The sequence below is a fragment of the Salmo salar genome, chromosome ssa18, assembly GCF_905237065.1.
Source record: "Salmo salar chromosome ssa18, Ssal_v3.1, whole genome shotgun sequence".
Taxonomy (NCBI): domain Eukaryota; kingdom Metazoa; phylum Chordata; class Actinopteri; order Salmoniformes; family Salmonidae; genus Salmo; species Salmo salar.
This window is the reverse complement of record NC_059459.1, coordinates 16,954,895-17,099,073: the sequence shown is the minus strand read 5'-3', so window position 1 is coordinate 17,099,073 and position 144,179 is coordinate 16,954,895. Positions and strand designations below refer to the sequence as shown.

Sequence of the window (144,179 nt, the reverse complement as noted above, 5' to 3'; positions counted from 1 at the left end):
TCCACTTGGGAGAGATGAGGATTCCAGTGCCACCACCCCGCTGGCTCGATGCTCTAGGGGTATGCGAGAACACGTAGTCAGACGAGGAGAGAGCAGTAGGAGTAGCAGTGTTATCTGTGGTGATCCATGTTTCCGTCAGCGCCAGGAAGTCTAGGGACTGGAGGGTAGCATAGGCTGAGATGAACTCAGCCTTGTTGGCCGCAGACCGGCAGTTCCAGAGGCTGCCGGAGACCTGGAACTCCACGTGGGTCGTGCGCGCTGGGACCACCAGGTTAGAGTGGCAGCGGCCACGCGGTGTGGAGCGTTTGTATGGCCTGTGCAGTGGAGAGAGAACAGGGATAGGCAGACACATAGTAGACAAGCTACAGAAGAGGCTACGCTAATGCAAATGAGATTGGAGTGACAAGTGGACTACACGTCTCGAATGTTCAGGAAGTTAAGCTTACGTTGCAAAAATGTTATTGACTAAAATGATACAGTACTGCTGGCTGGTGGAGTAGGCTAGCTAGCAGTGGCTGCGTTGTTGACTTTGAACGTGTGGCTGGCTAGGTAACCTCGGTAGCTTCAGTACTACACCTTGTCATGATACAAAGCAACTTTGTAGCTAGCTAGCTAACATAACACTAATCAAGACGTTCCTTGTAGTGTATTTAGTTTCAACAATGCTGCTCGTCGGTAATAGTTGGCTAGGTTAGGAAAAATGGCGTCGCGGGGGACGGAAATAGCTGGCTAGCTAACCTCGATGTCTGGCTAGCTAACAATTATCAATTAACAATTATCAAGCTATGACAAAGACAACTAGGTAGCTAGCTAGGTAACACTGCACTAGTCAAATCGTTCCGTTGTGAAGTATTAGTAACTGCAGCGCTGCTAGTCGGTAACGGATGGCTATCTGGCAGTGGGTTAATGATGACTAGGTGTGTTGAGTAAGTCTGGCGCCGCGTCGCGGCTGGCTAGCACACCTCGATAATACTCAAACTCAAACTACACAATTATCTTAGATACAGAGACAGCACAGACAACTATGTAGCTGGCTAACTAACACTAACACCACACTAATCAAGTCGTTGCGTTGTAATGTAATAGTTTCTGCGGTGCTGCTAGTCGGTAGAAGTTGGCTAGCTAACAGTGATGACTAGCTAGCTAGCAGTGTTGACTACGTTAGGAGGACGAAGATAGCTAGCCTCGATAATTACTCAGTTACTCTAAACTACACCATATCCAATCTCTTTGTCACCAGGCAGACCACTGAGAAACTGAGCTACTATTCTCTGCCCAGAGACAGAAGACGCCTCAATCTGCTTTCTGAAGGCTTTAGAGAGCCAATGGAAGCCTTAGAAAGTGCAACGTAACCCCACAGATACTGTAGTTTCGATAGAGAATCAAAAGAAGAATTACAAATTCTCATACAGGCCACTTCCTGCTTGGAATTGTCTCAGGTTTTTGCCTGCCATATGAGTTCTGTTATACTCACAGACACCATTCAAACAGTTTTAGAAACTTCAGAGTGTTTTCTATCCAAATCTACTAATAATATGCATATTCTCGTTTCTGGGCAAGAGTAGTAACCAGTTTAAATTGGGTACGTTTTTTATCCGGCCGTGAAAATACTGCCCCCTAGCCCAGACAGGTTAAACAATGAAAAATATGTACATTTTGTAGCAATACACCTAAACATGCTTACTTAAACAAAACATTGGTTGAAAATTGAAGATACAATTGTGTAGCAGTGTATTTACAGGGTAAAAAACGAACTGTATAAGAACATAGGTCTAATGGTAAAATTAACATAAGGGAGTATATAGTAATACTGTATTAATACCCAAAGGTAAAGTCATGTGATAGGGGGTACAGTAACCAAAAAAGGGAGCGAACCACTGAGCTAAGGGACCAGGCTCGGTCTATCATGCTAGTAGTTCTGTTGTTGGTCCAGGTGCTTTGTTGTCCAAAGGGCGTTGGTGGAGCTGGGTATCTGTGAGGGGAGGGAGAAAATCACAAAGAAAAAAGATAATCTGTTATTAAACATTGTTTATTTGTCTTGTGGTAATATTCTCTTTCTTTTGGCTACCTACACACCAGAGAGCATCCGCCTTCGTTTTAGCAATCCTGTGTAATCCACGCTGATGTGCCTAGTTGTCCATCACACACTGTGCTTACATTAACAGGACTCAGCCTGTTGCATAGGAACTGGAAAATCTCTGCCGACAAGCAGAAGTTATCAATCCATTAGGTGTCTGTAAATTCTGGAACACAGTTGTACCACCACTCAGTTGACTGGGATTGGCTCCAGACAGTGGGTGCTTGCCTGCGGCTCTGCAACGTGATAGATCTGAAACACATACAATACTGTATATTGCAGATTTTTTATATAGTTTCATGATATTGTAATGTTCCTTAGGGAAATAGTACTTTGTCTGCAGTTTCTACCTTGGCACCTACCCCCCACTCACAGACTTCCTGAGTGCAATTACAATTACAATCCAGATGGTAATGGACACCTGATCAGACCGTCTGGACCCAGGTGATCAATAGAATGTGAGCTGACCACTCCAGTCAATAGGACATACATCAACTCACCACAGTATAGGTGGAGATAATATTGTTGATTGGGTTGAATAATTATCATCTGCTAAGGTCAGGAAGTGTTTCTCATCAGAATGTTCAGCTAAATTCTTCTTGCAGTAATGAATGAGGACAGCTAGCTGTTACACTTGCAATAAGGTGCAGTCTGCAATATTACTCTTGCTGTATGTTGTGTATGATGTAGCGTTAGGCCTAGGTATGTACAAAGCACAGGAGGTTGGTGGCACCTTAATTGGGGAGGACGATGCACGTGGTAATGGCTGGAATGAAATAAGTGGAAAGGTATCATTCATTATTATGAGCCGACCTCCCCTCAGCAGCCTCCACTGGTACAATGTATATCTATCCCAAAGATAGATGGACATTATGTATGTAGCTAGCTAAATAGATTGTACATACCTCCTAGGGGCCTATCACACACAGCATACTGCAAGAGTAATACTGCAAGACTAATAAAGTATCGCAGGACTGCACCCTATTGCAAGCAACTAACAGCTGTCTTCATTCCAACTAAGTTTTGAACAATTCACAAAGACAGATACACAAAACAGATGCACATACCTCTCGAGCGTTTCTTTCTACGCATGTTTGAACCAGCTGAAGAAATCCTCTCCTCGCATGACGATACGTCGTGTTTTTCTCAGTTTCTTTTCAGCTGTCTCCTATATTCTGTTTAGTCTCAATTGCTGCCCACAAACAAAATTGAAAAGGATGGCACAAAATAGCCTGGCTAACTCTACCAGCACATTTCCCTCCCAAAAATGGCAGTCACCGAGGATCACAACAATGTCGCTGTCGAATTTCATCATTGGTTGTGGACTTTAGCCGTTTTTCCCGCTAATTAAACCTAATCCTGTTTCCAGGTCCAGGGCAAATGGAAAACTACCAAGAATCAACAAGGCTAGTTCTTGCTGGTTCCGGCATGGCCCGGCACGGTTTGGTTTATCTAGTGGAATTGCGCCATTACATGGATCTGTCCTCTACCCTCTAATTCCCTCCCAATTTATCACCTTCCATAATTGGAAACATTTCCCATAATACATCTCATAATTTAGGTTAATGAATAATACATCTGTGTTTCTTCAAAGGGATGTTTCAAATTTCAACTCAGTTATAAATATTTCTGCTGCTCTCATGAAAGTTTAAGTGTAATTTCTCCAAACGTTAGGTTTTAATTGAGGTTAGCAATGCTATGCTTCACTGGTTGTCTGTGGAATGCTAAAATGTTACCACACAGAGAGCGTTCATATATACACACACACACACACACACACACACACACACACACACACACACACACACACACACACACACACACACACACACACACACACACACACACACACACACACACACACACACACACACACACACACACACACACACACCCTTTGGGGTTCTGTCTGTCACACACACAGACACACACACGCTGACTGAGATCTAAGAGTAAAATGTCACACCAGGAGTAAAAAGTTTCTCTAAATTGCTGGATTACGCAACCATCCATCCAAGCCAGGTCACCCGTGATACAAGTCAGTATTCGACGTCCATCCATGTCTGAGGACATCAGGAGATGATGTGAAAACCGTCCACTAGGGGCAACAGTGAGCGCTGGTACCTTCAAGTAGGTTTCGGTTTTGCCAAGGTGTTGTGGATGGGGATGGCAAATGAGTGCAAGAAACTAACTGATTCCAAAAGTTATTTTTTATATTTTTGTTTTAAGTCTATCCCAAACCTTAACCCTTACTTTACCATTCGGTGTTAATGCCTAACCTTAAGAATATGGAGCTAGCCTTTTTCTGCAGTCAAATGACCTAGTGGCCCATGGGTGGAATGTTAATATTTTTCATAATTTCATAATAAATCAACTTTATTTTAAAAAATCTACCCGAAAATCCAGTATTTTGTGGGCGGCAGGTAGCCTAGTGGTTAGAGCATTGGCCCAGTACCGAAAGGTTGCTAGATCGAATTGCCTAGTTAAATAAAGGTTAAATAAAAGTTCTACAGTGTGAAAAATAGTTTTGTTCTTTTACAGTCTTCTGTGGTGTATATAAAGTGTAATATTAGAATGCAAACTCAGAATTGAATACATTTCAACTCTATATCTGACATGGTGTCTTCTTTTACAGGTGTGTGAGGTGTATACTTTTGTTTCAAATTAGATTTGTTTAAGGCTACCAAGAAATGCTCTGTGACCGTGATTTAGCCCACTGCAGTAAAATATTAATGCCTGAACTTAACCTTAATCACTTCGAAATGTGACTTTTGGAACAACTTCGAAATTTGACGTTTGAGAAGCATGAATAAATGTCTAATTCTGACGTGAGACTGTGAGAGCAGGTAGTCCATCCGCCCTTGACTCTATCCACCCATTCACTGTACATGCTTCCGCTTCAAACAGGCTTTCCCGTGTCTTTATCATTAGTGTCCTCCTGTGTTGCGTCTGTATGGTAAGATGTGATAGTCACCTGTACAGTATGTTGGTGAGTGTGTGTGTGTTCCGGATGAATGACCCAGTCAGACAGAGTCAGCATGCCTGGTGCTTATCTCTCTCTACAGCTTTAACAATTAGCCCAGGTCCAGGGTGAGGGAACATCGAGAGCAGAGGAACCCCTGTACACAATGTCTCTGGCTCCACTTTCACATGAAATATTGGTCTACAAACACAATGGGTAAAGAGAGAAAGAGAGGGAGAGAGAGAGATTTGCTCGGGCACACAGCTAGGATTGTTATGCAGTGCAGTCATGGATTCCTTTTTCACTGAACCCATTGGCTGTGGCAGTGGATCAACCAATCGGGACCTATCAGAGGGATTGTGCATAGAACGTTCTGTAAGCCAACTCAACTTTCCATTGCCTGAAAGCCAGATCAAAGGCTGGGATGCAATCCGACCGCAGGTTAGGCATTGCAGCTTTTAAAGGCAATGTTTCCGCATTCGTGTAGATCGTATTCACGGTAAACGTGAAAGTCAGACCCCTTGACTTTCTACATTACAGCCTTATTCGAAAATGGATTACATTTTAAAAATCTTCAGCAATCTACACACAATACCCCATAACAACAAAGTGAAAAGAGGTTTTTAGAATTTTTTGCTAATTTATTACAAATAAAAAACTAAACTAAACTTAGCAAAAAAAGAAATGTCCTCTCACTGTCAACTGCGTTTATTTTCAGCAAACTTAACATCTCTAAATATTTGTATGAACATAACAAGATTCAACAACTGAGACATAAACTGAACAAGTTTCACAGACATGTGACTAACATAAATGGAATAATGTGTCTCTGAACAAAGGGGGGGTCAAAATCAAAAGTAACATGCAGCCACCAGCTGCATTAAGTACTGCAGTGCATCTCCTCCTCATGGACTGCACCAGATTTGCCAGTTCTTGCTGTGAGATGATGTTACCCCACTCTTCCACCAAGGCACCTGCAAGTTCCCGAACATTTCTGGGGGTATTGGCCCTAGCCCTCACCCTCCGATCCAACAGGTCCCAGATGTGCTCAATGAGATTGAGATCTGAGCTCTTCGCTGGCAATGGCAGAACACTGACATTCCTGTCTTGCAAGAAATCATGCACAGAATGAGCAGTATGGCTGGTGGCATTGTCATGCTGGAGGGTCATGTTAGGATGAGCCTGCAGGAAGGGTACCACATGAGAGAGGAGGATGTCTTCCCTGTAACACACAGCGTTGAGATTGCCTGCAATGACAACAAGCTCAGTCCGATGATGCTGTGACACACCGCCCCAGATCATGACAGACCCTCCACCTCCAAATCAATCCTGCTCCAGAGTACAGGCCTTGGTGTAACTCTCATTCCTTCGACGATAAACGCAAATCCGACCATCACCCCTGGTGAGACAAAACCACAACTCATCACTGAAGAGCACTTTTTGCCAGTCCAGTCTGGTCCAGCGACGGTGGGTTTGTGCCCATAGGCGACATTGTTGTTGGTGATGTCTGGTGAAGACCTGCCTTACAACAGGCCTACAAGCCCTCAGTCCAGCCTCTCTCAGCCTATTGCGGACAGTCTGAGCACTGATGGAGGGATTGTGCGTTCTTGGTGTAACTCGGGCAGTTGTTGTTGCCATCCAGTACCTGTCCCGCAGGTGTGATGTACTGATCCTGTGCAGGTGTTGTTACACGTGGTCTGCCACTGTGAGGACGATCAGCTGTCCGTCCTGTCTCCCTGTAGCGCTGTCTTAGGTGTCTCACAGTCCGGACATTGCAATTTATTGCCCTGGCCACATCTGCAGTCCTCATGCCTCCTTGCAGCATGCCTAAGGCACGTTCACACAGATGAGCAGGGACCCTGGGCATCTTTCTTTTGGTCTTTTTCAGAGTCAGTGGAAAGGCCTCTTTAATGTCCTACGTTTTCATAACTGTGACCTTAGTTGCCTACTGTCTGTAAGCTGTCTGTAAGTGTCTTAATGACTGTTCCACAGGTGCATGTTCATTAATTGTTTATGGTTCATTGAACAAGCATGGGAAACAGTGTTTAAACCCTTTACAATGAAGATCTGTAAAGTTATTTGGATTTTTACGAATTATCTTTGAAAGACAGGGTCCTGAAAAAGGGACAAATTCTTTTTTTGCTGAGTTTACATTATTTACATATGCTTTCAGATCCTTTGCTATGACACTCAAAATTGAGCTCAGGTGCATCCTGTTTCCATTGATCATCTTTGAGATGTTTCTACAACTTGACTGGAGTCTAGCTGTGTTAATTCAATTGATTGGACATGATTTGGAAAGGCACACACCTGTCTATATAAGGTCCCACAGCTGACAGTGCATGTCAGAGCAAAAACCAAGCCATGAGGTCAAAGGAATTGTTCATAGAGCTCTGAGACAGAATTGTGTCGAGGCACAGATCTGGGGAAGGGTACCAAAACCTTTCTGCAGCATTAAAGGTCCCCAAGAACACAGTGGCCTCCATCATTCTTAAATGGAAGAAGTTTTGAACCACTATGACTCTTCATAGAGCTCCGCCGACCGGCCAAACTGAGCAATCGGGGGAGAAGGGCCTTGGTCAGGGAGGTGACCAAGAACCCAATGGTCAATCTGACAGAGCTCTAGAGATCCTCTGTGGAGATGGAAGAACCTTCCAGAAGGACAACCATCTCTGCAGCACTCCACCTATCAGGCCTTTATGGTAGAGTGGCCAGACGGAAGCCACTCCTCAGTAAACTGCACATGACAGCCCGCTTGGAGTTTGGCAAATGGCACCTAAAGACTCTCAGACCATGAGAAACAAGATTCACTGTTGTGATGAAACCAAGATTGAACTCTTTGGCCTGAATGCCAAGCGTCACATCTGGGCGAAACCTAGTACCATGCCTACGGTGAAGCATGGTGGTGGCAGAATATGCTGTGGGGATGTTTTTCAGTGGCAGGCACTGGGAGACTAGTCAGGATCGAGGCAAAGATGAACAAAGCAAAGTACAGACAGGTCCTTGATAAAAACCTGCTCCAGAGAGCATCCTAATGGGTTGCATCACTGCCTGGTATGGCAAATGCTTGGCCTCCGACCGCAAGGCACTACAGAGGGTAGTGTGTATGGCCCAGTACATCACCGGGGCCAAGCTTCCTGCCATCCAGGACCTCTGTACCAGGCAGTGTCAGAGAAATGCCCTAGAAATTGACAGACTCCAGCCACCCAAGTGATAGACTGTTTTCTCTGCTACCACACGGCAAGCGATACCGGAGCGCCAAGTCTAAGTCCAAGAGGCTTCTAAAAAGCTGTTACCCAAGCCATAAGACTCCTGAACATCTAATCAAATGGCTACACACACAACCAATGCTTCTCTCTCATTTATACCGAACAAAATATAAACACAACATGCAACAATTTCAAAGATTTTACTGAGTTACTGTTCATATAAGGAAACCAGTCAACTGAAATTAATGGATTAAATTCAATTAATTCTATGGATTTCACATGACTGGGAATACTGTTGGTCACAGATACCTTTAGAAAACCAGTCAGTATCTGGTGTGATACCGTACCATTTGCTTCATGCAGCGCAACACATCTCCTTCGCATAGAGTTGATCAGGCTGTTGATTGTGGCCTGTGGGATGTTGTCCCACTTGTCTTTAATGGCTGTGCTACGTTTCTGGATATTGGCGGGAACTGGAACACGCTGTTGCACACGTGTCCTACACGTCGATCCAGAGCATCCCAAACATGCTCAATGGGTAACATGTCTTGTGATTATGCAGGCCATGGAAGAACTGGGACAGTTTCAGCTTCCAGGAATTGTGTACAGATCCTTGCAACATGGGGCTGTGCATTATCATGCTGAAACATGAGGTGATGGCGGCGGAAGAATGGACCACTATGGGCCTCAGGATCTCATCACGGTGCATTCAAATTGCCATTGTTAAAATGCAATGCAACAAGGATTCAGCTGTGAAGAGCACACTTCTTCAGCATGCCAGTTGCCATCTAAGGTGAGAATTTGCCCAATGAAGTCGGTTACGACGCGGAACTGCAGTCAGGTCAAAAACCTGGTGAGGACTGTTTGACAGTTTGTGCAGAAATTCTTCGGATATGTAAACCCACAGTTTGTCCAGGTGTCCAGGTGTCAGATCTCAGACGATCCCGCAGGTGAGGAAGCCGGATGTGGAGGTCCTGGGATGTCATGGTTACACGTGGTCTGCAGTTGTGAGGCCGGTTAGACGTACGGCCAAATTCTCTAAAATTATGTTGGGGGGACTTATGGGATGTAAACAAATTTGTGCACAACATTTGAGAGAAAAAGGCTTTTTGTGCATATGGAAAAGTTCTGAGATCTTTTATTTCAGCTCATGAAACATGGGAACAACACTTTACATGTTGCGTTTTATATTTTTGTTCCGTGTATATAGAGACATTAAACACTGTTTTTCACACTGTGTATTCATATACTGTGTTCTTCACAAAGCTCATTCTAATACAGTGCCTTTAGAAAGTATTAATACCTCTTGACTTATCCCCCATAATGAAAATTTGTTTTGAGTCATTTTTGCTAATCATTGAAAATGAAATGCAGAAATAACTAATTTACATACAGTACCAGTCAAAAGTTTGCACACACCTACTCATTCCAGGGTTTTTCTTTATTTTAAATTGACCTTACTTCCAGACACAAATGAGAGAACACCTCACTGACCATTTTACTTGCCCTAGCAGAGCTGGTTAGGCATTTTTCATGTTATCCAGAGTGTTGGTGACTGTGCTGCTGGCAACAATTTAATTATGCATTTTTGCCAACGTTTATTGACACCGGCTATATTCAACGGGTGTTGAGAGATCATAAATTCATCAGTTATTCTGCTCTCTGCAACAATTGGATGAGACTGCTCTGAAATCGGAGTAGATAGCCAGAGCGAATTTACGAAAGCACCCGAATGTCCATTGAGAACGCACATCGACTATACCACTTAGCTAAGCTATGAATGACGTGAAAAATCAAGTCAATAAACGTTGGGTGGGTTGTTAGATAGCATAAAGCAAATATAATGTCAAGTTCGATGTTCTAGTAGCCAACTAACGTTACAGTAGGTAGCTAACATACCCGGTACATACTGCTGTAATGTTATGCTATGTGGTTCGTAAGGACAGCGTAGCTAACATAGTCAGCCAACATAACGTGTAACGTAACTTATTTGAAAAGTCATTACTTTATTACATTTTCTTAACATTTGTCATAATTTGTTAAATAAACTAATTTGTAGCCGCTCTCTTCGGACTTCGGCTGCATATTTTCCATAACTTTCTTCAAATATGAAAACGTTGTGAAGCCACACCCATTTTCTGAAGAATAGCATTATGGGCCCTAAAAGTACGGAAATAGTGTCCATTGCTTGTTTTTTTAATACATTTTTTTAATACATTTTGTAGTATTTTTTTTTGTATTTTATTTTTTTATTAACAGCAACATGCAAAACATAAACAGAACAGCCAGAGGGATTCCACAAATAAATAAGAGAAGAAAAAAAAGAAAATAATACAAATCCACATTATATCAATTCAAATACAGACATGTAGCAAATACATTTTTTAGACATTTTGTTTTGTATATGTTTTAATGACTCTAAATAGTTTTCGAAATCAAATAAAACAATTAAGAAAAGGGGTGTTTTCTGTACAATTTTGCTTGTACACTTCGTATTTTGGCGAATATAGTACAACATCCGGGAACTTTTGGCATACTAACTATATCCATACTATGACTAATAAGCATACTACATTCTCAATTTACTTCACAAATAGTATGGTTAGTATGAGTATTCGAACACAGCCAAGGTGTTCATGAAATGTAATCTCAAAATGACGGACGAACAGGTGAAAATAATTGATTTTCAAAGGGCTCACAATTTCGGTGGCAGAGCAGAGGGAAGGCCCAGTCCGATCGTAGCTATGCTAACCCACTACAAAATGAAAATTGCCTTGTTACAACAGGGTAGGGAATTGAAGAACACCCTGTTCTCTATTAATGAACAATTTCCCCATGAAATAGTGGAGAGACGACGTGCCCTGTACCCCATTTTGAAAAGGCTCTGAGCAGAGAAGTAGAATGTTCGTCATTTGTTTTTACTCATGCAGTATGGAACCATGGACTATGTGGACTTAAAATAAGGTTGGACTTATGGTAATGCAGTTGGGTACGATGAATTGGGTACGATGCAGAATGGGTACGATGAATTTATTCTTTTTTTATTTAGGCAATATGGAACTTTGGACTATATGGACATAATATCAGGTTTTGATTTAGGGGAAGGCCGAAGATGGGTAAGGCTGACCTTTTTTCTTTTTGATTGTTTATTTATATAATTTGAAGATTGTACATTAGAAATACCAAGGTTATTTTTTTATTTTTTTTTGTATGATATGGCCTAATTGTAGAGGTTGGGTATATTATGACTAAAAAGCTGTTATATAGTGCGGCCCTTGTTCGCGGATGTGAATCGGAACGATTACCTTTTAAGATAAAACGTAATAAATATGAATAGATGTATTGTAGGGCTAGGATAAAGGATTATACATTAAAAACCGGCATAGGGTCTCTATTGGAGTAGGCCTATACAATCCTAAAATAATTGGTGTCATTACACTTTACATTTAAAAAATACATCTCAATATAAAAAATTTAAAGGATTATTATTGTTCCAATTCAAACAGGCAAATGGGTTATAGTTAACGGTAGAACAAACACAATAACTGGTTTATGGAAGCACTTCTCTAAGCGAGAGGTAAATTACATATTTCTACAAGCTATTTATGCTACCTTTTATATTCTTGATCCTAATGATATAGGCCTAGGTGTAAAACAGCCGAGGTGATAGAGCAACGACCCTGGAATACATGGGTGGAGAGAGGGTAGGTTTTATAGGTTTACTTGCTCTGGATTGTCAGTACTACATGTATTATTGGCTATCGTGCCATAGTCGATTGTAAGTTAAACTTGTATATTCCTTCATGGGTAGTGTGATACCTAATACCCTGACTGATTTAGGAATCTATGTTATTCAATTATTGCACCCACACTGCTCGCGTGCACCAACAAACGTCTGCGTTGCCAAGGGCTAAAATAGAAGTAATTCCTATTTCTGGTGCAGATCGCGCTGCAAGTCCTGCCTCTCCCATCTCCTCATTGGTTTATTGAAGCAGGTACCCACGTGCCATCTCCTCATTGGTTATACCCACGTGGGTGATTGAAAGACGAACTGTTTTGCCGGTTGTCGTGGTAATACTATGAAAGTGTATCAAATCAAATCTAATTTATTTATATAGCCCTTCGTACATCAGCTGATATCTCAAAGTGCTGTACAGAAACCCAGCCTAAAACCCCAAACAGCAAGCAATGCATGTGAAAGAAGCACGGTGGCTAGGAAAAACTCCCTAGGAAAAACTCCCTAGAAAGGCCAAAAACCTAGGAAGAAACCTAGAGAGGAACCAGGCTATGAGGGGTGGCCAGTCCTCTTCTGGCTGTGCAGGGTGGATATTATAACAGAACATGGTCAAGATGTTAAAATGTTCATAAATGACCAGCATGGTCAAATAATAATAATCATAGTAGTTGTCGAGGGTGCAACAAGCACGTCCGGTGAACAGGTCAGGGTTCCATAGCCGCAGGCAGAACAGTTGAAACTGGAGCAGCAGCGCGGCCAGGTGGACTGGGGACAGCAAGGAGTCATCATACCAGGTAGTCCTGAGGCATGGTCCTAGGGCTCAGGTCCTCCGAGAGAAAGACAGAAAGAAAGAAAGAGAGAATTAGAGAGAGCATATTTAAATTCACACAGGACACCGGATAAGACAAGAGAAATACTCCAGATGTAACAGACTGACCCTAGCCCCCGACACATAAACTACTGCAGCATAAATACTGGAGGCTGAGACAGGAGGGATCAGAAGACACTGTGGCCCCATCCGATGATACCCCGGACAGGGCCAAACAGGCAGGATATAACCCCACCCACTTTGCCAAAGCACAGCCCCCACACCACTAGAGGGATGTCTCCAACCACCAACTTACCGTCCTAAGACAAGGCCGAGTATAGCCCACAACGATCTCCGCCATGGCACAACCCAAGGGGGGGCGCCAACCCAGACAGGAAGACCACGTCAGTGACTCAACCCACTCAAGTGACGCACCCCTCCCATGGACGGCATGGAAGAACACCAGTAAGCCAGTGACTCAGCCCCTGTAAAAGGGTTAGAGGCAGAGAATCCCAGTGGAAAGAGGGGAACCGGCAAGGCAGAGACAGCAAGGGCGGTTCGTTGCTCCAGCCTTTCCGTTCACCTTCACACTCCTGGGCCAGACTATACTTAATCATAGGACCTACTGAAGAGATAAGTCTTCAGTAAAGCCTTAAAGGTTGAGACTGAGTCTGCGTCTCTCACATTGGTAGGCAGACCATTCCATAAAAATGGAGCTCTATAGGAGAAAGTCCTACCTCCAGCCGTTTGCTTAGAAATTCTAGGGACAATTAGGAGGCCTGCGTCTTGTGACCGTAGCGTACGTGTAGGTATGTACGGCAGGACCAAATCGGAAAGATAGGTAGGAGCAAGCCCATGTAATGCTTTGTAGGTTAGCAGTAAAACCTTGAATCAGCCCTTGCCTTAACAGGAAGCCAGTGTAGGGAGGCTAGCACTGGAGTAATATGATCAAATCTTTTGGTTCTAGTCAGGATTCTAGCAGCCGTATTTAGCACTAACTGAAGTTTGTTTAGTGCTTTATCCGGGTAGCCGGAAAGTAGAGCATTGCAGTAGTCCAGCCTAGAAGTAACAAAAGCATGGATTCATTTTTCTGCATCATTTTTGGACAGAAAGTTTCTGATTTTTGCAATGTTACGTAGATGGAAAAAAGCTGTCCTTGAAACAGTCTTGATATGTTCTTCAAAAGAGAGATCAGGGTCCAGAGTAACGCCGAGGTCCTTCACAGTTTTATTTGAGACGACTGTACAACCATCCAGATTAATTGTCAGATTCAACAGAAGATCTCTTTGTTTCTTGGGACCTAGAACAAGCATCTCTGTTTTGTCCGAGTTTAAAAGTAGAAAGTTTGCAGCCATCCACTTCTTTATGTCTGAAACACAGGCTTCTAGCGAGGGCAATTTTGGGGCTTCACCATGTTTCATTGAAATGTACAGCTGTGTGTCGTCCGCATAGCAGTGAAATTTAACATTATGTTTTCGAATGACATCCCCAAGAGGTAAAATATATAGTGAAAACAATAGTGGTCCTAAAACGGAACCTTGAGGAACACCAAAATTTACAATTGATTTGTCAGAGGACAAACCATTCACAGAGACAAACTGATATCTTTCTGACAGATAAGATCTAAACCAGGCCAGAACTTGTCCATGTAGACCAATTTGGGTTTCCAATCTCTCCAAAAGAATGTGGTGATCGATGGTATCAAAAGCGGCACTAAGATCTAGGAGCACGAGGACAGATGCAGAGCCTCGGTCTGACGTCATTAAAAGGTCATTTACCACCTTCACAAGTGCAGTCTCAGTGCTATGATGGGGTCTAAAACCAGACTGAAGCGTTTCGTATACATTGTTTGTCTTCAGGAAGGCAGTGAGTTGCTGTGCAACAGCTTTTTCAAAAAATTTTGAGAGGAATGGAAGATTCGATATAGACCGATAGTTTTTTATAATTTCTGGATCAAGAGAGGCTTTTTCAAGAGAGGCTTTATTACTGCCACTTTTAGTGAGCTTGGTACACATCCGGTGGATAGAGAGCCGTTTATTATGTTCAACATAGGAGGGCCAAGCACAGGAAGCAGCTCTTTCAGTAGTTTAGTTGGAATAGGGTCCAGTATGCAGCTTGAGGGTTTGGAGGCCATGATTATTTTCATCATTGTGTCAAGAGATATAGTACTAAAACACTTTAGTATCTCCCTTGATCCTAGGTCCTGGCAGAGTTGTGTAGACTCAGGACAATGGAGCTTTGGAGGAATACCCAGATTTAAAGAGGAGTCTGTAATTTGCTTTCTAATGATCATGATCTTTTCCTCAAAGAAGTTCATAAATGTATTACTGCTGAAGTGAAAGCCATCCTCCATTTGCGAAGGCTGCTTTTTAGTTAGCTTTGCGACAGTATCAAAAATAAATTTCGGATTGTTCTTATTTTCCTCAATTAAGTTGGAAAAATAGGATGATCGAGCAGCAGTGAGGGCTCTTCGATACTGCACGGTACTGTCTTTCCAAGCTAGTCGGAAGACTTCCAGTTTGGTGTGGCGCCATTTCCGTTCCAATTTTCTGGAAGCTTGCTTCAGAGCTCGTGTATTTTCTGTATACCAGGGAGCTAGTTTCTTATGACAGATGTTTTTAGTTTTTAGGGGTGCAACTGCATCTAGGGTATTGCGCAAGGTTAAATTGAGTTCCTCGGTTAGGTGGTTAACTGATTTTTGTCCTCTGACATCCTTGGGTAGGCAGAGGGAGTCTGGAAGGGCGTCAAGGAATCTTTGGGTTGTCTGAGAATTTATAGCACGACTTTTAATGCTCCTTGGTTGGGGTCTGAGCAGATTATTTGTTGCAATTGCAAACGTAATAAAATGGTGGTCCGATAGTCCAGGATTATGAGGAAAAACATTAAGATCCACAACATTTATTCCATGGGACAAAACTAGGTCCAGAGTATGACTGTGGCAGTGAGTAGGTCCAGAGACATGTTGGACAAAACCCACTGAGTCGATGATGGCTCCGAAAGCCTTTTGGAGTGGGTCTGTGGACTTTTCCATGTGAATGTTAAAGTCACCAAAAATTAGAATATTATCTGCTATGACTACAAGATCCGATAGGAATTCAGGGAACTCAGTGAGGAACACTGCATATGCCCCAGGAGGCCTGTAAACAGTAGCTATAAAAAGTGAGTGAGTAGGCTGCATAGATTTCATGACTAGAAGCTCAAAAGACGAAAACGTCATTGTTTTTTTTTTTGTAAATTGAAATTTGCTATCGTAAATGTTAGCAACACCTCCGCTTTTGCCGGATGCACGGGGGGTATGGTCACTAGTGTAACCAGGGGGTGAGGCCTCATTTAACACAGTAAATTCATCAGGCTTAAGCCATGTTTCAGTCAGGCCAATCACATCAAGATTAGGATCAGTGATTAGTTCATTGACTATAACTGCCTTGGAAGTGAGAGGATCTAACATTAAGTAACCCAATTTTGAGATGTGAGGTATCACAATCTCTTTCAATAATGGCAGGAATAGAGGAGGTCTTTATACTAGTGAGATTGCTAAGGCGAACACCGCCATTTTTTATTTTGCCCAACCTAGATCGAGGCACAGACACGGTCTCAATGGGGAAAGCTGAGCAGACTACGCTGACTGTGCTAGTGGCAGACTCCACTAAGCTGGCAGGCTGGCTAACAGCCTGCTGCCTGGCCTGCACCTTATTTCATTGTGGAGCTAGAGGAGTTAGAGCCCTGTCTATGTTCGTAGATAAGATGAGAGCACCCCTCCAGCTAGGATGGAGTCCGTCACTCCTCAACAGGCCAGGCTTGGTCCTGTTTGTGGGTGAGTCCCAGAAAGAGGGCCAATTATCTACAAATTCTATCTTTTGGGAGGGGCAGAAAACTGTTTTCAACCAGCGATTGAGTTGTGAGACTCTGCTGTAGAGCTCATCACTCCCCCTAACTGGGAGGGGGCCAGAGACAATTAATCGATGCCGACACATCTTTCTAGCTGATTTACACGCTGAAGCTATGTTGCGCTTGGTGACCTCTGACTGTTTCATCCTAACATCGTTGGTGCCGACGTGGATAACAATATCTCTATACTCTCTACACTCACCAGTTTTAGCCTTAGCCAGCACCGTCTTTAGATTAGCCTTAACGTCGGTAGCCCTGCCCCCTGGTAAACAGTGAATGATCGCTGGATGATTAGTTTTAAGTCTAATACTGCGGGTAATGGAGTCGTCAATGACTAGGGTTTTCAATTTGTCAGAGCTAATGGTGGGAGCCGTCGGCGTCTCAGACCCCACAACGGGAGGAGTAGAGACCAGAGAAGTCTCGGCCTCCGACTCCGACTCGCTTAATGGGGAGAACCGGTTGAAAGTTTCTGTCGGCTGAATAAGCGACACCGGTTGAGCATTCCTACAGCGTTTCCCTCCAGAAGCCATGAGAAAGTTGTCCGGCTGCGGGGACCGTGCGAGGGGGTTTATACTAACGTTACTATCTGTACTTACTGGTGGCACAGACGCTGTTTCCTCCTTTCCTACACTGAAATTGCCCTTGCCTAACGATTGCGTCTGAAGCTGGGCTTGCAGCACAGCTATTCTTGCCGTAAGGCGATCGTTCTCCTGTATATTATAAGTACAATGACTGCAATTAGAAGGCAACATGTTAATGTTACTTAGCTTCGGCTGTTTGAAGTCCTGACGAACCATGTCCAGATAAAACCTCCGGGGTGAAAAAGTTGAATGAAAAAAGTTGAGTGAGGGAAAAAGTTAAAATATACGGTAATGAAAAAGTAAAAAACCGTCAGGTAGCAAAGTAAGATCGGCAACAATACGCACAGCAGCGTAAACAAGTCTGCAAGTCTGCAAGGTTTTGGATTTCAACAACTTCACCCAACTTCAACAAATTCACCCAACTTATTGTGGGAAGCTTGTAGATGCCAATCACCATATAAATTCATAGATGAAAAAGCCTGGAAGGAGGAGATGACTAGAAACGATTCGGTTGACCGTTTTATGTGTGGATTAATTGTCGAAGTAGAGGAGCTTGTGCATTTCAGGTAAAATAACAACTCAATCTTTATATCCCAGGACAAATTAGCTAGCAACAGCAAGCTAGCTAAATAGGACAAATTAGCTAGCAAGTGCAAGCTAACTAGCTAAATTGCCATACATGTTTAATGCTTTTCGACCTGTCCCCAAATTAATGTCGGTTTGGGTTCCGTTTAAGACACATTTTTACTTGCAGTATTTAGCGTCCGTTAGAATCTGTTCCTTTTTCCTTCTTTATTTTTTGTCGGAATAAAACAGGATATAATGAGGACTACATTAAACATATCTTGCATATTATGGACATAAAGAACTGGTCTATATTAGGTTGTTTTCTCTTCATTCTTTCTTCATTATTCGAAAAATTTAATCCAATGGCCTGAGCAGACTGGGATTACATGCTTATAGCCTTGCTAGGACTTTCTAAATATGAGCATGCATTTATAAGATTGTGCTGTTATTATTTCTATTAGTATTATCTATTATTGTTACTATTTTTTTTCTGACTGTTTTCCATGTTATTTGGTTGATTCTCTTGATTACATCTAGATGTTCCGCTAGCGGAACGCCTCGCCAATATCCAATGATAGAGCGTGGCGCGAATTACAAACTCCTCAAAAATCCCAAAACGTCAATTTTTCAAACATATGACTATTTTACACCATTTTAAAGACAAGACTCTCCTTTATCTAACCACGTTGTTCGATTTCAAAAAGGCTTTACAACGTAAGCAAAACATTAGATTATGTCAGGAGAGTACACAGCCAGAAATAATCAGACACCCATTTTTCAAGCTAGCATATAATGTCACAAAAACCAAAACCACAGCTAAATGCAGCACTAACCTTTGATGATCTTCATCAGATGACACTCCTAGGACATTATGTTATACAATACATGCATGTTTTGTTCAATCAAGTTCATATTTATATCAAAAACCAGCTTTTTACATTAGCATGTGACGTTCAGAACTAGCATACCCAGCGAAGACTTCCGGTGAATTTACTAAATTACTCACGATAAACGTTCACAAAAAACATAACAATTATTTTAAGAATTATAGATACAGAACTCCTTTATGCAATCGCGGTGTCCGATTTTAAAATAGCTTTTCGGTGAAAGCACATTTTTCAATATTCTGAGTAGATAGCTCGCCATCACGGCTAGCTATTTTGACACCCACCAAGTTTGGCACTCACCAAACTCAGATTTACTATAAGAAAAATTGGATTACCTTTGCTGTTCTTCGTCAGAATGCACTCCCAGGACTTCTACTTCAACACCCAATGTTGTTTTGGTTCCAAATAATCCATTGTTATATCCAAATAGCAGCGTTTTGTTCTTGCGTTCAAGACACTATCCGAAGGATAACGCGCCGGCGCGTATCGTGACAAAAACTTTCAAAATATTCCATTACCGTACTTCGAAGCATGTCAAACGCTGTTTAAAATCTATTTTTATGCGATTTTTCTTGTAAAATAGTGTCATTGTTCTCAGATCGACCACTATCCAAATCCCCTACTGTTTTTCGCCCAGGGACTGCAGAGTCATCATTCCCCGTTCTGGCGCCTTCTGAGAGCCTATGGGAGCCTTAGAAAATGTCACGTTACAGCAGAGATCCTCTATTTTCCATAAAGAGGCTATAGAAGGACAAGAAATGGTCAGAGAGGGCACTTCCTGTATGGAATCTTCTCAGGTTTTGGCCTGCCATATGAGTTCTGTTATACTCACAGACACCATTCAAACAGTTTTAGAAACGTTAGGGTGTTTTCTATCCAAATCAAACAATTATATGCATATTCTAGTTTCTGGGCAGGAGCAATAACCAGATTAAATTGGGTACGTTTTTTTATCCGGCCGTGAAAATACTGCCCCCTATCCTAAACAGGTTAAAAAGCACCTGCCCATATTTCCCTCTGGCTTACGTCAATTAGCGGCTAAGGGCTTGCCTAAGGACGCAAAGCTGCATCATGAGTCAATAAGATGTTCTGATGGTCTTAGTGACAACAGACCTAGATATGTTGGGAGGTTTTAGTGGGTTGAATACTAGGACAATTGGAGGTTTACAAAGTTACAGCTACAGAATGCTTAACAGTGCAAATATTATGGTACAGCAACAGTTGGAAGTTTACATATACCTTAGCCAAATACATTTAAACTCAGTTTTACACAATTCCTAACATTTAATCATAGTAAAAATTCCCTGTCTTAGGTCAGTTAGGATCACCACTTTATTTTAGGAATGTGAAATGTCAGAATAATAGTAGAGAGAATGATTTGTTTCAGCTTTTATTTCTTTCATCATATTCCCAGTGGGTCAGAAGCTCCTGACAGAGCTGGTGTAACTGAGTCAGGTTTGTAGGCCTCTTTGCTCGCACACGCTTTTTCAGTTCTGTCCACACATTTTCTATAGGATTGATGGCCAATCCAATACCTTGACTTTGGTTGTCCTTAAACCATTTTGCCACAACTTTGGAAGTATGCTTGGGGTAATTGTCCATTTGGAAGACCAATTTGTGACCAAGCTTTAACTTCCTGACTCATGTCTAGAGAGGTTGCTTCAATATATCCACATAATTTTCTTTCCTCATGATGACATCTATTTTGTGAAGTGCACCAGTCCCTCCTGCAGCAAAGCACCCCCACAACATGATGGCGCCACCCCAGTGCTTCACGGTTGGGATGGTGTTCTTCGGCTTGCAAGCCTCCCCCTTTTTCCTCCAAACATTATGGCCAAACAATTACATTTCTGTTTCATCAGACCAGAGGACATTTCTCCAAAAAGTACGATCTTTGTCCTCATGTGCAGTTGCAAACCGTAGTCTGGCTTTTTTATGGTGGTTTTGGAGCAGTGGTTTCTTCCTTGCTGAGCGGCCTTTCAGGTTATGTCGATATAGGACTCATTTTACTGTGGATATAGATACTTTTGTATCTGTTTCCTCCAGGATCTTCACAAGGTCCTTTGCTGTTGTTCTGGGATTGATTTGCACTTTTCGCACCAAAGTACGTTCATCTCTAGGAGACAGAACGCGCCTCCTTCCTGAACGGTATGATACCTGCGTGGTCCCATGGGGTTTATACTTGCGTACTATTGTTTGTATAGATGAATGTGGTACCTTCAGGCATTTGGAAATTGCTCCCAAGGATGAACCAGACTTGTGGAGGTCTACAATTTTCTATCTGGGGTCTTGGCTGATTTATTTTTATTTTCCCATGATGTCAAGCAAAGAGGCACTGAGTTTGAAGGTAGGCCTTGAAATACATCCACAGGTACACCTCCAATTGACTCAAATTATGTCAATTAGCCTATCAGAAGCTTCTAAAGCCATGACATCCTTTTCTGGAATTTTCCAAGCTGTTTAAAGGCACAGTCAACTTAGTGTATGCACACTTTTGACCCACTGGAATTGTGATACAGTGAATTATAAGTTAAATAATCTGTCTGTAAACAATTGTTGGAAAAATTACTTGTGTTATGCACAAAGTAGATGTCCTAATCAACTTGCCAAAACTATAGTTTGTTAACAAGAAATTTATGGAGTGGTTGAAAAACGGGTTTTGATGACTCCAACCTAAGTGTATGTAAACTTCTGACTTCAACTGTATATGGGGCATAAAACAATGTCAGCTCGGTTTGGGCTTAGTGGGACTATCATTGGTTTTTCAACAGGACAAGCTCCCCTTCTGAGAGGCGGTTGTGGGCCTCATTTGAGAGGTGTGGGGGAACGTGGTAGAGGAAAAGGCCACGGACCAAGACAGCAGCAACAACAGCAAAGAGTGTCCAATGAAATCCGAGCAATAGTTGTAGACCATGTCGTAAATCATGGCAGGACAATGATTCAACCAAACCTCAGAAGATCAACCATGGCCTCAATCATCAGAACTTTCTGCAATGAGAACCGGTAAGTCGTCAGCATGCACTAAACATTAGGCTACTCTCAATTGTCAAATGACTCTATACTGCATGCCAATGTGTACCACATAGTAGGGGATGTGACTAAATGTGTTCTTACTGTAATTTTCCCTTCAGAATTGAGACTAGGCCAAATAGGGGAGGCAGAGGCAAAATTCTGACTGACCAACAAGAGCGGGCTGTGGTCAATTTGGTTCGGGCCAGAAATGATATTCGCCTTACAGAAATTCAGCAGCACATCTTGGACAATGAAAACATGTTCAACAATGTGGAAGCCATAGGTTTGCCGACTATTGCAAACATGCTGAAAAGGCACCAGGTGTCTCTTAAAAAGCTATACCGTGTGCCTTTTGAAAGAAATGCAGACAGAGTGAAGCAACTGAGGACTGAGTACGTTCAGGTATGTTCAGTTTCAAGATGCTTGTTGTGAAAAATTCCCCCAAAATTCTACATCATTGTAATCAGTAATTCTCTTTCCAAAATGTATTTTTAGAGGGTGACGGAGCTGGATGCTGATGAAAACCATCACAAATTCCTCTTTTTGGATGAGGCAGGCTTCATCCTGGCCAAGACAAGGAGGAAAGGTCAGAATTTCATTGGCCAGCAGGCAACCATCCAAGTGCCTGGATAATGTGGGGCCAACATCACCATCTGTGAGACTATATCGGAAGATGGTGTGGTGGGACGCAGACCTCGTATCGGATCATATTACGCAGCTCTCCTTGTAACCTTCCTTGATGAGCTAAATCAGGTCTGTAGAGCTAATGGCGTGACCTATGTCATTGTGTGGGATAATGTCAGGTTCAACCATGCTCAAATGGTGCAAGCATGGTTTCAGGCCCATCCACAATTTACCACCCTGTACTTACCCCCATATTCTCCTTTCCTAAAACCCGATTGAGGAATTTTTCTCCACATGGAGGTGGAATGTACTATATATGATAGGCGCCTTCATGAACAAGCCACCCTTCTCCAGGCCATGGATGATGCATGCAATGACATCACAGCAGACCAGTGTCACCTGGATTCGCCATACCTGAAGATTCTTCCCAAGATGTTTGGCTAATGAAAATATTAATTGTGATGTGGATGAGAACCTGTGGCCAAATCCACAAGACAGGGATGATGGAAATATAGAAGTACAGTAATCAATCATTGTTTTGCTTTTTACAGTAAGCCAGGTGAGGAACACTGCAGTTGACGTTTTACTGTAGTTTTTTTCCTTTTTTGTCGCTAATTATTTTTACTTTGATTCAAAGAAACCTATGTTGTGATTATATTGTATTTCATCAATACATTTCAGATTTTGTTCAATGATTCCACTGTGTCTGTCGTATTCTCTCTACTAGTCATTTTACAGTGATGTATTTACATGTAGTACCATAATGAAACATGTTCGTACAATCATTAAATATTGTATTACAACTACACAGTGAAACTATCGGTATCTTGTGTGTGGGTGATCTAAATTAATGTTCCTATGGTATTTCATGATAAATGAGTTATTTGAACCAATGATTCTGAAAGTGCAAGGTTTCTTTAAAGATATGAATGCACAATGCAATGTTTTGAACATTGGACAGCCTGTGTTACAAGTGATGACCGTTGTGAGTTTTGTGTCTAGAGTTTTGAAAAATGACCACAAGGTTCTGAAATTAGTGCCAAAGGGATTGTAAAAAACGATATAAGCATGCTGTGAAAGTTAATTTGTGTGTGCGTGCATGTACTGTACTGATGTGGAGTCGTTTAGGGATTAGGAGATGGGTCTGCCCACAGTGGGATTTATGGAAGAGGATTATGGTGACTTGGGGACAGATATCAAAGGCCCCTGCACACACACACAGTACATACTGCCCCTACCCTCCATGCATGACAGTTACTGCTTTGCCTTATTTTGGTCAAGCAGAGCGGCTGAACAACTAGTGATGGTCAACTTCCAGACAACCTTTATTTGGAGTGGTAAAGACCATTTTAAGCGCCTCATAGGCTACAGCTGGTGTCCAGTGATTTCTGTCCGTGTCTCTTCAATATGAAGAGACACATGGACAGATAAATCACTATTATTTTGAGACTGTTACAATACGTTTGTGAACACTTAGTTTATTCAAAGGCAGAGTGTTGTGTCTTCGATCGAAAGGCTACAGATGGTCGCTATCTGAAACGTCTTATGTCGTATTTACTTCCTGTGAATGGATATGGGAAATATACATTGCAATGGAAGGGATGAGGCAAAGGATTCAGACATATTCCTAATTTCCCAGACTTCCCCCTGGAGAAATGATATCATCACTGACCCACCGGTGACCTCGACAGGTTGCCCCAGACACAAAGCCATAGGGACATGCCCCTTCTGTACTGGACTAGTGCTCAATGCAGCATAAGATCTGTCTCATCTATCTCTCTCTTGGTTCTAAGTTTTTAGGTCTGTGACAATTAAATAAAGTTTGTGCTTTTTAATGATGTTATTATACAAAAATCTCTTTCCTTTCGTCTATATTTTTCTCTTTCTGTTATTGTCCATCTCTATCTACCTCCCTCCTTCCCTTCTTTTTCACTCTCTTTCTATTTGTTGTGTTTGTATTTGTGTCTGTGTTTGCATGTTGTGTGTGAATGCCTGAATTAATGTGTGTACATGCCTGTGCATGTTTGTAAAAGTGTGTTAGATCTCAGTGTCTGTCTAAGATCAGTAAACCTAGGCATTAATTCAGTCTAGTTTCACAACATTCTCGAAATAACAGATTAGTGCTTCTGGCAAGATTTCAGGGATTTTCCTCATTAGAAGGTGTTTTCTCTCTAAACACAAAATGAATAAATGATACTACACAGGGCTTAAAGTCACCATTAATGGCTACTTTGAATAAGAGAGTTGAGGTCACATTTCCACTGTTTTTTATTCTCTTTACTATAGGTGATGGATGGAAGAGATAAAAAGAAAGATGAGAAGAGTTTGAGTGAATGAGGTGATCCTTCAGCGTCTTGTGTTCCCCAGTGTCCCTCTCCATTGATTCCCTTTCAGGTCACTCACACTTGCACGGACACACACAAACACATTTGTGCGTGTGCGTGTTTGTGCACGTGTCCATGAATGTCACACTGTGACAAAAGAGAAGACACTCATCCTCACAACAGATTGTGCTGACAGAAGACTACTTCATTTATTCATACATCTTTCCTAATCCCTCTTCTTTTTCCATCCATCCATTCTGCTGTTCTGATACCAGGTGTCTACTACAGATTAGTCTCGTCGACAAGCAGGCTTAGGCGTGACAACAACGTGATTTTGGAGGTATAGTTTTACATTGCTAACTACAGATGGACTGTCTCCCCCTCTTTCCATCTCCATCCCTCTTTCCTAACTCCTCTTCTTCTCTATTATCTACTCACCTCACATCCCATCTCTCTACCTCCCCGTCCATTGCTCTTTCTCGTCTCTCACCCCCACCCCCCTCTTTCTTGCCCTGGCTCCCCATTTACTCTTTTCCCTTTCCCCACTTTCCTCTCTATGACCTTGGACTGACATTGGTAACCTATCCCTAGATGATAGAGGCACCACAGACAACAGAGCATTCCTTAAAGTGGAACTGTTCATCAACACCCCCAGGAAGAATGACAACTTTTTTTACATTTTCTGACAAGCCAACACTTACAGTAGATATGGTCATTTTCACGTTTTCATAGATTCATAGAATGTTTGGGAATCAAATCGAACCAAAGCTAATTGTATTTGTCACATGCGCCAAATATAACAGCATTAGGACTTATAGTGAAATGCTTACTTACAAGACCTTAACCAACAATGCAGTTTTAAGAAAAATAAGTGTTAAGGAAAAAATAGCAGCAGTAAAATAACAGTAGCGAGGCTATATACAGGGGGTACCGGTACAGAGTCAATGTGCAGGGGCACAGGTTAGTCGGGGTAATTGAGGTAATATGTACATGTAGGTAGAGTTATTAAAGTGACTATGCCTAGATAATAAACAGAGAGTAGCAGCAGCATAAAATAATCTGGGTTGACATTTGATAGGCTGTTCATGAGTCTTGTAGTTTGGGGGTAGAAATTGTTAAGAAGCCTTTTGTACCTAGACTTGGCGCTCCGGTACCGCTCGCCATGCGGTAGCAGAGAGAACAGTCTATGACTAGGGTGGCTGGAGTCTTTTACAATTTTTAGGGCCTTCCTCTGACACCGCCTGGTATAGAGGTCCTGGATAGCAGGAAGCTTGGCCCCAGTGATGTACAGGGCAGTACGCACTACCCTCTGTAGTGTCTTGCGGTCGGAGGCCGAGAAGTTGCCATATCAGGCAGTGATGCAACCAGTCAGGATGCTCTCGATGGTGCAGCTATATAACTTTTTGAGAATCTGAGGATCCATGCCACATCTTTTCAGTCTCCTTAGGCTTTGTCGTGCCTTCTTCACGACAGTCTTGGTGTGTTTGGACCATGATAGTTTGTTGGTGATGTGGATACCAAGGAACTTGAAGCTCTCAACCTGCTCCACAACAGCCCCGTCGATGAGAATGGGGGTGTGCTCAGTCCTCCTTTTCCTGTAGTCCACAATCATCTCCTTTGTCTTGATCACATTGAGGGAGAAGTTGTTGTCCTGGCACCTGACAGGTCTCTGATCTCATCCCTATAGGTTGTCTCATTGTTGTCAGTGATCAGGCCTACCACTATTGTGTCGTCTGCAAACTTAACGATAGTGTTGGAGTCGTGCCTGGCCATGCAGTCATGAGGGAGTACAGGAGGGGATTGAGCACGCACCCAAGGGGCCCCCGTGTTGAGGATCAGCGTGGCAAATGTGTTGTTACCTACCCTTACCACCTGGGGCGGCCAATCAGGATTTTAAAAAAGATATATATTTTACCTTTATTTAACTAGGCAAGTCAGTTAAGAACAAATTCTTATTTTCAATGACAGCCTAGGAACAGTGGGTTAACTGCCTGTTCAGGCGCAGAATGACAGATTTTTACCTTGTCAGCTCAGGGATTTGAACTTGCAACCTTTCGGTTAATAATCCAACGCTCTAACCACTAGGCTACCCTGCCGCCCAAGTCCAGGATCCAGTTGCAGAGGGAGGTGTTTAGTCCCAGGGTCCTTAGATTAGTGATGAGCTTTGAGGGCACTATGGTGTTGAATGCTAAGCTGTAGTCAATGAATAGCATTCTCACATAGGTGTTCCTTTTGTCCAGGTGTGACAGGGCAGTGTGGAGTGCAATAGAGATTGCATCATCTGTGGATCTGTTGGGGCGGTATGCAAATTGGCTAGAGACATGAGTGCTATGGGTCTATAGTCATTTAGGCAGGTTACCTGAGTGTTCTTGGACACAGGGACTATGGTGGTTTGCTTGAAACATGTTGTTATTACAGACTCAGACAGGGATAGGTTGAAAATGTCAGTGAAGACACTTGCCAGTTGGTCAGCGCAGGCGCAGAGTACACGTCTTGTTAATCTGTCTGGCCCTGCGGCCTTGTGAATGTTGACCTTTTAAAAGGTCTTACTCACTTCGGCTACGGAGAGCGTGATCACACAGTCATCCAGAACAGCTGATGCTCTCATGCATGCTTCAGTGTTGCTTGCCTCGAAGTGAGCATAGAAGTAATTTAACCTGTTAGGGCTAGGGGGCAGTATTGACACGGCCGGATAAAAAACGTACCCGATTTAATCTGGTTACTACTCCTGCCCAGTAACTACAATATGCATATAATTGTTGGCTTTGGATAGAAAACACCCTAACGTTTCTAAAACTGTTTGAATGGTGTCTGTGAGTATAACAGAACTCATATGGCAGGCCAAAACCTGAGAAGATTCCATGCAGGAAGTGGCCTGTCTGACAAATTGTGTTTCATCTTGGCTCTTTTATTGAAGACTGAGGATCTTTGCAATAACGTGACACTTCCTACGGCTCCCATAGGCTCTCAGAGCCCGGGAAAACGCTGAACGATATCGAGGCAGCCTCTGGCTGAAACACATTATCGCTTTTGGCAAGTGGCCGATCAGAGTACTATGGGCTTAGGCGCGTGCCCGAGTCGACCGAATGCTTTATTTTCTTTCGTCTGTTTACCTAAACGCAGATTCCCGGTCGGAATATTATCGCTTTTATATGAGAAAAATGGCATAAAAATTGATTTTAAACAGCGGTTGACATGCTTCGAAGTATGGTAATGGAATATTTAGAATTTTTTTGTCACGAATTGCGCCATGCTCGTCACCCTTATTTACCCTTTCGGATAGTGTCTTGAACGCACAAATAAAACGCCGCTGTTTGGATATAACTATGGATTATTTTGAACCAAACCAACATTTGTTATTGAAGTAGAAGTCCTGGGAGTGCATTCTTACGAAGAACAGCAAAGGTAATAATTTGATGAGTGCTAAACTTGCTGGGTGTCTAAATAGCTAGCCCTGTGATGCCGGGCTATCTACTGAGAATATTGCAAAATGTGCTTTCACCGAAAAGCTATTTTAAAAACGGACATATCGAGTGCATAGAGGAGTTCTGTATCTATAATTCTTAAAATAATTGTTATGCTTTTTGTGAACGTTTATCGTGAGTAATTTAGTAAATTCACCGGCAATGTTCGGTGGGAATGCTAGTCACATGCTAGTCACACGCTAATGTAAAAAGCTGGTTTTTGATATAAATATGAACTTGATTGAACAAAACATGCATGTATTGTATAACATAATGTCCTAGGGTTGTCATCTGATGAAGATCATCAAAGGTTAGGGCTACATTTAGCTGTGGTTTGGGTTTATGTGACATTATATGCTAGCTTGAAAAATGGGTGTCTGATTATTTCTGGCTGGGTACTCTGCTGACATAATCTAATGTTTTGCTTTCGTTGTAAAGCCTTCTTGAAATCGGACAGTGTGGTTAGATTAACGAGAGTCTTATCTTTAAAATGGTGTAAAATAGTCATATGTTTGAAAAATTGAAGTTTTTGCATTTTTGAGGAATTTGAATAACGCGCCACGGGATTACACTGGCTGTTGAGTAGGTGGGACGCAAGCGTCCCACCTAGCCCATAGAGGTTAACCTCTCCCAGTCAACAGCCAGTGGAATCGAGTGGCGCGAAATACGAAAACCTTAGAAAGGCTATAACTTCAATTTCTCAAACATATGACTATTTTACACCATTTTAAAGACAAGACTCTCGTTAATCTAACCACATTGTCTGATTTCAAAAAGGCTTTACAGCGAAAGCAAAACATTAGATTATGTTAGGAGAGTACCCAGCCAGAAATAATCACACCCATTTTTCAAGCTAGCATATATGTCACATAAACCCAAACCACAGCTAAATGCAGCACTAACCTTTGATGATCTTCATCAGATGACACTCCTAGGACATTATGTTATACAATACATGCATGTTTTCTATCCAAACCTACCAATTATATGCATATTCTCCATTCTGGAAAAGAGTAGTAACCAGTTTAAATCGGGTACGTTTTTTATCTGGCTGTGAAAATACTGCCCCCTACCCTAGAGAGGTTAACACATCTGGCAGGCTCGTGTCACTGGGCAGTTCGTAGCTGTGCTTCCCTTTGTAATCTGTAATAGTTTGCAAGCCCTGCCACATCCGACGAGTGTTGGAGCCGGTGTAGTACGATTCAATCTTAGTCCTGTATTGACACTTTGCCTGTTTGATGGTTCGTCGGATGGCATAGCGGGATTTCTTATAAGCTTCCAGGTTAGAGTCCCGCTCCTTGAAAGTGGCAGTTCTACCCTTTCGTTCAGTGCGAATGTTGCCTGTAATCCATGGCTTCTGTTTGGGGTATGTACGTACAGTCACTGTGGGGACAACGTCATCGATGCACTTATTGAAGCCAGTGACTGATGTGGTGTACTCCTCAATGCCATCTGAAGAATCCTGGAACATATTCCAGTCTGTGCTAGCAAAACAGTCCTGTAGTTTAGCATCTGCTTCATCTGACCACTTTTTTTATAGACAGAGTCACTGGTGCTTCCTGCTTTAGTTTTTGCTTGTAAGCACGAATCAGGAGGATAGAATTATGGTCAGATTTGCCAAATGGAGGATGAGGGAGAGCATTGTACGTGTCGCTGTGTGTGGAGTAAAGATGGTCTAGAGTATTTTTTCTGTCTGGTTGCACGTTTAACATGCTGGTAGAAATTAGGTAAATCGGATTTAAGTTTCCCTGCAGTAAAGTCCCCGGCCACTAGGAGCGCCGCCTCTGGATGAGCGTTTTCCTGTTTGCTGCTCTGGCACCCCAATGGTGGAACAAGCTCCCTCACGACGCCAGGACAGCGGAGTCAATCACCACCTTCCGGAGACACCTGAAACCCCACCTCTTTAAGGAATACCTGGGATAGGATAAAGTAATCCTTCTAACCCCCCCTTAAAAGATTTAGATGCACTATTGTAAGTGGTTGTTCCACTGGATATTATAAGGTGAATGCACCAATTTGTAAGTCGCTCTGGATAAGAGCGTCCGCTAAATTACTTAAATGTAAATGTAAATGCTTATGGCCGTATACAGCTCATTGAGTGAGGTCTTAGTACCAGCATCGGTTTGTGGTGGTAAATAGACAGCTACGAAGAATATAGATGAAAACTCTCTTGGTAAATAGTGTGGTCTACAGCTTATCATGAGATACTCTACCTCAGGCAAGCTAACCCTTGAGACTTCCTTACTATTAGATTTTGTGTACCAGCTGTTGTTTACAAATATACACAGACTTCCACCCCTTGTTTTACCGGAGGCTGCTGTTCTATCTTGCCGATGCAGCATAAAACCCATCAGCTGTATGTTATTCATGTCATCATTCAGCCACGACTCAGTTAAATATAAGATATTACAGTTTTTAATTTCCCGTTGGTAGAATATTCGTGATCGTAGTTCGTCTATTTTGTTATCCTATGATTGTACATTGGCTAATAGTACTGATGGTAGAGGCAGATTACCCACTTGCCGTCGGATCCTTACAAGGCACCCCGACCTTTGTCCCCGATATCTCAGTCTCTTTCTCATGCGAATCACGGGGATATGGGCCTTGACGGGTGTCTGACGTAAATCCTTCATGTCCGACTCGTTAAAGAAAAAATATTTTTCCAGTACGAGGTGAGTTCTGATATCCAGAAGCTCTTTTCAGTCATAAGAGACTGTGGCAGAGACATTATGTACAAAATAGGTTACAAATAACACGAAAAAACACACACAATAGCACAATTGGTTAGGAGACCGTAAAACGGCAGCCATCTCCTCCGGCGCCATTCTAAAAAAAATAACAATATAGAGTGGGAAAGCGGTCATGCGTTTGGACAATTAATAGACACTGCAGTAAATAAAACATCTGTCTCGTCCAGGACCTGAGTCTACGCAGACTGGTGCGCCATAGCCAATCAGAGCTTTACAGTAGGCCTTTATGCAAATAAGCCTTTTGCCACTTGGAATGCCATCATTCACTTTGAACTGGACTGTGTGTTTACAGGCAGTAGCAACAGTGAAACGTTAGATCATTAGAACACATTCACCAAAAGATATAAAATAAACCTGAATGGAGTTATGCAAATATGTAAATACCCCGGGAGTCCTCTTACATTTGTGAACTTTACAGTCCTATTGCTCAAAAAGAATTAAATGGGCGGCTCTCTCCCCCTCAGTTATGCACATCAACAACAACAAGATCAACAACTAATGCTAGCCAGAGCGAGATGAGCTAAAATCTAACGAGGGAACATTAGATAAACCTTCGCAAACTTTTTCAGCTAGTTGGCTGTCAAAATTGCACTGATAAATGATGGAGAATAGTAGACTGCTCGTCCTCCTGCTGCTTTCCTGCCAATGCATGCTTGTCCCAACCCACATTTTGACAACTGAACGGAAACTTGCCTGCCTGACCGCCCATTTCATCGATGCTAAATACATTTGATTGACAACTAAGGGTGTGTTCGTAAATTGCCTCCAGTGTGTCTGAGTACGCTCCGATGTCTGTTCGTAAATTTGGAGCATTCAGAGCTCACACTGCACTATTGACACTGGACACTGGAGAAGGAGTAGGATTGATCCAAGCGTTCCTCACAACAATGGCAGTCAAGCACCCAAGCTAACTAGCTAAAGTTGGCTAGCTTGCTATCTACTTCCAGACACAAATGAGAGAACACCTCACTCAGTCTGACCCCTTTACTCGCCTCAGCAGATCTGTTTGCATGTTATCTAGAGCGTTAGTGAGTGACTAACTGTGCTGCTGTCAACAATTTAATTACTTTTTTGCCAAAGTGTTGTGCATTCGTAAATTCATCAGTTATTCTGTGCTCTGGCACACTCTGAAATCAGAGTAGATAGCATATCTCTTGTGTTTGTAAATTCACTCTGGCTAACTGGATAACAGTTGTTCAAGTTCAGCATAGCTAATTAGCTAGTGAAGTGATTCTCATTTCTTGCTAGCTAACGAAATGACACCTGCATCTTTAACTGTAGCCACAAAATGATATGAGGGGAAAAAGTCAGTCACTCGCCCACTTCTTCAATGACATGACATCCTCCCAGCAGCTAGCTAGCTAGCTAATGTTAGGCTCTGTGTTTTTAGCTTTCTAAATAAATAGCTACATAAATAGATATGCTAGCCTATTAGCCACGTTATGACTGACAATTGATCATTGCCCTTGCTAGTTTGATTGTATTGACAATCCCAGCCTTAGTTACATTCGTCCGTTTTTGTCCAAAAATATTGAAACTGAAACAGTGCATCCCAAATGGGTGGAGGCAGCAAACAATGTACCAGACCAGCTGTGATTTACAACCTGATAGCAAACATTTTTTAACCAAAGAAATGTATTGGTGAGTTATATAATCATACATTGAACTGCATCCATCTATTCTGCCAACAATGCCTTATTGTACGTCATGGAATTTTGAGTCAGGTAGAACCTATATTTGAAACCTCTTGTACAGTTGGTTTTGTAGCATAAACTATGAATTTTATATTTTTGACTGATATTGTGATTGTATTATGTTTCATATCTGCGAAGTAGTTAAGAACGCTTTCAGTTCCAATTTAAATAGACAAGAGAGAAGAGGTAGTATTTTGGAAATCCCCATAGGGAAAGCCTAGCATGAGTGTCGCAGCGGAGCAGGAGAGACGGGGACATAGTGACCAGGGTTATTGATTAGTAGGACAGACCGATACACACACACACATTACTATCCTCACTCACTGTCTCAGTGATATTCACAGAAAAGAAAAGAAAAATAGCAATATGATACACTTTGGATTGATTAGGATAAACTATGTGTGTCTGGAACAAATGTTAGACAGAGGCATTGAGTGATACTGTGTAAAATCTCTGTTGTTTTGTGCTCTCAGCGTAATCAACCTGTTTGGTGTCAGATGCAGCCTGATCACTTGAAATAAACAGTGATTTCGGAGGTTTGAAAAGGTCCTGAGAATGTCGATATATGCCTTCCTATGTGCTAAAAAAAAAATGAAATGATTGACCAGCACTGGGTGCAAACTTGTGATGCTTGGAGCCAGAGCACGCTGCTTAGACCACTGCTCCACCGCAGTTCACAATGCTGTAGCAAGCTGCGAGAATACTTGATGGTAGTTGATGGAAACAGCAGAGAGTTTTCAATTATTTTGTTTTAAGCCCTTCCCAAGCCATAGTCCTAACCTTAACCACTCGAAATTAATACCTAAACTTAACCCTTTGAGTTGTTTCTGTTTTAACCATGTAACCAAGCGGAATTAACCCGGTAGCCACGCAGAATTAACTCTGTAACCACACGGAATTAATGCATTAAAAAAATTGACATTTATCCATAATTCATCGATTTTTGAAGGGAAACTATGAGATCTTGTTGGTCAGATGGATATGCTCTGTGTGTGTTTGTGGATGCATGCAAGTGTGTTTGGGTAAGTTGTGGAGAAGCCTTTATTAGAGTGCAGTATGGCTGAGGCATTCTGTTCTCTACAGAAGGGGATGTTCTCTTACCAAGACAGAAGAGAGAACACCCAGTCCTAGAAGGGAACAGGTAGCGGCTTTTGGGTGACGACGGGAATGTGTGTGTGTGTGTGTGTGTCTGTGTGTGTGTGTGCACCAGTCCCTCCTGCAGAAAAGCAACCCCACAACATGATGCGGCCACCCCCGTGCTTCACGGTTGGGATGGTGTCCTTTGGCTTGCAAGCCTCCCCCTTTTTCCTCCAAACATAACGATGGTCATTATGGCCAAACAGTTCAATTTTTGTTTCATCAGACCAGAGGATATTTCTCCAAAGAGTATAATCTTTGTCCCCATGTGCAGTTGCAAACCGTAGTCTGGCTTTTTTAATGGCGGTTTTGGAGCAGTGGCTTCTTCCTTGCTGAGCGGCCTTTCAGGTTATATCGATATCGGACTCGTTTTACTGTGGGTATAGATACTTTTGTACCTGTTTTCTCCAGCATCTTTTTCAAGGTCCTTTGCTGTTGTTCTGGGATTGATTTGCACTTTTCGCACCAAAGTACGTTTACCTTTATAGGACAGAACGCGTCTCCTTCCTGAGCTGTATGACAGCTGCGTGGTCCCATGGTGTTTATACTTGCGTACTATTGTTTGTACAGATGAACGTGGTACCTTCAGGCGTTTGGAAATTGCGCCCAAGGATGAGCCAGACCTGTGGAGGTCTACATTTTCTTTTCTGAGGTGTTGGCTGATTTCTTCAGATTTTCCCATGATGTCAAGCAAAGAGGTACTGAGTTTGAAGGTAGGCCTTGAAATACATCCACAGGTACACCTCCAATTGACTCAAATTATGTCAATTAGCCTATCAGAAGCTTCTAAAGCCATGACATCATTTTCTGGAATTTTCTAAGCTGTTTAAAGACACAGTCAACTTAGTGTATGTAAACTTTTGACCCACTGGAATTGTGATACAGTGAATTATAAGTGAAATAATCTGTCTGTAAACAATTGTTGGAAAAATTACTTGTGTCATGCACAAAGTAGATGTCCTAACCGACTTGCCAAAACTATAGTTTGTTAACAAGAAATCTGTGAAGTGGTTGCAAAACGAGTTTTAACAACTCCAACCTAGTGTATGTAAACTTCCGACTTCAACTGTATCTGACTGTCCTGATAAAGCAGGAGACATTGGTATTCAGGGGAGGCAAAGGATAGCGAGGACAGTCTTTCACTATATTTACATTTTTACATTTTAGTCATTTAGCAGATGCTCTTATCCAGAGCGACTTACAGTAGTGAATGCATACATTTCATAATTTTTTTCTCCGTACTGGTCCCCCGTGGGACCAGTGACAAAGGGGCTGGAAAGGGGCTGGGAAAATCAGCTAAGTTCCTGCATTTCAACACATTTTACCATGGTGCAGAGAGAAGAAATGTGCAGTTGATGCTATTATACATATTTTGTCATGATTCTAAGAGAAAATGTTGCAGTTTTAAAGCAAATATCCTGCAATTCTACACTTTTTGCTATTTTTGTTTGCCGTTTTATAGCTCATCTCATGCTTTTGTTCACATTTTGCCATGAGGCTGAGAGAAAATGTTGCCGTTTTAAATCTAATTTACTGCAATTCTACAAATGTTGCTATCATATGTCATCTGGGGGCCCACCGACCCCCTGGAGGTCGGGGAGGTCGTGCCCTGAGTGCCCGTTCGTTAATCCGGCCCTGTATGACATGGGTATCAAGTCATTATACGCCTCTTATTAATGTAATCCCTGAGGTGGCACTGTCATGTGGACATGGAGAGCACAGATGTCATTTCATGGCTTTACCATAGATCCGTTTAATAAACAGAATTATATGTATGACGTACATAGCTGTCTGCCCTTTCTGTTTCTGATTGTTCTTCTACAATTGAGAATCAACTATGCATAGAAGTGTGTAGGATGCGCCTGGCACCTACCATACCTCGTTCAAAGGCAAATTTTTTGTTTTGCCCATTCACTCTCTGAATGGCACAAAAACACAATCCATGTCTCAATTGTCTCAAGGTTTAAAAATCCTTTAATCTGTCTCCTCCTCTTCATCTACACTGATTGAAGTGGATTTAACAAGTGACATCAACAAGAGATTATAGCTTTCACCTGGATTCACCTGGTCAGTCTATATCACGGAAAGAGCAGGTGTTCTTAATGTATATTCATTGTATATAGGTCTGTTTTAGAAAATACAAATTGAGAACACAGCATCTTGTAACAAGGGTTAAATGAATGAACATGTATGAGAAAGATACTGTAGAGGTGACTGTCACTACTGCTTCTATAGTTGGAGACAATCAATATCAGCACATCAAGCCATGCTCTCTCTCTTACATTAATCAAATCAGGCATCTTCAAATGCACACACTCGAACACACACACACACACACACACACACACACACACACACGGTTTTAGATGGGTCACAGCGGGTAACATGTTTGGGAGCCAACCAAACAACAGGCACTGCTGCAGGCTGTCTTTGAATGAAACTGTTGAGAGGCATGAAAGACAGACAGAGAAAGTTATTACCCTCCCTAATATTAGACTACAATGTCAGAGTCACACTGTCTCATGTCTCCATGAAGAACAGACGGACAGAGGGGATTGTGGGCCTGCCTCAAAACATCATACTACAGGGCTGGACTATGCTTAGCAAAGTGTGAGTAAACAGGTGTGTGGGGTCAAACACTGTATATCCATTGTCATCAGATGTCATCAATCGGGCACCAACTAACATCAGCAAAACTCTCCAATCTAGTAGTATGGAACAATATCCCCACAAACCCTCTTTCGCGCGCACGCACACACACACACACACACACACACACACACACACCTCTAAATGCTTTTCTGCAACCTATGCTGATCTAAAGCCCCACAGAATCAATGGGAGAGGTTCACTTCATCAATAGCTGAGACAAATCACTGGTCAGTGACGCAGGCACTAATAGCACACAGGGTATTGCCTATATAGGGACCAATATCCAAGTGACAGAGGAGGCTGAAACCTACCTGAAGAGGAGAGATTTTATGAGCTACTAAACCATCGAAGAAGTTTAACCATTACTGGGAAGTGCTAGAGAGGTTTTTTTGTAAATTGGTAAATGTGGCATGAAGCAGTTCATGATGGGTAAATGTGGCACTCACGCTTGTCCCTGACTACTTACTCTTCATCATACAACAACAATCTCCCACATAAATCAGCAATATAGTTTTTATTTAACCAGACAAGTCAGTTAAGAACAAATTCTTATTTACAATGACGGCCTATCCCGGCCAAACCCTCCCCAAACCCGGACTATGCTGGGCCAATTGTGCGCCGCCCTATGGGACTCCCGATCACGGCTGGTTGTGATACAACCCGGGATCTGAGATGCAGTGCTTTAGACTGCTGCGCCACTCGGAATCCCAAACAACCTGAAACCTGAGTCTATCTCATTCCAATGCGTTTTGCCAGTGGTGGCTGTGAATTATTCAATGCTAATCATTGGTAACTGTCTATCTTCCTCCATAACTACAAGGTTATGCAATTATAACATTTGGGTAAACTATCTCTTGAAGTGGTGTGCTATGTTATATTTGGATAGGTTAATGTGTATCTACGGAGGCGCCATACAAATGTGGAGATAAATGTCTTTCATTAATAACAATATCTACTGTACCCGAGGCTGCCTGAAATGACATGGCTGCCACTGAGTGATGCATTAAGTGATGCGTTCACCTACACAGCTGGCCACTCAGATACAGTTTGATGCCTTTTAACTGGGTAAACAAAACGTCCATCTCTATTGATCAAAAGAAGGAGAAAGCAGAGCTCAATTGAACTGAAACCAGCTTCACAGAGTTACAAGACTAACAGCACATCAAAGACTGGACAAGGACAAATCATGCCAGAGAGAGAGAGAGAGAGAGAGAAAGAGAGAGAAAGGGAGAACGAGATCACACACTAGAGATGACAAAATGTGCAGCATGGCTGAAAGAGAGGGAGGAAAAGTGCATGAGCAAATGAATGCACAAGAGGATTAGAGGCAGGGAAAGAGAATAAGAGAGGGATAAACGTGTGGAAATAAGAGGGAATGTTGAAGATACCCCCTAGGTCTGCTTGGGCTAGCATTTAATTCCCAGTGAGGCTAACACCATACCCAAACCAGGTGCGTGCGCCATCGTGCGCAAATAGATTTTGTCCCTCCACACCAAACGCAATCACGATACGCAGGTTGAAATATCAAAACAAACTCTAGACCAATTATATTAAATTGGGGACAGGTCGAAAAGAATTAAACATTTATGGCAATTTAGATAGATAGCTTGCAGTTGCTAGCTAATTTGTCCTATTTAGCTAGCTTGCAGTTGCTAGCTAATTTGTCCTATTTAGCTAGCTTGCTGTTGCTAGCTAATTTGCGATGGGATAAAAACGTTGTTGTTATTTTACCTGAAATGCACAAGGTCCTCTACTCCGACAATTAATCCACACATAAAATGGTCAACCGAATCGCTTCTAGTCATCTCTCCTCCTTCCAGGCTTTTTCTTCTTTGGACTTTATATGGCGATTGGCATCCAACTTTCATAGTATTACCACGACGACGACCGACCTCAGTTCGTCTTTCAATCACCCACGTGGGTATAACCAATGAGGAGATGGCACATGGGTATCTGCTTCTATAAACCAATGAGGAAATGGGAGAGGCAGGACTTGCACCGCGTTCAGCGTCACAAATAGAACTGACTTCTATTTTAGCGCTTGGCAACGCAGACACTCGTTGGTGCGTGCGAGCAGTGTGGGGGCAATGATTGAATAACATGTATGTGTAAATGTATTTTGCAATGCTCACGCATGCGACGCGACCGGTGTTTCAAGCATTTCCCTACACATGCATTAACACCTGCTAACCATGTGTATGTGACAAATACATTTCATTTGGTGGTCAGCATGTTACCTAGCAAAACTCTTGGATCTCAGGTTCATTGTGTGCTTAAACCAGTCTTTCTCCTTCCCACTAAGGCAGCAGAAATTCTCAACGGCACTGAATCAAAAATCCGTTTCCTCATCATAATCCATTTGATTCAATTTTCCAATGTCCTGAATCCCTGCTGTGATGCGCTCTGGAACAGGATTATGTTCAATCCCGAAGTGTGTGTGTTTGAGCATATGAGTGTGTATGTGTGAGTGAGATTGTGCGAGTACGGACCAAGGGGCGATAGCTCTAATCTGGCAACTCATTGGCTAACACTCAGAGGGCATTATGGGATAGGTGGGCCTGAGGACACCTCCATCCTGTGATGATATTATCAAGTATCTCTGCCCAACATACAAGATTATGCTGCAACAGGCTCACCAAAAAGCACCCTGTACTCCGATTCAGTAAGATCAAAACTATTCCAAAACGATGTGGCCCATGACCTAATGCACTTTACAGGGCCAAATCTTAACTAGTTAATCATAACACGGTGTAAAAAAACATACTGCAGTAAATAACAATAGTGGGGCTATATACAGGGGGTGCCGGTAGAGACAATGTGCGGGGGCACCGGTGTTGAGGTAATATGTACATGTAGGTAGAGTTATTAACGTGACTATACATAGATAACAGAGAGTAGAAGACAGGGGCAATGCAAATTGTCTGGTAAGCCATTTGATTAGCTGTTCAGGAGTCTTGTAGCTTGGGGGGTAGAAGCTGTTTAGAAGCCTCTTGGACCTAGACTTGGCGCTCTGGTACCGCTTGCCATGCAGTAGCAGAGAGAACAAAGTATGACTAAGGTGGCTGGCGTCTTTGACAATTTTTAGGACCTTCCTCTGACACCGCCTGGCCCTCATACCATCATGGTCACCTAATCATCCCCAGCTTACAATTGGCTCATTCATCTCCTCTCCCCTGTAACTATTCCCCAGGTTGTTGCTGTAAATGAGAATGTGTTCTCAGTCAACTTACTTGGTAAAATAATGGTTAAATTAAAGAGCCTGGGGTTATTCATGTTGATGCCATGTAAGTGCACCCTCGACAACTACTATGATTATTATTATTTGACCATGCTGGTCATTTATGAACATTTGAACATCTTGACCATGTTCTGTTATAATATCCACCCTGCACAGCCAGAAGAGGACTGGCCACCCCTCATAGCCTGGTTCCTCTCTAGGTTTCTTCCTAGGTTTTTGGCCTTTCTAGGGAGTTTTTCCTAGGGAGTTTTTCCTAGCCACCGTGCTTCTTTCACATGCATTGCTTGCTGTTTGGGATTTTAGGCTGGGTTTCTGTACAGCATTTTGAGATATCAGCTGATGTACGAAGGGCTATATAAATACATTTGATTTGATTGATTTGATTGATTTGATTTGAAGTGCTTAAAATGCCCTATGGATGTTTCTGGCTTGGGAGAAACAGAGGGTGTTACCTTTGACCCCAATCAACTGGAGTGTGTGTGGTCAACCTGTTGTTCAGTCTATTGAGGCTGACTACTTTATACTACATACTGAATGGAGGCTGATACTGAACAAGAACCTGCTGATGAGTGGAATGCATCAAAAGCAGAGTGGAGTGGGTGTATGCTGGGTCTCACCGGGTTAGAAGAGGTCAACCTGTGATTATGCGATAATGAAGGAGAGGAGAGTGGTGTGGTGCATGAGTGTTAAGATTGACATTCACCCACAGTGTGTGTGTGTGTGTGTGTGTGTGTGTGTGTGTGTGTGTGTGTGTGTGTGTGTGTGTGTGTGTGTGTCCGCGTGCGCACTTATGGGTGCCTGCCATTCTTATGCAAAGGATTTACAATGTCCAAATTGCCATCCATTGCCAAACGGATCTACTGCAATAGGCTATCTGAAAGAAACGATGGAATATGGGCCTACTGCATCCAGGAGAGGGCAACGATGAGCGCGTATTTTTTTGTTCCAAATAACGCCTGCTGCTTCAAAAATGTATCCCACTGGGCACAGACTCAAGTTCGACGTCTAGTGTTGATTTACATTTGATTGTGTTGTCAATTAACCTGAATTCAACATTACATCATAAAAAATTTAAACCATAGGCTAATTCTGTTGGCTATAGCTTTACAATCTCTCTCTCTCTCTCTCTCTCTCTCTCTCTCACACACACACACACACACACTCCTCCCCTCTCTTTTCTGCGCTCTCTCTTCAACATCACCAGCCTCGCTGCAGACTGTGTCCTGCGAGAACTGGCACCAAACTGAAGCATCCATGGAGTGCTCCGTCCTCTTGCAACAGCCACAACGCACAACACTTCGGTCCGAAGTAATATAGAAGACAACATCGCAACCGACGCAAGATAGAATACCAACATTTTCTTTCACCCATCGACAGCCCATCTCTTGCGTTGTGTAACTTTCCGAAGCCCTCTTTCTCCCGGCTTCCCTCCACGTTCACTTTCCGGGACCCCAGAAGCCTTGTCGCCGTAAAAACGTATCCATGGATGGGATGGCTTTTGACATGATGCCCGGGACCGTCCGGGTGCGGTGTGGGCCGCTTCAAGTGATGCTGAACCAACAGAAAACCAAAGCTCGGCGGAAAAAGCGAAAGGAGTTGCTCGGTGTGCAGATGTGCTTCATTGGGGTGCTGCTCGTGCTTGTAATGGGGCTCTCGTGTTTGGCGGAGAAAGCAGGTGAGATACTTGTTGCCAGAATGTATTGTTGAACAGTTGCCTATTTGCAATCGTTTGGGAGAGTGTTTGTATTGAGTTTCACTATTGTATGAGGCTCCTAAGAATGGACATATAGGCAGTGATGCTAGAACTTTGTTCAATAATATCAGTTTTAGTAGGCACTTCATAGTGAGTGAGCAGCTTGGTCTCATATTCAAGACGTAATATAGGAAAGGTAAATCAGGGACACTGGAACTAGTATATGTCACATTTGGTATGGTTACTTAAGGAAAAAAGAAAGTAGGGTGGTTGGTCGGGCATATAACACGAACGTTTAGTAACCCAAAGGTTGTGAGTTCAAATCTCATTACAGGCAATTTTAGCTAATTTTCTGCTAATTACTACTTTGTAGTAAGCTAACACTTCCCCTACCTTAGCCCTAACTGTAACCGTTTAACCTTACTCCTAAACGTAACCCTAACCTAACCCCTAGCCTAGCTAACATTAACCAGCTAAATAATGTTAGCCACCTAGCTAAAATTCGTAACATATAATATGAAATTGTAATTCGTAACATATCATACGAAATGGGTGATGGACATCAACAAATGAATACATACCATACGAAACATTATATATTGTATGATATACTATATTGTATAATATATTGTAAATGGGGATTCCGGATGTACATACAGAGTAATATAAAATGCTCTGAGACCAGGTTGGAGTGTTACCTTTTAGTTTCCATGAGAATCGTCTTTTATGTTGGCCTAAAGCAAGGATTGTGCATAAATTAGTTACAACAAATAATGCCTATTTTTACCTTTATTTAACTAGGCAAGTCAAGAACAAATTCTTATTTTCAATGACAGCCCAGGGACAGTGGGTTAACTGCCTTGTTCAGGGGCAGAACAACAGATTTTTATCTTGTCAGCTCTGGGATTCGATCTTGCAACCTTTCAGTACTAGTCCAACGCTCTAACCACTAGGCTACCTGCCACCCATGTGTGGTGCAAGAACTGTAATTTGTTAAATGTTACAAATTTGCTAAATTGATGCTATGTTACCAATTCCAATTTGTTGTGGTTAACATTAACTAGGCTAGGAGTTAAGTTAAAGCAAAGGTGTCAAACTCATTCCGTGGACAGCAGTGTCTTTGGGTTTTCGCTCCTCTCTTGTACTTGATTGATAAATTAAGGTCACTAATTGCGGAACTCTCCACACCTGGTTGTCTTGGGCATAATTGAAAGGAAAAAACATAAGCCTGCCGACACGAGGCTCTCCATGGAATTAGACCTAGACAACCAGGCGAGGGGAGTTTCTTACCAATTAGTGACCTTAGTTCATCAAGTACAAGGGAGAAGTGTGAACCCGCAGATGCTCTGCCCTCCGTGGAATGAGTTTGACACATATGGTATAGATCAATAAAAAGAATGAACGCTATTAAAAATAACTTTTACTAGTGATGTGTGTCCCTCAGTTTTATGTCGTTGATGTTACCCCCTTCAAAATCACTCTTTACAAAGATATACAAAGACCTTGAGCATTCTCTCCAATGGCAAACTGTTATTGGGGATATATTAAATACAATTATTTGTTAATCACACCTTTTTAGTATGCCATAAATTTGAGGATTCCATTGATCATTTGTTATCTAATTCCAAAGTGTTACGTGGCGTTACTCAATTTAAAATTATTAAATATCACTTTAGTAAATTATTTTGAAATAGTTGCTTAGCTTAGATTTGAGAATTTTCGCCATTTAAGAAAATCCTCATTTACCAAAATGTCACATTGGCGTTACCATCATTGGTGTTACTACTCCTACTAGTGGCACAATGTTATTGTAATGGTAAAAAGTCATTAAGCTACAATATTAGTTGATTTACTATGGGAAGATGTACCCAAATACATTTAAATGAAAACATCTTGAAAAGTATGTTTCTTTTTTCTCAAATGCCATTTCCAAATGCCACCGTAATTCAAGCACAACCCAGCTACGTATGTGTCTCTTGCTCTGTCAACAAATTTCATAAAATCCTATGTCCAATATGGGTCTATTGAAAGAAGAACTGAACATGAGAAACTGAACATGACCATAATATGATATTTGATCATCACTGAACAAAAAGTGGAGAAAAGTGAAACAATTCACATTCTTGCAAGGTCAGGAAAAATTACCAAGAGGGGAGAGGGACACTGGTGACATCTTCCTGCATTATCCCCCTTATACACTGTCAAAGCAAGAGAGATAATAAAACAAAACATTTTAGATTTCACATAATGCTACTTACCAAATACAGAGTTGGTTTTATCTTAAGGGAAAGCAAGCTCAAAGTTGAATGTTAGTTGCGACTCAATGTGTCTAAGAAAATCAATCACTGACATCACTTGTAGGCTATTTGGAGGTAAAGTACAACATGATATTGTATCAGTGACACACTCTATGGGCACCTCTTATCTTATTACCTTATTTTATTTACACCTATACTGACGTAATGGATTGGATTATTATAACACTCTTCCAGATTGTCAAAGTAGGCGGACATTCCATCATCCACTAGTTTTCTACAGAACCAAGGTGCTGATGCTCTGTGGTATCAACAGTGGAAGTCGGAGGTTAACATACACCTTAGCCAAATACATTTCAATTAAGTTTTTCACAATTCCTGACATTTCATCTGAGTAAAAATTCCCTGTCAGTTAGGATCACCACTTTATTTTAAGAATGTGAAATGTCAGAATAATAATAGAGAGAATTATTTATTTCAGCTTGTATTTCTTTCATCACATTCCCAGTGAGTCAGAAGTAGACATACACTCAATTAGTATTTGGTAACATTGCCTTTAAATTGTTTAACTTGGGTCAAAAATTTCAGGTAGCCTTCCACAAGCTTCCCACAATAAGTTGGGTGAATTTTGGCCCATTCCTCTTGACAGAGCTGGTGTAACTGAGTCCTTGCTCAGTTCCTCCTTGCTCGCACACACTTTTTCAATTCTGCCCACAAATTTTCTATAGAATTGATGTCAGGACTTTGTGATGGCCGCTCCAATACCTTGACTTTGTTGTCCTTAAGCCATTTTGCCACAACTTTGGAAGAATGCTTGGGGTCAATGTCCATTTGGAAGACCCATTTGCAACCAAGCTTTAACTTCCTGACTGATGTCTTGAGATGTTGCTTCAATATATCCACATGATTTTCCTTCCCCATGATGCCATATATTTTGTGAAGTGCACCAGTCCCTCCTGCAGCAAAGCACCCCCACAACATGATGCTGCCACCCCTGTGCTTCACGGTTGGGATGGTGTTCTTCGGCTTGCAAGCCTCCCCCTTTTTCCTCCAAACATAACGATGGTCATTATGGCCAAACAGTTCTATTTTTGTTTCATCAGACCAGAGGACATTTCCCCAAAAAGTATGATCTTTGTCCCCATGTGCAGTTGCAAACCGTAGTCTGTCTTTTTTATGGCGGTTTTGGAGCAGTGGTTTCTTCCTTGCTGAGTGGCCTTTCAAGTTATGTCGATATAGGACTTGTTTTAGTGTGGATATAGATACTTTTGTACCGGTTTTCTTCAGCATCTTCACAAGGTCCTTTGCTGTTGTTCTGGGATCAATTTGCACTTTTCGCACCAAAGTACGTTCATCTCTAGGAGACAGAACCCATCTCCTTCCTGAGCGGTATGATGGCTGTGTGGTTCCATGGTGTTTATACTGTGTACTATTGTTTATACTGATGAACGTGGTACCTTCAGGTGTTTGGAAATTGCTCCCAAGGATGAACCAGACTTGTGGAGGTCTACAATTTATTTTCTGAGGTCTTGGCTGATTTATTTTGATTTTCCCATGATGTCAAAGAAAGAGGCACCGAGTTTGAAGGTAGGCCTTGAAATACATCCACAGGTACACCTCCAATTGACTCAAATTATGTCAATTATCCTATCAGAAGCTTCTAAAGCCATGACATAATTTTCTTGAATTTTCCAAGCTGTTTAAAGGCACAGTCAACTTAGTGTATGTAAACTTCTGACCCACTGGAATTGTGATACAGTGAATTTTAAGTTAAATAATCTGTCTGTAAACAATTGTTGGAAAAATTACTTGTGTCATGCACAAAGTAGATGTCCTAACCGACTTGCCAAAACTGTAGTATGTTAACAAGAAATTTATGGAGTGGTTGAAAAAGGAGTTTTAATGACTCCAACCTAAGTGTATGTAAACTTCCGACCTCAACTGTATGTTGTCAAGCACCTGTATGAATGTTGTTATTTTCCTCTACTGATAAGATGGCGGTGTCAGGGACTGTAAACTTGATCATTGATTGTGTTGTCAGATGGTGCTGATTCCCTTCCTCAGAGTATAGTGATGTTTTCCAGGGCTGACCGTCAGTCATCATGAACCCACACCAACAAATTGTGCATGTGTGCCTGCCTGTGTGCACTGTTTACTCTGTCTCCCATATAGCATCAACCCCTTCACGTCCCTCGCTCTCTTCCTCCATCTGCTCCTATGTCTTTCCATTCAGGCCCTTTTTTTTAAACATAGCAATATAATAATTACACTTAGGGTTCTATTTTCGTCTGGCGGTAAGTTGGTGCAAGTGTCAAACGCACATTAGTTTGCAATTTCGTTATGTAAAAACTGGCGCACTGGCATTTCCCAGACCTAATGCCAGGTTTGGCAATTTACCTGTCTAACATCAGCTCACTTGCGCTGAGGTGGAAGGGGTGGCAATATTTGAGGTGTGTCCTTAACAAGCGCAAAAGTGACAATTTCATGCAGGGTAATGGGGAGTTTTAAGACCCACAAAAAGCTGGTCTTAACAGTAATGCAGTTGATAATGGAATGGGTTTTGAGAGTGGAAGACCAGCCTACCCAGCCTTGATGCTGCCCATGGAAGAGATGTGCATTTTGTGTCTGAATTTCCCCCCAAAATAAAAAATACTTGGTTTCCGCCTATTTCGCCTTCCCTCCCCTTAATCAAGGCTAGTTTATCAGAGTCACATAGGTGCATCTTTTTATCCTGGCCATTAGCCAACTAGCCTATGAATAAAGGGGTTTTAAATGGTCTACTAAGAGGGCTTTGAAATAATTTGGAGGTCTTTGCCCTCCTGCTTTTTCATTATTCACAATTCACATACCTGCATACTTCATTTAGCTTGTTCGAGTAGGCTATCCATCCCAATTTTCAAAGAGCGCCCCTCAGACGATTAGGCTACCAAAGATATATTTGTGCTAGTGATGTTTGGGTTGACTCAACCAGCAGTCGGGCAGGTTTAGGGTCATGAAATATTGTGTGGATGAAAGGCGGACGGGTTGAATAGAGAACAATACCTTAAATCCATAAATGTATGATTCTTGTGCAGTTTATATTTATAGGCTACATTGAGGTTTTTCTTTCATTATTTTAGGCTATCTGGCATTAGTGTGTAAGCATAAACCTATGCGCGCCAAATAGCCTACACAGCAATCGCCAAATGCTTTTTGGAATGGGCAGAAAAAGTTGAAGTCGATCCACGGATGCCGAAAAGGCAATGTCTCTGTGGTAAGTTTAATTCAATAAGAAAAAAGCTGCGAAAGGGAGAGTTGAAAATTAAAAGACGATAGGGCCAGAAAAGTAATGTTTGGGAAACATTTGGTGAAGTGGTAAAAGGATGATAGCAGTGCCGTCAATGTTATGTGTGAAGATTGAGGAGGTAAACAAATTCAACAGTCACAAGATATAGACATTGTCCTTTTCGGCATCGGCACATCAACGGAACTGTAGCCTACTGTTCAGATGATGGTTAAAAGGAAACAGAAATCTTGACACTGACCTCTCACATTGCTTTAATATTACCTCCTGCAGAATAAAACATTTCTTTCAGTAATTTATAGACCAAATGTAACCAATATTTTCACAAGGGAAAAGGCTTGGAGAAATATGATTTATTTCTTTCAGCATCTTGAGAGAATAGGAATGCAATTAGATATTGTCTGTAGAGGTGCTATCTTTATCAGCATCATAAAAGCTGATAGTATTTTACAACCACATGAAATGAATCCAAGCCGAACTGAAATCTTATCAGAAACATAGGCCTACATGTTGGGTCGTTTTCACAGCTTCCTATTTCCTTACAACCGGCCAAACTGATGTCATTTGGACATTTTGCAAAGAAAATCTTTCCTTGTTATTATTTTTTTTATTTTATTGGATTTTCTCTGTACTGATGAAAACTTGATTAAAGCATTCATTCTATCGATTTATGACATTCTGGTGATCAAGAGTTTATTTAGTCTTCTAGTAATGATGGAAGAGAAGCTGCATGTATAATTATTGACAAGTTGACTAACAAATAGCCTACCAAAATGTCTGAAATAAGCAGAAACATAGGCTACATCTAAATTAGGTTAGAAAAATCATGCACCCCCAGTCAAAAAATAGTCTCTGACCAGCCTACAGCGCATTTTTGGGTCTGGGTCTGGTGTGTTTGGGTCTGGTGCGGGACTCAGATTTTCACTTTATCACATATAGTCTAGTCGGGCAGTTGCGGATGGGTTATTAGCAGTTGCGGGTGTGTGTGGGTGAACAAAAAACTGACCCGCGCACCACTAACACGCGCTCCTCCAAACTATTCAATTCTCTTACAGTGAGGGAAAAAAGTTTTTGATCCCCTGCTGATTTTGTACGTTTGCCCACGGACAAAGAAATTATCAGTCTATAATTTTAATGGTAGGTTTATTTGAACAGTGAGAGACATAATAGCAACAAATAAATCCAGAAAAACACATGTCAAAAATGTTCTAAATTGATTTGCATTTTAATGAGGGAAATAAGTATTTGACCCCCTCTCAATCAGAAAGATTTCTGGCTCCCAGGTGTCTTTTATACAGGTAACGAGCTGAGATTAGGAGCCCACTCTTAAAGGGAGTGCTCCTAATCTCAGTTTGTTACCTGTATAAAAGACACCTGTCCACAGAAGCAATTAATCAGATTCCAAACTCTCCACCATGGCCAAGACCAAAGAGCTCTCCAAGGATGTCAGGGACAATATTGTAGACCTACACAAGGCTGGAATGGGCTACAAGACCATCGCCAAGCAGCTTGGTGAGAAGGTGACAACAGTTGGTGCGATTATTCGCAAATGGAAGAAACACAAAAGAACTGTCAATCTCCCTCGGCCTGGGGCTCCATGCAAGATCTCACCTTGTGGAGTTGCAATGATCATCAGAACGGTGAGGAATAAGCCCAGAACTACACGGAAGGATCTTGTCAATGATCTCAAGGCAGCTGGGACCATAGTCACCAAGAAAACAATTGGTAACACACTACGCTGTGAAGGACTGAAATCCTGCAGCGCCCGCAAGGTCCCCCTGCTCAAGAAAGCACATATACATGCCCGTCTGAAGTTTGCCAATGAACATCTGAATGATTCAGAGGACAACTGGGTGAAAGTGTTGTGGTCAGATGAGACCAAAATGGAGCTCTTTGGCATCAACTCAACTCGCCGTGTTTGGAGGAGGAGGAATGCTGCCTATGACCCCAAGAACACCATCCCAACTGTCAAACATGGAGGTGGAAACATTATGCTTTGGGGGTGTTTTTCTGCTAAGGGGACAGGACAACTTCACCGCATCAAAGGGACAATGGACGGGGCCATGTACCGTCAAGTCTTGGGTGAGAACCTCCTTCCCTCAGCCAGGGCATTGAAAATGGGTCGTGGATGGGTATTCCAGCATGACAATGACCCAAAACACACGGCCAAGGTAACAAAGGAGTGGCTCAAGAAGAAGCACATTAAGGTCCTGGAGTGGCCTAGCCAGTCTCCAGACCTTAATCCCATAGAAAAGCTGTGGAGGGAGCTGAAGGTTCGAGTTGCCAAACGTCAGCCTCGAAACCTTAATGACTTGGAGAAGTTCTGCAAAGAGGAGTGGGACAAAATCCCTCTTGAGATGTGTGCAAAGCTGGTGGCCAACTACAAGAAACGTCTGACCTTTGTGATTGGCAACAAGGGTTTTGCCACCAAGTACTAAGTCATGTTTTGCAGAGGGGTCAAATACTTATTTCCCTCATTAAGATGCAAATCAATTTATAACATTTTTGACATGTGGTTTTCTGGATTTTTTTGTTGTTATTCTGTCTCTCACTGTTCAAATAAACCTACCATTAAAATTATAGACTGATCATTTTTTTTGTCAGTGGGCAAATGTACAAAATCAGCAGGGGATCAAATACTTTTTTCCCTCACTGTATAATGCCTTGTCGACAGCCATTTAAAAAAAAAACTTGCCTCACACATAGGCAACGACACAAATGACAGGAGCCTTGTAGTTTCTATAGACAAGCAAATGTTATGAATAAAGACATTTAGGCTTATATGTGCACATGTAGCACATAGGGATGTGTGTTACTCCTCAGCCTTAAGTGTCCCGCTTGCGGCGTCTCATTAGCTAGCTTTTGAGGTGGCACAATCGGCTAAGACGCTCGAGGAGGGCGGTCACGTGTGTTTGTGAGGCACACGGGCCTGAGTTTAAACCAGGTATGGGCTGAATCGGGAGGAAGTGGTACTTGCTAAGCAAGCAGCGTGACATACTTTACACACACAGTGCCATGGAATGAGAAGCGATTTATGATATCATGCTTCTGACCCAATCCTATTTAGAATTTTCATTGTTGGTTTAAAAAGCAGATTGATTGATTGTTTTTTGTTTAACTTGTTTAAAAACCAAACTAATTAGAAAGATTCACCTTCCTTGGGTTTATGGTGAGAACGTAGGCTACATGGCTTGAATGCAATGCAAATCCATCTGCTATTGCTGGAGAAGTGCAAATTTGATCTGTAAGATGGTTCCAGGATGTTTATAAAACACAAAATATTTTTGCAGTATAACTGTGAGTGGACATTCACCCTTTCTCTTTATTTTGGATCTTTATCCAGCTCCTGTGAAAAGTGAGGATGTGCGTAAAACCCTCCATAGTCTAAGTTGCCTTGTCTGTATTATACGCCCACAACAATGTCCAGCCTGTAATTTACAGTAGGCTCAGCCCCTATATCAGTGCAAATGCTATAGCCTATATTTAACAATGTATTTCCATATTGAAGCAACGCAATTAGAACAATGCGAACTGCAAACAAGTTTAACATATTTAGCAAATGGGGCAGGCTATTTAGTGAGCTAGGCTAACATTCAAATTGGAGTTGATGACATTGCAATACATAAAACAAATACAAATCAAATGTTGTCACATGTCCCGAATACAACAGGTTTATACCTTACAGTGAAATGCTTACTTACAAGCTCTTAACCAAAAATGCAGTTTTAAGAAAATACCGAGGAGAAAAAAAAGTAAGAGATAAGAATAACAAATAATTAAAGAGCAGCAGTAAATAACAATAGCGGGGCTATATACAGGGCGTACCATTACAGAGTCAAGGCCAATGTGCGGGGGCACCGGTGTCGAGGTAATTAATATGTACATGCAGGTAGAGTTATTAAAGTGACTATGCATAGATAATAACAGAGTAGCAGCAGTGTTCCGGGGGGGGGGGGGGGGCAATGCAAATAGTCTGGGTAGCCATTTCATTAGCTGTTCAGGAGTCTCTTATGGCTTGGGGGTAGAAGTTGTTTAGAAGCCTCTAGGACCTAGACTTGGCACATCGGTACAGCTTGCCGTGCGGTAGCAGAGAGAACAGTCTATGACTAGGGTGGCTGGAGTCTTTGACAATTTTTAGGGCCTTCCTTTGACACCGCCTGGTATAGAGGTCCTGGATGGCAGGAAGCTTGGCCCCAGTGATGTACTGGGCCATACGCACTACCCTCTGTAGTGCCTTGTAGTCGGAGGCCGAACAGTTGCCTATACCAGGCAGTGATACAACCCGTCAGGATGCTCTCGATGGTGCAGCTGTAAAACCTTTTGAGGATCTGAGGACCCATGCCAAACCCTTTCAGTCTCCTGAGGAGGAATAGGTTTTGTCGTATCCTCTTCATGACTGTCTTGGTGTGCTTGGGACCATGTTAGTTTGTTGGTGATGTGGACGCCAAGGAACTTGAATCTCTCAACCTGCTCTACTACAGCCCCGTCGATAAGAATGGGGGCGTGCTCGGTCCTCCTTTTCCTGTAGTCCACAATCATCTCCTTTGTCTTGATCACGATGAGGGAGAGGTTGTTGTACTTGCACCACACGGACAGGTCTCTGACCTCCTCCCTATAGGTTGTCTCGTCGTTGTCGGTGAACAGGCCTACTACTATTGTGTCATCAACAAAAGTAATGATGGTGTTGGAGTCGTGCCTGGCCGTGCAGTCATGAGTGAACAGGGAGTACAGGAGGGGGCTGAGCACGCACCCCTGAGGGGCCCCCGTGTTGAGGATCAGCATGCCGGATGTTTTGTTACTTACCCTTTCCACCTGGGGGCGGCCCGTCAGGAAGTCCAGGATCCAGTTGCGGAGGGAGGTGTTTAATCCCAGGTTCCTTAGCTTAGTGATGAGCTTTGAGGGCACTATGGTGTTGAATGCTGAGCTGTAGTCAATGAATAGCATTCTCACATAGGTGTTCCTTTTGTCCAGGTGTGACAGGGCAGTGTGGAGTGCAATAGAGATTGCATCATCTGTGGATCTGTTGGTGTGGTATGCAAATTGGAGTGGGTTTAGGGTTTCTGGGATAATGGTGTTGATGTGAGCCATGACCAGTCTTTAATAGCATTTCATGGTTACAGACGTGAGTGCTACTGGTCAGTAGTCATTTAGGCAGGTTACCTGAGTGTTTTTGGGCACAGGGACTATGATGGTCTGCTTGAAACATGTTGGTATTACAGACTCAGACAGGGAAAGGTTGAAAATGTCAGTGAAGACACTTGCCAGTTGGTCAGCGCATGCTCGGAGTACACGTCCTGGTAATACGTCTGGTCCTGCGGCCTTGTGAATGTTGACCTGTTTTGAAGGTCTTACTCACATCGGCTGCGGAGAGCGTGATCACACAGTCGTCCAGAACGGCTGATGTTCTCATGCATGTTTCAGTGTTACTTGCCTCAAAGCGAACATTGAAGTTATTTAGCTCGTCTGATAGGCTCGTGTCACTGGGCAGCTCTCAGCTGTGCATCCCTTTGTGGTCTGTAATAGTTTGCAAGCCCTGCCACACCGAATGAGCATCGGAGCCGGTGTAGTATGATTCGATCTTTGTCCTGTATTGACGCTTTGCCTGTTTGATGGTTCGTTGGATGGCATAACGGGATTTCTTATAAGCTTCCGGGTTAGAGTCCCGCTCCTTGAAAGCGGCAGCTCTACCCTTTATCTCAGTGCGAATGTTGCCTGTAAATCATGGCTTCTGGTTGGGTTATGTACGTACAGTCACTGTGGGGACGATGTCCTCAATGCACTTATTGATAAAGCCATTGACTGATGTGGTGTACTCCTCAATGCCATCTGAAGAATCCCGGAACATATTCCAGTCTGTGCTAGCAAACCAGTCCTGTAGTTTAGCATCTGCTTCATCTGACCACTTATTTATAGACCGAGTCACAGGTGCTTCCTGCTTACATTTTTTCTTGTAAGCAGGAATCAGGAGTATAGAATTATGGTCAGATTTGCCAAATGGAGGGTGAGGGAGAGCTTTGTACTCTGTGTCTGGAGTAAAGGTGTTCTGGAGTAAAGAATTTTTTTCCTCTGGTTACACATTTAACATGCTGATAGAAATGAGGTAAAACTGATTTAAGTTTCCCTGCATTAAAGTCCCCGCCCACTAGGAGCGCAGCCTCTGGATGAGCGTTTTCCTGCTTATAGCGATATACAGCTCATTGAGCGCAGTATTAGTGCCAGCATCGGTCTGTGGTGGTATGTAGACAGCTACTAAAAATCCAGATGAAAACTCTCTAGGTACAGTTGAAGTCGGAAGTTTACATACACTTAGGTTGGAGTCATTAAAACTCCTTTTTCAACCACTCCACAAATTTCTCATTGGCAAGTCGGTTAACCTCTATGGGCTAGGTGGGACGCTAGCGTCCCCCCCGTGGTGCACTCCATCAACAGCAGGTGCATTTCAAGAGCGGCAAATTTGAAACCAAATAAATGTCAAAATTCAAATTTTTCAAACATACAACTATCTTACACCCTTTGAAAGATAAACATCTCCTTAATCTAACCACGTTGTCCGATTTCAAAAAGTTTTTACGGCGAAAGCATAAAGTTAGATTATGTTAGGAGAGTACATTGACAATAGCTGTGTGTAATGTTTTGTCAATTCAAAGACAGGGTCAGCAAAACCATAAAACCAGCTAAAATGATGCACTAACCTTTTACAATCTCCATCAGATGACACTCCTAGGACATTATGTTAGACAATGCATGCATTTTTAGTTCTATCAAGTTCATATTTATATCCAAAAACAGCGTTTTACTATGGCATTGATGTTGAGGAAATCGTTTCCCTCCAATAACCGGCAGTCAAGTCAGCACCACAAATTAAATAATTAAAATTAGAAAACATTGGTAAAATATTATATTGTCATTTAAAGAATTATAGATTTACATCTCTTGAACGCAATCAACTTGCCAGATTTAAAAATAACCTTACTGGGAAATCACACTTTGCAATAATCTGAGCACTGCGCCCAGAAAAATACGCGTTGCGATACAGACTAGCCGCCATGTTGGGGAGATCTAAAATCGAAAATACTATGTAAATAATCCATTACCTTTGATTCTCTTCATCAGATGTCACTTCCAGGTATCACAGGTCCATAACGAATGTAGTTTTGTTCAAAAAAGCTCATCATTTATGTCCAAAAATCTCCGTCTTGTTAGCACATGATCTAAGCCCGCCGGACTTCACTTCATGAACGAGGGGAAAAAATATATTTACGTTCGTTCAAACATGTCAAACGTTGTATAGCATAAATCATTAGGGCCTTTTTTAACCAGAACATGAATAATATTCAAGGTGGACGAATGCATTCTCTTTAATAACGTATTGGAACGAGGGGACCCAACCTGAACTCGCGCGCCAGAGTCTAATCGGCCATCACCGTTCCATGGCTCTTGTTCGGTCAGATCTCACAGTAAAAGACTCAAAACACTTTGTAAAGGCTGGTGACATCTAGTGGAAGCAATAGGAAGTGCCAAAATATTCCTCAGCCCCTGTGTTTTTCAATGGCATAGGTTTAAAGGTAATACAACACATCAGATATCCACTTCCTGTCAGAATCTGTCTCAGGGTTTTGCCTGCCAAATGAGTTCTGTTATACTCACAGACACCATTCAAACAGTTTTAGTAACTTTAGGGTGTTTTCTATCCATATATAATAAGTATATGCATATTCTAGTTACTGGGTAGGATTAGTAACCAGATTAAATCGGGTACGTTTTTTTATCCAGCCGTGAAAATACTGCCCCCTAGCCCCAACAGGTTAAGACATCTACTTTGTGCATGACACAAGTAATTTTTCCAACAATTGTTTACAGACAGATTATTTCACTTATAATTCACTGTATCACAATTCCAGTGGGTCAAAAGTTTACATACACTAAGTTGACTGTGCCTTTAAACAGCTTGGAAAATTCCAGAAAAGGATGTCATGGCTTTAGAAGCTTCTGATAGGCTAATTGACATCATTTGAGTCAATCGGAGGTGTACCTGTGGATGTATTTCAAGGCCTACCATCAAACTCAGTGCCTCTTTGCTTGACATCATGGGAAAATCTGAAGAAATCAGCCAAGACCTCAGAAAATAAATTGTAGACCTCCACAAGTCTGGTTCATCCTTTGGAGCAATTTCCAAACGTCTGAAGGTACCACATTCATCTGTACAAACAATAGTACACAAGTATAAACACCATGGGACCACGCAGCCGTCATACCGCTCAGGAAGGAGACATGTTCTGTCTCCTAGAGATGAACGTACTTTGGTGCGAAAAGTGCAAATTGATCCCAGAACAAAAGCAAAGGACCTTGTAAAGATGCTGGAGGAAACAGGTACAAAAGTATCTATAGCCACAGTGAAACGAGTCCTATATTGACATAACCTGAAAGGCCGCTCAGCAAGGAAGAAACCACTGCTCCAAAACTACCATAAAAAAGCCAGACTACGGTTTGGAACTGCACATGGGGACAAAGATCATACTTTTTGGAGAAATGTCCTCTGGTCTGATGAAACAAAAATAGAACTGTTTGGCCATAATGACCATCGTTATGTTTGGAGGAAAAAGGGGGATGCTTGCAGCACGGGGGTGGCAGCATCATGTTGTGGGGTTGCTTTTCTGTAGGAGGGACTGGTGCACTTCACAAAATATATGGCATCATGAGGAAGGACAATTATGTGGATATATTGAAGCAACATCTCAAGACATCAGTCAGGCAGTTAAAGCTTGGTCACAAATGGGTCTTCCAAATGGACAATGACCCCACGCATTCTTCCAAAGTTGTTGCAAAATGGCTTAAGGACAACAAAGTCAAGGTATTGGAGTGGCCATCACAAAGCCCTGACCTCAAACCTATAGAAAATCTGTGGGCAGAACTGAAAAAATGTGTACAAGTGAGGAGGCCTACAAACCAGTTACACCAGCTCTGTCAGGAGGAATGGGCCAAAATTCACCCAACTTATTGTGTGAAGCTTGTGGAAAGCTTCCCGAAACGTTTTACCCGATTTAAAGGCAATGCTACCAAATACTAATTGAGTGTATGTAAACTTCTGACCCACTTGGAATGTGATAACAAAAATAAAAGTTGAAATAAATCATTCTCTGGTCGTGTGTCTATACTATTATATCCCTCCCGTCCGACTCATTGAAGAAGAACTCTTTGTCCAGTTTGAGGTGAGCAATCGCAGTTCTGTCCAGCAGCTCTTTTCGGTCATAAGAGACGGTAGCAGCAACATTATGTACAGAACACGTTACAAACGCGGAAAAACAAACAAAATAGCATGGTTGGTTAAGAGCCGATAAGACGGCAGCCTTCCCATCATAAATACACATCTTGAATTAACCACATATTTAGCCAGGGGCATGTTCTGATTGGTTAGTGTGGAGCCAAGCCTCGACACACCCACAACTTGTTTATTTATCAAAACCCAACCGCCAGCAACTGCACCCTTAATTGTGGTTGTGAAAATAGCAAAAATATTTATGACACCCCCGACCCTACAGTATAGCATTACCACCAGCGCTTAGATGTATCATTGCGTTAGGTTTGTTAAAATAGAACCCTTAGAGAAACCATGGTAATTAATATGAGAAAACATGTTTTAGCAGATTTATTATCTCCTGCCATTTAATATAATTGGCCTTGACACTTTACCTAAGTCAGACCATTACACCCTATGGGTTGGTGAGTGATCCCTGAAAGACATGCTATCTACGTAGATGTCACTGAGACAAATGAACACAAGCAATGTATGGAGTGTCATCTGGGCACTAATGTGCTTTTCCTATGGTCTGCTAGATAATCTCATTGCATAACATGGTTGTGTTGTGGCAGCGATGGCAGAACACTAAAAAACAGCACAGAGCAAAGGAGTACTTTATAGATTTGGACCATGATGTTGTTATTGATTGAGAACACGGACTAAAGAGAGTGTGACGTAGGTATAGAGGTAGATTGGGAATGAGAGAGCAAGAGAAAAATGGAGTTGAGATGGTTGGCGGAGTTGGAGAGAGAATGGACAGAGGAAAGGAAAGGGGCAGAGAGCGGCTGGAATTGAGAAGGGTAGTTGGGAGATAGTGGTGCTGAGATGGAAACGGAAAGGGAGGAGATATGATAGTGAGAGGGAAATAAGGGGTAAAGATGAAGAGGAAATGAGAGGTATGATGGTGAAATAAGGGGTAGAGATGAAGAGGAAATGTATGATGGGGAAATAAGGGGTAGAGATGAAGAGGAAATGAGAGAGGTATGATGGTGAAATAAGGGGTAGAGATGAAGAGGAAATGAGAGAGGATGGTGAAATAAGGGGTAGAGATGAAGAGGAAATGAGGGAGGATGGTGAAATAAGGGGTAGAGATGAAGAGGAAATGAGAGAGGTATGATGGTGAAATAAGGGGTAGAGATGAAGAGGAAATGAGAGAGGATGGTGAAATAAGGGGTATAGATGAAGAGGAAATGAGAGAGGTATGATGGTGAAATAAGGGGTAGAGATGAAGAGGAAATGAGAGGTATATTGGTGAAATAAGGGGTAGAGATGAAGAGGAAATGAGAGAGGTATGATGGTGAAATAAGGGGTAGAGATGAAGAGGAAATGAGAACGGTATGATTGTGAAAAAAGGGGTAGAGATGAAGAGGAAATGAGAACGGTATGATTGTGAAATAAGGGGTAGAGATGAAGAGGAAATGAGAGAGGCAAAGATCGTGGTGGAGAATGGAGATGTAGACAGCAACTTGTCATCAGTAGCGAGTCTGAGGCAAAGTGACGTTTGCTCTCCTTCACTTGCACTCTCTCTTTCTGTCTCCCTTTCCATCTCCCTCTTTCTCTTTGCCCCCCTTCTCTCTTTTTCTTCCTCTCACTTCCTGTCTTACACAAACACACTTTCTCTCTCTGCTCTTTGAGGCTGTCACTAATTCGGCTGTATCTGGGTCAGCCGGTTTTAACAGAGAGCAGCGCTCCGCTCTGCGCCAGTCTGACTGGGAGAACACAACCTATTTTTCACTCCATCACTCGGTCCGTCTGTCTCCGTCTCTCTCTAAAACACTATCACCTTCCTTCGCTTGCAATTTCTGTCACTCTCTCTTACTTTTTATCTTTTCCCCTCCCTCTCTCTAATGCACTCTCCTTCTTTCGTTTATCTATCGCTCTCTTATGCTTTCTCACTACCTCTCTTTCGCACTCTCCAACCTTCAATCCACTTCATCAGTAAAGTGTAGACTGTTTTTCTTAGTTGTATGTACGGGATAGACATGGTAAACATTGTCCAACGAAATGCTTACATGCAGGTTCCTTCTCAACAATGCAACAACAATAAGATTATTTTTGTTCAAAAGATGAGAATACGAACAAAGTAAATGGCTCAGTAGAATAAACATTTTAGCATAAGTATAATACAGAAACACACAATTTATAGTCCAGTATTTACACATGTATTGGGGATAGGGGGGCAGTGTATAAATTGAGCAGTATAAGAAGTGTGTGTGTGTGTGTGTGTGTGTGTGTGTGTGTGTGTGTGTGTGTGTGTGTGTGTGTGTGTGTGTGTGTGTGTGTGTGTGTGTGTGTGTGTGTGTGTGTGTGTGTGTGTGTGTGTTGTTCAAGTCTTCAGCAATCTGATGGCTCAGAGACAGTTTCTATCAGACCTCATGCTCAGATACCGTCTTCCCGAACAGCTTGTTGCTGGGGTGTGTGGGTTCCTTGATGATGCTGCGTGCCTTCTCAGGCACCGTTTCGAGTAGATGTCCTGGATGGGTAGGAGCACAGTCTCAGTGATGGACTGAGCCATTTTCACCACCCGCTGGAGGACCTTGCCGTCCTGGATGGAGCAATTCCCATACCAGGCCATGATGCAACCAGACGGGACGCTCCCGATGGTGCAGCGGTAGTATTTGGAGAGGACCCGGGGCAGCATGCTGAATTTCTTCAGCCGCCTTAGGAGGTAGAGACGCTGTTGTGCCCTCTTGAGTGGTGGTGGTGTTGGTCCATAACAAGTCCTCTGTGACGTGGATGCCGTGGAACTTAAAACTCGTGACTCTACTGCAGTCCCGTTGATGTGGATCGGGGCATGTTCCTTCCTTTGCTTCCTGAAGTCAGCACCACAATGCCAGTTCACTTACCTTCTCCCTATAGGCTGACTCGTCATTGTTGGTTATCAGGCTGACAACCCTGGTGTCGTCAGCAAACTAGATGATGGAGTTGGTGCTGTGCAAAGTCACACAGTCGTGGGTGAACAGGGAGTACAGCAGAGGACTGAGGACACATCCCTCGGAGGCCCTGTGTTAAGTCAGTGTGGAGGAGATGTTGTTGCCAATCCTTACAGCCTGTGGTCTGCCCGTCAGGAAGTCCAGGATCCAGTTGAAGAGGGTTGTGCCCAGGGCTCTGAGCTTGGTGTTGAGCTTGGAGGGAACAATAGTGCTGAATGGTGAACTGTAGTCCGTGAACAGCATTCTCACATAGGTGTTCCTCTTGTCCAGATGTGTTACGGCCATGTAAATAGCAATGGAAATGGCATCTTCTGTGGATCTGTTGGAGCAGTAGGCAAATTGGAGTGGGTCCAGTATGCCAGGCATCTGGGCCATGACCAGCCTCTCGAAGCACTTCATGATGACCGAGGTGAGCGTGACGATAGTCGATAGTCATTTGGGAATGTCACCTTGTTTTTCTTGGGCATTGGGACAATGGTGGTCTCCTTAAAGCAGGTGGGGACTACAGCCTGGGACAGGGACAGGTTAAAGATGTCCGAGAAGACACCCGCCAGCTGGTCAGCACACACTCTGAGGACGTGGCCAGGGATGCCATCTGGGCCGGCGGCTCTGTCAGTATTCACTCTTTTGAGAGTTTTCCTCAGTCAGCCACGGAGACTGGTCGTCCGGAGCAGTGAGTCTTCCTGGATGGCTCGGTATTGACTGCTTCGAAGCGAGCGTAGAATGTGTTAAGTTCGGCTGGATTTGCCTTTGTAGTCTGTGATTGATAGTCTGTAGTCCTTGCCACGTGACGCGAGTCTGAATTGTCGAACATCAATTCAAGTTTGAGTCTGTGTTGTCTTTTTGCATCCCTAATGGATTTGCGGAGCTCGTATCTGCTTGCCTTTTATGCGCCACGCACCACCGAGTCGTCGGGGTTCATTCTGCTGACATTGAACGCTGCTGTACGGGCTCTCAACATTGTACCGATATCTCCATTCATTCACGGTTTTTGGTTGGGGTATGTCCGGATTGTTATTGTAGTATATCATCAACACATTTCCTAATGAAGCCTGTAACTGACGATCCATTCATGTTCATGGTTGAGTCCTGGATGGAGGAATCTTTCAACATATTCCAATCAGTATTCTCAAAACAATCCTCCAGCATTGTCTGCCTCCTCTGTCCAGCTCCTCATTGTTCTCTGTTGGTGATTCCCTCTTGAGTTGCTGCTTGTAGGCAGGGAGTAGGAACAGAGATGTGATCTGATTGGCCAAAGTGGGGGCAGGGATGGCTTTGTACGCGACAGATGTTTGTGTATACATGGTCAAGCACACTGGATCCTCTTGTGGGGCAGGATACATGTTAGTGATATTTTGGGGAAATTTGTTTTAGACGGGCTTGGTTAAAGTCACCTGCGACAATAGACTGCTTCTGGGTGAGAGGATTCTTGCTGGCTAATAATCTTGTACAGTTCGCTTAGTGCCGCCTTGGTGTCGGCATATAGTGGGGTCGGCATAACAGCATCAGAAACTCCAGGTCGGGTGAGCAGGAGCTTGCGATGTTTTCAACTTCGGTACACCAGGAATTGTTTGAGGAAACATACCCCTCCCCCTGGGGCTGAGAGAAGTGTCTAGCTTCTGAGTCATGATCCAGAAGTGTTTGTCGGTCGTAGGAAATTATGGAACGAACATTCTTAGCAAACAAAGTAATAATTAACACACAAATAGCTATAAAAAAGCTATGTTGAGCAGGAACCGGCAAGGCGAGCACCCTCCTCACCCTCCTCATCTTAGGGTATGTGATAGACAAGGTCCTGGACAGGTAAACAGATATGATTTACATCAAATCTATTTGAGTGTACCTGGTGGGAGAGAGTGACAGACGAGGGTAAAGTTGCCCCCTAGAGACGCTGCTCTAAGGTGTTGCGTTTTCTCCATTCCTTAACAGTTGAGGTTTAGGATTGGGAAATGTAAGCTGATTTTTAGAAAGGTTCCACCATCAGGCTTTATATACTGATATAACAACCAGTGGAATGAATGACACCTTTTATCTCCTCAATCAAAGAAGAGAGCTGCCTGGGCTGTACTCTCTCTCACACACGCACACACACACATACACACACACAGAGATATTATACACGTACTCCAATCCCCATGCTACAAATAATAACAGCCAATGATTATATATCTTTGAAACATGGCAGGGGGAAGAATGTCTTGTTAGAGTGCTGTACCTGCCTTTCTATCAGCAAAAACATCTGATACAGTATAGCCTCTGGCTCAGAAACAAAGACAGCTAGCTAGCAAGAATACCTGCAGAGATTGACACTCACATAGGAGCCGGGCCCAGATTCAAGTTACTAAAACCTGCTTTAAGGTGACCTCAGGCCAAATTCCAATAGGGAATAATCATCAGAAAACTGCATTCTTAGCAGATAATGGGAAAGACTGTGGGGGTGTGTAGGCGTGGGTGGATGTAGGTGGAGATGTGTGCTTGAGAAAGAAATCCACAAGGTCCCTAGTGAAGGGAGCAGTATCTTTGCTCCCACTATATCTTGACTACCTCGTTCATCAGTCATCACACTGAGCAACCTGTCTCGGGTTGCTCTCCCTCGCTGTCTCACACTGTTTCTGTCTTTCCTTTTCTCTCTCTCTCTCTCTCTCTCTCTCTCTCTCTCTCTCTGCAGTAAAGCACTTCATTATTTTACCTAGTTTTATATGGTTCTGTGGGCGCACAGTGTGACTGACAGCATGTTTAGATATGTGGCTGTATATTAAACCAGTCCCTTTCATGGAGAGTCTCTGTAGGTTAAACCAAGGTGGTTCCTTGCTACACAACAGACCAGTGGTATTCAATGTCGGGGGAACTGCAGTGGGGTAGTAACATTTTTATCAAGAGTACAGATTATTTTATGGGAAAATATACAAATGCTTTTGAGAAAGATCATTTAAAAAGTTTATTGAGTAAATGTGTTTATTGTTTTTATTTTGTGAATGGTGAGCACAGCGGTCAGTCTGGTTGACCGGGCTAATCTGACCTGACCCGGAAAAAGTTTTTCCTAGTCAGGTCAGGTCAGTTCAGGTGATCAAGAAGAACTCCCTACCCTAAGTATGGAGTAAGCTAGATCCATGGAACCTGTAGAGTAGATGGGCCAGTACGTTGACTAGATTACAAAACAAAGATGATCTAGAAACAACTTCTCAGATATTCTACCGTCCACAACATATTCAAATTATAGCGTAGGGACTTCCTTAGTTGGGTTTGACATAAGGCTATAGTGTTGTTCCATTACAGGAATAAGAGCTAAATATGTAGGCAGGGGGTAAGAGAGGGATTGTGTGTATTCTATGTAGTCCTCCTGTGTCTGCTTTTACTGCGACACCATGCTGTCAGCTGAAAACTCACTGACGGTGTGACAGTGGAGACTCCTGTTGTATGTATGTGTGAGTGGGACCACTCATGCTTTTGTCATAGAATAATGAGTATTATTATAGCTAGGGGGCCCAAACACACCTGCTGTCTCTCTTTCTCTCAAACAGACATCATACACATACTCCCATCTAGTGCAGCACTTATCTAGTCCATCTGGAAGAGGTCTGTTGTAAACGTCATTGACACCCAGGGAAACAGGTTGTCTGTCTCTAGACTGTCATGCTGGTTACCTTGGCGTCCATTGAATTTAGTGATCGTTAATGGGTTTATGACCGCACGGTTGGACTGTATGACCGCCACTGAGCTATTTGACGATGTGAGGGGAAAATATGTTTTATGACCACATTCTATGGTATCTGTGTCTGCTTGTTCGTTGTTCATTTCATAGTGCCCTCCCCTTTTCTTGATCTCTCACATGCACACGAACACATGCACCCTCACTCCTTTTAGGTATCCCTTAAGCATATACACCCACCCTGTCTATGGAAGTCCCAGACTATTAATAATTCAGTCCCCGATATGAAATAATGAATACTTATGGGAGTTGATGTGTACAATGTTCATTGTGTAAAAGAGCGAGTAGGAAAACTGTGTTGGTTTCTGTGCTTGCTGAATTCAAACGGTAGTTGACTCTGAGGCCTGTGTTTGGTCGAAGTCAAACACAGGCAGACCACACACACTAGTGCTGAGCATTAACCAACATTTTGGTTTTTCAGTTATTCATCAGCTAATTGACCGACAGACGTCGGTTCAAATACTTGAATCCATTTTGTTCTAGTTTTTTTTTGTGCCCAACGTGCTTTGTCTCTAGAGAGAAATCAAATAATTCACGAGAGAAATCTGAAAAATCAAGTCAAGAACTATGTGGGACGCTTTGCTGAAGGGAGTTGTAGTTTTCATTAAGCAGATATTCAACCTAGTTCAGCACAGAAACGTAGTGTTTAACTACATTGGCCACAATCCATTGCGGCAGTTTTTTCTGGCTCAGAGAAGGATCAGAGATGAAGAGGCGAAGCGAGAGGTTTCACTCACCAAAATATGTCCAAAATAAGCATAAGCAAAATGCTTTTCTTTTGGCTTATTTTGGACATAAGCTTGTCGCCTGCCTTCCTGCCTTTGGGACAACATGAGCATCTCATCATTATATACAGATCTCTGGACGGATACACTTTTACGCCTGCTACGTTAGGTTAGATACACACAGACCACATGAGAGCGGAATGTACAGAAGACAACGACGAGAGGGACAGAGACAATTCAGGAAAGTGTACCGTATCTACTTTGAAGAACTAGTAACATTATTTTGTCAGACAGCTCTGCAGCATACTTAGGCAGGATAGCTAAATAGAATGACTAAAGACAGTACAGTATGGGGCACACATAACGTCAGATGGCCTGGCTGGCTGCTTCTACCTGAGCAGAGATTAGATGATTACTTTAAAAAGGAATGAAACATAATAAAGTCATCAAATACAAACAAAGTATTACACAACTAAAATTGTTTTATTTCATAATTTCCAAAATGTCCACCCAATGTGGACCTGACTGAGACAATGGAATATTTTAACTGTTTTGGCAATCGAATGTTCACAATTTTTGGCTTTGGAATTTCCATTTAAAAAGCTCTAAAATCATTTGAATATCATCATTTCATAATGCATTTCATGTAAAAAAAAAAAAGAAGATAATATTGAAATTGAAAACCGTAATTGTTTAATAATTAAACCGAAACCGACCGACCTCTAATCACTAATCGCTCAGCACTAACACACACACAGGCAGTAGATATTTCATTCCCAGCATTGGGAGTGGAGCAGTGTGTCTGTCCTCTCAGTGAAAACTGCTGATGGATGTGCTGATAGGAACAGGGGTCAGTGAGACTATTCATGCTCTGCAGTACAGTATTAGCTCTGGCTGTGATTAAACACTATTCCAGCTCCCCAAATACACCCTGCCTAATTCATCACCCCCGCCCAGATTAGCACTTCATGTATTCTGGGAACCCACAGGACCTGGAGAAGAATGGAGGACGGGAGGAGACAGGGATAGGAGGTGGGGGTGAGTGTTATGTACCTGAAGAGTACAGAACACTCCTCTGCCTTCATCTTCTCTTCCCCCCCTTTCACACCAACCATTTCTGGGGAGAGTAGTGGGCTTGTACCTCGCACCGGTAATTCTTGAGAGGGGTGGTGGTTTGTTGGCTGTGAGGTCCATCCCACATCCCTACCTGGTATATAGGTGGGGCAGCAGGTAACCTAGTGGTTGGAGTGTTGGGCCAGTAACCGAAAGGTTGCTAGATCGAATCCCCGAGCTGACAAGGTAAAAATCTGTCGTTCTGCCCCTGAACAAGGCAGTTAATCCACTGTTCCTAGGCCGTCATTGTAAATAAAAATTTGTTCTTAACTGACTTGCCTAGTTAAATAAAGGTTAAATAATAATAAAAATATATATATATTTAAGTCCCATAAATGTCCTCATTAACCAGGTGATTAACGAGTCCTGCTATCCCTCTCTATGGGCATCTACCTCATTCAATGGGCCATAGGAGAACACAGGAAGGGAGGCGGCGCCCCACACTTCAGAGGAGTAAAGACTCAGGGCTTACAGTACCGAGCCTCCATGATCCATTATGTAGGGCAGAGTCTGCCCAGATACAGTCCAGATTCACATGATGTCATGGTCACCCAAATTACATGTTTATGCAGTTTCATACTGGCATGCAGTTTTCTATGGGTAGTTTCAACATTTAATTTTCTACTGGATCCCAGGACTCATCATAAAGCAGTCATAACAGCTTTACCGAACCAATCACAACTCTAAACCTTGGCCTTTTAACCTTGTAAGAGCACTGAACACTTATTTATGTCTGAGGGGAAGTAGAGATGGGTGGCAGGCAGCTGGTTTGAATAGCTCTGACGCTAGAGGAGGAAAAACAGACCGGGACTGTAATTGTGTAAAGATGTGTTGAGTGCACACACACACATACACACACTTACAGCAATGTGAGTAATGTAACAAGCTCCCTGACTACATGCCTGGGGTCAGACGTGCAAGGCTCTGTTGTGCACTCGAAACACACAGAGATACTCATACTGTTACACACTAGCTTACATGCACTTTACGTCATTTACTCCTGTCAGATTTGGCCATTTGGAGAATGAGCTTTCAGGCAATCCATGACGTTTTGGAATTCATAACATCGACCATTGGAGAGGCATTGTATTGGAAGGGAATATTAGGAAAGAGTTTCCCAGACAACATCACAATGAAATGGCAAATATACTGTATACCCCCCATACTCAACTGGCGGACCGCGGTCCGGATCCAGACCCAGAATGCGGTCAATACGGACCCCATTAGTTAATATTTTTGGAACTCGGCTTCGACTCCTCGTATCACATAAACACACATAAGACCTGTAAAATGTGTAAAATTGCAGGACATTTTCTTTTAAAACTGCGAAATGTTCTCTCCACCAAAAAGAGGGATGTGAACAATTTTGGGTCGCATTGTGTTGTGAGGTGGGGGTTTGTTACTACAGCAGTAAATGACAATATCCATCCAGACCTTTGCCACCTAGGAAATGTGTGACCGGACCTTCTCAAATAATACTTAAGTACCCCTACTCTATTGTACTGGCAGGAAGGTCCCATCTGTGTGGAACTCTGAGTCCACTGTGACTGGATGACGCACACAGCAGGTACCACACTCACAGAGAGGGAATGTTCGAGGACCACTGTGTGGGAGAGGGAGGGAGGGAGTGTTCATATTGTATACAGCCTGAGCCAACAGACGCTTATCTCCCCATCATCATCACGCCCCGCTATCCGTCATCCTATTCACGGCTGTGATAAGTCTCTCACTGTGTGTGAAATAGCCGGAGCTCTCCAACAGAGATTAGCCCGGAGCCTTTGTTCACTTGAACAAAGCAAACACAATCAGAGCTCTCTTCACCTGCACTTCCAGGGCTAGAGGAACCCATTAGCTTTTTAATTACTCAGAGCACATCAATCGTCTGCTCAGAGTCTCTTGGAGGGAAAATGAAGTTGTGTGTGTGTGTGCGCATATACAGTGATCTCCAAAAGTATTGGGACCATGACAATTTTTGAGGGCTCTGTACTCCAGCACTTTGGATTTGAATTGATACAATGACTGAGGTTAAAGTGCAGACTGTCAGCTTTACGTGTATTAATCATGCGTGAGTTCCAAATATCTCTAACGGTGGCCCCAGCGTGAGTTTTTTTATGCAAGTGATGTTAGAACGTTCTCTCCATTCCACAATGTGATTGTTACTCAACAGTACATTTAATCCTCGCTGCCCTCAAACCAAGGCACGCTGCCTGTTTTTATTTATAGGCTGTTTCAACTTCAATTTCAAATGATTTTCTAACAAGTTTTTATTTTCTAAGAACAGTTTGAATTGAGGTGTGTTCTGCCTCCTCATTCATTCACATAAAAATAGTCATTTTTACTTTTGCGGACAATTCATTTTTGGGACATTTCTGACCTGGACCAAATTCCCGAATCACTTCCCAATTGTTTGCATGCATTCCGATTATTGCATAGATTGTAATGGGCACATATTATGAGTGTAAATTACTTTTTTGAAGGTTGTACTGATTATAATGAGCTAAGCTAATTCCAGCTGTGTGTAGCCATGTTTGTTGACATACAATGCATCCAGGGTTTCACGTAATCGTCTGCTGGACCAAAGATGTTATAACAAAATGAGGTGAGTAAGGGTTCACTCATTTTTTGAGGACATCCGGAAATGGTGGGATGTGAATGATGGTGGACGACCCCCCCCCCCCCTGAACATGCATACTATAAACAGACCAAACTCATCTTGTCTCTTATTATCTTTGGTTTCTGTGATGCAAAAAAAGCATGGCAGTGTGCAGAAACTACCCATCGTCGGATTACTTACGATTTCTAGTGTTTTACTCAATTATTTAGATCAATGGTGAGCTCACCCGTGATGTGATTAATTCTAAATAGTAATTTCTATTAGCTAATTCATATTGTAGTTTGTCAGCGAGAGTTATACAAATATGACCGCTTGTGTTACCTCAATCTTTCCTGAGTTAGCGCTAGGACAAATGTAGCCTACATTTTTTCCAGGTTGGATGATTGTGCTATGCTGTAGATACTTTTGTGAATGTCTGAAAATTGCATCCAAAAATAAACTGCTCACATTCTGGACATAACTTTGTAAGGACTGTGTTTGTGCAAAATGTTTCAGAAAAAAGTGTGGCCAGCTCAAATGCTGATTGTTGCGTTATTCGAAACTGGCCGCTCTAAATAAGCATTCTAAATAAGCATTCTAATCACACAGGTTGGATCATACTCTACAGGGACAACTGTAGAATGATCACACCCGTGTGTTGGTACGTGTGAAAAGGTTAAAGTAGTCAAAAGTTACATTAAGCTTATCTTCAGACTGCTCCATATTATTAGAATCCACGTTTAGATGCAGACGGATAAGATGGCGCCGAAGAGGATGGCTGACGTTTTACATACCTGTAACCAATTATTATGCTATTTTGTTCTTTTTTTTGCGTTGTTTGTTACTTATTTTGTACATAATGTTGCTGCTACCGTCTCTTATGACCTAAAATAATTTCTGGACATCAGAACTGGGATTACTCACTACTAACTGGAAGAAGCTTTTTCCTTTAATGAGTCCGACAAGAAAGATATACTGCTCTCCCGGGAACAGGCCCAGATCCCCGTCATTTGCGTGAAGAGAAGATGAGGGAAAAGAGGACACAGATCGGGCTGCCTTTTTAGAATCGGTAGGTGAGCAAGTTAACTCCCACTGCCATCAATTCTACTTGCTAACATGCAATCATTGGAAAATAAAATTGATGACCTACGATTATCCTACCAAAGGGACATTACGAACTGTAAAATCTTATGTTTCACCGAGTCGTGGCTGAACGACGACACGGATAATATAGAGCTGGAGGGATTTTCAATGCACCGGCAGAACAGAGAAGCTACGTCTGGTAAGACGAGGGGTGGGGGTGTGTGTCTTTTTGTCAGTAACAGCTGGTGCGCGATGTCAAATAGTAAGGAAGTCTCGAGGTATTGCTCACCTGAGGTAGAGTACCTTATGAAAAGCTGTAGACCACACTATCTACCAAGAGAGTTCTCATATATATTATTTGTAGCCATTTATTTACCACCACAGACCGATGCTGGCACTAAGTCCGCAATCAACCAACTCTATAAGGCCATAAGCAACCAAGAAAATGCTCACCCAGAAGCGGCGCTCCTAGTGGCCGGTGACTTTAAAACAGGCAAACTTAAAATCAGTTTTACCAAATTTTGTACCAGCAAGTCACTTGTGCAACCAGAGGGGAAAGAAATCTCGACCACCTTTACTCCACACACAGAGATGCATACAAAGCTCTCCCCCGCCCTCCATTTGGAAAATCTGACCATAATTCTATCCTCCTGATTCCTGCTTACAATCAAAAACTAAAGCAGGAAGTACCAGTGACTCGCTCAATACGGAAGTGGTCAGATGATGCGGATGCTACGCTACAGGATTGTTTTGCTAGCACAGACTGGAATATGTTCCGGGATTCATCCAATGGCATTGAGGAGTATACCACCTCAGTCACCGGCTTCATAAACGAGGACGTCGTCCCCACAGTGACCGGATTACAGACAGCATCCGCATCGATGGATTACAGGCAACATCCGCATCGATGGATTACAGGCAACATCCGCATCGAGCTAAAGGCTAGAGCTGCCGGTTTCAAGGAGCAGGACACTAATCCGGACGCCTATAAGAAATCCTGCTATGCCCTCAGACGAACCATCAAACAAGCAAAGCGTCAATACAGGATTAAGATTGAAGCCTACTACACCGGTTCTGACCCTCATCGGATGTGGCAGGGCTTGAAAACTATTACGGACTACAAAGGGAAACCCAGATGCGAGCTGCCCAGTGACACGAGCCTACCAGATGAGCTAAATGCCTTTTATGCTTCGAGGCAAGCAACACTGAAGCATGCACGAGAGCACCTGCTGTGTGATAACGCTCTCGGTAGTCGATGTGAGCAAGACCTTTAAACAGGTCAACATTCACAAAGCCACAGGGCCAGATGGATTACCAGGACTTGGGCAGCCCTTCCCTAGACCCACTCCAATTCGCATACTGCCCCAACAGATCCACAGATGACGCAATCTCAATCGCACTCCACACTGCCCTTTCCCACCTGGACAAAAGGAACACCTACAGTATCTCACAAAAGTGAGTACACCCCTCACATTTTTGTAAATATTTGAGTATATCTTTTCATGTGACAACACTGAAGAAATGACGCTTTGCTACAATGTAAAGTAGTGAGTGTACAGCTTGTATAACAGTGTAAATTTGCTGTCCCCTCAAAATAACACAACACACAGCCATTAATGTCTAAACCGCTGGCAACAAAAGTGAGTACACCCCTAAGTGAAAATGTCCAAATTGGGCCCAATTAGCCATTTTCCCTCCCCGGTGTCGTGTGACTCGTTAGTGTTACAAGGTCTCAGGTGTGAATGGGGAGCAGGTGTGTTAAATTTGGTGTCATCGCTCTCACACTCCCTCATACTGACTGGTCACAGGAAGTTCAACATGGCACCTCATGGCAAAGAACTCTCTGAGGATCTGAAAAAAAGAATTGTTGCTCTACATAAAGATGGCCTGGGCTATAAGAAGATTGCCAAGACCCTGAAACTGAGCTGTAGCACGGTGGCCAAGACCACACAGCGGTTTAACAGGACAGGTTCCACTCAGAACAGGCCTCGCCATGGTCGACCAAAGAAGTTGAGTGCACATGCTCAGCGTTATATCCAGAGGTTGTCTTTGGGAAATAGACGTATGAGTGCTGCCAGCATTGCTGCAGAGGTTGAAGGGGTGGGGGGTCAGCCTGTCAGTGCTCAGACCATACACCGCACACTGCATCAAATTGGTCTGCATGGCTGTCGTCCCAGAAGGAAGCCTCTTCTAAAGATGATGCACAAGAAAGCCCGCAAACAGTTTGCTGAAGACAAGCAGACTAAGGACATGGATTACTGGAACCATGTCTGATGAGACCAAGATAAACTTATTTGGTTCAGATGGTGTCAAGCGTGTGTGGCGGCAACCAGGTGAGGAGTACAAAGACAAGTGTGTCTTGCCTACAGTCAAGCATGGTGGTGGGAGTGTCATGGTCTGGGGCTGCATGAGTGCTGCCGGCACTGGGGAGCTACAGTTCATTGAGGGAACCATGAATGCCAACATGTACTGTGACATACTGAAGCAGAGCATGATCCCCTCCCTTCGGAGACTGGGCCGCAGGGCAGTATTCCAACATGATAACGACCCCAAACACACCTCCAAGACGACCACTGCCTTGCTAAAGAAGCCGAGGGTAAAGGTGATGGACTGGCCAAGCATGTCTCCAGACCTAAACCCTATTGAGCATCAGTGGGGCATCCTTAAACGGAAGGTGGAGGAGTGCAAGGTCTCTAACATCCACCAGCTCCGTGATGTCGTCATGGAGGAGTGGAAGAGGACTCCAGTGGCAACCTGTGAAGCTCTGGTGAACTCCATGCCCAAGAGAGTTAAGGCAGTGCTGGAAAATGATGGTGGCCACACAAAATATTGACACTTTGGGCCCAATTTTGATATTTTCAGCGGTTTAGACATTAATGGCTGTGTGTTGTGTTATTTTGAGGGGACAGCAAATTTACACTGTTATACAAGCTGTACACTCACTACTTTACATTGTAGCAAAGTGTCATTTCTTCAGTGTTGTCACATGAAAAGATATACTCAAATATTTACAAAAATGTGAGCGGTGTACTCACTTTTGTGAGATACTGTATGTGAGAATGCTGTTCATTGACTACAGCTCAGCGTTCAACACCATAGTGCCCACGAAGCTCATCACTAAGCTAAAGATCCTGGACTTCCTGACGGGCCACCCCCTGGTGGTAAGTGTAGGCAACAACACGTCTGCCACGCTGATCCTCAACGCTGGGGCCCTTCAGGAGTGTGTACTTAGTCCCCTCCTGTACTCCGTGTTCACCCACGATTGTGTGGCCAAACTCAACTCCAACACAATCGTTAAGTTTGCTGACAACACAACAGTGGTAGGCCTGATCACCGACAACGATGAGACAGCAGTGTGGTGCCAGGACAACAACCTTTCCCTCAATGTGAGCAAGACAAAGGAGCTGACTGTGGACTACAGGAAAGGCGACGCGAACAGGCCCCCATTAACATCAACAGGGCTGTTGTGGAGCGGGTTGAGAGTTTCAAGTTCCTTGGTGTCCACATCACCAACGATCTATCATGATCCAAACACATCAAGACAGTCGTGAAGAGGGCACGACAAAACCTTTTCCCCCTCGGGAGACTGAAAAGATTTGGCATGGGTCCCCAGATCCTCAAAAAGTTCTACAGCTGCACCATAGAGAGCATCCTGACCGGTTGCATCACCGCCTGCTATGGCAACTGCTCAGCGTCTGACCATAAGGCTCTACAGAGGGTAGTGCGTACGGCCCAATACATCACTGGGGCCAAGCTTCCTACAATCCAGGACCTATGCAATAGGCAGTGTCAGAGGAAAGCCCATGAAATTGTCAGACTCCAGTCACCCAAGTCTGTTTTCTCTGCTACCACACGGCAAGCAGTACCGGAGCGCCAAGTCTAGGATCAAACGGTTTCTTAACAGCTTCTACCCCCAAGCCATAAGACTGCTGAACAACTGATCAAATGGCCACCGGACTATTACATTGATCCCCCCCACCTCCATTTGTTTTGTACACTGCTGCTACTCACTGTTTATTATCTATGCATAGTCACTTCACCCCTACCTACATGTACAAATTACCTCAATCCTGTACCCCGCACACTGACTCGGGAACCGGTACCCCCTGTATATAGCCTCGTTATTATGTTATTGTGTTACTTTTTATAATTTTTTTACTTTAGTTTATTTGGTAAATATTTTCTTAACTCTTCTTGAACTGCACTGTTGGTTAAGGGCTTGTAAGTAAGCATTTCACGGTAAGGTCTACACTTGTTGTATTCGGCGCATGTGACAAAGTTTGATTGATTTGATTACACCAATTAATTTCAAGCTATCAAATGTCAGAATTGGTTAGAGGTGTGTGGGGGGGGGGCTCTGAAGTCATTTTTGTATAGGGAGCTATTTTGTACAGAACCTGTGCTGTAAGCATTAGCTGTGCTGGGGTGTGGTGTCATTCTGTGAGGTCAAGTAGCCATAACTCTACCTGGGAAGAGGGGTGTGAGATTCTTTATCACGGTTGTGACCTGGACATGTCACATCCCATTGGTTGTGTGATTAGTTGTTAATGTTTAAGTCCAGATGTGACAACCGACAGTGGGGTATTTTTGGAATTGCAGAAGAGGTGACTTCACCTCTCTCTCTCTCTCTCTCTCTCTCTCTCTCTCTCTCTCTCTCTCTCTCTCTCTCTCTCTCTCTCTCTCTCTCTCTCTCTCACACACACACACACAGTCATGCACTGTGTATGTACAGGGCCAGTATCATAAAAAAGGGGTCACTCTAAATGGTCAAGGCAACAGTCCAACTCATCTACGGTCAAACTCAAACAACCACCTCACTGCTCTGGTGTCTGCTCTCTCCGTGAATAAAATCATCTGACATCATCTTGATTGCTTGTGGACATCTAATTTGATTAGGGCTATTGCCAGAGAACAGAATGCGGAGAAAACAAACGTGCTTGGAAGCTGTGATACTGCTTCTAAATTGGCTGAGGCTGATACCTTAAAAGGCCTGTTCAAGTCCAGCTCGTCTCTAGAGCTGTAGAGGATTGTGAATGCATTTGTATGTCTGAGAGAGCCGATGAGGTTGAGGCAGCTACAGTGTTTGTTTGTGTGTGAAATTGAGCATATGCCTGCAGATACCTCCATATGTGACATGCTGCTTGCCTAGCCTGCCATGAGCTCCACAGGAGAGAGAGATTGGGGACTTCACAGAGCACTATAGCCTACAAAACTCTCCCGCTGTGGGAAGCAGCTCCTCAAAGCCTGCCTGTCTTGAGCTTCTGATGGAGAGATAGAAGACCATTAGAAACCCTTCAAACTGACAACACTCTCTCACACACACACACACACAGTGGGAGGGCTGCTGACACCTTCAGCTAAAAAGCTTATTAACAAACCCATTAATGAGCTGTCACACTCATAAATGGCCAATTACTGATGCCCTCAGTTGGGCCTTTTATTTTTTTACCCACTGTTGACGTGATGTGTTTTTATTTTTCTGTTCAGGCCCATCCTCGGCCACCCGTAATGACCTCATTTGTGGGTGAGGTGGCCTAGACTGATGTTGGCGTTATTTTTATCCAGTGTCATTCATCCCACTTTATTTTAATTTTTTTTATTTCACCTATTTAACCAGGTAGGCAAGTTGAGAACAAGTTCTCATTTACAATTGCGACCTGGCCAAGATAAAGCAAAGCAGTTTGACACATACAACAATACAGAGTTACACATGGCGTAAAACAAACATACAGTCAATAATATAGTAGAAAAATAAGTCTATATACAAAGTGAGCAAATGAGGTGAGATAAGGGAGGTAAAGGCAAAAAAGGCCATGGTGGCAAGGTAAATACAATATAGCAAGTAAAACACTGGAATGGTAGATTTGCAGTGGAAGAAAGTGCAAAGTAGAAATAGAAATAATGGGGTGCAAAGGAGCAAAATAAATAAATAAATACAGTAGGGGAAGTGGTAGTTGTTTGGGTAAAATTATAGATGGGCTATGTACAGGTGCAGTAATCTGTGAGCTGCTCTGACAGCTGGTGCTTAAAGCTAGTGAGGGAGATAAGTGTTTCCAGTTTTAGAGATTTTTGTAGTTCGTTCCAGTCATTGGCAGCAGAGAACTGGAAGGAGAAGCAGCCGAAGGAGGAATTGGCTTTGGGGGTGACCAGAGAGATATACCTGCTGGAGCGCGTGCTACAGGTGGGTGCTGCTATGGTGACCAGCAAGCTGAGATAAGGGGGAACTTTACCTAGCAGGGTCTTGTAGATGACCTGGAGCCAGTGGGTTTGGCGACGAGTATGAAGCGAGGGCCAGCCAACGAGAGCGTACAGGTCGCAGTGGTGGGTAGTATATGGGGCTTTGGTGACAAAACGGATGGCACTGTGATAGACTGCATCCAATTTATTGAGTAGGGTATTGGAGGCTATTTTGTAAATGACATCGCCGAAGTCGAGGATCGGTAGGATGGGCAGTTTTACGAGGGTATTTATGGAGAAATTGTGACCAGCGGCTGCTGACAATTTCTAGAGACTTCCCACTCGGCACAGACGTCAGTTCAACGTCTAGTTTTGATTTCCATGTCATTGGATTTATGTTAAAAGTTATGAGGAAAAAAATGAAATTCCCTTAGGTTGATGATTTTCTTTAAATCCAAGAAGTTTTCCACGTTGATTCAGCGTCATTAAATATTTGTCCCCCACGATGAAATCAGGGAGGGGACTGTGGATCTGTGTCCGTCCAGCCGTATGTTAGTACGTACGTTAGTCACACGCAATATATCAGACGGCACTTGCACAATATTGACAAAGCTTTGGTGAATGATGCGACTTGCCATAGAAATACGGCATTTACAAAATTACACTGATTTGCCAGATGGTGGCGCTATAACAAGATTGAAAATGCAAACTTGGGAGGTCACGCCCCTCACCCCGTTTGACCTAAAGTCATGAAATTCGCTATATACGTCCCTCTTCACACAAGGAACAAATTTGCCTCAGGGACCAATATGGTCTGCCATGATAGATTTTTGTGAAAAACACTTGACCAATCTGCAACATTTTCTAAACTAGTAACTTAAACAACATGGCCGTTATTGATCAATAAACATTCACGTGGGCATGGTCTGGCACAAAAATGCATATAAATCAGTCAAGGATATTCATATTGCAACACAATTTGGTACACATGTTGCAAACACTGTCGACTCAACATATGCAAGAAAAATGTATATCAACCACATGGTGCCGCTATATCGGTCACAACTTTATCTTTTGATCTGTTTGACTTAGTGCTGATATTTGGCACACATGCTCATGGATACGAGTCTCGCTAACCCACGTGATATCTCAGATACCACTGTCCCGATTTTGACGAAACTTGGGTAAATGATGCGTCTTGCCATAGAGATCCGGCATTTCTAAAATTACACTGATTGGACCAATGGGGGGCGCTATAGTAATGAACTGTACATATGTTAGTCACACGTGATATCTCAGACATCCACTGTCACGATTTCCATAACACTTGGGTGAATGATAAGTCTTGCCATCATTCACAAAATTACACTGATTTGCGCTGCATCATCCGTGGGGGACTACATGTTTACTGTTGCCTTTTTTTACTCTATCCTGAAGTCTAGCCCCTTTGCCCTGCTTCATGTACATATCTACCTCATATACCTCATACCCCTGCAGATTGATCTTGTATTAGTACTCTCTGTGTATAGCGCCATTCTTGTGTATTTTATTGTCCCCCACTATTAAATCAGGGAGGGGACTGTGGATCTGTCTCCATTTGTACGTTAGTCATCCACGATATCTGACTGGCCCGATTTTGATGCAACTTGGGTGACGTTTGCACATTTCTAGATAATTGCTGTTAAAGGTTAAATTTCAGAGGTTTTATATGAAAAATATATATATTTAAGAAATTATGAAATAGTTTGCCAACTGTTTGTAAAGCTTTTAAATAATATCAAACTGAACCGGTTTATATTTTCCAGTGAGGAAGACATGGATGTCTCATGGTATGGTGGGTTATGCAAAATGGGTCAACTTTGAGCACCTTTATCTACTAATAATTGTCGTTCTGCCCCTGAACAAGGCAGTTAACCCACTGTTCCTAGGCCGTCATTGAAAATAAGAATTTGTTCTTAACTGACTTGCCTAGTTAAATAAAGGTCAAATATACACTGCTCAAAAAAATAAAGGGAACACTTAAACAACACAATGTAACTCCAAGTCAATCACACTTCTGTGAAATCAAACTGTCCACTTAGGAAGCAACACTGATTGACAATACATTTCACATGCTGTTGTGCAAATGGAATAGACAACAGGTGGAAATTATAGGCAATTAGCAAGACACCCCCAATAAAGGAGTGGTTCTGCAGGTGGGGACCATAGACCACTTCTCAGTTCCTATGCTTCCTGGCTGATGTTTTGGTCACTTTTGAATGCTGGCGGTGCTTTCACTCTAGTGGTAGCATGAGACGGAGTCTACAACCCACACAAGTGGCTCAGGTAGTGCAGCTCATCCAGGATGGCACATCAATGCGAGCTGTGGCAAGAAGGTTTGCTGTGTCTGTCAGCGTAGTGTCCAGAGCATGGAAGTGCTACCAGGAGACAGGCAAGTACATCAGGAGACGTGGAGGAGGCCGTAGGAGGGCAACAACCCAGCAGCAGGACCGCTACCTCCGCCTTTGTGCAAGGAGGAGCAGGAGAAGCACTGCCAGAGCCCTGCAAAATGACCTCCAGCAGGCCACAAATGTGCATGTGTCTGCTCAAACGGTCAGAAACAGACTCCATGAGGGTGGTATGAGGGCCCGACGTCCACAGGTGGGGGTTGTGCTTACAGCCCAACACCGTGCAGGACGTTTGACATTTGCCAGAGAACACCAAGATTGGCAAATTCGCCACTGGTGCCCTGTGCTCTTCACAGATGAAAGCAGGTTCACACTGAGCACGTGCCAGATGTGACAGAGTCTGGAGACGCCGTGGAGAACGTTCTGCTGCCTGCAACATCCTCCAGCATGACCGGTTTGGCGGTGGGTCAGTCATGGTGTAGGGTAGCATTTCTTTGGAGGGCCGCACAGCCCTCCATGTGCTCGCCAGAGGTAGCCTGACTGCCATTAGGTACCGAGATGAGATCCTCAGACCCCTTGTGAGACCATATGCTGGTGTGGTTGGCCCTGGGTTCCTCCTAATGCAAGACAATGCTAGACCTCATGTGGCTGGAGTGTGTCAGCAGTTCCTGCAAGAGGAAGGCATTGATGCTATGGACTGGCCCGCCCGTTCCCCAGACCTGAATCCAATTGAGCACATCTGGGACATCATGTCTCGCTCCATCCACCAACGCCACGTTGCACTACAGACTGTCCAGGAGTTGGCGGATGCTTTAGTCCAGGTCTGGGAGGAGATCCCTCAGGAGACCATCCGCCACCTCATCAGGAGCATGCCCAGGCGTTGTAGGGAGGTCATACAGGCACGTGGAGGCCACACACACTACTGAGCCTCATTTTGACTTGTTTTAAGGACGTTACATCAAAGTTGGATCAGCCTGTAGTGTGGTTTTCCACTTTAATTTTGAGTGTGACTCCAAATCCAGACCTCCATGGGTTGATAAATTGGATTTCCATTGATTATTTTTGTGTGATTTTGTTGTCAGCACATTCAACTATGTAAAGAAAAAAATATTTAATAAGATTATTTCTTTCATTCAGATCTAGGATGTGTTGTTTTAGTGTTCCCTTTATTTTTTTGAGCTGTATATATATTTTTTAATTAATAAAAAAATTATGATTTGGCATTCAGGTCCAAAAAGTCATTTTTTGACCACTTCTTCCATGGGCAAACATGTATGGAAAGTTTTGTTTAAATCAAAAGGGATGCTTTCTAAAAGTGGTTGCATTCAAATGGATTTACCAAATAAAGACAAATAGCAAAGGCTTACACTGAGTGTACAAAACATTATGAACACCTGCTTTTTCTATGACAGCTGAAAGCTATGATCCCTTATTGATGTCACTTGTTAAATCCACTTCAATCAGTGTAGATGAAGGGGAGGAGACGGGTAAAAAAACATGTAAGCCTTGAGACAATTGAGACCTGGATTGTGTATGTGTGCCATCCAGAGTGTGAATGGGCAAGACAAAAGACTTATGTGCCTTTGAAAGGGATATGGTAGTAGGTGCCAGGCGCACCGGTTTGTGTCAAGAACTGCAACGATGCTGGGTTTTTCACGCTCAACAGTTTCCCGTGTGTATCAAGAATAGTCCACAATCCAAAGGACATCCAGCCAACATGACACAACTTTGGGAAGCATTGGAGTCAACATGGGCCAGCATCCCTGTGGAACCCATTCGACACCTTGTATCCATGCCCCCACGAATTGAGGCTGTTCTCAACATGTTGTAGCATACATCAGAGACATGTAGTAGGCTACATGCAGTGGCACATGCCCCTTCCTTGATTCTCCACTCTCCAGGGATGTGAATGCAGCTCTTCTCTAACTAGCCCAGATGTGGCCCAGATGAAGACACACATGCCTGGGTTACTAATGAAGATAAACTACCTGATTAAGCATGGCAGGACAGGATGCAAGAGGGATAGATGGACCGCCAAATATACCCCCACAAAGACATTATGGGGTCAGTCTAAACCTATAGGACTGGGTGGGGACTCTAGAGATCTGGGACATTATTGTGTGTGTGTGTGTGGTTTGCACGCACAAAGTGAGACAATTAGTCAGACAATGGTCGCAAAGCACAGAGGGAGAACACGTACAGCTTGCCTGCTGTCATAAAAAGTACACATACACAGTTAGCCCAGATTCCTGTTGGAAAAGACCTGTAGGTTCAGCACATCCTTACATTATGTCAGTGAACAGGCAAATGTAGCACCACATGTATTGATTTGGTCACCTCCTTACTTTAATACACTCTGAAGCCGGGACCTTGTAACAGTTGGAAGAGTAGAAATGTTGCAAGAGGCAGGCAGAATCCAGTGCATCAAGTGTGCTTTTATTTAGTATTGAAGATGGCGGTCTACAGGTGCAATTGACAATATTTACAAAATGATCAAAAACTGATATTTATAAAATGCCTAGGAGCAGGGGCCAGGCTCAAGTCAGCCGCCCTCTCCCACATTACGAAAACGAATCTGCCCAAGACAGGCGCTTATATTTACTCAGCCCCTCCCTGGGACCTACCAATGTAATAATTACAATGAGCCACATAACTGGTGGTAATCAATGCAAAAAAAACATATTCCACAAAAGACCGACTGAACCAAAAAAGCAACTTCACTGTTTGAAAACCGCCTATAAACATTTATTCTAGTGTCAAAATTGACTACAAAGTAGGATAATGTGGGTCATAAAGTCAAGTTCGTCAAGATTATGTCAACATTATGTCAACGCTTTTTGCCCATTAACACATGGTGGCCGTTCCAAGGGAGAAATGTCATGCACAGACAATATGGTGTGGTTACTTCCCCTGGCATGCCGAAGACTGGTGGTCTGCCACAGATGCTCTGTAAATACTCTAGTGAAATAGGCTTCCATAAAGTTGTTCAACAATCTTGGGAAGATGGTCAGCATATGGATTACATTCGACGCTAACTACTACTTCTGCGGGCTGTCAACTGTCAAACCTGAGACTAGTGTTGTTGGTGACTGGTACACCAACAACACTATTACATTTGGGTTATAGTAGCAGAAGGAGAGGCAAGACAAAATTAGTAGTGATTTAGAAACTTTCTGATGCCTTTGGGGCTTTCACCAAATTGTGCCAAAAACGGTTCATTACTCTGAGCTTTTAACACAATGCACATTAGTGTTCATATACCGTTTTTTCCACAATATTCATCAAATCTCTGGGCACAGCTGTTAGTCGTGGGTGTCAATAGCCTACAATCAGCTACCATTACAGTTTTGCACCGTACATCATGCTTCCCTTTTTGCTGTGAATCCCTTCGTTTGCTGTCAAACTGAATCTATGGCATTATTTAGGATGTTTAAGACCGAAGTTTATACTATATACACTGAACAAAAATTAAAACGCAACATGTAAAGTGTTGGTCCCATATTTCATGAGCTGAAATAAAAGATCCCAGAGATCTTCCATACGCCTATTTCTCTAAAATGTTGTGCACACGTGTTTACATCCCTGTTAGTTAGCATTTCTCCTTTGCCAAGATAATCCATCCACCTGACAGGTGTGGCATATCAAGAAGCTGATTAAACAGCATGATCATTACACAGGTGCACCTTGTGCTGGGGACAATGAAAGGCCACTCTAAAATGTGCTGTTTTGTCACACAACACAATGCCACAGATGTCTCAAGTTTTGAGGGAGCTTACAATTGGCATGCTGTGATGAAATCCTGAGGCCATTCATTCGCCGCCATCATCTCTCGTTTCAGCAAGATAATGAAAGGCCCCATGTTGCAAGGATCTGTACACAATTCCTGGAAGCTAAAAAATTCCCAGTTCTTCCATGGACTGTATACTCACCAGTAATGTCACCCATTGAGCACATTTGGGATGCTCTGGATCGACTTGTACGACAGCAACAATATCCAGCAACTTCGCACAGCCATTGAAGAGGAGTGGGACAACATCCCACCGACCACAATCAACAGCCTGATCAACTCTATGCAAAGGTGATGTCGCTCTGCATGAGACAAATGGTGGTCACACCAGATACTGACTGGTTTTCTGATCCACTCCTCTACTTTTTTTTAAGGTATCTGTGACCAACAGATGCATATCTGTATTCCCAGTCATGTGAAATTCATAGATTAGAGCCTAATGAATTTATTTATATTGTCTGATTTCCTTATGAACTGTTAAAATATTTGAAATTGTTGCATGTTGCATTTATATTGTTGTTCAGTATAAATAAGATAAATTGTTTGAACAACAATATGCAGAAAGTTTGCCGTCACATAAAATTATTTTCGAAATATGCCTTCACTGGGATTTGACCCCATTCTCTGTCGTCAGTGAGTGTTCTATTGTCCTCTAATCTACCTGCTTAGGCACCGTTCAGGTGAGGCTACATGGAAAAATCCTAACTACTGTACATTGTAGGCCTAAGTATGGTGTCCAGTCGAGGTTGGTGTTTGAAAGCACTGGAACCACAGCGAAATCAGAGGGATCTCGCATTTTGCGAGATGGTTTGAAAAACCATGTGATAAAATGAAGCTTCAGACATCATTGATTACGTGATAATGTTCTTTGAAACAAGCATTTGTACATTGTCGGATCAGTAGTGCTTTAAAAACTGCATCGGCACTCCGGTATCAATCGTCCCATCACAGAAAACTAGCCAGTTATAGAATATTGTGTTGTAGGACAGCTGAGCTGCCTGAAGACGGGGCATTCAACTCGCAGTTGACATCGGTTCCACAGTCTTTGCATGACGTGATGAAACTCTGAAACTAAGTTGCAAGCTACTTTTGTAGCAAGGCGTTGTAGAACGATTGTCTCATGAAACACATTCCAGACACTGGTTCTTGCCATCTTGGCATAACTGTGAGTTGACAGAGAAATATCAGTTGGCTAGATAGGCTAGCCAGCTGCAGCTATCCCCAAGCAATGCTATCTAACTGCTGTCAGCTTTGCTAAACACAAGGTTAGCGCAGGCTTTAGCCTACACATAGAACTGAATTAGCTAACCATCTTGAGATGGCAAGTCAGTCAGGAGGGGAGAAGTCTTCAAATTCAAAACTTCTCTCCATAGCAAAGCTAGCTTCGTTTACCTCGCTGTCACTACTCACTACTGCCCTTGGTTTATTGTGATTGAATGGCAGTCACACACAAGAAAAACCCACATCAAACCCAACATTGTGCCCACTCAGAGGAGAAGAAATGGTAATTTCATACCAAAATGAAACGTGTAAGATTATATGGATTATACAGTACCAGTCAAAAGTTTGGACACCTACTCATTCAAGGGTTTTTCTTTATTTTTACTATTTATTACATTGTAAAATAATAGTGAAGACATCAAAACTATGAAATAACACACATGGAATCATGTTGTAACCAAAAAAGTGTTAAACACATTCTAATATATTTTACATTCTTCAAAGTAGCCACCCTTTGCATTGTTGACAACTTTGCATTCGCTCAACCAGTTTCATGATACGATTTGAGTGAAATTGAGGCTTTATTTTTCTCTGTTAAGATGTGATCTACAGTATAAATACGCTCAACTCAGCCGCCATGTATGCAGCTGCAAACTGGGACCCACAAAAACCAGTATAGAGGAGGTTTCCTGCGAGAGGAGGGAATGAGGGAGCTTCTTCCAGCAGGCTTGTGAGCCTGACGTGTCTGACGTGGAGATTTATTTCATACTTGCCCAGGGATTACATCCGTATGCATTTACTCAGGCCCAGACACATCCCTTCCCCATCACAAAATCTGTTACTGGGACTACTGGATGCAAGGGACGACGTGGTCACTACATTGTTAAAGTCTGTGTGTGTGTTATGTCATCTACTCTCCCTGGTCCCAGCATTGGCAATTAAGTCACATCACCATAGTAACTCCAGCTCCCAGGTGCATTATGGCTCATTGAACAGGTAATGCATGTACTCACAACAGAAAAGCACAAAATGTAGTGTTCTGTGTGCGTTTGTGCCTGAGTGTGTGTGTGTGTGTGCGTGCGTGCGTGCGTGGGTCCATCCATCCATCCAGAAAGCAGCAGGAACCTATCAGAAGTCTCTGGTGTCTGCTGTGTTTGAGTAGTTGTGTTCCTGTTACCTGTGGTTGTGTCCAGTAATGGAGACAGGTACAGCTTTATGGGTGGGCCTTAGGGGGCCTTGCCCACCCTACCATACCGCCTTGCCCATCCATCCAAATACAAATATTGATAATTTATTTGACAGAGATGCGCGGACAGAAAGACGCATCAATCTCAGATAAATCATCCGAGCGAGCAAAACAGCGCCCCTCTGTCTCAGTATGTGTAGACCATGTATCTGATGCTGTCTGGATCAAATGAGTATAACATGTCATACTATTTCTGGCCAGACAGAATCAGATACATGGGCTACATATAGAGGGGCGCTGTTTTGCCCGCTCTAATGCTTTCTCCAGTGACATATTTTAAGCAGAGGAAGAGGTTGAAGCGAGAGGGCTCACTCTCACCAAAATCTGTCAAGAATAACACAATGTGTACACTAGCACGCGGTGAAACACCGCTTCCCATTAATTTTCAATGGTAGAAAAACGGTGTGGGCGGGAGACCGTTGGGTGGCACGAACGTGGAGGGGGAGGCACGAATGTGGCGTGGGAGGCGGTGAAAAAGTTCAGCATTTCCCAACTTTCTTCAAATCAACAGGGGCGACAGCTGGGCAATGACCAATCATATCGAGTGGTTCCCATGATGAATTTGACGCTAGGTAACCCAACGCTAGAGACTTTCTTCAGCAAAGATGGCTGACAAAAATACTAGGATGGAAGCAAATGTTAGTAATTATAACGTCATTAGGAATCATGTAAAACATTTACAGTTGAGAGGAATATGTTAGTTAATGTAGAGACAAACAATTATGCATATGAAATTATGCATACGAAAATTGCTATTTTGCAAGCTAGCTGACTAGCTAACATTAGCCAGCTAGCTTTATGGGCATTGTAACATGAGTTTGAAATTGTAATTTGGGTTGTTTAATGTTTTAGAGACTCATGAGAAAACAGTAGTGACGACATCTAAACTATGAAATCGGACATATGGAATCATATAGTAATCAAATCAAAATGTATTTTATAATCTTCAAAGTAGCCAGCCTTTGTCTTGATGACAGCTTTGCAGACTTTTGGCATTCGCTCAACCAGCGTCACCTGGAATGCTTTTCCAACAGTCTTGAAGTAGTTCCCACATATGCTGAGCTGCTTTTCCTTCACTCTGCGGTCCAACTCATCCCAAACCATCTCAATTGGGTTGAGGTCGGGTGATAGTGGAGGCCAGGTCATCTGATACAGCACTCCATCACTCTCCTTCTTGGTCAAATAGCCCTTACACAGCCTGGAGGTGTGTTGGGTCATTGTCCTGTTGAAAAACAAATGCCAGTCTCACTAAGCGCAAACCAGATGGGATGGCGTATTGCTGCAGAATGCTGTGGTAACCATGCCGGTTAAGTGTGCCTTAAATTCTAAATAAATCAGACAGCGTCACCAGCAAAGCACCATCACACCTCCTCCTCCATGCTTCACGGTGGGTACCACACATGCGGAGATCATCCGTTCACCTACTCATCGTCTCATAAAGACACGGCAGTTGGAACCAAAAATGTCAAATTTTGACTCATCAGACCAAAAGACGGATTTCCACCGGTCTAATGTCCATTGCTCGTGTTTCTTGGACCAAGCAAGTCTCTTCTTCTTATTGGTGTCCTTTAGTAGTGGTTTCTTTGCAGCAATTCGACAATGAAAGCCTGATTCATGCAGTCTCCTCTGAACAGTTGATGTTGAGATGTCTGTTACTTGAACTCTGAAGCATTTATTTGGGCTGCAATTTCTGAGGCTGGTAACTCTAATGAACCTATCCTCTGCAGCAGAGGTAACTCTGGGTCTTCCTTTTCTGTGGCGGTCCTCATGAGAGCCAGTTTCATCATAGCGCTTGATGGTTTTTGCGACTGCACTTGAATAGTTCTTCCGGATTGACTGACCTTCATGTCTTAAAGTAATGATGGACTGTTGTTTCTCTTTACTTATTTGAGTTATTATTGCCAAAATATGGAGTTAGCCCTATTTGGTAAAATACCATCTTCTGTATACCAACCCTACCTTGTCACAAAACAATTGATTGTCTCAAACGCATTAAAAAGGAAAGAAATTCCACAAATTAACTTTTCACAAGGCACACCTGTTAATTAAAATGCATTCCAGGTGACTACCTCATGAAGCTGGTTGAGAGAATGCCAAGAGTGTGCAAAGCTGTCATCAAGGCAAAGGGTGGCTACTTTGACGAATCTGAAATATAAAATATATTTTGATTTGTTTAACACTTTTTTTGGTTACTACACGATTTCGTAGTTTTGATGTCTTCATTATTATTCTACAATGTAGAAAATAGTAAATAAAGAAAAACCCTGGAATGAGTAGGTGTGTCCAAACTTTTGGCTGGTACTGTATATGTTATTAAATTTAAAAACAATACCAGTAGACAATGTAAATGAGGCTAGTCATTATATGGATTACAATTATACACTTCAACAGTGTTTACTGGACCAATCCTGGTCCTGGGACATCAGTGGTTACACATTGTAACTATGCAATAGACTAGAAACATGATTTAACTAGTTAAAGGCTGATTTGTAATTAATATATACAGAAACAGATTTTTTTAAACAGTACACTACACTTCCTATGCATCATGTAAATACTGAAAAACCGGTTCATCTCAATATCTAATTTCCTTCATCTGCACTGATCTGACCCTGTACCATGGCGCTTTGAGATTTATTTTAAACTGCAAAACCCCTACGCACCACTGCACTTTGTATACCAGGGTTGGCTGGCCTTCTCTAGTCAGTCGTAGGCTCAGTCACTGGTATACTTTTATGTACAAAGCCATATTGGGTTTACTACCATTTTATTTGGGCATTTGTATTGTTCAGAAATGTGGTGGGTACTCTCTTCGTTCGCTGGACTTTATCCTGCTAACTGTTCCAAATGTCCGAATTGAATTTGATAGAAGGGCTTTTCTGTACTCTGCGCCATTGTCTTGGAATGCCTTACAAAATACTTTTAAACTGGAAGAACTTGTCCCGATTGGTGTTTTTAAATCACTGATAAAGGATTTTGAGACTGAGTCCCTGACCTGTCTATGTTTTTAATTTGCTGTTTTATGATTTTGTTATACTCTTGTGAATTCTATGGTTTTTACTAGATTACTTGTAGTTTAACATGTTGTCTGTAATTGTGTAATGACTTGGTGCTGCCTATCTTGGACAGGACGCTCTTGAAAAAGAGATTTCAAATCTCAATGAGCCCTTCCTGGTTAAATAAAGGTTAAATAAAATAGAAATCTGAGGACACAGGACAGGTGTAATATTTCATCAAATAAGAGACTTCATTACAACCAGTAGAGAATGTGAAACGATTTATTGAAAAGTTCATTATCCAAGTGTTATAAATACATAATACATGCATTCTTAGTTAAATGTGTGAAAAATAAATAATCATCATAAAAAAATGATAAATACAAGTTCAATCTTCAATGCACATCTGGTGTGCATTATTAAAACATAAGGAGGAGAGGAGATAGGTGTGAGAAGACCAAGGGAAAGGGGTAAGAACAGGAGCAGGGAAGACAGCATATGATTGATGAATTACTGCAACTAAACTTAATATTCTCTCAGTTCATCACAATACTTTAATAATAATACTTCCTGTTGACCCGACCAAGTGACCTCTCACTTCTGATCATGCTGTGCCCTCTATGTAGCCAGTTCAGATGCGGGAGGTGTTCACCGACACAGCTGATATAACCTAGAGGGGTTAGGGAGAAGGGGGGAGAGGGATGAAGTGAAGGAGAGAGACTATTATTGAGAAAATAAGGTAGTTAAAGACAGTGTTCAACAGGAATCTGTGTGTGTGTGTGTGTGTGTGTGTGTGTGTGTGTGTGTGTGTGTGTGTGTGTGTGTGTGTGTGTGTGTGTGTGTGTGTGTGTGTGTGTGTGTGTGTGTGTGTGTGTGTGTGTGTGTGTGTGTGTGTGTGGCCTCATCTGGTGGCCACACTGTGGCTGCATTGTACTTTATACTGAAAAACATGCACAGACACATGAGGACAAACAATATAGCGTCGGTATATAAATGGAAATAATGAAGTGTCTTACTATTCTCCATGGTTGGTCCTCTTGCCTAATTTGGAAGGAGCCACAGTTATACACCTGAGCCTGCTTAATGCACAACTCAGTCCATCAATCAGATTGATACCCTATAACCCACACATACACACTTGTGTATCTAATTGTTCCTTTTTTTCAATATGGGTGACTCTTAAAAGGGACTTACCTGAACAGCACCCTTACCTGAGAAGTAGAAATCAAGAGAGAGAAACTGGGAATTGAATAACTGCAGTTGACATAGCTAAGTAAATGGAAGAATACTCTTATTGCAATGTGGATGGCACTTAAAAGAGCCTTTGGTTGTGCATAGTGTAGTCTATGGTGTTGCCAGGGAACAGCACCCTCTTCGAAGAAGTAGGAGGTGAAGGTCTCCTGCACACGGATTGCCTCACGTGCTGCATTGTTGGCACCCATCCTTGAACCATCCTGCAGTGCAACAGACCTCTCCTATGGCACACGGCGGTGAGCTGCAGATCCCCTCCTGGTCCTCCTGTCCATCCTCATGAAGTTATACAGGACACAGGTAACCTTCACACACCTGAATTCCCCCAGGAGGCAGTCCCAGATGGCCCTAGTCACCCAACCTTGCCATTCCCTACACAATAACTGTAGGCAATCGTTTTGAAGGAATCTCCAGTTCAAGGTATCTGTAGGAATATGGAAGATAATGTCATTGTGGATTACTAAAGTATAATATCTCTTAAAACAAATCATAACATTGGATAGATGCATCCCAGCTAGCAATGAGGTATCGGCCCAGAAGCGGCCCTCTTTCGAGGGGGCCGGAACTGATCGAATCGGCCAGGACTCGGGTGTCGGATTCGGCCTAGAATCAAAATGAATGACTGCCCATAATCGGCCCAAGTACATTGGGCCATTTTTATCTACCGGAATTCAGCCGACTTTGCCGGCATCTTACCAAAATCCCCCCAGAAGCGGCCTGATGCAAATTTAAATAAATGTATACAAAATTACCCGATTTAGTCATTTTAAATATTCAAATACACACATACATGTAATAGTGCCAGACATGCACACAAACATATACAGTTGGCATTGCTGTTATGATTTTAATTGTCATTGATGTCCTTTGTTTTAAATGTATTATTTATGTATTTATTATGTTTTCTTCTGTCTTTTCCTTTTGTCTCTTTAGTTCATTCTCTTGGTTGTTGGTGCATTGGGGGGTTCTTGGGGGTGGGGAATGGAATTCATTGTATTTTTTATTTTTCTTCCTGGAGGGGGACTGTGGGAGGGGTCTCGAATGGTTAAGGGACAGCTATTGGGGAACTGTGGGGGGGATCTTGGAGGGTTCGGGTTCACGTTTTTTGGCCTGGTGGTAGATCAGCCCATTGACCCTGGATGCCTCTGTGTGTCGCTCTGAATGGGAATCTGTTGGATGACTGGTATGATGTAGTTGTTGAGCGGCTTCACTGCAAGTATATTGTATGTTTTGAATATTCAATAAATAAGATAATTATACATTTATAAATATTACTATTATACATTTTATACGGTTATACCCATCCACAAAAAAATCATTTTGTGTCAGAGGAAACACCATACACCTGGTGACCGTGTCAGCGTGCATGCGCCTGTCCCGCCACAGAAGTCACTACAGCGCGATGGGACAAGGACATTCCAGCCGGCCAAACCCTCCCCTAACTCGGACGACGCTGGGCCAATTGTGCGTCGCCTCATGGGTCTCATTCAAAATACTTCACCAGGGAGCATGACTTAGCCACAGAGTGTAATTAGCTTTTTTTTTTTGCTGTGGATTTTTTCAAATCACAATCATGTAGGCCTATAGCATGCCTATTTGGGAAGCGCGCAATTTGAGTAGTGCTCGTGGCACTAGGTCTAGCTGATTGAGTTGCGGTTGTCAGTGATAAGCATTTAAAATGTGAAGATAATGTGTCGTGAGTATAGTGTAGCAAGATCAAGGGTTTGGGGTTTCCATGTCACCAAGTTCAGGAACAAAACAGGCACAAATAGAATGCAAAGGGGAAGTTTATTAGGGATTTTCACACACGGTGAAAGAAGGGGGAATTCACCAATCACCACAGTCAACAAGCCGTTCCGTTTTCCAGGGGTAATCCTCACACGGTCCGGTACACAGGCGGGTTAGTCCACCAGTCCAGGTCACACCATGTACTCTCACCTCTAGTATACTTTCTTCTCCTACTCTGCACAGTTGTGCCGGCTGCTTCCCCCTTTTATCCCCAAACACTCCCTGGCTTAACGAGTTACAGTCTTGCCTCGTTGGGGCAGGAAGTCCATATAAGGCCCAGGGGTGGAGCCAATGGACTGCCAGATATCTCCCCTCAATCACTACTCCCCTCACCAGTCCCTGCCGGGTGCCACAATAGTTTACAATGTTCCAGAATGCTCAGCTGTCTCCCGCTAATTCTTGCACATTCATTGTGTGAATTATTTGGTCTTTGATTGCTTATATTTTTATCAATTCTCCATTACATGTTACCAGATGGCCTAATCAATGTACCATTATTCCCCCATTTTACATTCATTTCTGTTAATTAGTCATTTGCCGTTCTCATTCTCGGACTGGAAACATTGTTTGCGGAGTTCACAACCTGCTACACTTGTGAGAAACACGTTTTGGTTTGTTTCATAACCATTAAAAATGCATTGTCTTTTGTTTGGTGTGCTCCATGTGCACAATGAGCATGTGTCTGGTTTCTCTGTCCTGATAACATTGAGGGACCACGCCTGAGCACGCACAGAAGTAGGCCTACCTGGCCTGCTGCGTGCAAAAATAAGAGTGCCCATTTGGCAATTTCTGATTGTCATAACTCCCCACGTCCACCACTAATAAGCTGAGCTTAGTCATTTTTTCTTCACCTCACACAGTAAGTCAAAAAAGTAAGTTTTTTTAACATCCATTGCCAATGATAGTTCCTCAGTATTTGAAAAATCTTTCCAACACTCCCGGCCTCGATAATCACCAAGCCTCGGTGTGACGGAGCAAAATATCATGATCTGATGATTCCATATATCTAGTGAAAACATCATAAATACAGCGGTCTGTCCCAAGCTCACTGGCAAGGGAGACTCAGAGGGCCCGGAATAGGCTAGTTCATAAAATGTTGCAAGTTTGCTATAGGGCCCCACAGTGGAGGTGTCATAAAACCTACAGTAGCGGTCAAACGGGGAAATGGTTCCAATCGTTTTTCCACCATTCATTTTTCCTGTAGGGGATTTTAGAAACACTTAAAATCAGGGCTGCGTTTTGTGTAGGCTTACCATGGCATGACGTTTTGATAACCGTGTAAATCTTTCTAGGACAAGGTGACTTTATCAATATATTCGCCTGTATTTACTCTGATTTGAAAATGCTAATTGGAATGAAAGTAGACATCCTGCAAACCTACAAATCCCTGCAAGCCTCTGCACGTCTAGCTGACACCTTTGCTAACAGGTATTGTCAATTTAAAACTTGCACAAGACGGTTCACAGAATTGCAATGTATTCATTACTATATTTAGCTAACGTTAGATAGTTAATCCTGAGATTCCTTCCTTTGCCTCGATTTGGCAGTCTCGTCAGGATTATGGCATTTGTAGTTCTTTATGATATCCACATTAGCAGCTAATTTAGTATTTCATTTTAGGGGGGTAAATACAGGCAAATATATTGATAAAAGTCACCTTGTCTTAGAGAGATTTACACAGTTATCAAAACTTCACACCAGGGTAAGCCTACACGAAACACAGCCCTTAATATGTGTTTCTAAAATCCCCTATGGGAAAAATGAATGGTGGAAAAACAATTGGAACCATTTCCCTATCTGACCTCTAGGTTTTATGGTTATTATTACTCATACTGTGGTACTCCATAGCGACAGCTTCAGGCTGAACCCAGTTAATGATTTGATACAATGGTGCACTTCACCAACAATAGCTCAAGTCAAGAGATAGAAAGGGAGGCAGACAGGCAGAGTATAGAGAGATGAATGTGATTGAAAGAACTAGAATTTTCATCAGGATATTTTGAACAGTTTTTTTTCGGCTTTAGGCCTCTGTATTTTACTTCGTTGAAGATGAAGATATAGGCTTACTGCTGTATTGGCTCATTTCTTTAGCCGCCAATGGATCTGTTTATTAATTTGTGTCACATCCTGACCCTAGTAAGATGTCATTTTCTATAGTAGAGTAGGTCAGGGGGTGTTTTGTGTTTTTCTATGTTTTCTATTTCTATGTTTAAGTTCAAGTTTTTCTATTTCTATGTTGGGGTTGTTTGGGTTGATCTCCAATTGGAGGCAGCTGATCCTCGTTGCCTCTGATTGGAGATCATATTTAAGTAGCGGTTTTTCGCTTCCTGTTTTGTGGGTTATTATCTTTTGAGTAGTGTTTGTTTCTCTCTGCGTCACGTTTTTTTTTTGGTGTATATTCGGTTATTTAGTGTATTGCATTACATTTCAGGAATAAATAATAATGTGGAACTACATTATTATTCCGATCCTTTAGACAGCCGTGACAATTTGTCAATATGGCAGAGGCTGGTGTTCTCGCCTTAGTTGAATTTTAACTTTTCGATTTGTATCATTTTACTTCCGATTTTTATGATTGACAATGTGACAATAACTTTGAGAAACCAAATTGTTCCACAAAAATAATCATATAAAAATAATCAACTGGCACACAGATTGGTAGGATACATTGTAAGCTTCCCCAAACTTGAAACTCATGAGCTGCCTATGGTCTTTACTATAACACCCATAGAAAATGAATGCATAGGACATCCCACGAAAACAATTGCCTGCCTATGGAAATCAATGGCCAATCCAACTAATTTGTTCTGGTGCCGGCCCTGCATGGAGAAGGCCTCTGTCCCCTAACATGTAGAGTCTGCTCAGTGCTCCTACAGCTTAATGAGAAGGAAAGGGAAAGGGGATACCTAGTCAGTTGCACAGCTGAATGCATTGCATGTGTCTTACACCTTAATCAACGTCATCGGCGCCCGGGGAGCAGTTGTTGTGGGGGTTCATTTCCAGAACGACAGATTTTTTCCACCTTGCTAGCTCGGGGATTCAAACAAGCAGCCTTTCGGTTACTGTCCCAACGCTCTAACTGCTAGGCTACCTGCCTGGGACCCGCGTCATCAGAGAGCCCCAGAGAGAGCCACTCCAGGGTTTTGGTATGGAGACACAGACAGTTGTCCTTTCTGACCAAGGTTGAAATAAACACTTCAGATCATAAATAGAAGATTGTCCTACAAAGACGAGGCGAAATTGTCTGCAGTCTTGTGCAGGTTGCACAAACAAACACAAGGACAGACATTCTATTTATTTCAAGGCTCTGTATTAATTTCTATGATTACAGTCACACAACATGGACCCGTTCTTGGTTCCCTGGTCAGCGTCCACATGTTATCATCCTATCCGCCTGCTCCTCAACATGTGGACAGGCGAGCGAAGCTGTGATTTGTTTTTAATCCCTGTTTTGATAAATATAGTAAGGGCTATTATTAGCAGGCATTGCCAAATCCTAATGTCAGGCCCTGTTGCATCTTGGGAGCTGCATTGAGTTGGAGGCGGTGGCCTGAGGACATGGTGACCCAGATGACTGAGCCTCCAGAATGATCACCCCAGGGGCTCCGGAGCACGCCACCGCAGACTGTGTTGCCGTAGGAATGCTCCTAATGATCTCATCTTATTCCGACTTACCAGATTTTCGGAGCGCTGGTATCTAATAATGGGAATGGGGCTGAGCTCTGCCTCCTATGTGACATTCTTACATTCTGAATAACACATTCCATGAACTCTGCACTGCTAGCTCCAATCTAGCCTCACACGACCGACAGACATATCCACATGTATGTCATGGAAGTCAAAATATATTTGTACAGTATGTGAATGTCATGGGGTGTATTCGCTCCACTGTTAACATTTTTTGTTGGTGGCCCACTCTTATATGGTATACGCACCTAACAGAGTGTGATTTTTAACTCTTAACAATACTCTCTTGTTCCATCCCAGGATATGACCTCTCCAGCATTACTACTGAGGAGGGTGCCGGGTGGGAGAGTCGAAGGCTACTGCAGGAGTCCTGGGACAACGAGACAGACCCTCTGTTGGGCCCCCCGTCCAAAAACTGCACTGAGCCAGGTAGGTCAGGGCCCGTTTTGGAAGTTGAGATTCATGTTTTGGTTGCCAGGTTGGTGACACTATTAGCCAAAAGATTCCAGGTAGGTCTTGTCCTAAAACCTAATACGGTGGGGAAGTCTCACTCACTCATTCACACACACACACACACACACACACTATTCCCAGAATAACAACGTGTATGTTTACAGAGACGTGCCTGCTATATTGCAACCTGTGTTTTCCTGCAGTGGCTGAAATGTGTTCGGTGTCGTTTTCCCCCCTCTCTGTAAAACCAATTGCTCAGATAGCAGGAAGTGAGAGATTCTGTAGAAGATTCAAATTGAAGCTTCAGAATGAGTGTACATGGCACTCCTATGGGGAAGACCGGAGGGATTCCTGGAGGATATACTGTAGGGAAGACTGGAGTACAGATGAAAGAAAAGAAAGTAACAGGGGTTGAGAATTCAGACACACAGGGCAGGCAGGGATAGTGTAATAGGTAGTGCTGTGATTAAGGAATGTTTGGTAATGATTCATTGTTATGCAAATTACCATGGTAAATGTCATAATTGTAATGTTTGAAAAAAATGTAGCTTGTAATGCATTACTCTAATGAACACAATGGGAGACAGAGAGCTGGTTTCAAGCGCAGGACACAGCAAGTGTTTATTGTAAAGGACCACAGGAGGAGGCAGGTAGCTGGGTCCAGGGGCAGGCTGAAGGTCATACACAGGGGTCCGAATTCCGAGTACACAGGTGATCAGAATTCACGTGATTGGGATCTAGAGAGTGAGCTGTGTTCAGGGGTTCTATGTGTTTGGGAGTGTGAGTTGGAGGCAGACGTTACAATTCTAATGCATACATAAAAATGAGCTACAACACAGGGGTGATAGTTTTGACCACTTTTGGAAATGAAGCTGACTGTCGTTCTGCTCATACATTTTTCCCACTTCGTGTAAAAAAAAAAAAAAATACTATTTGGTAAGGGTAAACTATATCTACTTGAATATAATGTTGAATCCCCCTTTCTCCTAAAATGAATGTATTAAGATGATTGAAGATTTTTTTTTAAAAGTAGTTTGGTTATTGTCCACAATTGTCAGTTACACGATTTAAACGATAATTCTGCCTTCCCTATTTTTACACATTGTTCTATCAGTATTATTGCTGTTTGAGCTTTGGTTTATTGCAGTCAATGCAGTCTGTGTGTATGGGGAGTGAGTTTTGTGTGTGAGTGCACGTGTGTGTTGTGAGGATGTGCAGATATGTACGCTGCATTCTAATGGCGCTTGGTGTGTTTGTATTGCCCGTGGGTGGGTTGACGTGTGGGTTTTTTCCGTGGGGGTGTGGGTTTTTCTGGGCCCTTGTGTGTGAGGGTTTTCCATGTGGAATCCTGGGGTTTAACGAGACTGCGTTCCTGCCAAGCATTCTCTTGATCTCACTGTTAACACACCACCTCCCAAATCTCACCCCTGTCCTAGATGCAACACACAGACACCAACCAAACACACACCTAAGTCCAACACGCGCGCACACTCAATCACTCACTCACACACACAGATGCGCATACGCAACTCTTTACCCTACACTCTTAGAAAAAAAGGGTTCCGATGGGTTGTTCGGCTGTCCCCATAGGATAACCCTTTGAAGAACCCTTTTTGGTTCCAGGTAGAACTATTTGGGGTTCCATGTAGAACCTCTGGGGAAAGGGTTATCCTATGGGGCGGCCAAAGAACCCTTTTAAGTTCTAGTTGACACCTTTTTTTCTAGGAGTGTATTGCCTGCTCCCAAACCCTGCCCTCTCTGAGTGAGTTATATGGGAGTTATATTTAGACAGAAATACTTAATAGCCTGTTTTCCGCTTAATCGCTTTGCCTCCTGAAACGCTGTAATTATTTTAATAGGGATTATTCCTGCTTTTCTGCACAAGAGCCTGTCTCATCTCTCACTCCCTCTTGATCGTTCTCCCCCTTCTCTCTCCATATCTCTCTCGCTCTCGCTCTCTCTCTCTCCTTTCCACTACCCCTCCAATCCAACTTTTTTGCACATCTCTCAACTTGGGCCAGTAGACCAGGCTACAGTGCCTTCAGAAAGTATTCAGACCCCTTGACTTTTTCCACATTTTGTTATGTTAGTCTTATTCTAAAATTGATTAAATAAGAAAAATTCCTCAGCAATCTACACACAATACCTCATAATGACACATTTTTGCTAATTTCTAAAAAATAAAACTGAAATACCTTATTTTCATAAGTATTCAGACCCTTTGCTATGAGTCTCGAAATTGAGCTCAAGTGCATCCTGTTTCCATTTATCATCCTTGAGATGTTTCTACAACTTGATTGGAGTCCACCTGTGGTAAATTCAATTGATTGGACATGATTTGGAAAGGCACACACCTGTCTATATAAGGTCCCACAGTTGACACTGCATGTCAGAGAAAAAACCAAGCCATGAGAAGTGAAAGGAATTGTCTGTAGAGCTCTGAGACAGAATTGTGTAAAAGCACAGATCTGGGGAAGGGTACCAAAAAAATGCATGTAGCATTGAACGCCCCCAAGAACACAGTGGCCTCCATCATTCTTATATTGAATAAGTTTGGAACCACCAAGACTCTTCCTAAAGCTGGCCACCTGGCCAAACTGAGCAATCAGGGGAGAAGGGCCTTGGTCAGGGTGGTGACCAAGAATCCGATGGTCACTCTGATGGTGCTCCAGAGTTCCTCTGTAGAGATGGGAGAACCTTCCAGAATTACAACCATCTCTACAGCACTCCACCAGTCAGGCCTTTATGGTAGAGTGGCCAGACGGAAGCCTCTCCGCAGTAAAAGGCACATGACAGCCCGCTTGGAGTTTGTCAAAAGGCACCTAAATACTCTCAGACCATGAGAAACAAGATTCTCTGGTCTGATGAAACCAAGATTGAACTCTTTGGCCTGAATGCCAAGCGTCACATCTGGAGGAAACCTGGCACCATCCCTACGGTGAAGCATGGTGGTGGTAGCATGCTGTGGGGGTGTTTTTCAGCGGCAGGGACTGGGACACTAGTCAGGATCGAGGCAAAGATGAAAGGAGCAAAGTATAGAGATCCTTGATGAAAACCTGCTCCAGAGCACTTAGGACCTCAGACTGGGGTGAAGGTTCACCTTCCAACAGGACAACAACCCTAAGCACACAGCTAAGACATTGCAGGAGTGGCTTCAGGACAAGTCTCTGAATGTCCTTTAGTGGCCCAGCCAGAGCCCAGACTTGAACCCTATCGAACACCTCTGGAGAGACCTGAACATACGCTCCCCATCCAACCTGACAGAGCTTGAGAGGATCTGCTGAGAGGAATGGGAGAAACTCCCCAAATACAGGTGTGCCAAGCTTGTAGCGTCATACCCAAGAAGACGAGAGGCTGTAATCGCTCCCTAAGGTGCTTCAACAAAGTACTGCGTAAAGAGTCTGAATATTTATGTAAATGTTATAGTTCCGTTCTTTTAAACCTGTTTTTGCTTTGTCATTGTGGGGTGTTGTGCGTAGATTGATGAGGAGAAAAAACTATTTAATACATTTTAGAATAAGGCTGTAACCTAACAAAATGTGGAAAGAGTCAAGGGGTCTGAATACTTTCTGAAGGCACTGTATGTATGTATGTATGTATGTATGTATGTATGTATGTATGTATGTATGTATGTATGTATGTATGTATGTATGTATGTATGTATGTATACAAAGGGAGAGATCAGATATTCATCATTACAAATTAGTGTGAGTGCCCTTTCGCTTCATTAGTAATGATAACAAATTGACAATGATCTCAATAGCAATCAGATCTCATTCTACTCACTGGAACCAGTCAATTCTCATTGAGTATGTTACAGCTCATGGCCTTATTCCTTCCAGAACTTTCCCACTGTAGGACACAGAAGGACACAAAATCACACAATGTGCAGTAACACACATACAAACACACGCATGCACACTCTGCCTGCCTGCTTGACTGCCCATGTGTGAGTTTTACCTGTGGGTCAGCTGTATCCATGCTGACTGGGGGAATTGAACCTGCTAATCGTTCAGGTCTTGTTTCTATTGACCCATGTGGACAAGAAGGATTAGAGGGAGATTTGTGTTACTCTGCACCTGATTCAGAATTTGGGTTTATTTTCAGTGTTATAATCAGGGATTTTGTCGGGATTTTGTCAGCATTTCTGGTATATTTGCTACATGACACTGTCACTCAGCAAACTAACAGTGGCAAAAAAAAAATGTAAGTGTCAGCTGTATTCCTGTTGCGAAAATGAATCATCTGAAATGACTCATCTGTTTCAAATCAGCTGCAAGTCAACAACAGACAGGAGGCTTAAATGTCATATTACTCAGTATAGTGACGGGAAGCAACGCTAACTATCATGAGATGTGTCACTGCATTAGCATCTGAGGGGTGTGTGTGTGTTTTTATTTTTTAAATTTCTTTTATTTCACCTTTATTTAACCAGGTAGGCCAGTTGAGAACATTTTCTCATTTACAACTGCGACCTGGCCAAGATAAAGCAAAGCAGTGCGACAAAAAACAACAACACAGAGTTACACATGGGATAAACAAAAGTACAGTCAATAACACAATAGAAAAAACTATATACAGTGTGTGCAAATGGCATAAGGAGGTAAGGCAATAAATAGGCCATAGTAGCGAAGTAATTACAATTTAGCAAATTAACACTGGAGTGATAGATGTGTGAAATACTGGTGTGCAAAAGAGAGAAAAAAAAGAAAAGAAATATGGGGATGAGGTAGGTAGTTGGATGAGCTATTTACAGATGGGCTGTGTACAGCTGCAGTGACAGGTAAGCTGCTCAGATAGCTGATGCTTAAAGTTAGTGAGGGAGATATAAGTCTCCAACTTCAGCGATTTTTGCAATTTGTTCCAGTAATTGGCAGCAGAGAACTGGAAGGAAAGACAGCCAAAGGAGGTGGTGGCTTTGGGGATGACCAGTGAAATATACCTGCTGGAGCGCGTGCTATGGGTGTTGTTATGGTGACCAGTGAGCTGAGATAAGGTGGAGCTTTACCTAGCAAAGACTTATAGATGACCTGGAGCCAGTGGTCTGGCGACGAATATGTAGCGAGGGCCAGCCGACGAGAGCATGCAGGTCGCAGTGGTGGGTGGTATATGGTGCTTTGGTGACAAAACGGATTGCACTGTGATAGACTGCATCCAGTTTGCTGAGTAGAGTGTTGGAGGCTATTTTGTAAATGACATCGCCGAAGTCGAGGATCGATAGGATAGTCAGTTTTACGAAGGTATGTTTGGCAGCGTGAGGATGAATTGGCTTCCTGTTGCAAAATAGGAAGCCAATTCTAGATTTAATTTTGGATTGGAGATGCTTAATATGAGTCTGGAAGGAGAGTTTACAGTCTAGCCAGACACCTAGGTATTTGTAGTTGTCCACATATTCTAAGTCAGAACCGTCCAGAGTAGTGATGCTAGTCGGGCGGCGTGTGCAGGCAGCGATCGGTTACAAAGCATGCATTTAGTTTTACTAGCGTTTAAGAGCAGTTGGAGGCCACAGTAGGAGTGTTGTATGGCATTGAAGCTCGTTTTGAGGTTTGTTAACACAGTGTCCAAAGAAGGGCCAGAAGTATACAGAATGGTGTTGTCTGCGTAGAGGTGGATCAAGAAATCACCCGCAGCAAGAGCGACATTGTTTATATATACAGAGAAAAGAGTCGGCCCGAGAATTGAACCCTGTGGTACCCCCATAGAGACTGGCAGAGGTCCGGACAACAGGCCCTCCGATTTGACACACTGAACTCTATCTGAGAAGTAGTTGGTGAACCAGGCGAGGCAGTCATTTGAGAAACCAAGGCGGTTGAGTCTGCCGATAAGAATACGGTGATTGACAGAGTCGAAAGCCTTGGCCAGGTCGATGAAGATGGCTGCACAGTACTGTCTTTTATCGATGGCGGTTCTGATATCGTTTAGTACCTTGAGCGTGGCTGAGGTGCACCCGTGACCAGATCGGAAACCTGATTGCAGCGGAGAAGGTACGGTGGGATTCTAAATGGTCTGTGATCTGTTTGTTAACTTGGCTTTCGAAGACTTTAGAAAGGCAGGGCAGGATGGATATAGGTCTGTAACAGTTTGGGTCTAGAGTGTCACCCCCTTTGAAGAGGGGGATGATCGCGGCAGCTTTCCAATCTTTAGGAATCTCGGACGATACGAAAGAGAGGTTGAACAGACTAGTAATAGGGGTTGCAACAATGGCGGCGGGTAATTTTAAAAAGAGAGTGTCTAGATTGTCTAGCCCAGCTGATTTGTACTAGTCCAGGTTTTGCAGCTCTTTCAGAACATCTGCTCTCTGGATTTGGTTGAAGGAGAAGCTGGGGAGGCTTGGGCAAGTAGCTGCGGGTGGTGCGGAGCTGTTGGCCGGGGTTGAGGTAGCCAGGAGGAAAGCATGGCCAGCTGTAGAGAAATGTTATTGAAATTCTCGATTATCGTGGATTTATCGGTAGTGGCAGTGTTTCCTAGCCTCAGTCCAGTGGACAGCTGGGAGGAGGTGCTCTTATTCTCCTTGGACTTTACAGTGTCCCAAAACTTTTTGGAGTTAGAGCTACAGGATGCAAATTTCTGTTTGAAAAAGCTAGCCTTTGCTTTCCTAACTGACTGTGTGTATTGGTTCCTGACTTCCCTGAAAAGTTGCATATCGTGGGGACTATTCGATGCTAGTGCAGTACGCCACAGGATGTTTTTGTGCTGGTCGAGGGCAGTCAGGTCTGGAGTGAACCAAGGCCTATATCTGTTCTTAGTTCTACATTTTTTGAAAGGGGCATGCTTATTTAAGATGGTGAGGAAATTACTTTTAAAGAACAACCAGGCATCCTCTACTGACGGGATGAGGTCAATATCCTTCCAGGATACCCGGGCCAGGTCGATTAGAAAGGCCAGCTCGTAGAGGTGTTTTAGGGAGCGTTTGACAGTGATGAGGGGTGGTCGTTTGACCGCGGACCCATAACGGATGCAGGCAATGAATCAGTGATCGCTGTGCCATATCAGTAAGTAAAACAAACTTAGGGAGGAGGCTTCTGACGCTAACATTCAAGAAACAAAGGCCTTTACGGTTACAGAAGTCAACAAATGAGAGCGCCTGGGGACACACAGGGCCTGGGTTAACCTCTACATCACCCGAGGAACAGAGGAGGAGTAGGATGAGTGTACGGCTAAAGGCTATCAAAACTGGTCGTCTAGAATAAAAGGAGCAGATATCTGGCCGTGGTAGGATAGATTCAGGGCATAATGTACAGACAGGTGTATGGTAGGGTGCGGGTACAGTGGAGGTAAACCTAGGCATTGAGTGGCGATAAGAGAGGTTGCATCTCTGGAGGCACTAGTTATGCTAGGTGAGGTCACTGCATGTGTGCGAGGTGGGACAAAAGAGCTATCTGAGGCATGTAGAGTGGGACTAGGGGCTCCACAGTAAAATACAACAATGATAACTACCCTAAACAACTGTATACAAGGCATACTGACATTAGAGAGAGGCATAAAGCAATCACAGGTGTTGATTGGGAGAGCTAGCTAAGACAACAACGGGTAAGACAACAACAGCTAATCAGCTAAGACAACAAAAGGTAAAATGGCAATGAATGGGCAGAGGGTCAGTTAACTACACACAGGGCCTGAGTTCGAAGGCTGGGGCCGACAGATAAACAAAATAAACAAAATGGAGTACCGTGATTAATGAACAGTCCAGCAGGCATCAGCTATGTAGCCAAGTGATCATAGGGTCCAGTGATCAGCAATAGATGAAACAGGGAAGCCGGTAGGTAGTCGTTAGTACGCTAGCAAGCGGGAGACATGGCGTTCATAAAGTTAGCAGCCCGGGACTAGCAGAAGCGTCTTCACCGACATCCGGCAAATGCTGGTTGAGGGCACATTGGACAGAATTACGTCGGCAGCCCAGTCGTGATGGATCGGCGGGGCTCCGTGTCGACAAAGGGTCCAGGCCAAATTGCAAAAGAGGTATTGTAGCTGGAGTAATTTTGTTTGCTAGCCGGGGTATGCGCCTGGCTCAAGGCTAACTGGTGCTGGCTTCGGGACAAGGGCCTTAGCCACTATAGCCACTCGGTAGCAGCTAGCTAGCTGCGATGAGCCGATGCAAAGGTCCAGAGCTTACGGCAGGAATCTGGTGATGTAGTGGCTTCTAGTCGTGTTAGTGAAGAGTCCGGGAGGCATCAGCTGTGTAGCCGAGTGATCATTGGGTCCACTGAGCAGGCCGGGAGATGGGCCTGGCTCAAGGCTAGCTTCGGGGCTGGGCCACTCAGTAGGAGCTAGCTAGCTGTGATGACCCGGAGTGTGTGTGTGTTTTATTGCAACAAATAAACACAGAACAGAAAAAATACAGTCAGAGGCACAGGTAAAAAAATACATATTGTTTTTCCTGGCCTTGAGCTTATAAAATGAGTATAAGCAACCAAAAACACTGATTGACTTCCTAACACACCTCACCACACCTTAAAGGAACCATATGTTACCTACATTTCCAGTTCAACGTTTTGAAGTTAGAACTGCTACTATACCTAAACAGATGGTACCTTAAACATATCAAATAGGGTTCAGCAGAATTCTACTATAAAGCTGTTCAAACATTAGCATATCAATTTGTGGCCTCTGCTGTTGAACATAGTTATCACATTCCTGCATGTATTAATGATTAAACAGCCATCACTCTGGTAGGTGTATGACACTATGTGACCTTGGCCTGTATACCAGCAAAACACCAAGGTTGTCTATTAAGGATGTCCTGTCTTGATCTGCAATTAAACTAGAGCAATAAATCACACATTCGCACACATAGGCCTGTTACGGTGACCGTATTACCACGTCATCAGGAGTCACAAATCATGACCTACAGTATAGGCTTCTCCAAAACCGCTCTCTGATGCCTCTGATGGTCATTAGTAGCCTACCAAACTTGCTATAGGAAAGTCGCTAATGGGCTGGTATTCAGCGCTCAATTGTCCCTCTAATCACTCCGGCATCAATGCAAATGAAATTGAAAATCAAATCGAACACGTCATGAGATCCCTGACATTCAGTTTGAGCGGAATAGGATCACCTGTTGCGCAGTGAGAGCCAGCTCCTCATGGAATGAAATGTGTTCCGAAAAGCAAGCCTATGTTGCGCAACATTTTTATATAGCCTAGGCTATGCAATTGCGTGAGAAAACAGTGTTTAGATGGCCTCTTAAAAAGAGGATCCCATCAGCTTTCTATAGGCTAGGCCTACTATATTTATTTCTAAACTCTCCATATATTAAGCACATTGCTTCGCTTTACAGCCGGTGTAGCCTACCTGGCTGACATGAAAATGAACCGCGGGAAAAGGGTCCTCCATTCGCTATTCAAGTGCATGCATACGGATGACGTATTTTTTTCCCTGGACCTGTTCCGACAGGTGGGTGATAATGTCCCATTCTAAATCAAAACTAATTTCACACATATTATTTAGGATATGTAAAAACAAGATTAGACCTGCCTAAAATAAATAATGGATTTATTAGGATGGTGTAGGCTACATTAAAGCAGTAAGGCACGAGGAGGTGTGGCCAATAAAATGCTTAAATAAAAAGATAAATAAATAAATATGGCCAATATACCACTGCTAAGGACTGTTCTTAAGCACGATGCAACCCTGAGTGCCTGAATACCGCCCTTAGCCGTGGTTTATTGGCCATATACCACAAACTCCCGAGGTGCCTAATTGCTATTATAAACTGTTTACCAATGTAATTAGAGCAGTAAAAATAAATCTTTTGTCATACCCGTGGTATATGGTTTGATATACTACAGCTGTCACACAATCAGAATTCAGGTCACTAACCACCCAGTTTATAGTAAAGAGTAATCATGAAAATAACATTGAAAACCAGATGTTTTAGGCTTAGTTATAGTCAAACACGTCAATTCTGATCTTCATTTTGACACTTCGTTGCAAAATGTATATATTTTGATCTTTTAGTAGTAAATCTAGCTATTTTTGCCCCTAGAGGTTCAACTCTGTCATTGAAATGTTGATGTAGAGGCACTTTGAGAAGGTGAAATCCACTCCCTTCCAGATGTGCTGTGTCGTACCACCTCAAGGCTTACTATTAAATCAGGAGATAGCGCACCTTATTTGGCAATGGTCTTAGTACGTGGAGTGTGCCAATATATTTTGGATGATGCTTCCTTGACTAAACTACTGACGTTCCACAAAAGTCAAAAGGCAGTAAGGCACATTTCTACATATGACCAAATTCAAAGTTAATGCTTACAGTTTCATACATATCGGTATTGTGTTGGGAAGAAAAGTGCAATCATCACCTTGAAAATGAAGATTAGGGGCTCAATTCAATCCAACCCGCATTGAAGTATTTACGCAGTAGCTCTTTTTCCATTGGTACTGTATACACCGCAAGTGTCAATACAAGTCAGGAACTTGGCGCCACTGTGAGCGAACTGTCCAGAGCCATTTTTCAATCAATCAAATGTATTTTTAAATCCCTTTTTACATCAACAAAGTGCTTATACAGAAATCCAAGCAATGCAGATGTAGAAGCACGGTGGCTAGGGAAAACTCCCTTGAAAGGCAGGAACCTAGGAAAAAACCTAGAGAGGAACCAGGCTATGAGGGGTGGCCAGTCCTCTTCTGGCTGTGCCGGGTGGAGATTATAAGAGTATATTGTGTGCTTGCAATGCACACAATTTATTGTCAGAGCGGGTAAGTATGCTTTAGTGAGAAAGGGTTTGGGATCAGGTACAACTACATTTATGAGGGGGTTGGGCAAAGGCTGAATTTGGGGTTGAGAGTTACCCTTTAAATGGATTCATTAGACTTTTTAAAATGTAGATGTTCCAAAGGTCCGCATCAGTAGCTTGTAGGCTGTGTGGAAGCCAGGAGATGCTAAACATGTTTATGTTAATTAACGGTCAATTACCGTGAGACCGGCAGTAATTTGCTTGACAGTTTCTGGCTGACAAAATGTCATGACCGCCACAGCCCTACTCTCACACACACACACACACACACACACACACACACACACACACACACACACACACACACACACACACACACACACACACACACACCACACACACCTGTTCCTGCACAGAGGAACATTACGTCTCCCTGCCAATCCATTCTTCTGCATCTCTCCACACTCAGGATTCTATGTCTGTTGAACTTTAACACCTCATGTTCTTGACACTCTCTTTTTTTCTCCTCCTCTCTCCCTCTCTCTCTTTTGAGGACTTGTGAGTTTTTTATTATTGGTGTGTATATGTGACTGATCTAAGGACTCTACAGTATATTCTATTTCCTTGCTCAGACGAGTCAGCATCTCCCATCAGGTATGCACACTGGCAGCCTGGCCGATGCACTGAACAACCCCTCAGTCCCCCTCCAGTTACCATGGCAACCTGCCATGTCCCTAGTCTCCTGCCAGGATGTGTGTGTGTGTTTATGCGTGCATGTGTGCATGTGCGTGTGCTCATGCACGCGTGCGCTGGCACATAAGTTGACGGACATGACCCTCACACCACTGCAGCGTGCCAGCTGTGATACTCACGCACCCAGGCATTCACTACCTCTTGCCGGGCCTCTCCTCTCTACATTCCACCTCCTTGCTGGCCCGCAGGGGATGTTTTCCTTTCAGCAACTCACAACGGCAGAAGGGAGGTAGAACTGGAGAGGGTAGAGAACCCAAGAAAAAAGAAAAAGGGATCTGCACATTTGAAGACTGTACTCTTATGCTGTACTCTCTGTATTAGTCTCGCTCTTGCTCTCCCACCCCTTCTCTCTCCCGCTCTCTCTCTCTCACTCTCCCCCAAGCCAAACTTAAAATAGCTGATGTAGCCTTCAGTCACCCAAGATTCCATCCTCAAAATCGCCCGTGCGTTCATTCATTGAATGTATGTTACCAAGACAACCAGTTCTGGTAAGATGTCATCACGATTGCAGCTCTGTTTGAGCCGTCTGTGCCGAGTAGCCAGATCAGATCACTGTGATTACGCAACACACCGAGGCTCGACGCTAGGGATGATGTCATCATTGAGAGCGAGGACAGGGGAGTAAAGAGGGACTGGACGGTAATTTAATCCTATGGAATAAAAGGCACATTAGATGTATATATTTTTTAAATTAAACCTTTATTTAACTAGGCAAGTCAGTTAAGAACAAATTCTTATTTTACAAAGATGGCCTACTCCGCTGGGCCAATTGTGCGCCACCCTATGGGGACTCCCGATCACGGACGGTTATGATACAGCCTGGGATTGAACCAGGGTCTCTAATGACGCCTCTAGAACTGATGTGCAGTGCCATAGACCGCTGAGCCACTCGGGAGCCCCTTTGATTTAGTTTTATGTATATGTTTATCTGGCAATATAGATCTAATGTAACTACACACTTATGAAATGTATGAGAGAAAATGCAATACACGTAAGTGAGAAAATAAGCAAATATTTCAACAGTTACCAATGTCTGGAAACTGAAAACAGAGTTTGTAGAGATACGTTTTCTTCAGCAGCTGACACAGAGCAATACCTTGCCAGCTACTTTGCACTTTTTTTGGCAGGCATGCATGCACACACACACACACACACACACACACACACACACACACACACACACACACACACACACACACACACACACACAGTGATGATGGCTCTTTTGCACACACACACACACACACACACACACACACACACACACACACACACACACACACACACACACACACACACACACACACACTTCATGGGCTGACTGCATAGCACATAATGATCTCTCTTGCCAGTATGGTGAGAGCTGCAAGGGCTCAGGTGTAGTGGAGTGTTGAACTGTAGCTACATGATTTAAAACGAGAACACTGCTTAATTATTAACACTTCTCTGAATTATGAACTGAGTCTTATGAGGACACTTCTTTCTGCTCCCCGTGTGTGTGTCTGCGTGCGTGCGTGTGTGCGTGCGTGCGTGCGTTTTACTCGGTGCTAGCTAGTGCTGAGTGATTAGTGCTTTTTGGGTTCGGTTCGGTTTCTGTTCGATTATACAAAATTTATTTTGGTTTCGATAATTGTTTTAAAAATATATTGAAAAATATATTTTGTAGCTTTTTAATGGAAATTCCAAAGCCCAAAACAGTGAACATTCAATTGCCAAACATTGAAAATATTCCATTGTCTCATTTCACATTGGGTAAACATCAATAAAAAATATGAAATTACTATGAAATAATAAAATATTTCAGTTGTGTACAGTGAGGGAAAAAAGTATTTGATCCCCTGCTGATTTTGTACGTTTGACAACTGACAAAGAAATGATCAGTCTATAATATTAATTGTAGGTTTATTTGAACAGTGAAAGACAAAATAACAACAAAAAATTCCAGAAAAACGCATGTCAAAAATTTTATAAATTGATTTGCATTTTAATGAGTGAAATTAGTATTTGACCCCTCTGCAAAAAAATGACTTAGTACTTGGTGGCAAAACCCTTGTTGGCAATCACAGAGGTCAGACGTTTCTTGTAGTTGGCCACCAGGTTTGCACACATCTCAGGAGGGATTTTGTCCCACCCCTCTTTGCAGATCTTCTCCAAGTCATTAAGGTTTCGAGGCTGACATTTGGCAACTCGAATCTTCAGCTCCCTCCACAGATTTTCTATGGGATTAAGGTCTGGAGACTGGCTAGGCCACTCCAGGACCTTAATGTGCTTCTTCTTGAGCCACTCCTTTGTTGCCTTGGCCGTGTGTTTTGGGTCATTGTCATGCTGGAATACCCATCCACGACCCATTTTCAATGCCCTGGCTGAGGGAAGGAGGTTCTCACCAAAGATTTGACGGTACATGGCCCCGTCCATCGTCCCTTTGATGCGGTGAAGTTGTCCTGTCCCCTTAGCAGAAAAACACCCCCAAAGCATAATATTTCCACCTCCATGTTTGACGGTGGGGATGGTGTTCTTGGGGTCATAGGCAGCATTCCTCCTCCTCCAAACACGGCGAGTTGAGTTGATGCCAAAGAGCTCCATTTTGGTCTCATCTGACCACAACACTTTCACCCAGTTGTCCTCTGAATCATTCAGATGTTCATTGGCAAACTTCAGACGGGCATGTATATGTGCTTTCTTGAGCAGCACACCTTGCGGGTGTTGCAGGATTTCAGTCCTTCACGGCGTAGTGTTACCAATTGTTTTCTTGGTGACTATGGTCCCAGCTGCCTTGAGATCATTGACAAGAAACTCCCGTGTAGTTCTGGGCTGATTCCTCACCGTTCTCATGATCATTTCAACTCCACGAGGTGAGATCTTGCATGGAGCCCCAGGCCGAGGGAGATTGACAGTTCTTTTGTGTTTCTTCCATTTGCGAATAATTGCACCAACTGTTGTCACCTTCTCACCAAGCTGCTTGGCGATGGTCTTGTAGCCCATTCCTGCCTTGTGTAGGTCTACAATATTGTCCCTGACATCCTTGGAGAGCTCTTTGGTCTTGGACATGGTGGAGAGTTTGGAATCTAATTGATTGATTGCTTCTGTGGACAGATGTCTTTTATACAGGTAACAAGCTGAGATTAGGAGCACTCCCTTTAAGAGTGTGCTCCTAATCTCAGCTCGTTACCTGTATAAAAGACACCTGGGAGCCAGAAAACTTTCTGATTGAGAGGGGGTCAAATACTTATTTCCCTCATTAAAATGCAAATCAATTTATAACATTTTTGACATGCGTTTTTCTGGATTTTTTGGTTGTTATTCTGTCTCTCACTATTCAAATAAACCTACCATTAAAATTATAGACTGATCCTTTCTTTGTCAGTGGGCAAACGTACAAAATCAGCAGGGGATAAAATACTTTTTTCCCTCACTGTATATTACTTTGTATTTGATGGCTTTATTAATTTTCAGTCCTTATATAGTCATCTCATCCCTGCCCAGGCCATAGCAGAAAGCCAGCCAGACAGACAACGTTATCTCAATGCTCCCGATACTGTACTGTCGTTCGTCATTCTAGGTTTAGTTAGGCTAGCCTGCTTAACAGTGGAGGCTCCTCAGAGGAGGAAGGGGAGGACCATCCACCTCAGTGAATTTCATGAAAATTAAAATAGTGAAACATTAAAGTTATCCTTTTTAGATCAAACTATACTAAACATATTCACGTCACCAAATATTTGATTAAAACACTGTTTTGCAATGAAGGTCTATAGTAGCCTCAACGGCACTCTGTAGGGTAGCACCATGTTGTAGCTGAAGGACAGCTAGTTTCCATCCTTCTCTGGGTACATTGACTTCAATACAAAACCTAGAAGGCTCATGGTTCTCACCGCCTTCCATAGACTTACACAGTAATTTACAAATTCCAGAGGACGTCCTCCAACCTATCAGAGCTCTTGCAACATGAACTGACATTGTCCACCCATTCAAAGGATCAGAAAATGAATCTAGTACTGAAAGCATAAGCTACAGCTAGCTAGCACTGCAGTGCATGAAATGTGGTGAGTAGTTGACTCGAAAGACAGTAGTTGAACAGTTTTGAACAAAGTAATTTCTTAAAAAATGAAGAAGCAAGCACTAGAGAGGTAGCTATATTTCATTGTATTTTTTTCACTTAGCTAGCGAATGCCTACTCATACACCTGGCTCAAACAGAGCCTTCCAAGTCAAGGTAAGATTTTGGTTTTATTAATTTATTGCCACCAGTGCCCATTGGTGTAACTGCTAAACTGCTGGCTGACTGTACTGCATGATTGTAGCGGGTTTACTAACGTGTTAATTCTGGTAGCTATGACGTTAGCTTATATGGTGACACCGATGTAGGCTGTGTGTAGCGGTTAGCCGTTATGGTATGAAGGTTTGGAAAGTTTTTTTTTGCCTGGTCATGGACAGCTTATGTGTTATGCTCTAAAGTCCACAAGCAAAGGGAAAAGGTGAGAGGAGGAGAGTGAGTAGAACAAATTATGCAACGAGCAAAGTGACGATGCTGTTTGTATGTGGCTGCTATGAAAGTGAACTGTGTTTGCGTGTAATCAGGGGTGTATTCATGCCACCAAGTCTGTTGAAAACATTTGTTAAACGGAACAAAACCGGGATAAACATACCTGAATTTGTCCAACAGAAACTCTTGTTTACAGCTGTTGGACTAATGATTACACCCTAGATCAGCTAGATACAGGCAAGAGTGTGCAAGGCATTATTGAATGTGTCACTGTCACCTTGATTACTCACATTTTTTCTCAACCTGTGCACCTACTTTTTAAACTTTCACTAATAGGCTAGGTTGTAGCAACCTCATGATGGGTATAGGAAAAATGTGAGTATCATGTAGTAGTCTAAACCTATCGATGTTACATTGAATTGGGTGAATGGAATATGAATGACAGTCATCCAATATGCTGTAATAGAAATAAGGCCACGCTCATAAAAAAAAAAAAATGGTGTCCTCCCTCATCTTAAACATCTCCGACCTCCACTGCTGCTTAAGTATGCTGTAGAGCTGTCTGAAAAAATCATTTTGCTAGTTCTTCAAAGTAGATGAGGCATACTTTCACGAACTGTCGCTATCCCTCTCTCTCATCCATTGTGTTGTGTACATTCCTCTTTCATGCGGTCTGTGTGTTTCTTACCTAATGTAGCAGGCACAAAAGTGAATCCATTTCTGTCTGAGATAGAAAGAACAGGTGCAATGGATTATGGTCATTGTAGTTAATTACCATGTTTCTGCGCTGAAATTGGTTGCACATTTACTTAATGAAAACTACAACTCCCTTCAGCCCAACGTCCCACAGTTGATTTGATTTCGCTCATGAATGATCTGATTTCTCTCCAGAGGAGTGGAGTGTTGGGCTCACAAAAAAAATTAACTGAATGGAATTCAAGTAATTGAACAGACATCTGTCAATTAGTTGTTAATAACGTTAAAAAAATTACATTTCGGTTAATAGCTCAGCGTTATGTGCCATGCATGTGTTATGCATGTGTGTGTCTAATGTCTATCCATAGTACAAACACTTCCATCCTCCTCTCCATCACTACATGTACTCTTAATCCCATAGGATTCATACATTTCCGTTGGAAATGTCCCTGTGAAAACCAACATAGCTCTCCACGACCCATGCCCCGTGTCCAGAAGGGAACTGCAGCCTCTTAATAAAAAATTATATGTAATGCTCTTAAGTGGCTTTCAAACAAGCCAGACCAATTTTGAGCTGATTACATCATGTCATGAGTGTGTGTGCATGCATACATGTGCTGCTAATTTACGACAGGCTATGCGTGCTACGTTTAAACTGCAGGGATTGATCTTGTTGTTTTCCTCATTGATGCTCCCACCTCTCTCTAATGGGCCACATGGTTGAGAGAGAAGGGAAGAGATCAGGAGACAGTGAGAGATTTCTATTAGTTACTCTCCCACAGGAAATATGCAACCTGGACTCAGGGGTAGACATAACATAGTGAAACAAAATCCAGTATGATATGTTGCATTTAGTATGGTATGTATTAATTTGTGGATGTCCATCATCCATTTCGTATGATAATGTTAATTACAATTGGTATGATATGTTACGAATTACAATACGTAACGAATTTGCAATACGTATGATATGTTAGAAATTCCAATTGGTCCTGGCTAACGTTAGCTAGGTGGCTAACATTAGCTACGCTGGGGGTTAGGGTTAAGATTGGGGTTAGGAGTTAGCTAACCCTTTCCCTAACCATTTAACTAACCATGTTAAGTAGATGCAAAGTAGCTAAAAGGTAGTAATAGTTGCGAAGGTGCTAAAATACAAAAGTTGTCCGTGATGAGATTCATATTTGTCATGTTCTTGTATGTAGGTGGCAGGGCAGTCAGGCGCAGGAGAAACCAAGTTGGTTAACATGGAGTATTTAATAACAAAAACCAACTCCAATACCAATTTACAAAATAAATGGGTAAAATTTCCCATCGCACCCCGATACACAAACCCACGTAACATAACATCAAAAACAATCACCGACAAGGACATGAGGGGAAACAGAGGGTTAAATACACAACATGATTAATTGGATTGGAAACAGGTGTGTAGGAAGACAAGACAAAAGCAATGGAAAATGAAAAACTGATCGATGATGGCTAGAAGACCGGTGACGTCGACCGCCGAGCACCACCCGAGCAAGGAGGGGCATTGACTTCGGCAGAAGTCGTGACAATATTATACGCCCACCCCGACCAACAACCCTCCTTTCGCTTTTGCCTAAAGTAACAATCTGTCTCATGTAGCTATACCAAACTTAGCATATCATACTAATTTGAGTGCCCCTGATTTTAATTTCCTATGTTATGTCTAGTCTATGAGACCAGGCTGAAATATGCTAAGATGTTTGTGTGTATTGTAGGATGTTTTCTGATGCTCATTTGTAGAAGTTAGCACAACACACAATCTCATCAGAATAACAACTCTGCTACAGACGCATAACGGTACATGTTTCTCTCCCTCAGCCCGTCTGTTTCTCTCTCTCTCTCTCTCGCTCTCTCTCTCCACATACCACTCTGGCACATAAACTTTTCTTTACAAGCATTCTACTTCCTTAAATGTGTTTGCAATTAAGCACTAGGACTGTCACGTGATTCCTCCAATCCCTCAAAACAACTCAGACACAGTACAGTAAAGTAGCATATCCCCACCCAAAATCTGTGTCCCCTTAGAAGTCCCTACACTCCACTGGGGCCTTTAGGGGGAGCAATGCCCCCTTTGTAAGGAGTAGGCTACTGAAGAATTATGTTAGTTTCCCCTAGACACTGACAGGAGGTCAGTTTTGTGTTTTTCCCACCAGTTAAGGTTAGGATTTGGCTTCTGATTTCTAGCTCTGTGATATATTTCTGTTGTATCAATCAAATTGCTATGCAAACTTACTAAATTTGAATTGTACTTTCAGGGTAAGCCGTTTTTCATAGGATGGCTCTTGTAATCTTTTATGTTATATTATTCACTACAAAGGCATTTTTGTATTCTCTTATGAGCTGCACTCTTCTGAGAGTTATTATAGCTGTAGAGGGCTTACTGGTTTACTGAGGGATTAATGTCATCCGTTCATAATTTACACACTTTCATTTAGACACCCTTGATCCTACATTGTAGCATAACACTGTGGGATGTAATCTGAATGTAGATAGTTAGATCATAGAGCAGCGTTTCCTCTATCATTACTTAGACAAGCGAGACCACGGGTTTGCTGGTGACGTCACTCACCTGCAGTAAACCACAAGCAATGTATCCTAATAAGGACAACAAAATCATGCAATTAGCACTCGAAAATCTATAGTGTTTGCGTCCTAGAATGTTTTGTCAGGGGGCCTGTGTGCCCTGCCTGGGAACAATGCATTTAGCAGTGACTTTCTTTGTGAGACTGCACTCTTCAAATGTGTTCCGGTGGCCTAGGTCAGTGGAGCGATCTCAGCACCATGATTTCTTTCTGCGCACGTTGGCTGGCACTCTGATTAAATGGCAGCATTACCATGTAACCTTTCGCTGGTTGCTGGTCTCCCTGACCAAGCGCGTTCCTTTCCCTCACACAGTCGACCTGTTTCCTCACGCACACAAGCCCGTGCACACAGATACAGACTCAATCCCTTTCTCTCGCTCTCTTTCTTTCTCTGACTATCTGTCGGTGTCTCTCGCTCGCTCCCTCGCACTCTCTTGCTCCCTTGCTCCCTCGCTTTCATACGCGCGCGCGCGCGCACACACACACACACTCTCCTGATGCGCTGCTGCTGACCTGGTCCTTGTGTTGCATGATTTATGTTCTCTCTTCTCTGAGTCGGAAATAGACGCGTTTCCATGAATATGACGTCTCTAGGGAACAAGCCTCCTTGGAGACCGGAACGCTGTAACTTCCGACGAGGAGAAGTGCCTATTTCAGGCTGTGGCGCAGGAGCGGGCTGGAGCCTTAAACCTGTCGCCACGGAGACGCTGATAATTGACAGAGATTGAACTCTGGGGGTATGGTTGTGTTACAAGTCGTATGACGCAATACTCTAATTTAGATGTTAGCTGTTCCATTAAGGAAGACGTGGAGAAGTGAATCATAATGAGTGTGGAACGTTAGATAAATATGTTGTTGAGCCTGGCATACATTAGATTAGATCACAAATGGTATTAACCTCAATGAGGAAAAAAAATTTGAACCATATGCAAACAAAACAATTAATAAAAAAACTAAACCATTGAATCACACTTGCTTTAATTAGTTCCAGGAAAACGGGGTTATATTATTTGAAAATCTCACACATGAGAGATTACCATCCATTTTTTCACACTTTCGTGCCCACTGCATTTAATGAGTGAGTAAATGATTGACAGGAGCTAATTGAGTGGTGGTTTTGGCATGATCTGGGGCTCTGGATGTCTGAGTTAGTGAGCAGGGCTGTGCGAGGTCAGTAACCCAGCCAGAGGAGCTCGGAGCTGGGCTAAGATGAACCATCTCACCCTCTCTCAGAGCCACCCCTGGTGCTAATTGCAGCTCATAGCTGGAGACATTCATAGGAGCACTTTACAGCGTGGTAGAGCCTGGGGATATTCAACCTGTGTGGCTGACCCTCTCCTCTACCCTTTACTCTCATTTAATTCCATTCCTGAGGGATGATCAGACTCATATCCTAATGTCACGACTGGAGAGCATACCATCACTAAACTCACTCACTCTTTCCCCTTTTTCTTTCCCCCCCATCCTCTTCCCGTTTCTGCACAATTAGATGAATGTCCGACACATTAGGTAACGCCACCCAGTTGTTTTTAAGCACGTGGTGAAAATGAAATGCAACCACATGTTTCCGTGTACACATGTTTTCAGGAGCGCTATGGAGAGATGGAAAATGCAAAGGGTGGGAGGCTTTGATCCCTTTTCGAGGGTGACTGTTCATTTCGGTGTGTATGGCACGGGTGCCTTAGTTCAACTACCTTGGCTATTTCTTTGTTGGTGGTCGCTTTTGTCCCATCTGGGAGCATAAGGACCACACAGCACTCAGTGGGTGTCCATAGAGGTCAGAAACAAGAGTGTTTCATAGATGACTGCTGGATTTGTGCTTCTAAAGCTGCTGTACATAGATTAGATTTTTTTAAAATTCATATTAAAGATGAACTTCAAAAGCCACATGCAACACTGTATGACACCGCTAATACAACACGCACACATATGCATACGCCTGATCCAGCGTACACTGGCACGTGTGTGTGTGTGTGTGTGTGTGTGTGTGTGTGTGTGTGTGTGTGTGTGTGTGTGTGTGTGTGTGTGTGTGTGTGTGTGTGTGTGTGTGTGAGTGATTTGGGCTTGCAGGCACAATCTGTATTCATATAGCACATTTAAAACAAAGCATGTGCAATCCAATGTGCTTCCCCCAAAGGAAATAAACTATAAATAGGTGTGTATGCGTTCTGTGAGACACGGAAGACAGCTATCTCTGTTCTCTCTCTAACAATGCACCTCTATATTCCCATCACGGAGGTAAACAAACCACACCGCCAGGTGAAAACCATCAATGTGGTCTTTTCTACTGTTCAAACCTCCTGAGGTCTCTGTAATGATGCAGAGAATTTGGAGGACTCGTCTCTCTATCTCTCTCCAACACACCGCCTTATGTAATGATTGTGATGCTTATGTAAGAAGAGAGAGAGAGTAGTCAAGTCTCTGTTGTTCCTCAGCAGCCCTCTGCCCCCAGCAAGCCATCACAGCTCACAGCTCAGTTCAATCCTGCCTGATCCAGTCCAGATTTCAAAGTCAGGGATTTGAGGTGTGTGTGTGTGTGTGTGTGCGCACACCATCCACACTGTGATGTCACACAGAAGTGACAGGTTATCTTAACTTCACATACTGTCCCATGGAGCAAAGTTATCACTGATTTAAAACCCCTCTCACACAACAAAACACAAAGCCCTATCAGAGGTGTTGGCTTTTTTTGTTTTTACTTACACTGAACAAAAATATAAACGCAACATGTAAAGTGTTGGTCCCATGTTTCATGAGCTGAACTAAAAGATCCCCAAAATGTTCCATACGCACAAAAGGCTTATTTCTCTCAAATGATGTGCACAAATTTGTTTAAATCCCTGTTAGTGAGCATTTCTCCTTTGCCAAGATAATCCATCCATCTGACAGGTGTGGCATATCAAGAATCTGACACAGGTGCACCTTGTGCTGGGGACAATAAAAGGCCACTCTAAAATGTGCAGTTTTGTCACACAACACAATGCCACAGATGTCTCATATTTTGAGGGAGTGTGCAATTGGAATGCTGACTGCAGGAATGTCCACCAGAGCTGTTGCCAGAGACTTTAATGTTAATTTCTCTACCATAAGCCGCCTCCAACATCGTTTTAGAGAAATTGGCAGTACATCCAACTGCCTCACAACCGCAGACAATGTATATGGAGTCATGTGGGCGAGCAGTTTGCTGATGTCAACGTTGTGAACAGAGTGCCCCATGGTGGCGGTGGGGTTATGGTATGGGCAGGCATAAGCTATGGACAACGAACACAATTGCATTGTAATCGATGGCAATTTGAATGTACAGAAATACTGTGACGAGATCCTGATGCCCATTGTGAGGCCCATTTCTTTTAAGGCATCTGTGACCAACTGATGCATATCCATTTTCCCAGTCATGTGAAATCCATAGACTGTGGCCTAATGAATTGATTTCAATTGAATGATTTCCTCATATGAACTGTAACTCAGTAAAATCTTTGAAATGTTGCATTTTATATTTTTGTTCAGTATATATTTAACCATACCTGAAACCTTCAGAAGAAATCGATTGAGGGACTGAAAGGATTGACTTCTAGCTTGACAATGTAATAAACAAAAGAAGTGTTCAGCAGTCTTAAACTATACAATTACTACAACCACCTCCTCTGACGCCTCAATGTATTGGATTGGAATTCTGCGTCCAAATGAAAAAGCTTTCCAGATGACTTTTTACGTTTGGAATCGATTGCCCTTTGACCCTTGGTTATAGTAACCATCGTGTGCTATGAGAGAGTCCGTGGAGCGTGTGCGTTTATCTCGTGCTAGCTACTATGTGTAATGTGCTTTCGAGTAAAACCAAATCGTATCTTACCTCTCTGACGGTTTTTAAGAGCAGATACAACAGCTGTAGCTCCTCTATCGCCCCTTACAGCACTTTGTGTTGTCCTAATACCATGTCATTCTCCCTAGTCATACCAGAGGATCAAGCTTTTTCCAGTATGGCACTACGCACTTAGCCAGACTGTTGCAGTATGTACAGTAGAATCGATTAGGTATTTCCAGCAGTGGTTAATGCAGCTGAAAGCATATTGTTTTGAGCCGTCAGACAGGACATTGAGTAGACTTTAGCGTAGGGATTTAAACATGAGGATGTCTAAATAAGAGCCGGGGCACTGAAAGCTATTACTGTGGCATCAGAATATTCACAGAATCTATGATGAGATTACTCGCGGGGTGTGTGTGTGTGAGATGCTTCATCGCCATGGTAACAATAACTTTTTCTACATGGGGGTGGGGTTCCGGTCAGCAGGCACTGTAATGTATGTGGATGTGGAGCTTTGTCCTTCCTGCAGGGGTGTTTTCTCCCGTTGCCAGGCTGAGCAGAGATGAGTCTCTGTGGGCATGACCTGTCAGACTAGCCCCCTCTCCTCTCCAGCCCTCCACACACGCTCTCTTCTCCAACCCTGCACCCTCACACCTCTTAGGGCTTACTCCTAACTGGGAAACGGATGTGTAAGCTTTATGGAAATCCTGCATTGGTTCCATGTGATTTTTAATTTAGGACTCAAACCCTGTGTGTAAAATATGTATGCGTATGCTTTCATACTGCTTCAAAAGATCTTCTGTATGGAGTGGGTAGACTAGGGAGAATGAAGGACACGGTAAAAGATGCCCCAAAACATGGTACAATCTGTCTGGGCTATCTCTTTTCAATGAGGGATTTATTCAGTTGATTCATGGACAGAATTGACTCCAACCCTGGCCACTACCACCACATTTAACCATGGCAAGGTGACTGGGGATAATGCCAAATACAGTGTAGTTATTCCCTCCGTAAGGCAATCAAAAAGGCAAAACGTCAATACAGAGAAAAAGTGGAGTCGCAATTCAATGGCTCAGACACGAGATGTATGTGGCAGGGTCTACAGACAGGAAAACCAGCCACGTCACAGAAACCGACGTCTTGCTTCCAGATAAGCTAAACACCTTTTTCGCCCACGTTGAGGATAACACAGTGCCACCGACGCGGCCAGCTACCAAGGACTGTGGGCTCTCCTTCTCCATGGCCGACGTGATTAAGACGTTTAAGCGTGTTAACCCTCGAAGGTCCAGACGGCATCCCTAGCCATGTCCTCAGAGTATGCGCAGACCAGCTGGCTGGAGTGTTTATGGACATTTTCAATCTCTCCCTATCCCAGTCTGCTGTCGCCAAATGCTTCAAGATGTCCGCCATTGTTCCTGTACCCAAGAAAGCAAAGGTAATTGAACTAAATGACTATCGCCCTGTAGCACTCACTTCTGTCATCATGAAGTGCTTTGAGAGACTAGTCAAGGATCATAGCAGCTCTACCTTACCTGACACCCTAGACCCACTTCAATTTGCTTACCACCCTAATAGATCCACAGATGATGCAATCGCCATTGCACTGCACACTGCCCTATCCCATCTGGACAAGAGGAATACCTATGTAAGAATGCTGTTAATTGACTACAGCTCAGCATTCAACACCATAGTACCCTCCAAGCTCATCATTAAGCTCGGGGCCCTGGGTCTGAACCCCGCCCTGTGCAACTGGGTCCTGAACTTCCTGACAGGCCGCCCCCAGGTGGTGAAGGTAGGGAACAACACCTACACTTCGCTGATCCTCAACAATGTACTCCCTGTTCACCCATGATTGCGTGGCCACGCACACGCCTCCAACTCAATCAACAAGTTTGCAGACGACACAACAGTAGTAGGCATGATTACCAACAATGACGAGGCAGCCTACAGGGAGGAGGTGATGGCCCTGGCGGAGTGGTGCCAGGAAAATAACCTCTCACTCAACGTAAACAAAACAAAGGAGCTGATCGTGGACTTCAGGAAACAGCAGAGGGAGCACGCCCCTATCCACATTGACGGGAGCGCAGTGGAGAAGGTGGAAAGCTTCAAGTTTCTCTGCGTACACATCACAGCAAACTGAAATGGTCCACCCACACAGACAGTGTGGTGAAGAAGGCACAACAGCGCCTCTTCAACCTCAGGAGGCTGAAGAAATTTGGATTGGCACCTAAAACCCTCACAAACTTCTATAGATGCACAATTGTATCACCGCCTGGAACATCAACTGCACCGCCCGCAATCGCAGGGCTCTCCAGAGGGTGGTGCGGTCTGACCAACGTATCACGGGGGCACACTACCTGCCCTCCAGCACACTTACAGCACCCGATGTCACAGGAAGGCCAACAGGATCATCAAGGACAACAACCACCCGAGCCACTGCCTGTTCACCCCGCTATCATCCAGAAGGCGAGGTCACTACAGATGCATCAAAGCTGGGACCCGAGAGACAGAAGCTGTGTTTCAATCTCAAGGCCATCAGACTGTTAAATAGCCATCACTAGCACCCTAGAGGCTGCTGCCCTGTATACATAGACTTGAAATCACTGGCCACTTTAGTAATGTTTACATATTTTGCATTACTCATCTCATATGTATATACTGTATTCTATTCTACTGTATTTTAGTCTATGCCACTCCGACATTGCTCGTCCAAATATTTATATATTCTTAATTGTATTCATTTATTTCAGATTTGTGTGTATTGTTAGATATTACTGCACTGTTAGAGATAGAAACACAAGCATTTCGCAATTACATCAGCTTAACGTGTATGTGACCAATACTTTTATTTGATTTTTACCAAGAATCACTGAACTAAGCTGAAGTGAACTCCAACACAAAATTGGGTAAGGGAGCCATCTTGTTTACCTAAGCGTCCAGCCAACTGTTGTTTTGGTATTTGTTGATGTCATTATTTGTTTGTTGTTGGTTGGAGTGTGGTTGAGGTATTTGTAATTACTCGCACCGTGCGTGTGCCTGTGTGTGGAGCTTTGTGTAGTGAAGTCATACTTGCTAGTTGCGCTGTTGGCAGCAGGGTTGGTTGGGTGAGTGGCTCCCTGAGTGTTTGCCCTGTATGAGAGTGGGCAGCACTGGGCACAGAGTGGGCACTAGCCCTTGCACTGGTTGCTTTGGCTACAGAGCCACAGTGTGAAATGCATTCCGGTGTGTTGCTGACCTGCCAACTGAATGGTACAGTAGTGCCTACTGGGAGAATATCTCTGTACTGTACTAAAAGGATGGTGGGAGGAAGGGATGGATTGAGGGTTTTGAAGCTAGGTTTTCTAACCATGATCGTACTATGTAGTTGATTCAGCTTACTGGAACACACTATTTAAAAGCCACTCTGGATAATAGTGTCTGTTAAATGACTAAAATGGGAATGTAAAATTGGAGGGAGGTTGGGAGATAGATATTATACACTTTCTAAGGGACGAGGCCATTAAAATCCAACACGACGATATGTCTTACAACTCTACACAATTCACACATCCTCACCCCTTCTTCTCTCTCTCTCTCTCTCTCTCTCTCTCTCTCTCTCTCTCTGGCCTTGTCAGTTCTTATGAGTTGAAATGGTTGTGTTTGGGCACTGGGGCAGGCTGAAGCTTGCTGACTCACACAACCTCTTGGGTGTTCAGAGGGAGAATGTCACCGCACATTGTGCAGCCATCAACACACACATACATTCGCACACACGGCTCCACTTACAAATACACACAAACAAACACACCCTGGCATGTGTGCGTGTACACACACACTCATGGCAATGCTATTTTTAGGTCCTGTCACTCAAATGGACTGTATATGATAGTGCCACTGCACAAGTTTCTGCTGCACTAAATGTTTTCCCTGTAATATTGTGTGTGTTTTCTCTCCAGCACTACATGAGTTCCCCACAGACCTGTTCACCAACAAGGAGCGCACAGAGGGAGCGGTGGCCTTACATGTCCTGTTTGTGAGTGTAACCCCCCCACCCCCCACCCCCGCCTCCCACCTCCATGTTCTACACCATCTACTCTACACACAATGGCTACCTGCCATTGACCGTGTGATGCAATGCATTGACAAGCAGGATTGTGTCTTTAACACAGTTGCAGTGGTGGAAAACATACCCAGTTGTCATAAAAGTAAAGATACCTTAATAAAAATTGACTCAAGTAAAAGTGAGTCACCCAGTAAAATACTACTTGAGGAAAATATACTTAAGTATTAAAAGTAAAAGTATAAATTATATAACATTCCTTATATTAGGCAAAACAGAGGTGACTAGTTTCTTGTTTTATTATTATATGGATAGCCAGGGGCACACTCCAACACTCGGACATCATTTATAAAAACGAAGCATTTGTGTTTAGTGAGTCCGCCAGATCAGAGACAGTAGGGATGGCCAGGGATGTTCTCTTGATAAGTGTGTGAATTGGACAAATGTTTTGTCCTGCTAAGCATTCGAAATGTAACTAGTACTTTTGGGTGTAAGGGAAAATGTATGGAGTAAAAAGTACATACTTCTCTTTAGTAATGTAGTGAAGTTAAAGATACTCCAAAAAATGTCTTAAGTAGTACTTTAAAGTATTTTTACTTAAGTACTTTACACCACGGCAAAGTTGCCAAGCCATCATAAAGAGGGCAGTGTCTCTCTGGCAGGCTTGGGTGCCAGATGTTGTATAGAGACTTAGCTGGCATATGAGGCCACTGGCACAGAGTGTCTCAGCTTAGGATACCTCCTCAGAAAAAAACGGACACATTGGGACAGTATCACTGCATCACATGGGGATCTGAAAGGTTTCAGAACACTGCTGAGATTTGTTTGTTCTTATATGGGCATGCATGTTCTGACAATTTGTTATGTGTAATTCCTCTACAGGCAATGTACATGTTCTATGCGCTGGCCCTAGTGTGTGATGACTACTTTGTTCCGTCTCTGGAGAAGATATGCGAGGTAAGAATATAATACACTATTCTGTAACGGTCGGGGTCAATTCAACTGGAATTAATTTTAAGCACACAATTCAAGATGTGCTTTCTACTTCCCCTATACTCACTCTCTTTCTCTCTCTCTCTCTCTCTCTCTCTCTCTCTCTCTCTCTCTCTCTCTCTCTCTCTCTCTCTGCCTCTCTCGCTCTGGCTCTCCCAGCGTCTTCATCTTAGTGAAGATGTGGCAGGTGCAACCTTCATGGCGGCCGGCAGCTCAGCTCCTGAACTCTTCACCTCTGTCATCGGTGAGACGTACAGACACGCAGATGAACACATCTTTTCATTAGACACACATACTTTTTTTAATGTTTTTATGTTTTACTTTATCGGCAGTCCCAGTATGTTTTAATGAGTGATAGTGATATACAGTACCTTCGGGAAAGTATTCAGACCTCTGACGTTTTCCACATTTTATTAGGTCACAGCCTTATTCTAAAATTGATTTAAAAAAATCTCATCAATCTCGATACAATACCTCATAATGACTTTTTTTCTACTAATTTATTTTATTACAAAAACCTGAAATATCACATTTACGTAAGTATTCAGACCCTTTACTCAGTACTTTGTTGAAGCACCTTTGACAGCGATTACAATCTTGATTCTTGGGTATGATGCTACAAGCTTGGCACACCTGTATTTGGGGAGTTTCTCGCATTCTTCTCTGCAGATCCTCTCAAGCTCTGTCAGGTTGGATGGGGAGCGTTGATGCACAGCTATTTTCAGGTCTCTCCAGAGACGTTCGATTAGGTTCAAGTCCGGGCTCTGACTGGGCCACTCAAGGACATTCAGAGACTGTTCCCGAAGCCACTCCTGTGTTGTCTTGGCTGTGTGCTTAGGATTGTTGTCCTGTTGGAAGGTGAACCTTCACCCCAGTCTGAGGTCCTGAGTGCTCTGGAGAAGGTTTTCATCAAGGATCTCTCTGTACTTTGCGCTGTTCATATTTCCCTCGATCCTGACTAGTCTCCCAGTCCCTGCCACTGAAAAACATCCCCACATCTACCACCACCATGCTTCACCGTAGGGATGGTGCCAGGTTTCCTCCAGACGTGACGCTTGGCATTCAGGCCAAAGAGTTCAATCTTTGTTTCATCAGACCAGAGAATCTTGTTTCTCATGGTCTGAGAGTCTTTAGGTGCCTTTTGGTAAACTCCAAGTGGGCTGTCATGTGCCTTTTTACTGAGGAGTGGCTTCCGTCTGGCCACTTTACCATAAAGGCCTAATTGGTGCAGTGCTGCAGAGATGGTTGTTCTCCCATTTCAACAGAGGAACTCTAGAGCTCTGTCAGTGACCGTCGGGTTCTTGGTCACCTCACTGACCAAGGCCCTTCTCCCCCGATTGCTCAGTTTGGCCGGGCAGCCAGCTCTAGGAAGAGTGTTGGTGGTTTCAAACTTCTTCCATTTAAGAATGATGGAGGCCACTGTGTTCTTGGGGACCTTTAATGCTGCAGACATGTTTTGGTACCCTTCCCCAGATCTGTACCTCGACACAATCCTGTCTCGGAGCTCTACGGACAATTCTTTTGACCTCATGGCTTGGTCTTTGCTCTGACATGCACTGTCAACTGTGGGACCTTATATAGACAGGTGTGTGCCTTTCCAAATCATGTCCAATTAATTGAATTTACCACTGGTGGACTCCAATCAAGTTGTAGAAACATCTCAAGGATGATCAATGTAAGGGGCCTCCCAAGGGGTGCAGCGGTATAAGGCACTGCATCACAGTGCTAGAGGCGTCACTACAGATCTGGGTTCGAGCCCGGGCTGTGTCGCAACCGGCCGCGAACAGGGGACGATTAGGCAGTGCACAATTGGCCCAGCGTCGTCCGGGTTAGGGGAGGGTTTGGCCGGCCGGGATGTCCTTGTCCCATCCCGCTCTAGCGACTCCTGTGGCAGGCCGGGCGCATGCACGCTGACACGGTCGTCAGTTGGACGGTGTTTCCTCCGACAGATTGGTGTGCCTGGCTTCCGGGTTAAGAGAGCAGTGTGTCAAGAAGCAGTGTGGCTTGGCAAGGTCATGTTTCAGAGGCTGCGTGGCTCTCGACCTTCACCTCTCCGAGTCTGAACGGGAGTTGCAGCGAAAAGGAGTATTTAAAAAAAAAGGATGATCAATGGAAACAGGATGCACCTGAGCTCAATTTCAAGTCCCATAGCAATGGTTCTGAATACTTACGTAAATAAGGTATTTCTGTTTTTTTGTTTTGAATACATTTTTCCAAAATGTCTAAAAACCTGTTTTCGCTTTGTCATTATGGGTCATTGTGTGTAGATTGCTGAGGCAAATTATTTTATTTAATCCATTTTAGAATAAGGCTGTAACGTAACAAAATATAGAAAAAGTCAAGGGGTCTGAACACTTTCCGAAGGCACTGTATGTTGGCCATGTCAATACTTTACATGTACAAGCTTGTAACACTCCATTCCTAACTGTTGTATAACTCCTGTTCCCTTTTTTTCTGTCCCTGTGCAGGTGTGTTTATCACTAAAGGGGATGTGGGGGTGGGCACGATTGTGGGCTCCGCCGTCTTCAATATCCTCTGCATTATCGGAGTGTGTGGAATATTTGCAGGCCAGGTAAGTTTCTGTACCTTGGCTTGCTCAGGTATGCACACACCGGAAGAGATGAATACCCCGGGGTAAAATGTTGTCCATTCCACTCTCTCCCCTTGTCTTTCTTTTCTCTCTCTCTCGCTCTCTTTCTCTCAGGCGGTGCATCTGTCTCGTTGGTCTCTTCTGAGAGACTCCGTGTACTACACCCTGTCCATCGCTGCTCTCATAGTGGTGAGTGGAGCCTGACCATTGCAAACCAGTGAAGTGAGCCTTAATACTTCCAGTCATTCTTCCAAGTGTTCAGTATCATTCTTCTTTTTCTCCTTACAGTTCATATATGATGAAAAGGTTTCGTGGTAAATATGGCTTTCACTTTCTTGTGTATACAGTACATACAATATGTTATGTGTTGTATTGTATAGCTGTTCAAAATCCGCTTCAATTGAATCCCTCTTGATGTTTGTTCCAGGTGGGAGTCTCTGACACTGGTTCTGATGTATTTCGGCTACATTTTGATAATGAAGTAAGTCTTGTGTCTGAAACCATCGGTGCACACTTCAAAACAATTAGAGGTATGAAGTCGGATCCACGTCCTTGTTCTGTCCCTCTTTGTCTAGGTTTAACTGTCGCATTGTTCGTTTCTGTGTATAGGTTTAACTCGAACATTGTGCGTTTCCTGGAGAGGCGGAAGAAGAACTCGTCCAGCCTGGGGAATGGCACAGCCAGTAACGCCGACCTGGATGACAATTGTGATGCCACCGCTGTCCTGCTGAAGAAAGGTATGGTCTGCCTGTTCTGTCATACGTGTGTCTGTGTGTGTGTGTTTATATCATGTCTCTCTCCCTCTCTCTCTTTCTCTCACGCTCTCTTGTAGCTAACTTACACAGAAAGCAGTCAGTGTTGATGGTGGATGAGTTGCTGTCAGCCTACCCCCACCAGCTGTCCTTCTCTGATGCCGGCATGAGGATCATGATCACCAGCCACTTCTCCCCTCGCACACGCCTCACCATGGCCTCACGCATGCTCATCACTGAGGTAGGACCACACACACACACACACACACACACACGCTTTGCCATGGCCTTCTGCACACGTGGGTATTTCTGTTTGCTGTGTGGGTATGAGGAAATTATATTCTTACAGCATACTTATGCTGTACAAACATGTTCAGAATATGACATGTGTTTGTACAGTGTAGGCTGACTAGAGACCTGTTTTTTTGGTTAGTCATGTCATATGACATGGATTTTAACCTTTATTTTAAGCTTTTTCCAATAATGGGAATTAGACCAAAAAATGAAAGCAATTTTCTGAGGGTGGTGCTGGTCTATCTGACATTAAAAGAAAAGGGGATAGTTTGATGAAAAAGCTTTAAATAAAGTTTCAAATCCAGGTCATGTGACATGATTAACCAGAACACAGGGCCTTAGCTATGACGTGTGCATGTATTTGTGCAGAGACAGCGTCTGATTAGCACCCGGCCGTTCACGAACGGAGACTCGGAGGTCACGATGAAAGTCGGCGGTAGGCGGGGCCTGGAGAATGGACTGGGCGGGCCCGAAAGGGGCGTCAATGGTCGCCGTGGTCACCATGGAGAGGACGACAGGGGAGGGGTGGAGTCTGGCAACGAGACGGAAAACGAGAACGAAGACAATGAGAATAATGAGAATGATGAGGAAGAGGAGGAGGAGGAAGAAGGGGAGGGACCATTCGTGCCCTTTCACGCCCCAGGTATAATTTTTTTAATAACATTAAAGGGTTTCAAACAATTTTCAGTCTCTCTGAGCTCTCTTTATTGTGTTGGTCAGCCACATTCACACCCACCTAAAGGTATTTTTAGATTTCCTCAATAAAAGCATCACACTTAATGTAATCTAAGCAAAGAACACATTGAAACTACATCTCTTCTTCCTTTCTCTATCTTTTCTCTCTCTCTCTCTCTCTCTCTAGCTGGGTGCTGTAATAAGATCAAGTGGCTGTTAGCCTGGCCTCTGTGCCTGCTGTTGTTCTTCACGGTGCCTAACTGTGCCAACCCTCGCTGGGAGAGATGGTTCATGGTCTCCTTCGTCAACTCCACCCTCTGGATTGCTGGCTTTTCCTATGTCATGGTCTGGATGGTGAGGACAGACAGACAGACAGACAGACAGACAGACAGACAGACAGACAGACAGACAGACAGACAGACAGACAGACAGACAGACAGACAGACAGACAGACAGACAGACAGACAGACAGACAGACAGACAGACAGACAGACAGACAGACAGACAGACAGACAGACACTGATGTGTGTCTATTCCCTTCAGGTGACAGTGATCGGGTTTACTCTGGGTATCCCTGATGTTATCATGGGCATCACCTTCCTGGCAGCTGGCACCAGTGTCCCTGATTGCATGGCCAGTCTTATAGTGGCACGGCAAGGTGAGGAAGCACAGAGTACTTTCTCTACCAGGGCTTTTTGCATTGCTGCTCACCTGCCCCATGAAGCAACACCCAGGAATCAAAGAGCTCCAATACGGTCTGTGTACATGCTCAACAGAGAGAGGGGAAAGAGAGAAGGGATGAGGCAGTCTGGGTGTCACCCAGGACCACTCCCAACCTCTGTGACAGAGTCGTGTGGCAGCGACGGAAGAAAACACAGTGTGGTTCCTTCCTCCATTTTTTTTATCTGTGTTTATTCCCACTCCCCCTGTCAAATATTCATCAGTCTGTCTGAGAGGGGGAAATGTGAACCACATTCCCTGACAGTCTGTTTGTTGTTGTTGTGTTTGTTGTTTGTGGCAACCTGAATACCTCAGCAAGGTGGAATTCTTTATTGATGTTACAGATGTTTACCAACAACTCTCTCTGCCTCCCTCTCCCTCCTTCTGTCTTTTGATTTCTATTTCTCGGCCTATGCCTCATCTCTCTCTCTCTCTCTCTCTCTCTCTCTCTCTCTCTCTCTCTCTCTCTCTCTCTCTCTCAGGTCTTGGGGATATGGCTGTTTCTAACTCTATAGGCAGTAATGTGTTTGATATCCTTATTGGACTGGGACTACCCTGGGCCCTGCAGACCCTGGCCATCAACTACGGCTCCTACGTAAGTAGCAAACACCATTTCTCCTAGCCCTGACTGGGTAAGGTCTTTCGTAAACCTCTACTAGCAACACACAATAAAAAACTGGCATGTACAACCCCTGTGACACTTAGACATGCTCGGCCTATTCTGAGAAGGTCATTTTGATGTTGCTTTATCATGTGAAAGATGACACAATTGATCTTCTGTCCAGAGCCCTCTCTGCTCATGTCACATGGTACCAATATTAGGTAGGTTTATATACAATATTAGTCATGCCATGCTAATATAGCCATTGGAGCATTTGTGATCTCTGTAGATAAACATATCTTCCAGCTTGGCATGAGAGGGAGATGGTCCTAACAGCTGAAAGAGGGAGGAGAAAAGTAGCTGTCGGCAGTCCAAGTGAAATACAGAGCTGAGTGCACCTGTAGCCCATAACCCCACTAGATCAAACACACGTGGGGGGTGCTGGGAAGGAATGCCTACATACAGCTTTGAAGGCTTTGACTGTGTGTTAGAGAATTGAGCTGTGTATTGAGGGTGTAGAATAGGATCCACAGAGAACAGCTGATATACTGTATTCATTTCAGAAGGGCTCGAATTCAAAAGAGATGGCGTCCTTCTAATGCATCAGTTTGGTCGTGTAAAGTTGGTGGCGTTTTTGAAACTGTTATTCTCTTTTGGAAATAGCAGGTGTACACTTTACACTGGTACAAAAGTGTTGTAAATCAGTTCCCAACCCCATGGTTTATCTTCTTCTGTTTAACCTGTTCTTCTCTTAGATTCAACTGAACAGCAAGGGGCTCATCTTCTCTGTGGGACTTCTGTTGGGGTCTGTGTTCCTCACGGTGAGTGACTTTTTAAGTACTTCTTAAAATACTCAAATTTACTTGTGTTTAGTATTTTACACAGTTTATGCACAATTGAATTTGAATTGAGCAACTATAGATATAATTTCTTAATCTCTTCCCACCTCTCTCTCTCTCTCAGGTCCTGGGGGTACATCTGAACGGGTGGAGACTGGACCGTCGTCTGGGCCTGGTGTGTCTGTTCATGTACTCCATCTTTCTCTGCTTCTCCATCCTCATAGAGTACAACATCTTCACTTTCGTCAACCTGCCCACCTGCAGAGACCGCTGAGGCTCGCTTCTCTCTCCTCTTTCTCCTCCCTGTCGCCCCGTCTGTCTGCGGCTCAGATCATTCTTTTTATTATTCAAAGCATTCGTTTTTGAATTTCGTCTCTTTTCTTTATGGTTAGTGTAATATGGAGCAGCCCTGGTGTGTGGGGTTTTTTTTAAACAGGAGAGGAGATGATTGAGGAAACACACATGCGGGAGCACAAACTGACTTGTAAAAAGCTCTCACATGAGGACTCGTGAACAAAGCTATTTTTGTCGACTACTGCCTGCTTTGATGTGAAGATTGTTTTTGTTTGGGATTTTTTTGTAAAGGTGATTGAAACGGCGTTATATTCTACAGTGTGATCTTGATTATATTTTATAATGTAATGTGTTTAATAGCTGCTAACTGGCTTAGAGGATAGCCGGTCTGAAGAAAATTGATAGTCTACTGGAATAGTGTTGTTCTTTGAACAATATTAGCAATGATTCTTACAGTTGATCATGTCAATGGAAATCATTTAAGGTGAAAGTGCCAGGTGACTTGATGTAAATAGCTGACAGAGGACATTTAGCTGAATGACACCCCAGACTTCTTATCATGATCTGTGGGCATTACCCCCCCCCCCCACACACACACACACACACACACACACACACAAACACACACAGAGACACTGTTGTTGAGCAGCAGTATGTACACAAAGATACTTTTTAAACATCGCTAAAGCAGCTTTTATTGAATCTGTCCCTTTTGATTTAATGTATAGAGTCGATTTCAGGAGAGGACAGGATAAATGGAGTGCATTTGGCTGGAATAGGCAACAGCAATATGAGGTCAGATATGCTATACTGTTGGAAAGTGAAAGGTATCTCTAAAAGATAATGAAATGCATTAAATTAGGGGTTTTGTAAATTCTTACCCTTTGTAAATACACCCAGATGACAGATTATTTTATTTATTAACTTATTGAACATTATTTATGCATATTTGGAGGGGAGGGGGGGGTCTGCATTTTAAATCCAAACCAACCCACATTGGTCTCAAAGATTAGTTCATTTTGGAGATACTGTCTGCAGAGCTTAGTGACACCAATACTCCTTGGCATGTTGTGAGACTCAAGTCAAAAGTCACTTTTAGGAAAAACATCCTTTCAACCCTCTTTTGACTCTTGCAAGAGAGGAATTTCTACTTAAGTTATTCTGAACATTTACTTTATGATAGACTTGATTGAGATGCTAACAATTTATGGAAGAAAATGTATCGTTCCTTAGCAAGTCAAACCTCTTCAGTGAGAATTTATTTGCACTGAGGTATATTATATGTGGTACCTATCCAAGGTGGGAGACTCTGTTTCAATGACCATGAGTGTCCCTACTTGCTGATTGTTAGGACAATCTCCTGGTAAAATGAAGCAAGCGGTTGTGACAAACAGTGAACTCCTTTTTTTCCACTCATGTAACTCCAGAGAAGGAGATGTGCTGCTACCTAGGGGAACAACCATGAACAACAGCACAATATTGGATTCCTACAGACTTTCTCTTATTCAAAGTCACTTTTACCAAATGTACATTGCCTGGAAGGACTTCCTGTTTAAAGGATGGATTTTCTGTTCCGCTGGCACACAGAGGAAATGAGGCGTATCTGTACTAATTACTCCTAGTGATATTATTCATAGGAGTAGAGATCATTGAGAATGACAGAGGCCTCTATAGTGGCCAAAAAGTCATATTTGCATGGGCAGCGCCATTGAGGGCTTCCACCATTTCAATATAGTCAACTGGGTGGGACTTCCAACTTCATTGGCTGATCCCTCCTTGTGACCCTGTTGGCATCATGTCCACCCAGGTCATCAGGAGGGATCAGCCAAACATGAAGAAGAAAATGTACTACTTAAACATGGAGATGCGCTCATGTTGTCACAGATGCTATAATGGCACAGATACAAAGATTAGTCCTCGATCTATCTCTATGGTAGAGATGCACTTTGAATAAAGCATCTGAACTTTGACCTGGCCTGGTGTTGGTTGGGCTGTGGTAATTTGTGTTTTGTAATGCACAATGTTTAGATGTTGTGCTACATTTAAATCAATGCTTATGTCCTTTACACCTTTAGTTTAAAGGGAATATATCAGACATCATCTGTTGACCTACAGGGGATTCTGAGAGACTGTTGCTCAAGGCAAGCCAACCAGCAAAGCACCATAATTACATTGGCCCTACAGAAAGTATTATATTTCTCTCTCTATCCTCTCCTGAAAGCAGGGGAACACTGTTAAAACACTGTTAGAATGTTGATGTTTCACCTGATGGATTTATTTCATAAATGCAAATAACACATTTATTGGAGGAAAAAAAACATTGTTTTACAAACTGCTCTGAATTACTTATCTCGTGAACACTCATTTCATGGACCAATAGCACAACATCTATAATGAAAAAAAGTCTCAGAATGTACAAAGTCTTAGGGTTGCATTTCTTTTAAAAGGAGGTTTGTTTGTTTTTGTTCATGTCATATTTATCATATTTTCTCGGGAGATTAGTATAGACAGAGCACAACTCTAATGTCAAAGGAAAACAGGGTTTATCGTTAAAATGTCAAATTATTTATAATGCAATAATTATGAGCTTTACAATGTAAATATGTTGTTTGTTTGAAGGCACATATGACAGTTTTCTAGATGGTACATACACGTACACAGTAGCACATCTCTCTGTCATAGAGGAAAATCTATCTTGTAGGACAGGCTAAGGCTAAATGGTTTACAGAAATCTGCACTGGAAGCTTGTTATGAAAATGGGAATTATCTAAATATCTACCAGCCTATAAGTTAAAGGCTCCCAACTCTCTTTTTTGGCAAATATCATACAAATATCCCCATGCAGCATTCAATATACAGGTATTTATGTTGAAAAAAAAGACTATATTCAGTGGCACATCTACTGTAACTGAAATGTTAACCAGTGACAAGTTCATCATTGGCCATTTTAGCATGGACAATATGGTCAGATGTCATGTGTTGCTGTTAATTTATCCCTGTATTACAGCTTCTACGGTACGTTTGAGGATTATGTTCTAAAAACATATACTATACGATCATGTGATTGAAATTAACCAAACTATTGCCAAGAGCTCATCTGCAGATATGCGTGTCTTGAAGAAAGGAATATTTTAATAATTGGTGATATAAACATGGTGATATATTGCTGATGTACATAGATATACATACATGTAAATGTATTTATATATTTAGTCAATCTATCTGTTGAATATATTTTCATAGATGTGATCCTACGTCCCCCTTGTTACCCTCCTTAGTCCTTGTTTTGTGTTTGAGATTTTATTGATATCACTGTACCCTTTGTTAACTCGCATGGATATATTTTAATATAATACATTATCTATGGTAATTATAATGTAATTGAATCATAGTTATATACAGTACCAGTCAAGTTTGGACACACCTACTTATTCTAGGGTTTTTCTTTATTTTTACTACTTTCTACATTGTAGAATAATAGGGAAGACATCAAACTATGAAATAACACATATGGAATCATATAGTAACCAAAAGAAATAGTTAAACAAATCAAAATAGATTTTGGATTTGAGATTCTTCAAAGTAACCACCCTTTGCCTTGATGACAGCTTTGCACAGTCTTGGCATTCTCTCAACCAGCTTTATGAGCTATTTATCTAGAATGTAGAAAAACCCTTGAATGAGTATGTGTGTCAAAACTTTTGACTGGTACTGTATATATATAAAAAGATGGACTAGACGCAGCTGTTAAACTGGATTTCCTAGATGACTGCATTGTTGCTGATAGGATTGCTGAGTTAATGACATAATGTTAATGAAATGGCCCAAGGTATGCCTCCTCAACAGGGAGATCTAGACAGAATGGTTTACTTTGTGTTCTAATGTTTCAGATGTTTAGAATAATTTTGCTACTTGAGCATAAATAAAGTCATTTTTGCTTAAGGTAATGCATGTATCCTTGTGTTGCTTTTGAATCCACACTAGCTCCAGAAAAGCTGTTTTTGTTCAACAAAATCCATTATGTACCTTTAGATGTGACCGAGAAAGGTACAGAGAGAAACTCACTAAAACTGTATTTTCGTGAGTCAATTACCTGATGTATAATTAAGCAATACGGCCCGAGGAGGTGTGGTATATGGGCAGTATGCCACGGCTAAGGGCTGTTCTTAGGTGCAACATGAAGTGCCAGGATACAGTCTGTAGCTGTTGTGTATATTCACCATATACCACAAACCACAGAGATGCCTTATTGCTGTTATAAACTGGTTACCAACGTAATTAGACCAGTAAATATTTTTTTAAATGGTCATACCCATGGTATATGGTCTGATATACCATGGCTTTCAGACAATCAGCATTCAGGGCTTGAATCACGTGGTTTATAATTTCACAATACATACTGCCTCCTATATTGTGTACAGAGTTTTGGGGCATTCACAACTTTTGGAGGACACACTGGGACACATTAGCACAAACTAGTGACCATCACTCTAGTCTGCAAAAATGCTATCAGACTCTCAAAATGCAGAATAGTGTTGCTACTCCCACACTCAAGTAGATGTTCCACCAAGTAATCACTCTCAGCATATAATAATGTTTTTAACATTCCATCAGAGCTATGTGAAAGCATTATAGAACGTTGCATCAACTAGTCCAAGCCAGGGGGGTCAGTCGGGCTCACTTGGGCCGACGATGTCTCATAGGTATTTTCTTGAAGGTCTATGTTCCTTGAGTTGGAAAATGTGTGATAGTCCCATCATTTTTCCCATAGGGATTTTACCCTATAACAAACAATGTCAGCATACAACAAGTTATTGCTCACCTATTCCCTTTATTGATATATAATTGAAAAGCTTAGAATCACAGCTATCAATCAAATACATTTCTGGAATTTGACCTCTAGAGTACATCTCAGAATTACCTACACTACCGTTCAAAAGGTTGGGGCCACTTAGAAATGTTCTTGTTTTCTATGAAAACATAAATGAAATTACTTGTAAAATGAATAGGAAATATAGTCAAGACGTTGACAAAGTTATAAATAATGATTTTTAATTGAAATAATAATTGGGTCCTTTAAACTTTGCTTTCATCAAAGAATCCTCAATTTGCAGCAATTACAGCCTTGCAGACCTTTGGCATTCTAGTTGTCAATTTTTTGAGGTAATCTGAAGAGATTTCACCCCATGCTTCCTGAAGCACCTCCCACAAGTTGGATTGGCTTGATGGGCACTTCTTACGTACCATACGGTCAAGCTGCTCCCACAACAGCTCAATAGGTGTGAGATCCGGTGACTGCTGGCCACTCCATTACAGACAGAATACCAGCTGACTGCTTCTTCCCTAAATAGTTTTTGCATAGTTTGTAGCTGTGCTTTGGGTCATTGTCCTGTTGTAGGAGGAATTGGCTCCAATTAAGCGCCGTCCACAGGGTATAGCATGACATTGCAAAATGGAGTCATTGCCTTCCTTCTTAAAGATCCATTTTACCCTGTAAATATCTCCCACTTTACCACCACCAAAGCACCCCAAGACCATCACATTGCCTCCACCATGCTTGACAGATGGCATCAAGCACTCCTCCAGCATCTTTTCATTTTTTCTGCATCTCACGAATGTTCTTCTTTGTGATCAGAACACCTCAAACTTTGATTTGTCTGTCCATAACACTTTTTTCCAATCTTCCTCTGTCCAGTGTCTGTGTTCTTTTGCCCATCTTAATCTTTCCTTCTTATTGGCCAGTCTGAGATATGGCTTTTTTTTGTTGCAACTATGCCTAAAAGGCCAGCATCCTGGAGTCGCCTCTTCACTGTTGACGTTCAGACTGCTGTTTTGCGGGTACTATTTAATGAAGCTGCCAGTTGAGGACTTGTGAGGCGTCTGTTTCTCAAACTAGACACTCTAATGTACTTGTCCTCTTGCTCAGGCCTCCCACTCCTCTTTCTATTCTGGTTAGAGACAGTTTGCGCTGTTCTGTGAAGGGAGTAGTACACAGCGTTGTACGAGATCTTCAGTTTCTTGGCAATTTCTCGCATGGAATAGCCTTCATTTCTCAGGACAAGAATAGACTGACGAGTTTCAGAAGAAAGTTCTTTGTTTCTGGCCATTGAGAACCTGTAACCGAACCCACAAATGCTGATGCTCCAGATACTCAAATAGTCTAAAGAAGGCCAGTTTTATTGCTTCTTTAAATCAGCACAACGGTTTTCAGCTGTGCTAGCATAATTGCAAAAGGGTTTTCTAATGATCAATTAGCCTTATAAAATTATAAACTTGGATTAGCTAACAAAATGTGCCATTGGAACACAGGAGTGGTGGTTGCTGATAATGGGCCTCCGTACGCCTATGTAGATATTCCATTAAAAATCAGCCGTTTCCAGCTACAATAGCTACAATTTACAACATTAACAATGTCTACACTGTATTTCTGATCAATTTGATGTCATTTAAATGGACCAAAAAAAAAATTGTTTCAAAAACATGGACATTTCTAAGTGACCCCAAACTTTTCAACAGTAGTATATATAACTCACACAAAAAAAGGAAACACTGATACATTTAACCTCTGTTTGACAAGTGGTTCTGAAAGGTCAGGAAATTACCTTTCAAATGATATATTATATAACCAACTTTGAAAACTTTGTTTAAAAATAAAAAATTGTGCCATTGACAATAGAATGTTGGTACACTATATATACAAAAGTATGTGGACACCCCTCAAATTAGTGGATTCGGCTATTTCAGCAAAAGCTATTGCTGACAGGTGTGTAAAATCAATCACACAGCCATGCAATCTCCAAACATTGGCAGTAGAATGGCCTTACTGAAGAGCTGTGACTTTCAACGTGGCACTGTCATAGGATGCCACCTTTCTAACAAATCAGTTCGGCTAATTTCTGCCCTGTTAGAGCTGCCCCGGTCAACTGTAAGTGCTGTTATTGTAGAGTGAAAACGTCTAGAAGCAATAACATCTCAGCCGTGTAGTGGTAGGCCACACAAGGTCACAGAACGGGACACCGAGTGCTGTAGCAAGTAATGTGTAAAAATCGTCTGTCCTCGGTTGCAACACTCACTAATGAGGTCCAAACTGCCTCTGGAAGCAACTTCAGCACATGAACTGTTCGTCGGGAGCTTCGTTAAATGGGTTTCCATGGCCAAGCAGCCGCACACAAGCCTAAGATCACCATGCGCAATGCCAAGCGTCAGCTGGAGTGGTGTAAAGTTCTTGGACTCTGTTGGACTCTGGAGCAGTGGAAACGCGTTCTCTGGAGTGATAAATCACGCTTCACCATCTGAAGTTCGACGGACAAATCTGAGTTTGGCGGATGCCAGGAGAATGCTACCTGCCTGAATGCATAGTGTCAACTGTGACGTTTGGTGGAGGAGGAAAAATGGTATGGGGTTGTTTTTCATGGTCAGGGCTAGGCCTCTTAGTTCCAGTGAAGGGAAATCTTAACGCTACAGCATACAATGACATTGAGGCAACAGTTTGGGGGAAGGCCCTTTCCTGTTTCAGCATGACAATGCCCCCATGCACAAAGCAAGGTCAATACAGAAATGGTTTGTCAAGATCAGTGTGGAAGAACTTGACTGGCTCGCACAGAGCCCTAACCTGGGGCAGCTATATTTTTGGATTGTGACTTTGGTTATAGGCACCACATTTCACACACAGCTAGAACAGGATTGAAAATTATTTGTAGATATAGGGCATCACAGGATATACATATTAACCCCACAGAAACCTTTTTCCAATATTGCCACCAAACAACTCAATGGCGTCTTATTGGATCAATTTAGCATGACCATACCTGTGTGAAATATAATTGTAGTAGGCTCAATGATGTCTTAAGATGTTCATGGTGATGTAGAATACACAACCAAATGAGACAGGTGTGTCAGATATGTAAAGATGATAAATTATTCACATAATTTAATCAATCTTCAAACGTTAAATGTATTTGTACATTTAAATAGTCATGGATGTGGGCAGATTAAAATGATAATCAATGTTATCCTTTAACTGTTTTCATCATGGGGACTATAAACATGCCCCGTACATTCCATTATAATGTAGTAAAATGCAATATGGGGACTGTTGAGGCCAATTATATTTATTTTAGTATTCTAGTAACCAGCCCATGGTAAAAATACATCTTAAATAAGACTAACTATGTGTAATGGTTTGCTGCTCTCATTAGGATATTAGGTTAAAACTTATTGTCATTCTTATGTAATTTTACAAGTTTCTAGTCCTCTGTTTTATGAAAACAGTTAATGGGATAACATTGAATACAATTTTATCAGCTCATATCTATGACTATTCACTTGTACATATCCATTTCACATGTTTAAGATGATGCTCGAAGAGGCCCGAGTCCCCGACTTGGAATTCCGAGTTGGATGACCGTTCAAAACAACTTTTCCCAATCGGAGCCCATTTTTTTTCCCAGAGTTCCCAATTGTCTTGAACGCACTGAAGTCGGAGATTTTCAAGTTCCCAGTTGTTTTGAACGCGGCAAAATATGCCGTCAACCCGTAGGAAATGATTGTTTTGTTGGTGCTATTGGGTAATGTAGTTATTCTGGCCTTCCCAACGAGGGGGCTCGATTAATCTGGCACGGGGTACATCAAGCTATGGCCCGGTACGTCATCAGGCCTTCTCAAATTGAACAGTAATCTGCGCACCTTGGTAATGTTGTCAACAAGGCAGCATGGTGCATTGTCCAGAAACATACAAGTATTGTATGAAATATATGTTTGAATTTTCAAACTAGTTTTAATTGGGAATGCCATTAAAGCAATCACTTTAACATGAGAAAACACAGTATCTTACTCATTACTACACCATTTTAATTACATGACTTTTGTTTTGAACCGACTACGCCGTCGGACAGAACGGGGGCACCTGGCTCACGCCCGAGAGGAAGCCCGGTTCCAAATCGAATGCAATCAACTTTCAGCCGCTACACGGGCGCCCGGGTGAGATTAATCGAACTCCCTCAATGTTCTCGCAACATTACTGTGACGTTGTTGCAACGTGATATCGTGCTCTGGCTGTGGACTGTTTGATAACCACTTCCGTTTTTTCCCCTCACTAGTCCACATTTGCGTTTACCTTGAAAGATAGAAAGACATTGTAGAAAGGTTTTTGTTGGTTTAAACTAACGTTTAGGAGGTCGACTGCTTGAGGAATTTTATGGAGCATAATAATGGAGATACTTCTAGCTGGGCGATGCAGCGACGAATGGAAGGTTTGGTCAACAAACACATGGCAGACATAGCTCTGGAAACACTCCAGCAGAGACTTTCAGCTGTGTCCGACGAAATGAACAATCTTGCGGAACATGTTTCGAGACGCTCGGAGGATATTCCCAAAGATGATATTTCAAGACGACCTGATGTCAACTTTGACGTTGAGTCGCTGAGTGCGACGTTTAGCACGGGTGGTGTTGGGGAAAAGTTGTTGATGCCAGGCACCTCGTCATCAGCAGGTAACGTTTTACCCTGATTAAATGTAGTTTTAATATTACCGAATTCCTCACTTTGTTTTGTATCTAGCCTATTTGGAAGTAACAATCAGCGAAAAAAAACGAATAACTACATTAATTATTCAGCTGTGTGACCAATCAGATTCGCAGGATTAATAAAATCGATCTCAGGCTAAATGTTTTAATTGCTACAGTTTGTACGCCAGAATGTGATATAACCAAATATGTTTGTTGTCCAGTACTGGAAGTTACAGGTTTGCCTATACAAAACGTCACCATCGATTTTTCAACTGATCAGGTGTTGCCGACACTCAATTCTCGTTTCTGGAAAACATTAGTCTTATAAATGTCCAGTTGCAGGTGGTTCTACAAACGCCAGATAACTCTGAAAGATAATAAGTCCATGTTTTGAACCGCGCAAAGAGGTTCCTGACATTAACTGCTGCACGTCTAGCATTTCCCAGCATCTTTGCAGGAACTAGTCGTAGCAACAAAAGAAAAGTTGAATGAAGAGTTAGCTACAGTAGCCAATGACGCTTACACTCTGTTTTAGATTGATGGGGGAAATGACTAACTACACCAGGTCTGTTACTGTTCTAAAATGTGACACAATATGACAAATCAACAAACTAACTGACCAACACAACTTTTTGGGGGCCCTACCTTGACCCTGGTGTCACCCCAAATCCGTTCCTATCCACTGTTTCTCAGAGACGGCTGCCCAGCGTAAAATAATCTCCTTGCTGGTGGAGATCAAGGAGGAGCAGCAGAGACAGTGGGCAGTGTTGAGGGAGCTGCAGGCCAGGGTTCAGGGCCAGAGCTTTCCAGAGGTAGAGGAGGAGGTGGAGGCTCTAGACATTGACATCCCTCTGAGGACCATGGAGCAGCTAGATGACACCGAGAGGCACCTGGAGGATGCCGGAGCACAGAAGAGAATGGTAGGTGGACCGAGTGACCCGATAGGGCTTGAACCAGCAACAAGCACACTACCTACTGTGTTATAATACTGTTACATAATGGTAAGTGATTGTGTTATTAATGGCGTGTGTATATATATATATATATATGACAGGTGTCTCACCTGTCACGGATGGGCGGGGCCACAGTGGATGATGCAGTGCGAAGGCTCATGCAGGCTGTGCTATCTTTCGCTGTGGGCTCTGAGCTCAACTGGGTGGGCCGCGGCCAGAAAAGGAGCTTCAGAAACACCCGCCTCCAAGGGGTTCTCTTCCGTAAGACTCTATAAAATATATATGTACACTACCGTTCAAAAGTTTGGGGTCGCTTAGAAATATCCTTGTTTTTAAAGAAAAGCTTAAAAAAAGGTGAATTTAAAAATAACATCAAATTGATCAGAAATACAGTGTAGACATTGTTAATGTTGTAAATGACTATTGTAGCTGGAAACGGCTGATTTTTTTGTTGTTGTTGTGGAATATCTACATAGGCGTACGGAGGCCCATTATTTTTTATTTATTTATTTTATTTCACCTTTATTTAACCAGGTAGGCAAGTTGAGAACAAGTTCTCATTTACAATTGCGACCTGGCCAAGATAAAGCAAAGCAGTTCGACACATACAACAACACAGAGTTACACATGGAGTAAAACAAACATACAGTCAATAATACAGTAGAAACATAAGTCTATATACAATGTGAGCAAATGAGGTGAGATAAGGGAGGTAAAGGCAAAAAAGGCCATGGTGGCAAAGTAAATACAATATAGCAAGTAAAATACTGGAATGGTAGATTTGTAGTGGAAGAAAGTGCAAAGTACAAATAGAAATAATGGGGTGCAAAGGAGCAAAATAAATAAATACAGTAGGGGAAGAGGTAGTTGTTTGGGTTAAATTATAGATGTGCAGTGATCTGTGAGCTGCTCTGACAGCTGGTGCTTAAAGCTAGTGAGCTAGCTATTATCAGCAACCATCACTCCTGTGTTCCAATGGCACATTGTGTTAGCTAATCCAAGTTTATCATTTTATAAGACTAATTGATCATTAGAAAACCCTTTTGCAATTGTGTTAGCACAACTGAAAACTGTTGTGCTGATTAAAGAAGCAATAAAACTGGCCTTCTTTAGGCTAGTATCTGGAGCATCAGCATTTGGGGGTTCGATTAAAGGCTCAAAATGGTCAGAAACAAAGACTATCTTCTGAAACTCGTCAGTCTATTCTTGTTCTGAGAAAAGAAGGCTATTCCATGTGAGAAATTGCCAGGAAACTGAAGATCTCGTACAACGCTGTGTACTACGCCCTTCACAGAACAGCGCAAACTGTCTCTAACCAGAATAGAAAGGCGTGGGAGGCCCCGGTGCACAACTGAGCAAGAGGACTGAGCAAGTACATTAGTGTCTAGTTTGAGAAACAGACCCCTCACAAGTCCTCAACTGGCAGCTTCATTAAATAGTACCCGCAAAACACCAGTCTCAACGTCAACAGTGAATAGACGACTCCGGGATGCTGGCCTTCTAGGCAGAGTTCCTCTGTCCAGTGTCTGTTTTCTTTTACCTATCATAATCTTTTATTTTTATTGGCCAGATATGGCTTTTTCTTTGCAACTCTGCCTAGAAGGCCAGCATCCCGGAGTCGCGTTTCCACTGTTGACGTTGAGACTGTTTTTTTGCGGGTACTATTTAATGAAGCTGCAGTTTCCAGCTACAATAGTCATTTACAACATTAACAATGTCTATTTCTGATCAATTTGATGTTATTTTAATGGACAAAAAGTTTGCTTTTCTTTCAAAAACCAGGACATTTCTAAGTGACCCCAAACTTTTGAACGGTAGTGTGTATGTGTGTGTATATCTTTTTGTTGCTTAATTCCGTTTAGTTTTAACTTTCACTTTTCTCTGTTTTGTTTTTCCAGGTTTCAGTCTAAAAAAAAAAAAAATCTGGTTTTCACTCCCAAAGTCACATTAAAAAATATATATATTTAGATGCAAAGAAATTCCACAAATTAACTTTTAACAAGGCACACCTGTTAATTGAAATGCATTCCAGGTGACTACCTCATGAAGCTGGTTGAGACAATTCCAAGAGTGGTTACTATATTATTTCATAGTTTTGATGTCTTCACTATTATTCTACAATGTAGAAAATAGTACAAATAAAGAAATGAGTAGGTGTGTGAAATTTTGACTGGTACTATATATATATATATATATATATATATATATATATATAACACAATTGGATGTTCTCAGTCCAGAACAATGTTTAAATCGCATCAGGAGACCACTTTTGAGGTCTGGGAAAAATTGATGAAATTTAGATTTTTGGGTGTAGTTACCCTTTTAATGCAAGTGAGCACCAGCAAGAGACCGTTGTTTGGTTAGCAATGTTTCTGTAGTGCTTGTGATTGCCGAGTTTGCGAAACAAATGGCAACTGGATTGTTGCAAATAGTCATGATATAATTAGGCCAGGTAGGCATAGGCTACTTTGTAGTTAACATTTTATTGAGAATGTTTTGGGTAAAGCCTTTCCATCTACCAGAAGATGGTAGTCATTACGTTAGCATCATCATTAATGGCTACACAAAGTGGTAGACAAATGCGCGCACACAGACGGGCATTCCTGTGCCATTGCCTCTTCAGAAAGTTGAAGGAAAATATATGAATCACTGATTTATTTTTTATTAATGTCTTGTGGTAATCTTGGGAAAATTCATGAATGTTCAATACATTTTTTTTTTTTTTGTCTCTGGATTCTGTGATTCTGGCTGCATTCTCCACAATGCAAATGTTATCAGTCCATACTATCATACCTTACACATACTGGGAGGGATGCATGGATAGATAGATATAGATAGATGGATGGATCATTACAAGGATTCCGATCAGTCTCCATACAGACAAAAAGAGACATTTGGAAAGTAAACCTCGGAAGTTAATTTGGATGCAGCACTGACCTCTACTTCTCTGTCACTTTAGGTGCTCTGAAAAGAACCCCTGTGGGCAAAGAGGCCACACATCATCAGTTTGCAGACGTGGTGAAGAAATGGCTGCGGTACACCCCGTTCAGACAGGGAGGGAGTGGTCGACGGCTTTACAAACCACCTGTTGAGTTCCTGTGTCCAAATGAATGTGTAGGTCTGCCTACACATCCACAGTAACGCTCAACCAGCTTACCGTAAAACTTCAATTACATAGCCCGGGCATTTATTTGCTTAAATCACTTAACACAACAGGTGCTTATTAGAGACAGGCATTTATTTCCTTAATGCATACAGTTTTTTTATTTTATTATTATTTTTTTTACCTTTATTTAACTAGGCAAATCATTTTTTACAATGACGGCCTACCCCGGCCAAACCCGGACGTCGCTGGGCCAATTGTGCGCCGCCCTATGGGACTCCCAATCACGGACGGATGTGATACAGCCTGGAATCGAACCAGGGACTGTAGTGATGCCTCTTGCACTGAGATGCAGTGCCTTAGACCGCTGCGCCACTCGGGATCCCAACTAGCAGTTTCTTATTTACATAGTTAATTGTTTAATTTCAGCATTAATTTCCATCATTTGAATAAATTTCAGCATTTCCTGCACTGTTATCATTTACACACATGTTTTTTTTGTCTTAGTATACCTCTACAGACGTGGCCAAAAGTTTTGAGAATGACACATATTCATTTCCACAAAGTTTTCTGCTTCAGTGTCTTTAGATATTTTTGTCAGATGTTACTATGGAATACTGAAGTATAATTACAAGCATTTCATAACTGTCAAAGGTTTTATTGACAATTACATGAAGTTGAAGCAAAGAGTCAATATTTGCAGTGTTGACCCTTATTTTACAAGACCTCTGCAATCTGCCCTGGCATGCTGTCAATTAACTTCTGGGCCACATCCTGACTGATGGCAGCCCATTCTTGCGTAAACAATGCTTGGAGTTTGTCAGAATTTGACCGGTTTTGTTTGTCCACCCGCCTCTTGAGGATTGACCACACGTTCTCAATGGGATTAAGGTCTGGGGAGTCTCCTGGCCATGGACCCAAAATATCGATGTTTTGTTCCCCGAGCCTCTTAGTTATCACTTTTGCCTTATGGCAAGGTGCTCCATCATGCTGGAAAAGGCATTGTTCGTCACCAAACTGTTCCTGGATGGTTGGGAGAAGTTGCTCTCGGAGGATGTGTCGGTACCATTCTTTATTCATGGCTGTGTTTTTAGGCAAAATTGTGAGTGAGCCCACTCCCTTGGCTGAGAAGCAACCCCACACATGAATGGTCTCAGGATGCTTTACTGTTGGCATGACACAGGACTGATGGTAGTGCTCACCTTGTCTTCTCCGGACAAGCTTTTTTCCAGATGCCCCAAACAATCGGAAAGGGGATTCATCAGAGAAAATGACTTTACCCCAGTCCTCAGCAGTCCAATCACTGTACCTTTTGCAGAATATCAGTCTGTCCCTGATGTTTTTCCTGGAGAGAAGTGGCTTCTTTGCAGCCCTTCTTGACACCAGGCCATCCTCCAGAAGTCTTCGCCTCACTGTGCATGCAGATGCACTCACCCCTGCCTGCTGCCATTCCTGCGCAAGCTCTGTACTGGTGGTTCCCCGATCCCGCAGCTGAATCAACTTTAGGAGATGGTCCTGGCGCTTGCTGGACTTTCTTCACAACAATTGAACTGCTCTCCTTGAAGTTCTTGATGATCCAATAAATGGTTTATTTAGGTGCAATCTTACTGGCAGCAATATCCTTGCCTGTGAAGCCCTTTTTGTGCAATGATGACGGCACGTGTTTCCTTGCAGGTAACCATGGTTGGCAGAGGAAGAACAATGATTCCAAGCACCACCCTCCTTTTGAAGCTTCCAGTCTGGTATTCGAACTCAATCAGCATGACAGAGTGATCTCTAGTCTTGTCCTCGTCAACACTCACACCTGTGTTAATAAGAAAATCACTGACATGATGTCAGCTGGTCCTTTTATGGCAGGGCTGAAATGCAATGAATTTGTTTGGGGGGATTCAGTTCATTGCATGGTAAAGAGGGACTTTGCAGTTAATTGCAATTCATCTGATCACTCTTCATAACATTCTGGAGTATATGCAAAATGCCATCATACAAACTGAGGCACCAGACTTTGTGAAAATTAATATTTGTGTCATTCTCAAAACTTTTGGCCACGAATGTAATTATTCTCCTCTGATTGCATTTTCAGTTCTTACGTTCGCCACTAGAGGGCAATCAATATTTCTGGAGGTCTACTCCTGAAGTTGACTGTTTTTGTGCTTGCCAGTTAGCTAGCAGCTGTTTCTTACCAGCGATAAAAATGTATGATTACCATTTTTAAAAGTCATTTAAAGAATGATGTAATGTAACAAATCCAACGAATCCTTGTAAACAATTCATGGTAACCTCCATAAACAATGACATTTAAACCCAGCGTTTATTTGAAACAGGTGTTTATTTGCTGAAATGTGTCTTTGCCCTGCTATTTAAAGGGACAGGCGGCTATGTGAGACTCAGCTTTTAATTGAAGTTTTACGGTATTTAAATATACTCCAGTGTTTAAAATTGATGTATTTTCTCTAAGTTTGTTACATTTCGTAAAATAAGACATAAATTAATACATGCAGGTTGGCCCATATT

At 42.8% G+C, this 144,179-nt stretch overlaps 2 protein-coding genes across 2 annotated transcripts in view; both read left to right on the top strand.

The window, feature by feature from the left end:
• Positions 1 to 40,775: 40,775 nt before the first annotated feature.
• Positions 40,776 to 132,047, top strand: slc24a3 (solute carrier family 24 member 3). Its single transcript, XM_014154585.2, has 17 exons — positions 40,776 to 41,285; positions 93,136 to 93,264; positions 120,239 to 120,315; positions 121,225 to 121,299; positions 121,495 to 121,579; positions 123,804 to 123,907; positions 124,040 to 124,114; positions 124,214 to 124,239; positions 124,353 to 124,406; positions 124,535 to 124,662; positions 124,758 to 124,918; positions 125,341 to 125,614; positions 125,834 to 126,000; positions 126,190 to 126,304; positions 126,849 to 126,961; positions 127,723 to 127,788; positions 127,931 to 132,047. Exons 1-17 carry the CDS (start codon positions 41,093 to 41,095, stop codon positions 128,078 to 128,080), a joined length of 1,992 nt encoding a protein of 663 aa, XP_014010060.2. The 5' UTR covers positions 40,776 to 41,092; the 3' UTR covers positions 128,081 to 132,047.
• A 5,090-nt stretch (positions 132,048 to 137,137) lies between these two features.
• si:dkey-187a12.4 (uncharacterized) overlaps positions 137,138 to 144,179 on the top strand; it is a 7,810-nt gene continuing 768 nt past the window's right edge. Inside the window, exons 1-4 of the mRNA XM_014154584.2 lie at positions 137,138 to 137,591; positions 138,300 to 138,526; positions 138,661 to 138,820; positions 141,522 to 141,676. Coding sequence (XP_014010059.1) covers positions 137,297 to 137,591; positions 138,300 to 138,526; positions 138,661 to 138,820; positions 141,522 to 141,676 — 837 coding nt within the window. The 5' untranslated portion in view covers positions 137,138 to 137,296. The remainder of the gene's footprint in view (positions 137,592 to 138,299; positions 138,527 to 138,660; positions 138,821 to 141,521; positions 141,677 to 144,179) is intronic.

Coding starts and splice junctions, on each gene's coding strand:
- slc24a3 (XM_014154585.2), top strand. CDS start 41,093: ATGGATGGGATGGCTTTTGACATGATGCCCGGGACCGTCCGGGTGCGG. Junction 93,265..120,238: donor CAAAAACTGCACTGAGCCAG/GTAGGTCAGGGC, acceptor TTTTCTCTCCAG/CACTACATGAGTTCCCCACA. Junction 124,240..124,352: donor TATGATGAAAAGGTTTCGTG/GTAAATATGGCT, acceptor TGTTTGTTCCAG/GTGGGAGTCTCTGACACTGG.